Genomic DNA, 144,179 nt, shown 5'->3' with positions numbered 1-144,179 from the left:
GGGTGCAGTCTTGATCCCGGGCAGGTTACCCTTGGCAACAGACCACCCACCCCTCAGCTGCCAGCGTGTTTCAGGGCTATCCAACTAGCTTTGGCACGCACGTTGGCAACCATCTGCCCCCCAGCAGAGAACAGAGGAGGCTTTTTTTCTGCTTCATCATCTCCTGTGATTGGGGAATAAGGCTTGTTCCTCCCCTTCGCCCTCTACATCCCAGGCCTGACATTGCAGGCAAGGGATCAGAACGCCATCCGCTGTGCGTACTGTAGCTGCTGTGGATGCCAGCCATTAGCATTTTAACACAAGTTTGTGGATATGTGGGTGTTAGCACCTGTAATGTTAATGCAGCATGCCGAGTCAACACTGGACAAACAAGGACCACGACAACAACAACAATAATGCTTATGTGTGTGTGTGTGTGTGTGTGTGTGTGTGTGTGTGTGTGTGTGGTGGTGTGTGTGTGTGTGTGTGCGTGCATGTGTGAGTGTGTGTGTGTGTGTGTGTGTGTGTGTGTGTGTGTGTGTGCGTGCGTGCGTGCGTGCGTGCTCACATGCAGATTTGTGCACATTTTTGTGTTTACATTCATCAGCCCGTCTGTCTGTGCCTGGAAGTGCGTGCCCAGAATATTATGTGTACATAAACAGATGGATGGGAAGCTGCTTCTCTCTCTGTCTCCCTCTCTCTTCTATCTTTCTCTCTCTCTCTCTCTCTCTCTCTCTCTCTCTCTCTCTCTCTCTCTCTTTGTTGCTTTCTCCTCTCTTTCTATTTCCTCCTGTCTGTCTCTTTCTCGCTCTCTTTCTGAGAATTGTGGTCCAAGCTTTGCTCGATGTTCAAAGGCAGGAACATCCAAGCAATTGTGGCCATTGGCGATAACGGGAGAGAGCCCCTCTGTCCATCCCATTATATTGGAAAGTCTCTCTTGCAAGGCTTCCACCTTCTGTGCACATTATCTGGTTGGACTGTAGAACGTGTATCTCTTGCTTCAATAATTACCGTCCAATTTTTAGATTGGGATGATGTGCGACTATCTAAAATAAGCACTGTTGACTCACTTATTTTTCTTTTTTCTTTTTTTTTTTTTTTTTCTTTTTTTTTTTTTTTTTTTTTTTTTTTTGCTGCTTCCCTTTTTCTCGATTTTATCATGCTTCAGATATTGCCCCAGACATAATAGTGAGGGCTTGGAAAATGCAGAGAGGGCAGCACTTCAAACAGGCTGAAATCCCATGCGTGTCTGTTCAAAGGATTTCACCCTGTCACTCTTCATGAAGCAGCTGGAGCAATGCATGTGCCAAAGTGACTGAAGGTATTCTCCATGGAAAAACATGCTAAAAGGTCACAGGGAAAGCTTTATAGTTTTTTTTTTTGTTGTTGTTTTTTGTTTTCATAATTTGGCTGTTTTCTTATCCATCTCTCTGTTTTGAATCTATGTCTTCCGTTGGTTAAAGCATGATGACTCTCAGTGTTGCTTCGCTCAAAGAAGTGTAAAATGAGGGATTTTGCTTGCTTTTTGAGTTGTTTTGGTTTTGGTTTTCTACATGAAACAATACATATGAGGTTGTTATTCTTCATTTTGAGGAAAAATACGAGAGGAGAAAATGTGGGATGAATTATGTCCCAACTTGATTTATGGTGCACAGTTTCATTCTGGGGCTACCAAATAGAAAGTGCTCGAATTCAGCAGCACATTAAATTAAATATCTGCCGAACAGATTCTAATTTGATCACCAAGCTGTTTCAATTTCATTAGCCTAGTCCCTAATGGACTTTCACAGCATATTATTCCATCTAGCACAAATCCTATTCATTGGCTCCTTTTTTTTTTCCTCCTTTTTTTTTTTTAATAATGAGCCCCCTGACGTGCCGGGACCATGTGGCTCAACACTGCACAGAGTGAGGTCACACAAGACACGCTTTTTCTTAAATGGATAGTGGAGTAGACCCTGGGTGACTTCACTGAGCAAATGAAATAAAACTTAAGATTTATGGTTGGCGCCTCCCAAACAGCTGTTGTGAAACATCAGTCCAATTGAGTATTAGTATGAGCGGAGCGATGTAGAGTTTGTGTGTGTGTGTGTATGTATGCATGTGAGCATGCACACTGCTTTTGCAAATGCCCTGATTACATATTGTTGGTGGCCGACGCACTCAGTATTGTGATGGTGCAAATGAAATACTGTAGGGGCGGGTCGGGCTCTCAGACAGATGAAAATTCATGGCTGATGTTTTACCACGCTCCTGTGGTTTAGCAGGCTTGTAATTATACATGCATTATAATTACTTCTGCCGTGCGGTGTTCTAACCATGGACAACAGAGAAGGGAGATGGAGCAACACCCAGCACCTTTTTCGAAAGGAGAGCCTCTGGGTGGATGTATGGATCTGCTGTTTCTGAATGGTGCAGCTTTTTTTTTTTTTTTTTTTCTCTGAACTGTAATTAAAATAGTGTTTCTTGTGGGCTCTATAGAGGAACCTTTATTTATCAATAGCACTTATGTATTCTGTGTCTGCTGGCCACATTGAAGTTCCATGACATTTAGATTGAGTGAAATATTCAAACTTAACATGCTATTGATTTATGGTTTCGTCATATAAATATTATCTTGTGCTTCATTTTATACAGGTGTCAACCCATGCTTTCTCTATTTCAGCCATGCAGCCGAGCTTTGATAAACCCACTGATAGGACGGGCCGAGCTGAAGAGGTTTTAATGTGAATTCAAAAAAGAAAACATAAACCAAAAAGTTTGAAACTCTATTTTGTATGTATAACAACATTTACACTACAAAATACTGTAACCACTGTTTTAGTGCACAGAATTAGGCACGGATACAGGAGCAACAGAAGATGCTACAACCAAGTGTACTTTTTGGGGAGAGCATAGGAACACATAAAGTGTGATTAGGATCAGTGCAGCGTCAGTGCTCCCGGTTCCAAAAGGGGGAGAGTGATAGTATAGACTTGGGGAGGACTCTGCGGTAACACTGATAAATGTTTTCACCAGACCATCCGCCATTAGTGTCAGGGCAAGTTACAGCCACAAGAGCGGACAAACAGGAAATAGAGAAAGAGTGGTTGTAAATAATTGATAAGGCTGACCCTGCGCGATTCATATTCTGCGGCAGAGGATCAAAGAGCGAGCCTCAGAGTTTGACATTGAGCCCCAGCGCAGGAGTCAAAGCCATTACCTTCCCCGCAACGCTGCTGCTTGTGTTTGTATTAAAAATGCAGTGACTCCTTTCTTTCTCATTCTGAGTTTGGAGCCTAACACTGGCTGGCACTCCTGGGCATTAACCAACTGGCTAATGGACTCACCGGCATTACCCTAGCAATTACCTGTAGTAGCACTAAGTAAAGTGAGGTGGAGGCCATTTTGTTCCTGTCCACTCGATGAAGCTGTTCCTGGCTCTCTCAGGTGTGAAAAATAGCCTGTGTTAGGCCTCTGGCTTCTTTTAGGTGTGATCAATATTTCAGAAGCGCCAGGCCTTTGTGACTTGTACCCTCCCACATGGCCGCTCACCACAGCCCTGCATTCGATTATGAATGCTTAAATGAACATTTGAGTGAATTAATGATTCATGAAATTTCACAGTTTTTAGAGGAATGTTTATTCGAGTAGTGCATTAAGGTACATCCAGACAGTCGCTATACGGTGCAAGGAGCCCAGAGGCCTGGCACCTTCCCTGCTTCTAATAAAATACCTGCTGTGTTTTATTCAAACTCACTGCAACTCTCCAAAATGAGTGCTTTGCTCTGTCCCTCGTCTATAAGTAGCATAGTCTTTCCCCTCCTTCCTCGATACAGTATTTATGGGCTCTGTACATTTTTCAAAGAACCAGCCAAAACCGGTAATTACCTGTAATGCTATAACTGGCTTAATTATTCACTTGGCCCTCACTCAAGATCGCTGTTTAATTACCAGGTCATTATATTCAGCTTGAAGTGGAGGTAAAAGTATACCAAGGTTTCTGAATTTGCAAAGACACCTAGGATGGCAAGAAACTTGGACACCACATGAGCTACACCAGCTTTTTTTGGAATAAACCAGCAGGCAAATGGGGAATGCATGTATTACTAACCTGCATTTTGATGCGAGTTCATGCATATTTGGTGATTAGGACTTTCAGTTTTATACACCTGGTGTCAAGACCATAACAAAGCTTTACACCCTCCAGATTTTCAGGCCCCTCTCCTGCACAAAGTCTGCAGAATCCTCAGTGCATGGGATGCGTCAAGAGACAAGTCACAGGCCTGTAGGCGAGCTGATCACACACAACGCTCTCTTCATCAGCCTCTAACATCCCACCCTTTAGCAAATTTCTGACTTGAGAGCATGACGCACACAAGAGGCGACAGCTACAAATCACTGTGCCGTCTATGAGTTATCTCTGTCAATTACTGACGATAAATGACTCTGGCGCTGTGAAGGCCAGGTGCATCAATCCGCGGCATCTCACATTGTCCTACCTTCTCCAGCCTATTGATTCTGCCTCCACCGCTTCCATGATCCAGTTTTGATGGCCTCTGACCGCAAAAGCTAACTTGAGCACTGATGTCGGATGAAAGGGTGGATATGTAACCCAAACTTCCACCCAGGGACATGTTCACATTTTTGATATCAGATCTTCCTCCCCTCCCAGCCGAGACTTAATATAGATCTACTGGAGTCATCCCGCTACAACTACTCTGTACCCGTACCAGATTTCAATCAAGGTTTGATCGCAATGCAGTACTTTTTGTGGGGGGGAAAAAAAACTCCCACTTTAATATCATCCTCTGACCTTAAAGTGCTTTCAATGCACAACTGCTTACAGAAGCCACAGCTTCTCAGTACAAATACATAATGCACATAAATTCATCCATTTTCTCTCTGTCTCGCTACCTCTTTTGTCAGCTCTTTTTTTCCCCCTGGCAGAGTTAAATGTGCTAATTCTACCCATCTCACTTCACTAAAATAGCTTTCAGATGTATGTATCTGTCTGGGCCTGTGGCTTAGCAGAATGACCATTCAGCGAGACGGGGATGGGGTCTATTGTGAGCGGCCGATCCCCTGTCTGCTAAGGGCTGTGATGGCTGTCTGCAGGATCGCCCACCACCGGCTTGAGTGATTCTCTCTCGCTCGCTCTGCCTTGGGGCGCTCCATGTGTTGGAGGCATTGATCGGCCCTGAATTGGATTGCAGCGGGCCTGATTACTGGTGTCAGTGTGTGTCGGGTCACGTGGGACCACCGGAGCTCCTTGTGCCAAGATGGGCTTGCTTGCACTTGGGATGGGTGGGTGTGTGGGGAGGTTTAACTGATAAATTACATTTATCGGTCTTACTGACGTGTGTGACCATGCACACACAAACACACACACACACACCTTTGCATACTGTACTCCTCTATACCTGTAGCAGTGAAACGGAAAGTGCCATTATAGGCATCAAACAGAGGAGGCATTTAGAGATAAAAGTACTTCATAACACATCACACCAATTAATTATCACTTTTCCTTAGATTTTTTTATATAGAGGCTTTGGTGTGAGAATGAATGACTGAATGTTTCGAGTATGTTTCTTGCCATTATTCGGCACAAGGTTACACTCTCTGATTGTGTATGTTTGCAAGTGTGTGTGTGTGTGTGTGTATGTGTGTGCGAGGGGAAGTGATTCTCCCCGCATCATTTGTTTACCTCTGGAATAGCGGCCATCATCTTTTCCACTAAGAGAACAATAGCCATTTTTCCCCTTTGCTCAGGAGACAATGAAGTGCCTTCCCGCCTCGCGAGCGACAGGCCAATAAAAAAACGTAATTGGATCTGTCAATCAAACATTGCTGCAGCGCAGGGGTGGGCAGCCAAGTGGGTGGCGGCAAAGGCGGGAGGGTAGCTGGACAACAGAGGAGAGGAACAGAGAGAGAGAGAGAGAGACGGAAAGAGAGTAGGAGAGTTCTGCCATTGGGAAAGCAGTGCCACACACAGCTCTCTCTCTCTCCCTCTCTCTCTCTCTCTCTCGCTCTCTCTTGCTCTCTGTCTCTGCACAGCACCCGGAGGCACACAGTAACGGTTGCAGAGGTGTACGATTGTTGTGTTTTGTTGTTTGTTTGTACCAGGGCCGGGGGGGGTGACGATCTGTCTTTGTTTGTAGGTATTAGTAGGTCGGTGATGTGGCTTTGATGCGACTACACAGGAGAGCCGGGGCTGCCAGAGCCTCTGAAGGTCACGGTGGATGTACTAGTGCTGATGTGTCTGTCTGTGTTTTGAATGTGTCTAGGCCTTCAGACATGTTGTTTTTTTTTTTTTCCTTACCGGGGAATGGTCCTGTCATTAGTCAAGTAGAGCAGGCTGCTCTAGTAGTATTTTTCACGGTACAGCACACACACATTGAACATCACCTTGTCACATTAAATCATCAGCATGTTTGTATGTGTACTTACCTTTGCCCGTCTGGGTGCAGTCTGTGTGTGTGTGTGTGTGTGTGTGTGTGTGTTCGTGTGTATGTGTGTTCAACTGGCACATTCCGAGTGTGCACATACTGTATGAGTGAGTGCATCGTAAGCTTATGCACATGCACAGCTGTTTACTTTTGCATTTGCCTGTTCTTCTAAGTTTTAATGACAACTGTTTAAATTAAGAGACCTTTTACAGCCTCTCCGGCTGAGATGTTAAGTGGGTGTTAAGGTATTCTGCCTGCGTTGACTCCCACTCTAGGCCGCACCTTGGCTTTTAAGAGATGGGTTTCTCATGTCTTCACTGCCATTCTTCTTCCATTATCAGCCAAGACTGAGATTGTTACACAGGAGAGCCACTCTGCTGTTTCTCGCATTATGGTTTCAGGCACACTGTAATGTCACGCCACATCTCTTTATATGAGTAGCCAAAGACTGGTTTAGCTGTACGTATGAGGAGTAGAAATAAATGTCCTCCGGTAGCCTTGATGGCTAAGTGGACTTGCAGTATAGTGACTGCATGGTTTGAATGCACTCCATCCGCTCTCCAGTGTGGAAGATAACCTTCCTTGTGGACCCAATGTACTTGCAAACAAGAAAAGAATATAGTGTTTACCCACTCCAAACAAGGCAGCAGTGCTTCCTGCGCAGCTGAAGAAATGCTAAGAAACAAAAACAGCACTGTAATTGAGCAATATGAGGAGAAAGCTTAGGGCTGGTTTCCTTCAAGGATTCCAAGGCACTCTCATTAGAGCAGGTAGAAACAAACATGATGAAAAAGCTCATTTTTATTTTAAATTGACCTTATATTTGCTTCTGTTTCCTATCCCATGAATACAGCAAATAAACAGAAAAAATCTAACACGCCATAAGGTTTTACCGGGCAGAATCAGTGAAAGTGGATGGGCATCAGTAAGGATGTGGCCTTGAATTCATCAGCATTACAAACTGCCTTTTTGATGGCACACTCTGTGCCACTGTACGGTAATTATTTTCCCCTCAGACTAAGATTGCATCTTAAATCTGATTGCCTTTAGCACCATCTCTAAGAGAGAGGCTTACAAAATGTGATGTAGTGGTGATGAGTGGCCTAATGCTAAACAATAATCTGCCAATTTAAAGCAGTTGAGGCGGGCTGTGTTAAATATATGTTGGGGCTGTTAAGTGCTATACTGTAGCAATTATTAGAGGCCATGACAGTTAAATACAGGTCAGCAACTATTAGTGTTGCGCCATTTTAGCAGGAGCAATCTAGCAATGCTACTCTAAGAAAGCAAGTTTAGCTTGACATGATCAAGCCCTATGTTTGAAGAGTAAGTTATTCAGGGCCAATGTCTCAGCTGATCAATTAACAACACGTGTTAGCCGCTGTGCAAGGCTTCCTAATTTTGGTTATGTTATGAGAAACCGTCCCTCTGCTCCGGGCCTCTAAAGTAGGTAATTACACTGAGAGATTCCCGGTGGGGGATTAAAACAAATGACATAGAAAACACAGCCCTTTCCCATCACCACTTACTCAAGCCCTGCCTCCGCTCTCAAAACCCTTTGCTTGTAACGCCTACATGCCCATGAATACGCAAGCAGCCACAATAAAATACACTGGCAGCTCATGAAAATTAGTGGCGTTGAAGGGAGGGGAGTCAGCGAATGATGGTGAGGGATCACAATCTATGGATGTGGTTTAACTGGCTTAGCGTTAAGAACTAAACAAAACATATGGTATTCATACGGTGTGTAAGGGCTGCAGCAGAAAAGGCATCTGTCCTGCCAGTTTTGCAGTGACAGGCTGCAGGGAGTATTACTCATCATTACAATCTCTGCTGGCAGCCTATTTTCATCACATTACAGTGGTATAATGAAGCGTAGCAGGCTAGCATCCTCAGGTTCTCTGTGGTTTACCATTAGCACCAGCCGAAGGCATTCATCCAAGCCATTTCATTCAACTTTTTAGGGTCACTTTGTTGTATAATTTATTAATTACTGCACATCAATAGGTAGAATCCTTGGTGCAGTAGCAGTGATAAATTTCAAATTTGCTTTGACAGTCATGATGAAGTGATGTACCCTAGTGCTCACTTGAGCTTTCAGAGTTGTTTATAGGTGACTATAATTTCGTAATTTATATATCAATCATTTGTTCACCCTGAGGATTCAATCAAGGCTGGAATCAGCTAATTAACTTGCTTCGTTCTCTGCTTCTCTGTCTCTTTTTCTCAGGAGCAAGGCAAAATAGGCGTGACTTTCAACATTGGGACCGTAGACATCAGCGTTAAGGAGAGCACCACAGCGGTAAATGATGGCAAGTACCACGTGGTTCGATTCACCAGGAACGGAGGCAATGCCACCTTGCAGGTGGACAATTGGCCAATCAATGAGCACTTTCCCACAGGTACTTCACGTCTCTGTATGTCATCAAAATGTATAACCTTTGATATCCTGTCTTTTGTCGAGTTTCTGCAAGATTTACAGTAATTGGGTATTTTAAAACCACTGGACATCACCTATTTGTTCAATCAAAGGGCACCAACAAGGAAAAAAAAATCCAGCTGATTCCCACAGACTCTTTCTTTTTGTCATACTGCCCAGAAGAAAACATATCAGGCTAAGAGGACAGCAGTCACACTATCTGGCACATTTTATGCTTCTGTGCCAGTGTATGCCACAAAAAAACAACATTCCCATTCATGCCGTGACATGTGGCTCTGCAGGAGAAAAGCAGACCATCCTGGAGTCTTTTGTCTTGCAAGAGGCATTAGCCAGGTGACATCTGGCCAGTTCATTTCAGGGAGGGATTGAAAAACACCATGAGGCATTTGGTCGGTGGGTAAGCGAGAGAAAGGATGGAGGCAGAAACCAAGGGTGGCCTGCTGGCCAGATAACGCTGCTGCCTGCCTGTATCTCTCATTCCCAGGTCAGCAGAAGCAGCGCAGCGGCAGAATACAAATAGGGTCATCAAACACAGTCCGCTCCATTTGGAGGTTCAGGCACTCCCTTCATTTGGAACGGAGATGTGCTTTTCAGCTAGCTAGGTGAGAGGGAGGGGGGGGAGAAAGAGAGAAAGAGACAGAGAGGAAAAAATCCTCTACTGCTTCTACTTTACAGTCCATTAAATTGAATTGGCTCTCCTGTTCTTTGATATCTGTTTTCCTCACCAGCCAACATAGGAGAGGCCACGTTTGTTTCCTTTTTGCCCATTACCCTCTTTTCAGTTTCACTTAGTCAAACAGAGCAGAAATAGAAGCAAGCAACATGGACACAAAGTGGCAGTTGAGAGAAGTCTAAGGTGAAATCATAAAAGATAAAATGAAACTTTATTGATCTATAGAAGATTGGATAACTTATAGTTGGGCCGAGACAGAAATAGAACTGACAGAAAATGTTTCTGATTAGTCTTAAGTAATTCAAACTGTGCATCACTGGCTAAAATAACTATATTATAGCTGAAGCCTTTTACGAAAAAAAAAACTGGGGTTGTGCATCTCACCCACTTTGACTGGCTCAGTACACATCTCAATACATGATCAGCGATACAATGCATCTAGATACATTGTAAGCAGTCAGAAATTCGGTTTGATACATCTCAGCCCTGTCACGATATGATATGATGCAGGGCAATGCGATACAATGCCATACAACAGTGTGAATCTTTACATTTTGATTCTATTAATGCTATAGTTGTACTATTAGTTGCAAGAAAAAAAGCAATAGATTTACTAAATCCAATACAGAGAGAGAGAGAGAGAGAGAGAGACATAACAATTGTGTTAACATCGTATTAGGAATCTCATTTGTAAGTGAAATACAATGAATGAGAATCTGTAAACAATACTTTAAAGTTGCTTTTAATGCATTTTTGCAGTATGATGCTGTAGCTTTGATAACAGAATCTGACTGTAAAGGGGAAGTGAGGAGTGGAGGAACATTTTGATGGCGTCTTTTTTCCATTCTTACGACTCTACTTTTACAGCGAAGTCTTATAAAAGGCAAACTTAGTCCACACTTGCACTTTATGAAGATTTGGTGGCGCAACTGAAATATGAAGAGGAATTACAGCAGAGGGCAAAGGGAGCGCTTGTTGTCTTTGAGCAAGAGAAGCAGGGGTCATGTGACCTCACGTGACCCCTCACACTCACAGAGAGAGAGAGAGAGAGAGAGAGAGAGAGAGAGAGAGAGTGCAGGCAGAGGCAAAACAGGAAACAAATGCACACAATGTGAACGTAGCAACAGCAGTTAGTTGATGCCAAAAATAAATCATATGCCCGTCATATTGCGATGTATTGATATGCCAAGTGCCACATCGATTTTTCCACAATTCACTCCCAGCTTTGTAGCGATTTAGGCTGTCTGAATCGATGTAGCTGTATCGAACACATGAAGCCATTTAGATGCATCAGTGAATTGTCACACCGTTAGAAAAAAAGGAACATAAAGTAAAAATACATGTTGATCACATCATTTGTAGAGGAGTACTTTTGAAATGAGTAGTGAGTAACACATTATCAGAAGTTTATTTATAGGCATGCAGAGATACTTGTGTCTGCTTGAAAGGCACGGACGAGGCAGTGGCTCCGGTTTGTAGCAGGTGTAAAGCAGGCTTGACCACTCGGCTTAGATGTGCTGCCATACCTGCTGAGGAAAAAGAAATCACATTTAGCACCACATGGTGTAAATGCTGTTTCAGATGCTTTTCTAAAGAAGCAAAAAAAAAAAAAAAAAAAATATCTTGGGCAGGAAACGCTGACGCTATCTAACGGTGTGGAGCGAACAAATAGGAGTTGATCTCTTTCACTTCTCAGACGTATGTCTCAGCAGCCCTACAGCATGCTCCTGGTCGCATTCCTTAACTGAGGACAGGGCAGCATCCTCTCCTGGCATGACCTGGCACTCTGTTAGGTTGGGTTCAATGAGAGTACAGGTGATGTTAATCTCTTCTGTCTTTGGCTTTATTTTGCCTTTGGCTGTCTTTTGCTTTTCTTTGACCAAACAAAGTCAGACGGGTTTCATAACTATGTTTCAGGCGTACTAATGCTGGAAAATACTCAGAAACTTCATAACATGTGGTACACACATGCACAAAAATGATTTTTTCTCTCCCTCCCTCCCTGACACACACACACACACACACAATACACACAAATACCCCTTGAACAAATAGAACTAATCAAGCGAGCAATGTGATTGCACTGTTGCAAAGAACTAATAATTGGCAGGTTCCCTTTGTATCCATTTTTGTAACACACAAGCATTCACCTGTTTATTTCTAACCAGCAGCTTTAAATTGCAGTTGAGCAATTAACACCTTAATAATTATGTTGTAAGTGTCCCTCAAACCACTGCTCAGTGGTTGCTTTCCTCCATCAATAGCCCGTTTTCTTTGGGCCAATACATATGATCTAAGTGTCCTTTCAAAAATCACGCTGAATATGTTTCTCTGTTTGAGCAACACACAACAGAGAGAAGGTTTTTTAGCCTTGGATTCTTCCCAAGTGATCCCGTAGAGGTTTCTTCCCTATTCTGTCTGCCTGCCATTGTCTTGGGATGGAGTTGAGGTGGGGGGATCGAAGACGTGGTAATTTCTTTTTCTCTTCTGCGCAGGTAATTTGCAGGACACTCAGTGATAGTAATTCAACGATGATTGATTTTTTTCCCCCCCCTCCTTGTAAAGGCGTTGTCATCTCATGAGTAATTACAGGTTAGGGTGCAGACTCATCGACTGCCTCCTCACACTCCTAATGCTTAACTTGAAGGCAGCAGCCACCACAAGGCTCTCAGGTCGTTCAATAAACAGTTACCGGATCTGGGCATGCTTTCTCTCATGGCAGGGAATAGGTGAGGACAAAGGTGTCTGTGGATTGCATGTCAGTCAAAGCTGCTTGCAAAATAGCCCTGATTGGGAAAATTGGACAACTCACCGTGTTTGCAAAATTTGCCCAGTGAAGTGTAGATCTGCTGCCATATAAAGAGGGCTACACTCAGGTCTTTACAAACTGCCCTGGCTTTAATTGATTGACAAGAGCTATTTTTTTCTGAAACAGTGCTCAATCAAAAGGTGACTTCGTTGCAGCCATTTTCCTCTTTTTTTTTTTTTTTTTTTTTTTTTTTTTTTTTTTTTTGCCATACTTTACAAAAACAAAACTTTTTATTTAAAGCAGCAAATGTATGATGAAAAAAATGGAGAGATGACAGAGCAAAGGACTTCTGTACTTCACAAGCTCAGTAATCTGTACCCAATATACCCTCACTGATCCCATCCAGCAGCATCTGTACATCTGGCTTCCTGTAGCTTGTGTGTGTTTGTGTGCCTGCCTTCTGTCTCTTTCTTCCTCAAATTATTCTGCCTCTCCAAACAGTGCCCTGCAAGTCCTCCAGTCTTTTTCAGTCTTTTCTTGTCCCCAAATTCCTCTTTATCCATGTTTCTCATCCTTTTCCAGTCAGTGCTCATCAGAGCTATGTATCTGTTCTAGAAACCTGTGTACTTCTGTGACAACCCAAATTACTGCAGGGGCTTCTCTTTGTTTAGTGAGATGGTTCCAGTTTCCTTATATAACACTCTGAAGCTATCTACTCTTTGATTTTGGATTACATGATCTTTTTGCGTGACTTTGAATCTTTAAATCAAAGAATTACTGGACCGAGCCAGGCGGAAATTGTGCATCACAATTTGCCGGAGCTGGCTGAGGTTCAGGAGTTGTCTCGGATGAATGACCACTGGCTTTAGCATGCCTCTTGGGCCTAAGGGCAGCTCTGTGTGTGTGTGTGTGTGTCTGGGTGTCTGGGTGTGTGTGTGTGTGTGTGTGTGCATGCATGTGCATTTTTGTTGTCAATAAATTGTGCATGTGTATGATGTAGAAGACAGGGGTATTCACAGCAACAATAAACCCTGCGTTCATTTTTACATATACATACATATGCACACACAGACACAGACTGCGACAACCTGGAAGTGGCACAGCAGGCAGCAACCTCTCAAACCATCTGCCAATCTGTGACTTGCAATACAGACAAAAACTCTTCCTCAGGAGGGAGATAAATCCTCATGCGTCCCCCAGGCCAAACATGATTAGCCCTATCTGAGACACAATCTCGCTGTGGCCTCTGTCACTCTCACCATGCGGACTCAGATAAGCTGAGTGCAGAAGCCGCTGCTCTAATTCATCCTTTGAACACCATAAACTTCAGAGCGACCTGATAAATGATGAATCTACTCGCTTGCTTTGTCTGACATCTGAGAGAGAATGGAAGGGGAATAGATAGAGAGAAGAAAGTGATAGAAACAGGGACATGGCTGAATGGAAACAAAATGCAAACACTGAGGGAATAGGGAACCATTTAATGGAGTCGAGGACAGAAATGCATAGACAAGAGATAAAAAAAAGTGACATATATATATATATATATGTATATATATATATATATATATATATATATATATGCAGGAAAAAAGGGAAAGGAGAGAAAGAGCAAAGTAGATAGATGATGGCAGAATTGAGGCTGTAGCTGAAGAGGACAGATTCCACCACAAGGAGCAAGAAAGGCTGATTGCATAAAAGAGAGACAGGGAGGGAGGGTAGTAGGGAGCAGATGAAAGAGAGGTGGATAGTTGGATGGATGCTGTGGTAAAGAGAAAGAAAGAAATGAATGGCCAAGGAGACAGAGAGAGGCACAGAGAGAAAGAGAGAGAGATGAAAGCAGGGAGTAGATTGGAAAGGAGGTGGGTGGTGTAGGATGCTCATAACCAGGGGCCGTGACAGCTAGCTATGGAGTTGAGCTGTAGAATGATGATTTTTGGACAAGACCACGGTATATCTAATGTACTTATCATCCCCAAAAGGAGAAAATGCCAGGAGCCTGTCGCAGTAGCCATTTTCACTGTTTGGATGCGCCCTCAGCGCTGGCCCTATGATGGAACCCCAGTGAGATCAACCTGGCAAACAAACTGAACGGAACGAACCGACCAACCATCAGATGACTGTCGCCGTGCCAGTGTTTGTGTTGACTGAGTAGCTGCCACCAGAGGGGAAACATTTAGACATTGTTTTGGCTGGGAGACGAAATGGAGAAGCACACATTAGGGCCAAAAGAGACATACACAAACTGTACATACACACCCACCCAGACACCAATAAACTATATGCCAGATGTGCTTTTTAGGATGTCTTATGGTCGTGGCTGCAGGGTCATTGCCTGGGTACGGATTTGTATCCTGTGACATGAGAATATTGAAAAAAAAGGCCAAATAAAGACTCTTTAGGATTTGCAGTATTCTAATATTAGCATACCAAGACCCTGCCATACTGATGGCACAGTCAAAGGATCCCTATAGACTGGTGCATGTCGTGTAGTTAAAGTTGGAAAACGAACTGTGCGTTAACAAAATGCCAAAAAAAAAAAAAAAGTAATTAAGGTATGCATGCATCTAAATATGTTTAGATATATTTCAACGTAATCAAGGAGCTGTTGTTTTTACATGTTCTTACATGTAAAAGAAATGTTCTTACATGTTGTTTTTTTTGTTTTGTTTTTTTTTTTACATGTACAGTGTATGACATTTATTGGATATAGATTTTTAGTGACTGAAGGAATTCAGTGTGTTGTCAGCATGCTGTATTTCCAGCATCCAAAGCATATTTAGAATAAATGGGATTTAGATGTACAAGTGGACTTTTGGATGATTTTAGTCTATTTTTGCATATGTACTTGTGAACAAATTCTGCAGTATATTGTATGTGATTTTTTTTTGTTTTTGTTTTTCTCTTCTTTTTCTTATTGTTAGGCTGTTATAGTGAACACGTCTCTTCCATGTCACATGGGTTTTGAAAACATCGCTGTTGGATTGGCAGACCCGGGTTGTGGTCCTCATTTTCAAAAAAGGGAACTGGAGGCTGTGCTTCAACTCAGGGATTGCATTAAATGAGAATTTTCTGTCATTTACTGAATTTTAAATGCTTTGATGGATATTCCAAATGACAGCCGTCATTTTGATGAATAAAATATAGGCTATTGCTGGAAGCAAATTAACACAAATGGACTGCAATGCAACAGCGACTAATCTGTGAAAACAGTGAGTCCACACCATTTGCATGCTGGCGTACGCCTGCAGTGGCTGAGCAAAGTCTGCTATTAGAAGATCAGAAAATACGTCCTGCCTGTGCGCTGACAGCTTACACTGGGGTGCAAAGAAGCATGCACAGTCGACTGTAGTTTTAGCCATGCCTTCTTTTGTGGTGCTGCCATGATGATTTATATTGCTGCTCTCTGTGTCTGTCACCTCTGTTGTGATCAGAGGAGATGTAGCCTACTTAGTGGTGCTGTTAGCTTATACATTATGTTCCACATTCTCAAACTCCTTCACAACCTTTCAGCTTCTCTCACTTATTGTTAGGACTGTGGTCTTAACAGAGGACTAACATTTGTCATGCAGATACATTAGCTGAGCAACAAGTGACGATAGCTTTTTTAAAATTTTTAATTGACATTTTATTTTAGTCAGGTAAATGTTAGAATTAAACATAATACTGACACACATCGCCAAATACAATGAAAAACAAATCTGTCAGTTAACATGAAAACAAGTGTAATGACAGGTAGAGATAGACTTTGATGAATTTTTTGTAACTGTCTGTCACGATGACAGATCATGAATAATTCTAGCCGAGCTGCTGGTTCCAGTGTCATGGGATCATGCTGCTCTGCTTCCCTGTGAAAACCTAAGCCAAGATACTGGCGAGTCAAAATACAAAATGCAAGATTCAGGAGGAGAAATGCAGATTCCATGCTAGTCATGGAACTGTGGACCATCTTTTTACGCTCTAGCAGATAATCGTGGAGTCATGGGAATTTGCTAATCCTATCTATGTGTGTTTGGTGGATTATGAAAAGGTTTATGAATCTCACATCATATAGGAAGAACTGGTTGCACACGTTCAAGGTGGGCATTGGATTCTTACACGGTTTGCCTTGTCCCCTTTTCCTGTTTGTGATGTTCAGTGACAGGATATCAAGCCACAGCCAAGGTCTGAGGAGTGTCCAGTGGTGGTATATCTGCCATTTGCAGATAATGGCCTTCTCACTTCATCAGACTGTAATCTCCTATAGTGGTTTGAAGCTGAATGTGACACAGTTGGGATCTCCAAGTCTGAGATTAGGGTCCTCTCCTGGAAAAAGCTGGCTTTCCCAATCCAGGTGAGGTGGGAGCAACTACCCAAGTGGAGGATTTCAGATATCATGGGGTCTTTTCACAAGTGAGGGTGAGAGGGATTCAGAGATTGACCACTGGTTTGGTGCATCAGACCGTGACGGTGAGGAGAGAGCAGAGACACAAAACACAGCTCTCGATTTACCAGTCAATCTTTGTTCTGACCCTCAGCTGTGGTCACAAGCTTTGTGTGGTGACTGAGAGAATATGGTTGAGGATACAAGCGACCGAGATGAGATTTCATTGCAGGGAGGCAGGCCTCCTTTTGCATGATAGAGTGAAGAGCTCAGTGATTCTGAAGATCCTCAGTATTGAGCCAGTGCCCCTCCACACTGCAAGGAATCGGTTTCGTTTTTTTTTTTTTTTTTTTTGGGCATCATGGCGAAAATGCCCCCTTGGGTATCATCATTTAGAAATGTCCTGGATATGACCAATTATGACGACACCTTGCAGTAGAACCAGGACACAAAAGGTGGATTGCATTTCCCTGGCGGCCAGGACGCACTTGGGGATTACCGGGAAAAGTAAGAGAAAAAGTGTAGGGGAATATCATGTTGTCATTGTGACCCTATCATGGAAAGTGACTTGAAGATGGATGGATGGATGGATGGATGGACAGGCAGACTGGTAGACAAATTGGATGGATTTCACTGACAGCACAAATACCTGAGTGGTTGCTGTTCTCATGGCTGTTTCTTTGTCTTAACTCCAAAAACAAGGGGTTTTAAAACTGATCCATAAGGCTTTAGTGTAGATGGTTTTCCACATCAAAATTGTTTTAAGTGCATCTGATGTAGAATTTATATGCAAAACACTCACAAGTTGTTGTTTTTTTTTTTTTACCTTTTTTTTTTTTTTTTTTTTAAAGCAGGTTGAACCATGCATTTCACCTAAAAATTGTCTATTTTATATTAGATCAATATGGGTTCTTTGACAGTAAAAATACAACATAATACACATAACAACCCATAATTGTGCTAAAGTGCACTTTCCTCTTGGAAGACTGACAAAAAATGTCCTAGAGGAAAAACTACCCACTCTGCTTTGAAAAAAATAAATAAATAAATATTGAGCTTTTATAATAAAACAGTTGTGCTGTTATTGGCAAGGTCATCCATTTCACAGTGACCTTTAGAAATTGAATATCAAATTGACAGACTGAAGAGATTTTTCTCATTAGTTGGACAATTAGCTTCTGGTGTATTCATTACAAGACTGTCACCTCATTAATCACTAAGAATAATGTAAACGCTATACCTGAGACTAGCCCATTAGCAATACCCAACAATCTTACACCCCCGCTCTCAGTTTCAGATTGGATTTCACTCCAGTTACACCAAAATCACTATGAAAGTTTTGGGAGATTGAACAATAAGCACTAAGCACAGGGGGAATAAGCTGAGAGAGCGGTTCACACAGCCAGTCAATGTCAGTTTTCAGATTCAGCTGTTTATGTACTAAAGCTGTCTCCCCAACTCCTGACCTTTCCATCTGCTCCATGGTTTCTCGTACAACCATCCTCTTTCCCTCTGTGGCCCTTGTCCAGGGAAGTGTGTCTTTGGCTGCCATCCCAAACCTGCTTGGGATCAAAAGAATGAGCAGGGAGCCCTGCTAGTCGCTGATTAACCTGCTGGCACACTGCAGACAATGTCTTTTAGCTCCCGAGCACCCTGATCCACATAGTCCCTCAACTGCCTGAAAACATTGAAATGGCTTTTTGTTTTACTCAGTGATTTTGTGGCATGGCGTTTTGGTGGGGCCTAGCACAATAAGTGATTATAGGAGTGTTCAAACTAGACTAGACTTGTTCGGAGTGGCTTAATCAAACTATAGAGCATTTTGTCCTTCAGTTGTATTAATCTAGGCAGGTGGAACAATGTTATTTGTTCTTACGGTATGTGCAAATATTTAACCAAGAAACCTGAAAATGCACATCTTGATCCTCCTCCAAGAGATCCGCCAGCCCATTATTTTGGCTGATGTGTCAGGCCAATATTTTAATTTTGCATATTGGCTGTAAAATATTTGCCCTAAAATATTATTATCAGTATCAGCCAAGAAAAAACCCACCAGTCAGCCTCTACTATGGACATGGATGTAGACATCTCATAGACAGCAGTTGTTTGCACTTGGAAAGCAAAATGCATACTAAAATGAACCGAGGGCAGTTTCTTCATGTGTTCCTACCTGGTATGAATAGTATAGATGGCCAATTGTGATTTAGATGAAAGAACAGAAACTGTAGGTGACAGGTCTGTGTGTGCATGACATCAACGATATGTCAGCCAAGGAAACTGCACTTAACTGCCAGACTTTATGGCCAATTGAAAGAGATTTTGATAATAATTAACACAATTATGTCGTCTTGCCCTTTCAATTGTGCTACAACCCATAAAGTTCCAGTTTGAAACAGTGTTGCCATGTGTCTGCTTCTCCACATACCTACTGACCTGACGTTAAGTGAAGTTAATGGAAGCATTCATGATTTTACACAGGCTTTTACATCTTGTGTCATACCTCATTGTCTTCACACGTCTCCATCCTCGTGTCAAGAGACGTGTGGCATTTGTGAGAGGATGTCTCAGTCTGCAGTCGGTATGAGTGCATCAGGTTCACACCAGTGTTTTAGTTGAGTCACAAGATCTCAAGTCCAAGTCAGTGTTTAGAGCGAGTTGAGTCCCCATTACATGCGTCCAAATCCGAGTCACCAGTTTTGAGTCCAAGTTACATTCTGAGCCATAGTCGCCTGTCCAAGTCTGAGGCGATGTCCAAGCTCTGATCCGCTCTGTTTGTTGTTGATGTTAACATCTTTGGCTACATCCCTAGTTCGCTCGTGGAGGTTAGACAGATTTTTAAGCATTTAGACAGACAATCAGTCAGGTCATGCAGTCAGTTTCGTGATAATGTTACCTAACACTAACACAACTGCTGATGAAAATACGGCTAATGTTTGCTCACTTTTTACATCACATCACTTTTCTGGATGCATCCTTGACAGATGTCTGTTAAAATTTGACATTGTTCCTGTCTTTTCTTATACTGTTCGCTTGCAGATCTAACATATATCTTAGCTGAATCCATTGTAAAATCTGTATAGGCGAAGAGCACTACTTGGGCAGTTTCCTCCTGCAACTTTGCATGCTGCAAACTATGAGCAGGTGGAAGGAAGTTGAACATGCATGTAATTCAGTATACAGCCTAAAACCTTGAGAGGAAGTAAGTCTCTACACCTTTGTATGACAAAGAAAAAGAAAAAAAATGTTGAGTCCCCAACTGCTGCTTCCAAGACCAAAGGCAGTTAAATACATGAATCCAAGTCCGAGTCATCAGTGCACGAGTCCGAGTCAAGTCACGAGTCATGAAAAAAAAGGGTCTGAGTCCTGGGCTTGAGTAATACACAAGTCTGGCTCACACACAGTGTGAAACCATATCATACCAGAAATTATGTTACAGTACATACACAAGATTCTATACATTCCTCACAGAGGCTGCCTATTATCTTTAATGCCCATATACCTGGAAAATGTTTGCCAGGGTTTCAAAAGAGGAGAGCCTAGCAGCTGGGGTGGCACTTTTACCCAAAAGGCTTCCCACCATGGCAGTAATGATCTCATTTGTATGCATTGTCCTCTTCAAATCTGTGTCACCGTGGGAGTTTCCTCCCAATAGGTTTGCAGTACTTCAAATTACAGCTTTCCTCACCACCCTGCAAGCCTGCTCATAGCTCTTACCTTCCAAATAGCTGGACTGAGTGATTCCTTGGCCCTGGAAACATAAAGGCAGGTGGTGTCCAGTGGGAAAATTAATCCAGGCAAATTATCTCCAATTTGCCTCAGAGAAAGGCAGTTAATGCATGGCTACCTTTTTAGCCACTTGATATCCCTCCTGTTGTGTTTATTGTGTGATATGATGAAAGAATTATGGTGCTTAATATGGAGATTGAGATGCGGTTTCTTGATGAATGTGTATTGTTGCCCACTAATAACCTATTCTTGCAGGGGTTTTTTATGCAATTTCTTTCTCTCACATGACTGCTATGGATGTGTACTGTGCTTTGTATCCATGGATATTTGTTATATATCGGTGTGGAGTGTGCCATATAAATCTAAAGTTTAAACCAACCACTAAAGCTACTTGAAAAATCATTCTAACACTTTTATAAATATTTTTAAACAAAGATAAAACGCATCATAAACGACTGTCTAAATGTGAGTGATGTCTGTTGCAGTTGCCAGTTGTTTCAAGCTGTTTATTAAACTTTCAAACTTTAAAGGCAACAGCGACATTGAGCGCTATCAAATGGCAAATAAGAAAATCACGTTCAAATATACCCGGCCAGTAGAAGATTGGCTTCAGGAGAAAGGTAAATCTTCACCAGACTTCTAGAATGTTTATCATTATTATATTATTATTGTTATTATTAGTATTATTATTATCATTATTATTATTATTATTATTATTATTTTCCTGTCATGTCATCGGCTTGTTCCTTCCAACCCCTGAGAATGAATAACCATTCCTTAAACCCTATAAAAAAAAAAGTAAACTAAAGCGCTGTTTTTCTTTTCTTTTTTTCTTTCCTTTTTTTTTTTTTTTTTTTAAGTTCCCATTCCCTTTTGTCATCATCATCATTTAAATTTTGTTGAATCATTGATGGTGTCTAGTTAAAGGGACTGGGACAAGATTTGCACTATTTCATATAAAGGATGTAACAGTTTCATTTTTAAGCATTAAATACTCTTAATTATTTTCACCAAAATTACTTGGGGAAATCACTCTCCGCGCTGTGACAGTAGGCCCATTGTTTTAAAGCGGAGTTTGCTCCCCCTGTTTAAATCCTCTGCAATGTTTTAGAACAAACTAATCAGTGGGCATATTTGTCTGAAAACTTTCCAAACAGCAGGTGCTTTCCGCTGCTGTAATTTATCTGATTGTACTTATACACATCATCCACTATAAAGTCCTCTCTTGTTTGGTGATGGAGAGCTAATTGGAGTCTATTTGTCAGCACAGTGCCGCAGTGAGCCTGCCAAGGTGCATTCTGCCCTGAAATAGTTGTGACTTCCAATCAGTGCACTGTGCTTATCAAGTCACCTCCTCATTTCTGGTTATCACATTTGCGGAGATTGGATGTAACAAAGATTTCTGCTCCCCCTTTTTTTGTTCTGTATTAAATTCCCCCCTTCAACATAATAAGACTATAAACTGCATTTAAAGGCCATTGCATATAAACATCTTAACCTGATTATAAAGTCCCTTTAACAATCGCTAAAACATAAGCAGGTCTGAAAAATCCCATTATTGCTGCATGCATGACTCCACACATGCTATTTCATTTTCTCTTTTGTGATATGAAAGTCCTATCCCTGCCATCCCATGCCCAGTGTATTGTAATTGTGTAAATGTGGCAAATATAACAAGTCTTCATTGGTATGTGTCTGTATATTATAGAAATTAGATTTTTAATTATGATTCCTCTGTTGTGAGTTTTATTTATGTATTTTCATTTCATAACTAATGCATGAGCAATCTGTTTTGACTGTGATATTTAGGTCTCTCCTAATGAAATTTACTATGGCATGTAGTGAGTGCGTATTGCTCATACTTTATCATAATATGCCAAGGCCTGTATACATATTTATTAATCATTTCACCGCATGAGTCTGCTGTTTTGTCCAGAGAATAATAAGAGGGCAAGGTGCTCCTTGCAACGTGTTACAACTATTTTTCAAAGACATTTTCCAGACCTGCATTTGTACGTCGCCTTATGAAGTGGTGGTGCTATTTTTTTCTTGAATCTCACAGAGAAAAGGCTGCTTTGGGCGAAAATGCCTATAGCTGCAGTCACTTAAAATACACAGAAGTAGGATAGAAGTAGAAGTTGGAAAACTGGTTAGTCAGTTGTATTAGTCCTTTCTTAAAAGACAAGTAAAGGCAATTTGCATCACCATTACAGTTGTAGCCAATGAACTTTCTCCACTCCATCTGTACTCAGAAGGCATGGGCCTATGGAGTTGAACAGCAGACCATTATATAAAGTTATCAGACAGACATAAAAGCCCCACATCCCTACATCTATGGAACATAAGTACTATAGTTCCTCTTCAAGGTTGAGAAGTGTAGCAGCAGTGCAGAAAGCATTTAAAAAGTAGAGATTACATGATAGCCATCTGTTTGCCACAGCAGATAACTTCAGCGTCTCCCACCTCTGGACATATTAACACTCTCTTCCCTCTTTGCTCTCCCTCCTGCCCACCCCTTCCCACTTCCTTACTGCACCAGGCCGGCAGCTGACCATCTTCAACACTCAGGCCACCATCTCCATCGGGGGAAATGACCGGAAGCGGCCCTACCAGGGCCAGCTTTCCGGCCTCTACTACAATGGCCTTAAAGTTCTCAACATGGCCGCTGAGGGTCATGCCAATATCAAGGTCAATGGCAGCGTGAGACTGGTGGGTGACGTGCCGGCCAGCAGGGGCGCGGCACGCACCACCACCTCGGTGCCACCAGAGATGTCCACCACCTTCATTGAGACGACGACCACACTCTCCACCACGACCAGCCGCAAGCAACGCTCACCGCCTACCATTCAGGTAAGATGGGAAAGATGGGAAGGGAGAAGTGTACAAGGTTCAAAGAGGTTTGAGAGTTACAATGTGTCAGAGACAGTGTGCATTTGTGTGTGTGTGTGTGTATGGGGGTGGAGGGCGTGTATGTCCATAAGCTCAATGTTATTTGAGGTCTACACCATTTAAACCTGCACTATGCAGCTCATTAAAAATTCAGAAATTAATATGTGCATGATGGAAACTTTGTGAGACATATAAAGCAACACCGACTCACACAGAGCGCCACGCAGCTGTCTGCAACTCTTATCTCCTCCTCCTCAAAGTTTGTTGCCAGAAATTCCTCCCGCTTCTTCCCCTGCTGTTTAAAAGAAGCGCTCTCCCATTCTTGAAAACTCACAATGGCGGCATCCACAAAAGGAACGAGCTCAACAACCGAGGAAGTGGTGGCACTAAGCCGAAAAGGCCACGTTCTGCGTCCAAAAGGGAACGTGATAAGAAATGTAACAAAACACGCCACGGTTGATTTAGCTTGGCTATTAGCCTGCAAGCACAGAGCTTAGCAAAGTTTGTCCTAGGCTGGCCTCTGTACTGCCGTAAGGTATACTTGTGGAGGGGGAGAGGGGGGAGAGGCTGTGTGAAGAGTTTGCGTACACACATTGCTGCTTCTGACACCGTCTTCCAGTCCGATAAAACTGCATTTAGGTGAAATGTCCTGTTTCTGTATTTTGTTTGATTTGCTCCGTCCCCATTATAGTTAGTAGCTGTGACTTTGTGAGTAGTTAGATTGTAGTTGGACTGTTTTCTTTCACTTGCTTGCTCAATCACGGTGAAAGGACTTCAGTCTTCATTCATATATCGTGTTGTAGTCCAACTGCTCACTGTTGAGCAAAGCTGGCCTTGCCACCTCTCTCTTTCTCTGCGTCTGTCTCTCTCACACTCTCTCTCTTTCTCATTCTCTTTCTCTTTCTCTGTCCATCTCTATCTCTCACTCACCACTCCAGTCTAACAGAGACCTCTGTCCAATGTGTCCTGACTCCAAGCCAATGAATGTCACCAGTGTGCCAAGAAAGTAATCACGCCGAGCAGTCCTTTGACACCCGGAGGACAAATTGAACCATTCACTGTTCATATTAAAGCAATAACTCTCCCTCAGGGGTGAGACGGGGTTGGGGAGGGGGGATAGGCGACAGACAGGGACTGCTGTTATCGGCCTCTTCACCTCAAAAGCAGATTGTCTGCCGCTCAGTAATGATGGCCCCTCATGTCAGCCAGCACTTCTACATCTATATCACTGCAGGTGTGGGGAGGACAATATCAGAGCTGTTCGCCGCCTCTGTTGAAAGCCACTAAATACCCTGTGTCGTGAAAAGAACAGGGATACAAAGTGCCAGTGTCAAGCCATCACATGTGGGCTTGGAATGTCCAAACAGTAGGCTTTCTTTGCCCTCCTTATCCCTTCTGTCTGTGTGTGGCATCAGTAGTCTGTGATGATAATGACTGAGCCGAGATCCATTACACTCCTGTCTCCGGCAGCATCAACAAGGTCACATCAGATAACAAAAAAACAACGACGACGCATGGCATCACTGAGAAAATAGCATTTTGTGTCACAGGCTATTAATATCAAAAGAAGTCAATAAAGTTCTGTGTGGTATGAAAGAGCTTTTATATGAGGCACTCTCCTTCTCAAGGTTAAATGATGCAGCGATACTTCTTTTGTCAATACCCAGGATGCGGCTGTTAGCCAGATGATGCACTTTGGTAACTTAACAATAACCGCTTTGTTTCTCCTCATCCCCCTCACCTCGCAAACTTTTCACTTTACTTTTGTGCTCCGTCTGAGGGCACGCCTTGTTTTGAAGTCGCTCTTTCCTCCACAGGTTCCCGTGGCAGTGTGTGCTTTGATTCACGCCACAGTGTCACCGAATTTCATTTGCCAAAGCCTTTAGGTTTACATTTCCCCAGTTGACTGTCAAATACTGTGGTGTGAGAGGTAAGGAGAGGCCCTGTACCAGTTTGGCAGATTTCTCTGCCCCGCAGGGTAGTATAGGGGAGTTACGGGAGTTGAGCTATCATTAGTGATATACTGCAGTGGTGAGGGAGCTAGATATCTGACAGTGTTGGGTTCAAGCATGCCTGTGTGTTGAGAGGTGTGTCTGAGTAATATGTGGTGTGGGTTTGGGTGTGGGTGTGGGTGTACGCGTGTGCACGTGCACGGCGCACTGTGTGTGTGTTTTAATAACCTCTCGCACGTCTATTTTGGTCTCCAACACTAGCTGTTTCTTCAGGTTTTCTGAGGTGAGAAGTGTTGAATCCCATGACATCTCAGGATCAGCGGAATGAGATCGAGACAGAGGTGGGAGGTAGAAAGAGCCAATCTCACGCTTAATTAATGACAGCTCCAGTGGGACGTACAAACATCACAGACACATTTCTCTCTTATTCCCTCCCTCTCACTTCTTATCCCACACATACACACATACACACACACACACACACACACACACAGGGCAAGTAGCAGAGGAGCTATATGTGATGTGAACCCTTAACACAATTGTTGGGGTCTGCTGGTCTAACCCGAGCAGCAGGAACATTGTGAACTTATGAAGATCTCTCTTAATTTGAACTCAAAGGCTACGCCAGGCCTCTCCTGCAAACCAGCTGGGAAATTAATCAGTTTGGCATACAGCACTTTAGAAACAAAACCAGTTTAGTGGCTCAGATACTCATATAATTGAACTTGGGAAGAAAATACAAAATATGTTTTTTTAGAACATTTACTTAAAAAAAAAAAAAAAAAAAAAAGACACGTCAGAAGAGAATGTTTATATGTAAGCCTCTAACCCAAAAATGGCCCTAATTTTAAAATATCAAAAGAACAGTTTACCCAAAATACCAAAGAGGATATTTTCCCTTTTTACTGCTACTTGCAATCTATCCATCTAGGTACTTTCTTAAGATTGTATGCCACTGTTTTCCCTGTTTCCTAACATATCAGTACAATGGGGCTGAATGGGTATGCTTTTATGAATGGTCACAAAATTACATGAGAAAAAAAAATCAACAACAACAGCTATTTTCAAAAACAGAGACATGAATACCCAGCATTATCCACAGCAGCAAACTATTTCCTCCGTAAGAACACTGGCAAACGATATCTATCTTTCCCAGGTGAAGTTCTTTGATACTAAATAGTTCCCAGTGACATCTCGTGTCCAAGAGACAAGGGATAGAAACCTCACCAAATCACACTAAAGCGGGAAAACATCTTTTTGTATCTTTTTGAGCTGTTCCTTTAATTCAGCGAAATTTCATCGAAGAACTAAAAATGGAAACATTTTTCTCTGAGCTATCCTACTAGCTCAGAGATAATCTTTCTTTCACATGTTTTGTGTACCAGGAGATTTTCAGTTGGCAAAGGTCCATGAGATATACAGAATGTTTTGTGATGTGCTTTTTCTGTAAAGCGCATCACAGAACGCTCCATCAAACACTGGATTGGAGTCTGATCCAGACTGCAACTCAGAGAAAAAAAATAGTGGCAAAAAAATAAATAAATAAATACGGTTCACAATTGGTGAGAATGTATGACATGAAGAAGGTGGGAACCGTGTGATGCTGGAGAACAAAAAAATAATTATTTGCTAATTTTAGCGCTCCAAACTGAATAACACTTCAAAGCAAGCGCAGCACAATAAACTGTTGGGGTGATGCAGCTACTATATTGATACGCAATGCGTTTCAAGCTTGGCGCTCTTTCTCAGCCAATTCAAAATTCCCAGTGGCGGGGGATATTAATGCATGTGTGCCAGTTGAAATCAGTATCTTCAAACATCATAAATGGTTTGAGACCTGGCGTTAGATATGTCACTTAACCGGCTGCGTCTGCGGGGTATACACAGAGCACATCACGCCCACAGCCAACCTCCAGTCTTACTCTTGACTCTTCTCCTCTGAAGATTCAGCTCCAGTGATTATACTGTGTTTCATCCATTTAGCACTCTGAACATTTCTTTGATCATATGCCTTGCAGTGGGATGACTAATGAAAAACCATGTTAGCTTCCTGCCCTCTCCTCTTCCCTTCGCAGGCACACACATACTGTACACACTTATATGTGCATGTATGCACACACAAATACACGCATTATGGGAGGATAATGTGACTCGCTGTGTTATCATATAACATCCAGGGCTTGCACCGTAGATGCACTGTGCTCTTAATCATGTAGAAATAATTGCAGGAAGTTCACCGTGAATGGATCTCAGTGTACCCCTGCCTCCCTTCAAAAAGCCCTTTCACCATGCTATCATTATTAATATTAATTGGTTCTTTATTGGCCTGCCAGGTTAAAAACAAAAAGGTCAAATGAACGAAAAATAGAAAGGTTAAATAAGCAAGAATAATAGAATAAATATTGCCCTGTTAAAAATCTATTTCAAGCCGTATTTTAGGCTCACATGGACATCTTGTTCTCTCTGTTCTCTCGTTCTCTATATGGCATCTTGTTCTCTCGCAACAAGAATCAATGGTATGCCACCGATTCCGGATTGATTCTGTCAGTTGTCTGAGCTCCAGCTTTCATAAAAGTCACTGGCTTGTGTTGAAATTTAAATCGCTTTGACAAATAGCGAAGGGCTTTATGCAACATGCTAAAAAAAAAACGTCCACAAGTGGCTTGAAGCAGGGAAAACCTCAGCAGACAGGACTGGCGATGAGGGTAAGAATGTGTCGATTATCTTCCATCAGAAGGGAAAACCGCTGTAACGCAGAATTCGCTGTGAGATCCGTAGGACAGACTGATGCACTGTATCTTGTTATCAACACTTTTCTTTCAAACGCATAGGTCAAAGAGTAAATAATGAGATCGCTTCTGAGCTGCTTCAGTGACTCAGTGTTCGTTTTTAGTAATTTAGATCTAACTGTCCAAGATAATAGAAATAACATAGCAATTCTATTTCAGGGTACATTAGAATTTTGCTTGCAGCCCTTGAGGTTTCTATCAATTCCTACCCCTTAGCCGTGCCGCTAGATACACAGATTGAGAGTCTTTGAATGGGAGTGCTGATTTAGCATCATGTATCAGGGCCCTCTTGGCAATTTCATTCATAATGGCATAAAACCCAAACCGGTTTGACGTACTTTGTTGATTACCAATCCAGAGGATGATGATGGAAATGGCAGTCTACTCTGGTACTGATAGAGTGTGAACTATTTTGATGGGTCCTTTGGTTTAGTTTCGTTTTCACCAACAGTGCAATTTAGTGGTGGTGCTGCATGATAATGTCCCTCTCAAACATTTTGGACACTTTGCTGAGGTAAATGCGGTGGTATACTGTAGTCCCTATTCCTAAATAAACTCTTGATTTAGTGCCACTGAATAGCACAAGTTGGACAGGGACGTTTGATGAACAGGCATCAATCAAACAGGCAGCTACCACGCCATCTGTTAATGTTCGCTCTAAATGCCTGAAATTTGGACTTGAGTTCTGCTTCTGCATCACATTCTTACTGGTATTCCTGGATTTTTTTTGGTGCTTACCTTCTAAAAGTCCTCCACAAAAATTTGCTTGACTGTTCTCACTTAAGTGAACAAGGAGCATGCCCACGCCTGAGACTTTAACTGTTCAGTGGACATTCATATTTATTAGTATCGTATGGGTTTGGCTCTGGCTGTGAGCAGTTTCTCTTTGTTTATTAAGAAGTCAGCCAGCCACCTAAATCTATAGCCCAGGATTGCAAGAAGCCATTGACTAGCCATTGCAGCAAAGTGATTTCTCCATTTTTTGCTCAGGAAGCTATGGTTTGGCTTTCACCACACCACCGCTTCGTGAAGCAGCGAGCTTGTCACTTGTGTACCTAAGCTTGATGACTCACCATGACTTTGGTTGGACCAAAGAGTGGATTTTGTGCTTGGGAGTTTGATGTGTGTAGCTATTCAGGGAATACTCATTTATGCAAGACTCTCTATCATGGGAGATCAACATCTCTCGTTCTCAATTAACTCACGCTGCTGGCCTTAGTTGTTTGGGAGCAATTAGGATGGGAGGCTGCAATCTAGAATACCACAGGGGAAAGCAGCTGAGGGAGCGGCACTGAAAGTGATTTGCATGGTTGCCATGTATAAGAAATTGCTTGCGTCCATCATCTTCAACTGGCCCGGTGCTCAGGAGACAGGAAAATGAGTGGTAAATTGTTTGCAGTTTAATTGGCCTTTTTCTGCTGAGAAGTGGGAAATAATGCAACGTAGATGCACATGAATACACATTCCATGATGACAATAATATCACATTGATTCAACAGGGATTGTTAGTGCGCGTATCTCCTTTTTCTGATAAATTCTTCACTGTACACAGGTTATTTTTGAGGCATTTCAGATTTAACGGGCACAGTGCAGTGGTGGATTGCAGGAGAGTTTGGAGTAAGGGAGAGGACAAGGTGCAGGAGAGGTCACGAACCACGTTCGACTCACAAATGCACAAGAATACGGCGTACGGTGTGTTTTTCCGCCCTTTATTTTTCACAGTTTTCTCCTGCTCGCTTCTATTAAACTGTCTAACATATGCCAGGGATATTGCTTAAGGCGTAGGGATACATGGTAATCACTGATTTATTTTCTCTCTAAGAGGTTGTGAGGATGGCACTGTGCCACATGCTGCGCATCTCCAAACGGCTGCCTGGTTGGTGATGTTTGATGAGTGTTTGTTTGTTTTTTGTGTTCGTGCACACAGGTATGTCTGTGCATGTGCGTGTGTGTGTGTGTGTGTGTGTGTGTGTGTATGGGCATGAGTATGTGTAGGCGGATCTGCTCCACTTCTCCACCTGCTGTTAGCTGTCTTCTCTGTTGAGTTAGTTAGTCTCTGTGATCAGCTTCCCACACCACCATCCCTTCAAACCGCCAGTAATTGTGCAAAGGTCAAACTAGTAGGCAGGTTCTCTTTGGCTGGTGCTACCTATTCTTTCTTTCTTTCTTTCTTTCTTTCTTTCTTTCTTTCTTGCTCTCTTGCCTCCAATTATTACCCCCCGCCACTCTCTTTCTTTCTGGTGACACTGGTAGACAGCATGGCAGTGTGCTCCCATTGAATTCTGGGAGATGAATGCTGGAGGTCCGCTAAGTCCTTGGTGGTTCCAATTAGGAGACAGCAGACTGATGGAGATCCTGCTGGTGTGTGTGTGTGTGTGTGTGTGTGGCTCATTAAGGGACTGGAAACACACACACCCGCACTAGATTTTACAAGGTTATCTTAACCTCTCGTTCACCCACAAATCCATACATGGGCAGCCAAATTTGATGACTGGAACTTGCTCATGCACACACACACACACACACACGCACACAAAGAGCAATCAGTCAGCAGTGTTGCGTGGTACATACACTCAGAATGGAGTGTTTTGAAAGTGTGATGCCAAACAGAGAGAACAGTTCCCCCTATACTATCAACATGACAATCTCATTCCAGCTCTGCCACAGATTGTCTCTCCTCTCCGTTGCTGGAGTCTGTGTGCTGCTTTCAGTCCTGATGTTCTTTATGAATTTTTCATGGCGCTTGGAGTTGTCAGTGCCAGAGAATATGTCCATGGAGCTACTTCCATTAGCTTGTTCTGCCCGTGTGCCTGCGCGCCCGTTTGCGTATTTGTGTGTGCACGTGTGTCTTATGTGTGTGTGTGCGTGCGTGCGTGCGTGTGTGCATGCGCAGGGCAGTTTGTCTCTCAGTGTGTGGGAACCAGCAGCTAGCTCCAGGGGTTTTGAGCCACAGGGGTTGTTGTAATGGATGTCCCCCATGCCTCAGAACACAGCTTATAGATCCTCCGGGAATGTGTGTGTGTGTGCGTGTGTGTGTGTGTGAGAGTGGGTGTGTGTAAACCTGCTGTCTTGTCAGCCGCCATCGTCACGGCAGGGTGTTCACACACCAAGGGGCGAGCAAACAGCACACATCAGTTAGACACACACATACACGCGCGCACACACACACGCGGTGCAGTTTTTTTGTCGGAGCTGACCGGCAGGACATCAGCAGATGCTGTGGGTGGTATGCAGGCTCACCTCATGCTGCGCTGCCTCCAGAGATGGCTGACTGGTTATAGCCTGATACACTTGTCCAACTCAAAACTCAACACAAACGTACACACAGCTCAAAGTGTTCAAAGCAGCCCGATGCCTCTTCTCTGAAAATGCAGGCAGTGCTGATCAATGCAGTCGCCTGTATTGGCCCAAACCCAATGATACAAATGAATAAATGCAATTAACTTTAAGGGACCCCTTTGGTCAATAATTAAATATATAAATGCTGTTTTAATCTATTATAAATAATTGTGGACTACATACATCTCAAAAGAGTTAGTATTTTTCTGTCTTTTTTTTTTGTCTTTTTTTTTTTTTTTTTTTTTTTTTTTTGGCTCTGCAGTTCAAAGCCAAATTATTCTGTTAGCATGCGATACTGATGTCATCTGTCCAAAGCAGGTGCCAGCAGACTTGCATGGACTAGCAAAGTGGAACAGTCAGATGTATTAAATCCTGTGCCAGGCCATTTTAAAAAAGTTGAGTCTCCTCTAAAATCCCCCACTGTGGGTGCTGTTTAATTAACTTTCTTTTCCAGCAGAACAGTTCTGGGAACAAAACTATTACAGAAGTTGAACTTCTCTTTTCCCAGCAGTTTTATATATAAATATATATACTTTGGAAGCCATTGTCGTTTCAGTGAACAACTAGATCAGATATTTGCTTTAGCATTTTAAGGAAAGTCATCGTGAGAAATGTCTTATCAGTGGTTCCTTCTTCTTCTTTGCTTGCTTATTTTCAGTGTTTTTTTTTCTCTCTTGTTCTTGTGTGTGTTTTTTTGTTTTGCCTTATTTTGTTTTGGTTTTTGGTGCAGTCTTAATTCGTCCTCGGCTGGGCGAAGCTCTCCGTTCTCCGCGTAGGTGATAATAAATGGTAAATTTGGGTGTGTTGGAGAGTTACAGCATCGCTCACAGAGCTGGTGACTTACAGCACTAATGGGAGTAATGAATCTCTGTACAGTGCTGCACTGTGAATGTATTTACACCATCAGAAAACTCAGCATCATGCAGTTAGCCTATGGCGAGGGAGAGGCTGCATCTTTGCACAGATATTCACGGTTCCGTATTGTGCAGTATGTGTGTGTGGAAAAAAAAAAAAAAAACAGCACAGCTAAGGTTGTCAGTAGGATGAATTATAATATGCAAAATGCAATGCAGCCTTTGATGTTACACAGTAATAATGAAGTGTGTTCAAAGTGTCTCACTGCCCAGCCCAGCTGTTAGCATGCTGCCTCAGATGAAGCCCAGTAATGATTTGTTGCCTATAGAGAGCCAGTACAAACTACAGCAAAACCTGTTGCACTCAATTGCAGTGAGTGAATCATAATTGTATGTTTCAGTGTGTCTGTGTGTGCGAATGGGTGGGCTTCCAACTGTGTGTGTACATGCATGTGCTCATACTGAGCAAGGGCTCTGGTGTATATTTTAAGTAATTTCTCTATTGGTTAGCGATTGCGTTTCAGCTTTCATCTTCTAAAAAGAGACTAAATCGAATGCTTAATTTGGTTTGTGCTCATTAGGAACTGAACCCAAAGGGGACCCCTGGCTAATTTGGGAGACGTAAAGCTGCCAGCATCAGCCATTACATAACGCCCACATCGATTTGGTATTACTGCCTTGAAGTCATAATAGTCTTTGACTGTGAGAAACATAGCAATATAGAAATGGATTGAAAAGCAAGATCAAAATGCAGTGTACAAGAGCACAGTGCAAGATCTAGCTATATCAGCTATTTTTTTTCCCAGCTTCACACATACCAGATAGAAAGCCCATAACCTTTTGGATTGAACATTCTCCCTCACTTATTGATTGTATCGCTGCAATTATAACTATACTTATCTGCTCTGGATTCAGTTATTAAAGATCCAATGCATAATATTTCTGCTTTCCTGAGTCATAATGTGACTAGTAAATATCAGCAGAGGTTACTAAATAGAAAGTGAAGCAATGTAACAAACTCCCAGCACAGGCGCTCCAGAGATTTCTGCATTCATACACACAGAAGCAGGCCAAGGCTGCTGTGCTGTTGTTGTTTGAAGGCTTCCCTGCCACTCAAGCGAGGTCCCATCATCCATTTGCACCATTCAGATAGTATCAGAATAAATTGGTGGGTGATATCTATTCTGAAATTTAACAGTGGTGATTAAAATACATAAAAATGTCTTGAGTCCTTTTTAATCAGGGGGTGTTCTTTTGCCAATCACTGAAACTGACAGATTTTTTAATAGCTTTTTGCTTGAGCTTCTCTGAATTCACTAAATGTATTGTACTATACAAAGGCAGCTAATTTACTACTAAAGAGATAGCGCATGCACATCCAATATAGATACTCAGGTGCCAGACAGATAGCAGACTAACAAGGAAAAAGACGTAGACGAGTCCATATGCTTAATCAAAATGTCAAAATTCAAAATGTATTGTAAATCTGATGACATGAGGATCTTTTTTGGCTAATTTTCCCCTCCCTCCCTAAGAAATTGATGATCTCTGACAACGAAGTGACACCATCATGGTTTATCTTGCTCACCTCAGCACTTGACAGTCTTGAATCTACTGGTCTTGCTGGGCGAGAGAAGGAAAGAAGGGAGAGAGAGAGGAGCTCAGTGAATCAAGTCACCTCTCATTTTTTTTTTTTTTTTGCTGTTTTGCTCTCACTGAACAACAGAGGTCAGCATTGAGTCAGTAATTACACCGACACCCTTTAAATTTCAAAAGCAGGGTGGTCTCACTCCCAACGTGTCATACGCAGCCACTCTCGTTAGTTTCAGTCAGGAGGGGATTTTAAAAATATGTTGCTCAAAGAAATACACTAAAAGAGTCTTGTTGCAAGCCCTCATCGAATAAAAGAAGCTGTAGCAACGAGTGTTGCACATGTGCCATCAGCTCAACAATTAACAACCTAGTAAAAAACTATCATTCATCCTACCCAGTCAAAAATTGGGATATGTAAAGTATCTGGTTTGGTCTCTGTTGGTGTTTACCATACCTCTGTCCTCCCAGCAGGAATACCATTGCTGTATTGTTGCTAAAAAGCCCTGTCTGTGTGACCTGAAAACATCGCCAGTGTATCACCTTCCTTAGTAAAAACTGAGGCCTTTCTATTCCTGTCTTGCTCCCCTCCCCTCTCCCCGCTCCCTTCCCACTCTCATCTTCTCTCAACCTCTTCTTTGGTCATGGCTGTCAGTGCAGCTCCCCACCGCATCCACATGAATTCCTCACTTCCTCTTTGAAGGGAAGGGAGAACCACAAACGGTAACATAAACCGGGCTCTCCACACTCAGCCCGGTAATTGGCGCTCCAGTTTTACCTGAGGAGGCTTTGGAGAAGGTAGAGAGAAGAGAGTTTTCTCTCCATCTCCTGTTCGCTCACCCACATGTTCCACTCTACCTGCTTCTCACCCACCCCCCCATTCCCACCCCCCCATTTCTCCAATCTTTCTGTCATTCTTTTGTGTGTGCATGTTTGTGTTTGTGTGTGCGGGTGTGTGTTTTTGAGTGTGTTTGTCACTGGGCTTCCCTGATGACCTTGTGCACTGCGGCAGGGGGGTGATTAAAGATCAGGGCCAAAGACCATTTCCTTTTCCATGGGAAGATGAATGACCCTGTTTGAAAAGTGGCTGCCTATGGCCTCAGGGCAATTAGAGTTTGCTGTGAGCCAGCAACCCGTACCGCTCTGTGTACAAAGGCAGGTCCTTGAGAGAGAAGGAAATACTCGGCATATGGCTGGGTCCTCTGAAACCACCACTCTAGGGTGATGGTGAACAAATTAAATGCATTTTCACTTCTTTTTTTTTTCTTTCCAGCTGTTTCCTCACTTCTTTCCTCACTCTATTTCTCTCTCTCTCTCTCTTACACCTCTCTCTCGCTCTCTCCTTTTCCATCTTTCCGTCCCAGTAAAACCTGAGAGAAAAGAAATCTGCTGACTCCAGGACACCGCTGTGCAAAAAAAAAAAAAAAAAAAAAAAAAGCTGAAAGCTAAAAAAAAAACCACCAAGAGAGGGCTCATTTGAAATATCAATATTTGATCTGGGAAATCACTTAGCGCATGGCTTTGGCCCCTGCAAGTTGATTCTGGAGCTCATTTGGTTGTAATTTATCCACTACATTGAGGGAGAATGTAAACAGTGGGACTTCTAGCCCTTGGACTTCCACGGCTAGAGTGTGTGTTCGTGTCCTTCAACCATACCGTCCATGTTACTAATGAAGATAAAGCACCATAACCAGGTTACATTAGCATTATCATAGTGCCTGTAAAGCCAAAGAACTTGTTACCAAGTGGCGATGTGCTTTAATTTGCTAGTCCATTTCCAGGCCCACCTCCCCCTTCCCTATCCCCTTGTCCTCATTTCTTTATTTCTGATAAACCATCTCATCTGTCACTGAGGGGGGAATGTGAGTGAAAAGACTTGTGGCAGCCTATTGATAGGGATATGGCCTAGCGCCATTGATTCCCCTTGTAATACAAGCTTCTCTCTTGTCGGCCTGTCAAAGCCCAGATCGGACATGATAACGTGAACATCAGACAGCTATCAGTGGAAAGGCAAGCTTCCGCCACAGAGATGACTATCTTCCTTTGCCAGTGGAGAGGAGCAACAGGAGCGAGACAGAGAGAGGAGAAAGGGAGCGGGGGCTGAATGGAGTGGGGTTTTTCTGTGACCTCTGGCAGTTTCCAGGTCATTTTGTTGCCGGGGAAACGGCCTTCTGTATGTATTTCCATCTACCATTTGAAAAAATAAATAAATAAATAAGGTGTTCAAGCTGACCAAGGATCACCTTAGGGAACAAGCACTTGCTTTGAATTCCATGTCGTGGATGCACCCTTGCCTCCGGATCACCCATTTGATCTGCACGGGATATCCATGGAAACTGATGGTCAGGATGAGGCGCTTAGGGAAAATTGATTTGTTTGTGATTTTTTTTCTCTTTACTTTAAAACAGAAATCTTTAGCTATTGGGCACTCTGGCATTATAAATAAAACAAATTGGGTTTGATGGCAGCGGGGTGGGAGTATGGATCTATGATGGTGTGCCTCTTCCCGTATTTTTTCCTAGCTCTTCCTTCGCCCTGCGGGTGGAGGGAAATGTGAAGGTCGTTTGTTATGATTAGAGTGTGGCGCATTCTTCCTTCATAATATGACTCAATGTACAGTGTGTAAGCAGTTAAGATTGCCTTCACCGCTCTAGGATGCAGCACTGGACATGCTCATATTTCATGTCATGAATATAACCCGAGGGCCATAGCTATGTTGTAGCCTTTACACTGCTTTTACCGACCCTGGGGAAAACTATAGACAGTGGTCAAATGCTGTGTATCTTTTTTTGGCCATGTTGAGCAGAAGCCACTGCCTTGATGTGACCGATCAAATCACAGTCACACTCAGCAGAATATGCAGTAGGTACAACCTTCGAAGCAGCAGTTTTTTTTCCTCACTATTAAAACCATGTAATTTAATAGCTTATTTCTAACATGTAATGTCCACTTATTCAAAAAAAAAATGACTCTTATGAAATGGTTGATAGCACAGAATTACAAGAAATTACGCTTCATTTTAACAAAAGGACGGTCATTAAAATAAGGTGGTTTTGAAAAGGAAAACACGCTGGATCCTGGAAGGATGACCTCAACATAATGGTGTGGATATATGGCATTGTGGAGTTTTGTAATTTAGTCTTTAATTTAGGTCATAATTTTACTCGGGGTGTGCTTCCCTGCCGCTGGCTGACACGACACACTGTGATTTCTCATTTCAGTTCAACAGTGAAGGCTACAGAGGCCTACAGGTTTTGTGTGGGGAACGGCAAGACCTGTGCCGCAAATGGCAAGTCTTTGTAGTGATGTTTTAGTATGCAGCTCTCCAGAGTTCAGTCACTTTGCAGCGAGGCTTTTATTATTAGGCGCAGGTGTGAGGAGAGAATGTAAATGCATTTGTGTTGCTGTAATCACTTGGTTTCACAAAATGCCTCAGTAGCTCTGCACAGCAATTAAAAACTATCAGAGACAGCAAACAGCAATCACCCAGTTCTGAACATAATGCATCGTGTCTGCTCATTGTTTCACGACGGCTGTTTTGTGCTGTCAAAACTTAAAAACTGTGAGAACTGTTGCTTGCAGACACAGAACAGATGATTTCACTTAATTGTGGAAGAAATATGTCCAGCCGTGCAGCAGTATCTGCCTGTAGCAAAAATCTAGTAAAACAAAAAAAATGTATATATAAATATTTATTTAAAAAAAAAAAATGTTGCAATGTACTGCACTTATTTCATTTTCTAGTACTTTGTGATTTCTAGGGTCTCTTCGGTTTTTGCATGAACACCCAGGGGAAGGCAATCAAAATGAAATAAAATAAAATAAAATAAAATAAATTTAAAGTTATAATAACTGGCTTCTACAGTAAGACTTTATTTGTTAATCACAACCATTTTCAATAATTATAATATTAAATATTATGGTTCACTCTGAGGTCAAGCCTGCTTGGTGGTCTAGTCGCGCTCCTTGCAGTAGCTGTGGTAATTGCAAGCTTCAGCTGATAATGGCCTCTGAATTGCTGCCGGCTGAATCACAGCAGTCACTTCAGCGTTCCTGATAAAATAGTACAGAGACAGAGGGAGGCCGGCATCTCTCACATTCTCCATTTTGCTTGTGTCAGTGGCATCAGTTTGGAAACTAAAAGGTGTCTATTTTGAGGCCCATCTCTTAAAGAGGCTGTCTATCTTTATTGATCTCTTGGGTGATCCTTTTAGTTGATGTGGTCAGAGTTAAATGCTGTTTTAATGAAGTCTGGCTATTGATTTGGCTCTGGTGTTTGTAGAGTTAGGGATTTGAGCATCAGCTGAAAGCAAAGGTAATCAGGATAATCAGGCGTGATGCATAACCCATGAGTTTTTGTGTACCCAAATCATAGTCCATGTCATGCATTCTTTTTTCACACACAGGATGACGATGGCATGCGCACACTCACTCGCACACACACACACACACACAACACACCCCATACATGCAAACACAAAGAGCCCGCCCACACACACACAACAAGCCACCCTGTAAATCCCACCACCCAGACTCTCTTAAAAATGAAGATGAGACCATTTGTTGAGAATAATTGCACCAAAAAAGAAATCACTTTGCTGCCAAAATATATCCCATTCTATGTTATGGAGATTTAGACAGAGAATTGGATTTCCCCAGCTGTGAAATCAGTTTTTGTAGTCCCGCTGGCCAACCACATCATTATGCTATGCCCTGCTGTAGGCTCCCTTCACTGCACACACATGCAGTCTCTGCCTCTGCCTTTTCCGCTCCATGTGTTCCCTTTGCATTTACAGCATCTAGCCTCATGCCATATGTTATTATCGACGTCTCTAGTCAACTGAGAGGAGGCTGTGAGCTTTGTGTGTCACTTCATTGGTTTTGCATTAGCCCAAAGGCGAAAAAAATAGCCGCACTCTAAGCCCTCCATGAGTAGCACTTCAATCTGAACTGTTGTGACGGGTAGAAATACATCATATTTTATGAAAATGAATCGGCCCTGCATTTAGTGGATCTACAAATGTCAGACATCACACATCAAAAGCCCTCTTCAATTTCTCAGAGTGGAATCAAAGTCGGTTAGATGAGAGGGTCTCTTACTCTGATTCTGTTGAAGATTTTCAATCAGAGAGTGAATACACCGAGTGTAGCCTTCTGCAAAATACCAGTTTAATGCAACCTTTACAATGCATGAGCTGAGGCAGCCAGTCTTCCTTTTTAATATGGATTTGGTCAAGAGGGTGTATTTAATGATTTTCTGGTTACAGCAGTCTGCAGTGCTGTGCACTGTTTTGAGCTCTGTGTGGGGTCAAGTCAAACGGAGCGCAGAGATTACAAACCGTATGTGTGCAATGTATGCAGCTTACCTCGGGGGCTGAAAGCCATGCTATGCCACCATTATTACACGGATTAGCCTGGCACCTCTTCACACATAGCACACACTCTTTTTTTTTTTCTTTTTTTTACCCCAGTCACAGCACCGTCGTTTCTCGTGGGGACATTATTGAAAAACATGTGACAACCACTGGCCCTGGATAACCCCTCAGGTGTTCCAATATCTAAACCGAGAACAATTCACTCCATCACAGGCAGATATGGGGAAGCAAGATTGGAAATTATCAAGCACTGACAAATTGCAGGTGCATGGCTGTTGTTTGATTCACCAGATTGCCAAGCGGCCAGCCATTGTTCAAAAGTTTTATTCAATTTGAAAAATCAGTAGAGCTGGCAAAATTGTGATAACAGATATTCAGGAATTTTCGACCAAAAAAAAAAAAAAAAAAAAAATAGAGATAATTCCACCAGCCGCTGTTGGCCGGTGCATCAATATTTTTTTCTGTGCTGAGATGCTCTGGGCATCAGCTGCAGAGAAATGCACCATGAATGGACAAGAGAAAGACAGTGGTTTCACTCTGTGCTGGGCTGTGATGTGATGGTCGAAGGCTGAAATTGCTGGAACAGACTTTGAAGTGGCTGTGGGTTTTTTCATCTCTGTGTCCCTACCTCCCACATCTGCTGCTATCATAATAACAAGCAATAACCCTCTTTCAGCAATACCCAAGACTTTTACGCTCATAATGTGGCTTCAATAAATAATGTCATATTTACCAAGGGGCCATATTTTACAGCAATTTAGTTTAGAGTCTCCCCCTTGCTTGTTTTTTTTTTTTTTTTTTTTTTTCTTTCCCATGCTGGAACAAATAATGCGGTACATTATGTGCACTTGCACACATACACATTAACACATTATCAAATGTTCTGATACATAAAATAAACAGAGCACGCCTAATCACGCCTAACCACACTACACAGTAGGAATATTCAAAGAAATATCAACTCTAACTGGGAGATTTGTGGTTGATATGCACGCATGCATATTGTACATCCCTTTGATTGTGCGAGTGTGTGTGTGTGTGTGTGTGTGTGTATGCATATGGTAAGACGAGACAGCTTTCTCTGGGGTAGCAGCAGCAGCACCACGTTGAAAGCAGCAGCGCAAGCACGGGGGCGCGTTTCATTAGTCTGTCAAGCTCAATGATATTTAGAGCCCCGCACCCTCGGCCAGGACTGGAAAACTCAATCAGCACTCTGATTTCATAACCCTGCTTGGTGACAGGGCTTATTTTATCGCCCCGCTGATCCGTTCTAATAAACGCTGGCTGCCCAGCGCACCACTGCTGAAATACAACCTCCCCTCCCGTCCTCCATAGGTCGACCCAAAAAAAAAAAAAAATGGGGGGATGGAAGGGTGAGGGGGGGTGGAGGGATAAATCACAATTGTGGGATACTGGAGGGTGCAGATAATCCATTGCTAGTCTGCGTGTAGCCAGAACCTCCATCTCCAACTCCCGCCATGCATCCCTCCCTCCCTCCACCGGCACCGCCGCACAAATCAGAGCCCGGGACGTTGTTGATCTGTGAGGGCTTGGTGGGGCCATTGATTGTGGACGATGGAGGCGGAGTAGGGTGGTAAATAACTGGAGGCACCGGGTGCGGAGGGTGAAGGAAAACAATTATCTGTGGAGGTGGAAAGCACATAAACCGAAGAATGATAAACACAGTGAAATATGATTGACTCAAAGTGATATATGAAAGCCGAAGGACAGCCGGAGAGGTCCATGTACGCGCCGAGATATCCTTGAATTGAGTGCATGTCTGCAAGTTTACAGTTGAGGACTTATTATACTGCACTGCTTCTGACCATGACATTCTTTTGCGTGTGTGTGTGTGTGTGTGTGTGTGTGTATGTGTGTGTGTATTTGTGTATATGTATGTATTCTGTCTGCCTCTCTGGTTGTGCGTTTGAATGCACTTGCATGTGCGTGTGCGTTTGTGTGTGTGTGTCCCTTTCCAGACGACAGACGACATTGTCTCATCAGCGGAGTGCTCCAGTGATGATGAGGACCTGGAAGAATGCGACTCCGGTCACGCAGGTGGGATGGGTGTGTCAAGTTGTGCTTGCACAGAACCTGGTCTATTTTTTCCTTATCTTTCTTTGATTTGCTACCGAGGAGCCTCTCCTCTAAGCATCATGTCCCATGGGAGCTTCAAGTGTAACTTCAAAAGCCTTCCTAAAAGTACCCACTATGAAGAAATATACACTAGCATGAGGGGTTCTCAGTTTATATGTAAAGTTTAAAGAGCTCTGAGCACTTTGGAGGTGGATGAAAGCAGTAAGAAGAAAAATTATATATCCTTGGCATGCCCTTTGTAGAAAGTCACTATTTTAACTTAAACTGCAAGTATGTAAATGCACACATCACATAGTCACTACTTTTTTTCTGACCGCTACTGTACATGCATAGCCTTAGACTGTAGTTAAAGCCTATACTTTACTCTCTAATACAAGTTACACTTAGCTATGGGGCCACTGGCTGCAGACATGGTGAAGCGTTGATACTAATTTTGTTCTCTCAGCATTCGGTGGAGAGCAAAACTTTACTTAACAAAGTACGAAATTTGTATCAAGCCCCATGTCGCCCGCACTGATGCTTCAAAATGTATCTGTCCTGTACATGGTTGATTTCCTCTTGCTGTGCGTGTGTGTGTGTCTCTTTTTGACAGAGGATACATTTTGAGATTCTTTCGAGAACAAAGATGCTTTCAGCATAGATACTGTGATATGTAGCAGACTAACTGCAACGGAGCCTCTTCCTCCCTTTCTCCTCCTTCTTCTTCTCTTGTTTGTACCTCTGTTTCCTTCGTCGGAGGCTTGCCTTACCTGAAACATTCTAATAGAGAACAGATATCCTCGAATTTCTGTGCGCATCGTCTCTCCTCCCTCCTCCCTTTACACACACACACACACACACAAACTCTCACAAACAGACAAACACACATCACTTTGTCATCAGGTCAAAGTGATAATAGTCATTTAGCAAAGCAGCTGGAAAAATAACACATAACAGAGCTGAAAATAATAATAAAAAAAGTACATATAAATGGAAAGGTTATTTTTGAGACAACTTGGGTTTGGACGGCTGTAGACGTTTTAATATGCGGCTGTCAGACAGGCTTGTGCCTATGAGCAGTTGGCATGCATCCTGATGGTATGGGGGGTAAACCAGGAGACTGTGAGCTGAAACTGGCTCAGTATGTGAAGGACTTCTCCCCTTAGGCGTTCTGGAAATCATTAACAGCTCAGGCAGTTTGATTGCTGCACTGTCCTTCAAAATGCCATCACAGCAGACTAATTGATGCTGCATTAATCTGGCTAAATATGCCCCGGCTTAGTACCAAACATATGTCCACTTTTCATGGCTAATAATAAGCCCTAACAATGCAGATTTAACTGCGCCCAAGTTGAATGCAATGCACTGCCCTTTCACTGCATTAGCTCAGCTCCCAGATAACAATAGATAACCATTCATTTATTTATTTCCTCTTCAGAATTAGGCATCTTAGTATATGTCCGGGAGATTTTCAGCTATCAGTCAGCTTTTCGTTTTTGCCATTTTTCAATCTGTGAAAGGCACTCGTTTACTTTGAAGTCTTATCACACGGCATTGGCATTTGTTTCCTGGAAAATGCTCCTAGTATTCATGGCTTTTTTGATGTGCAGAAAAAGTCATTTTCTCGGCGTCTCCATGCAGTATTTAGGTTCAACTTCTTTATCTGTAAGCATGAGTTGCCAGTGCCTCTCTTAAGTCAGAGATTATTGAAACTGAATGGACAAATTTTACAGCTCACAGGGTTTTTTTTTTTTTTTTTTTACTTATTTCACACCATCAAAACCTCAAACCCAAGTATTCTCAAAAGTGAAAGTGCAAGTAAGTGTAGTTTAAGTTTTTACTGAAGAAAACATGGTACCCTCCCCTCATATAGTGGCAACATATGTAGTCATACACAGTCATACATACATTTCACCATGTGGACACAGAAATTCATATCCTCATTCCTCGCCCTGCTTCCAGTCGTATGAACAGTTGCATGACATGATGTTTGTTTGGTTATGATTTCTCTTCTGTTGCCTTTTTGGTTTTGTTTTCTCTTGTGATGCACATATGAACATCTCTCCTCTGTATCGATTTGGACCCAGTTTGTTGGGTTGCTTATTATTTTAGTTTCGCTTCTTTTCTTTGCTTTGGGGAGGAGGGGGGTGGAGGGAGGGAAGTGCGGGTGGGAAGCCTGTTTTTTTTTTTTTCCCTTTTTTTTTTTTTTGTTGTTGTTGTTTTTCTTTGGTGTCCTCATCATCCGTCGTCCATCCTCCAAGCAAGGATAGAGCCGCTCCTCCCGTTTTTGCCTCATCTTGTGCCGCATGAACTTTTGGTGGTTGGAAAATTCAAAGTTCTCCTCCTCATCTACTTTGTGTTTATTTTTTTGTGCCATATGGCTTCTAAAGAAACATCCCCCATTTTCGATACAACATAGGGAAATGAACGGCAACAAAATCTTTTCTTGCCATCATCCTTTTTTTGGCCTTGTGCAGGCAACCCCATTCTGTCTCAAGAAAGTTGTGTGTGAAAGAATGACTCCCTGTCTCCCCCTCCAAATGTTGCCCTCCCAACCTCCTTTCCTTCCCACCCCACCCCAACCCACCCACCTTCTTTCTTTTAGCCTTTCTGCATATACATGTCTGTTTTGAATGCAGATGGCATAAAAAGACTTTTATTGCCACAAAGTATATCTGTTTTTCTATTCTATCTGTTGCTCCAAGTAGAAGGCATTTGTGGCATGCGTATTGTACTGGATTGTACTGCAGCTGTTTAGACTAACTAATGTGCCAGACCGCAATAATCCTCTCGCCCACTACCCCGCTTCTGCATGGATATGATTGGCATCCATTTTGTGTGCTTCCTCTCCACCCATACGTCTCAGGCTAACCCCCAGCTGGCTGACAGTATGTGTAGTGCGCGGGCTACAGCGGTGGATGCGTTCCACCGCTGTCCCCTATGGCAGCTCCTCCCTCTGAGGCGTCTCGTGTTTGTGTTTGTGCCTGTTGTCTGTGTCGGTGCTCAGTCTGTGTCTGCCAAACAGCCTGTCCTGTCTGCTGTACGTGGTTGTCCCGTGATCGTGTCGTCCATATGCCGGTTTAAAAGTGTTGAACCTTACCTGTACCCTTGATCCCACGTGAGTTCCACAAGAGAGCAAGTAAGAAGTGTGCAGAGCAATTCTGTTGGCAATTCCAATCAATCTCAAGTGTTGGTTAAACAGGGAATAAAAGCGTGTTTTGCTACATGCCTCAAGTTGGATGACTGAAATCTTACCACAACAACCAGTAAGGAAAAAAAATTAAAAATAACACCTGGAAATACTGTACCCACCACTGCTGAAGCATAACAGATTGCTCACTTTGGAGAACAGCAAAGATCAAACCAATTACTGATATAATTTCACAGTGATTAACTCTTGCGGCTTGTCATTACTGTGTAATGATAGCATTTCGGTGACGCATTTGTTATTATAGTGTACTGATTGACACAAATGATTTTCATAAATCCATGCGTGCAAATCTGGACATTTAATTCACACATGCACCCACATGCATAATTTATTAAAATCCTACATGATATAACTATAAGTACAAAACCTGCTGCAAGTACATTGTTGGCACATACAAGTTATCAGAACTTAACAGGAATAACCCGGTCACTCATTCACCAGGTTATTCCTGTTCATGTAACAGTGTACTTATTGTTTCCACTGTTACATTCAAGTGAGAGGAGCCTGCAGTAATAATATGGGATAAATACATAAACTGGAGACTTCTGCAATGGCCCTTGCTGCACAGCACACTGCAGAGTTTGTGGTACAGAAATTATTTTCATAATGGCTTCAATAACACTTGTAATATTCACAAATCTCTGCAAAGAAAGGGACTGTTACACTGTAATGTTGACAGCCCAATAAAATGTAAAAAGATTTGGCGTATTCTGTAAATAGGCCATAAATGCTGCTGCATGCACCATTACCCTATCAGCTTTTGATGAAAAGGAGCACAGATCTAACATATTTCTAGATGCCTCTTAAATACTTTGGCCTCGGGTAGGAGACGAGGGGAATCTGCGGCACGAGGCGGCGTGAGATTGGAGGCATTGATGTAATGTTCAGTGATTTCTCCATCGCTGTATATGCAGGGCCCCAGACATGTGTGGGATACAGAATGAAGTATGATACGGATGGATCACTGGGTTTCCTTGTGGCGGCGGCTCTGGCTTCCGTCAGGCCCCATCGGGTCGGCTGTCACTTAAACACAGGCCTCAGATCAGTTTAAAGGTTATTCAGCTGACACATGTCCGCTGAGCACAGAGGTGCAGCCTAATGGCCGTTCAGCAAATCGACCGGCTGACAGGGGCAACTCGCCACGCCTTCTGAAGACGCCAATTTAATACGCCAGAGTGCACCCAGCCGCATGATGACGGATTAAGAGCTATCTGCCATGCACCATAGCTTAGGGACACCGGCGCTGGAGGACTCTTCCTCCTGTCAAAGGTGGTTGGCAATTCCACCCACAGCCGACCTCTCTGCAGCTCACCAGAGCTGTTAACTTAACATCATTAAACTTTTAATAAGGAGATGAATGTCCATCGGTGAAAAGTCAAACCTCTCTTGGCTGGGGTGTGCACAAGCAAGATAAGATAATTTCGCAGCAGGGTGGAGTGCTCAGCTTTTTACGGTACATGTTGCTCAGGGGCTCAGCCATTGCACAGCGCACCAGTATAATCCCTGGCATGTCCCTTTAACTGCATCCATACTGAGAATCTGTGTGTTGCTGCCTCTCTGGTAATCAGCTCCCTAACTGTAGTGGGTAGAGGTGAATGAATCTGCTACAGCAGGTTTCTGGGCACAATACATGCAGTCACAATGGGATTTCAGGGCCCCAAACCACTGACTCACCCACAATTTTCAGCGTCGAAATCCCATTGACTCAGTTCATCCATGGTTGGTGCTGGTGTGCTGGCTTTCCCCTTTTATGGCGTGGGACCGTCAAATCCCTGACACACCGATGGGATTCAAATCCATTCGGAAGCCTCAGCAAACGTTGGATGGACACGGGGATCAGTCCAGGAAAGAGAAGAGAGGGAAAAGGAGAAAGGGAGGAGAGGAAAGTCAAGGGAAACTGCTGCTCTGAGATTTCTGCATCTCTAGCCTCCAAGCTGCTGAGGTAGTCAGTCACTCAGTCAATTGGCCAGTTATTTGTAACTTTATTTTCTTAATTCCTCTTCAAAGGCTGGCGCAAGCATTCCGCAGCAGTCAGTGTGTGTCTTTGTAGCATGAAATGATGAAAAGGGGGAGCAGCCACACATTTGAGTTTGGTTTTACCCTCTTGTTTTTTGAGCAGCAAAAAAAGAAAAAAAAAAAAAAAAACGGATGGTGATACTGGAGGTCTTGTTTCCAATCAACTCTGAGGTTACCAGAATATCTCGCTGATGTAAAGACGCGTCAGAAAACGCTGGGGGGTAAAACAGTTTTAATCTGAAGCCCTTCCAACTCACATCTGCTTGGAAGAAGGGGAAAAAAAAGAAGAAAACACTAACTTCCCTGTAGGTCTAGTGGAGTGGAGAATTATTTGCAAAACAGGAAGAGGCTTAGAACAAAATCCCCATCCATCTTGACACAAGTGCAGAAAACAAACGCAATCTCGTTAAGCAAACCCATTAGAAAGCGCAGTGTTTGTCTGGTTCAGAAATGCAGCGAGATGTGCAGCGCTTCAGCAGGAGCTTACACAGGATTAAAGTGTTTACTAAAACATCAAGGTCCTCTGCATTGGCTTTTCTGGAGACCCTTATTGCAACGGTTCCTTCCCATCCAGTGGTTCTGTTGATATAGCGTAAAGCTAACAGTTGCCAAAAGCTGTTTGAATGGAGTGAGGGGATGCAAACAAGGCCAAGACAACAAGGGGCAGAGCGAGATAAATACAGCGTTGGATGAAATGACTTACTCTGAGCTGTTATTGTTTATTTAAGAGGGCAAGGAGTTTAGTGCCCTGATTGAAACATTATCACAGCTACACTACTGGAACAGGTATTGGGAGTGGAAAGGAGGGCCCAGTATCACACTGCAAAAAGTTTTCAATCATAATAAGCCATTTAGTCTCATATTCAGTCTTAACACCTTAACATCTCCATTATTCTGTTGACAAGTGATAAAAATGCCAGTGGGCTGAGATAATCCCACGTGTCCAGTATAGTTTGACTTGTTTCAGATTTTTTTTTGTTCTAAATATGTTAAAAGTCAGGGCAGAATAAGGCAGATCAGCCAACAAATATTACAAAAATAAGGCTTGAATCAAGAAAATTATTGGAAAAAAGTTGATTAGCACTGGAAACAAGAAGGATTATCTCATCACACTGGAAGATTTTTTCATTGTTATAAGAGAAAAAGATTTTTCGTCTCAATATGAGACCACATGACTTGACCACATGAGACACATGCCAAGTTTTATTTATTTATTTGTTTTTTGCAGTGCACAATATGGCAGAGATTTGTTCGATCTCATGTCACACACAGAAGCACATGCCAGTCCGGCGCTTTGTTAAGCATTCATAAAATTCTCATTAAACATGCAGATGTTGATAGTAATCAGTAAGCGCAGTGTAAACAGATGCTGTATCGTCTCCATAATGCTTTCGTCATGCTTAAGATCCATTCTAACCGATGCTCTCTCTCTCTCACACACACACGCACACACACGGTGAGGACAGACAGCGGGTTTCGCTTAATGAATGAGATTTCTGTATCCAGCCTGAAGGCGAGGAACCAAGACTTCATATGTGAAGACAAATGTGCCTCTCACATCCCCCTAAATTCACCAGAGGCATAAATAAACTTGCCACCTTGTGCCCTCTTGTGGAAATCCTTCCCAACACTGTGTTTATCTGTCAAGCGAAGGCTGTTGGTTATGCACATTAACATAAAGCATCTAAACATTTACTAAAAGTAGCCCATTAATTATCAGTCTACTTTCCCCCTTGATTAATTAGCAAAAGCGGTGGGACTAAATGCCACATAATGTTGGTTATATATCACCCATGGTGCACCTCTCCCTGTTAAGTGCTGATGAATGGTTTCTTTGCCTGAGACAATATCCCACAGCCCTTGGTGGCAGTGACCTTGTACTGACCTTTAACCCCTCTAAAACCCCTTACCCCACCTGACCCCAGCTTGCTGTATTGTTATTGTATATTACTCTCCCTAAATGCAACTTACTTAAGCATGCGTTAACCCAACTTCTTAAGGTAAAACTAAAAATTAAAAAGGAAAACATGTCTAATTTACCTCTCTTCTTTCTCTGACGTACATCCAGACTGCACGCCCTGTCCTGTGTTTTAAATTACTAACAAGAGAAACGTAATTCATGAAAGATAACTAATAATAATTGTTTATTATTAGTTAAATGAAGGTGGTGACATTTTGCCTATGAACTGTCCCCCCTCTCTTTGTCTGCCTCAGTGTGTGCTCTCTGGTTGTTCATCTTTGATAGTGTGTGAGAAAATTAATGCCTTTCTTTCTTGCTTGCCACTTTGTTTTATCTTTGTCTTTGTACATATATGTTAATACACATATATGTGTATATCTATGTTTATTTCTGACAAATGTTCAAAGTTTAACTGGTAATTTGCTAAGAATCACTATTGCTAATGTTTGCTGACTTTTCTTTTCCAAATTAGTTCTGAGCTTCCTCTTTTCTCTATGAATTAATTATGAATTCATCAGCTACAGAAGGCTTTTAAGATTGGATATCGAACACTGCAGCCGTATTTGGAATTTAAGATTCAAGGCCTCATAGAGAAAAAAGAGAAGATGCCTCCAAAATAGACCCTCACCACTATCTGTGAATTTTGTTATTTTTTATTTTTCCAAACTGTACTACGCTGATCTATTAGAGTATCCTGGTATTTGATAGCTCTCTCTGATTTAAATTTGGATTTAATGAATGAGTCGATTAAATTATGCATGGCAAAGAAGTTGCAGCTTAGGGTTTGTAAAACTGTCAGTGTTGAGAGTGCTGTTCTCTTTTGTAGATGGGCATGTATATGCTCATTGTTTGTATATCCCCATCCCTTCCTTACAGCCAAAAGCTCTAATGCCGCCCGACCGCTTCGTGCCGCCTTTACATGGACATGGCAACTGATGTACACGTTCACCCCCATCTATGTCATTTCCTTCCTAGTATGTTCATAGGTCCCACCCTGTTTCACACTCCCTCCTCCCAAACCCTTTACGTAGAGATTCTAAGATATGTACAGCCATCCATTCGTTCATAATTAATGAACAAGTTAAAGTCGAGCAAAAATGAAAAAGAATAACCTAATCAGGCTATAGATATTTATGGAGAGACTTTAAAGGAGCTTATCTGTCAAAACAAGACTTATAGATGTACAGTTTTCTTTTTTATACAAAACAAAATGACTATCAAAAGAACAAAAAAAAAAAGTTTAAAAAAAAAAATTATATCCTGAACAGAATGGTGAAGATTATTTTTCATGTCATGATGTGTGGATGTATGTGTTGTTGCCTCCCTGTACCATCCTGTCTAAAAAAGAGAAATAAATAATAATTAATCAGAAATTGTTAAAAAAAAAGAAACTAACCTAACTTCTCCAAAGGCATTCTTACACAACTTTCTTTTGTAAATTTTTTTCTTCCTGCCAAAATCATGCGGGCAATTTGTTGATGTAAGTTGACAAAATTGGTGGTATGCTTTCTTCCTTTTGAAAACTGTTTTTGTAGGCTTTTATCATTTTCCAAGCTGACTTTGTTTTTATCTGTTTCTATACTTACTTACTAATCCCTTTCTGGATAGCTCTGTGGCTTTACTTTGTGAATGTTTTACAATGTTTGCTCTAACTCTGAACTGGTTTTGCATTGCCTTTATTATTATTTTTTTTTTCTTTTCCTTGATTTCTGTTTTTTATTTTATTTTCAGTATTGTTACAAGAGGTTTGCATCTCTTTATAGTGCCCTGTTTGTGAGCCTTTGCAGTGTACAAACAAGCCACTTTGGCAAGAGGATAAGCAGATTCAACAGACATCTGAATGTTTCTCACTTTGTTTAGCCGCTAGCGAAACACAAGGTTTAGCCAATAAACATCTCGTATCAACTGTTCTGAAGAGGATGCATTGTAAACAGATGGATGTATGGATGTATTTAAATATAGCACGAGCGCACAATCTAGTATAACAAGGATGTGGGTTGGTATTGCAGTAAAACATCAGCAGACATTCAGGTGTCATTGAACTGCCAGGTGACTTTGTGCCATTGTGGTAACTGTATAGGGGTCAAAAGGCAAGAGGCTAGGGCAAATAGGGGAGCCGACTAATGCTGAGTAGTGGAGGAAAGGAAATGTCCCTCATCTTTTTATAAGCACAACTTACAAGTGGAAACGTAGACTTTTACCTGTAGAGTTTTCTTGCATCTTTGCAGAACTATGCATGATCCTCTGCTAGGCATAAAGGGCAGTTCAGGTTTTTAAGAGGCCTGTGTTATTCATTATGACTTTGGAGTTCTTTTAATCCATCAAAAATGCACTTGTGACAGTTGTTATTGTTCCTCCCCCATTTTGTTTAATTTAGTTTTTCGGTTATATGGAATGCTGAAGTTGTTAGCATTTTGTTAACTTGTGCAGGTCAGCGGGCTTAAAAAACCCACTTCTCTGAGCAAGCAGACGCAGCTCCTTCCAAACAGTCTCTCATTTCAAACTTAGTTAGCTATAGGAAATAAATCTTATTTTTGAGGGAAGTGACTTTCAGCTCCACTGGTTTGCACTTGAATTGCAAACAAATGCTAATACCTTCAGCTTATTTTTTTTCCTCCCCAATAACCCATATGCCTGTGCTTTTGCTTTTTTGGTGGACTAAAAGTTTTAAGATAAATGAAACAAGCCTTTTAAAAGTCTGAAGAAGTTCTTTATGTGGTAAAAATATGATATTTAGCATCATCAGATAGAGCTATGTATGGGCCCACAAATTATATTCCATAAACACATAATGCATATTTTTCATACACAATCCTAATGAATGATGATTTTATAGTGCTAGTTTATAGTGCAGTGTAAAAGTTAAAGCGCAATGCTATCTGACAACTTCAAGAATCATCAGGAGTTAATTTTATGGAGTCATGTCAGTTTTATGTGGCTCACCCTTGTGCATCCCTCAAAGCCTTTTGATGCATTGTATACTTTATTTATGGCTGTTGTTTTCTTTCAGTTTGGGTCTTGTTTGGTTCTGGGTTTCATTGATTTTGCACTGGTACAGTATTTTCTGTTCTTTATTTCTTTGTTTATCTTCATATGATTTCTTCCCTATGTTAAGCTTTGCTTTTTATGTTTTTTGGTTACCGGTTCTGTTGGTGTTTTGTGGAATTACTTCTGGCCTCTGACTGGTGTTTGTTTCTCTGTTTTGCTTTCCAGGAGGGGAGCTAGTCATCCCCGTGCTAGTCGAGGACCCCATAGACATCCCTTCTGTATCCACCCGTTCTCCCTTCATCCCCCTCCCCCCAACCCTCCGCCCTGTCCTCACCATTATTGAGACCACCAAAGAATCCTTGGCCATGGCCACTGAGGCGGGGGTACCTTGCTTGTCGGACCGAGGCAGCGATGATTGTGATGATGGTGATGGTGATGGTGGTGATGATGGTGATGATGATGATGATGATGGCATGGTGATTTCGGGGTTTGGCTCTGGCGAAGCTTTCGACTCTAGCCTGCCCCCGACTGACGATGAAGATTTTTACACCACCTTCTCCCTGGTAACAGATAAGATCTTGACCACATCGGCCTATGAAGGTGGCTACAAAGCCCTCGCGCCCAAGTGGGAGGCCAAGGACTTGAGGCCTAGCAAAGCCTCTGAGGCGGGTAGGACTACACCCACCCCGCCTCTGCCCGACCTCCGGGGCACGCCGCCGGCGGCAGTCCCCTCGGACACGCCGCCCAAGCTGCCCGCCGGGAAAATGGACAACCGCGAGGTCAAACCCCCGCAGCCGGACATAGTCCTGCTACCCCTACCCACGTCCTTCGATCTGGACGGCACCAAACCGCGGGGCCCCCTCATCACCTCGCCCATGCTGCGCACGGTGCCCGCCGCCTTGCCCACCGTGCCCGGCGTGGTGCGGCGGGTGCCCCCGGGGGCCTCAGAGGTGATCCGGGAGTCCAGTAGTACCACAGGTATGGTAGTGGGCATTGTTTCAGCCGCCGCCCTCTGCATCCTCATCCTCCTCTACGCCATGTACAAGTACAGGAACAGGGACGAAGGTTCCTACCAAGTGGACGAGACGCGCAACTACATCAGCAACTCGGCGCAAACCAATGGCGCTGTGGTGAAGGATAAAACACCCAGCGGCAGTGCCAAAGGCAGCGCCAGTAGCAAGAGACCGAAAGACAAGGACAAGGAATATTATGTATAGAGAACAAAAAAATCATTTCCCAACATATAAAAAAGATAAAACTGTTTGGAACAAAGATATAAACATTTTGACAGTACCATATTGGCAACTGTGATTTAAAAAGGAAGAATTCTCTTGAGAACTCAAGATATACTGAGTCATTGAAACATTTTCAACAAACTACGGCTTATGGAAGCACACTTACTATGGTAAGCATTACGGAGAGACAATGCAGTACAACTTCATCGGGACTCGACAAAGACCTTTTCACGGAGTCCCTGCTGGAGACATTTTGGCAGTGTAAGATAACATCACTCTTACATACACACTATCCCAAGTGACTGTTAGAGGTGTGTAATCCTTGGAGTTCTAATGACCTTGTCCATTGTAACCCTGTAAAATACGATCACTGTCATTTCGGCCATTCTGAGCATGCATGTGAGGTGTATGTGACGTGGTGCTGGCATCTGTGTAAGTGAGGGACCTGAAGAAACAATGATTGTCGGGGAAGTTGGAGGTCAAAACCTAATTTTTGCATTAAAAAACGGTTTCATTAAATGTAACTTTCATGGATGCGATATGAGGTAAGGTATATGTATACTTCAAGGTGTCTTTGATTTTTTGATTTTTTTTTTAATTCTATTTATTTATGCATTAAGTTATTTATTTATTTATTTATTTATTTTTGGCCCAGTGCTTTATTAGAGGGATGATATTCAGTCAGGGTTGACTAGGCAGTGTTCACTAAATGCTCAGCAGCAAGTGATAGAGCAATGTATCTCAATATTTCCTCCCAGCCCCAACCCCTCCCGCCCCCGGTCTCAGCTAAGGATTGGACTGCTATGCATGACATCCAAATTCTAGATGGTGTTCAAGCGTGCAAGAGTGGAACCACCAGGCAAAATGCTGCATTGTTATTTCTTTGAATTTTAAATCTCTGATAGCATTTCCCCTTCTTTTTGTTGCTGTTTTTCCATAGACCAGTAGTTTGGCCATTTATTACATTTTTTGTCCAATTTTCTTTACATTTCAGGACATGCTGTGGCAAATGCATTATCATAATGTGTCTTGCAGAGATGGATTGTTGCAGTCTAAAAAAAAACAAAAAAGCAGAAAAACAAAAAAACAAGACGAGGCTAAAGACTTATTCCAGTGTGAACAAGTGTGATTCTATCTGTTGTCACAGTCAACTGTGTCAAAAACAGCAAATATGTTTACATATTTTATTACATCATAGCCGTTGTACTTTGCAGGTCAATATTGTACATAAAATTCTAGTTTCTTTTGATTTTTTTTAGTACTCTTACTGTATAGACAGACCATTTGATTTGGTTTTATTGGTGTACTAACATGACAAAAATCAAATCTTGTTTTTTTTTCTGCCAGGAAAGCCTGGAGATAAAGTGATGTGCACAGGAATATTTTGTTTCGGCGGGGGAGCAAATGTTGTTAGATTAGAATTCTAGTCTCTCTGGATGGTGTTTCTCTAAGTCGCATGAATATTTGACCACTGGAAGCTGTCAATCAAATAGAAAACACCTTCCCCAGATCTTGTATTAGGGACTTGTCCTTATTATGAAATTACTTTCATGTTATTTATTTTTTTATTGGAGATTTAAAAAAAAAAAAAAAAAAGATTAAGAGAATAAAGAAAGATTGTGTTGGATTTGGAGACCTATTGCTGCCACCTTACTGACTTAAAGGTGTTTTTTTCCCTCTTGCTTTTTTTTATACTGTGATGTCTCTGTTCCTGTCTGTCCAGCTCTTCTTTTTTGCATTTGATTTTTTCTTTTCTGTTATTGTGTAGCTTAATTTCAAGTCTCTCATTTTTATGACATTTTCTTCTGGCAATGTTGTTCTTTTTTTTTAAAAAAATTATTATTTATTGCTAAAGTTCATTCAGTTTTCATTCATTTTCATGCAGACTGGTCAGTGTGTATGTTCACTTTGATTTTTTGTGTTGGTACTTGGCTTTTCAACTTGTTAATTACTGTCTTATGCTCCTTTGACTCCAAACAGTTCCCAGAAATAAAATGTTGTTCCCAAATTTTTCAACGTTAGATTGTGGATGGCTGTCGCACATAATCCATATTTCTAGTGTGAACATGTGAAAGACGCTCGTGTCGAAGAGAGAAGATTTTGCAGGAGATAGAGCACCACCTTTTCTGAACTCCAGTCATACGACTATTCACTGAGCCACAATTTTTCATCCATTTGCTATCACTTCAGTGATTTCCTTTTATACCTAAAAGTGGTATCATTTCCATTCAAATGAAGTCCAAAGCATAGTAGCTCAACACTTTATCATTTACCTATAGATGATTATGCAAATTCATACACTGCTCATCGATGCACCGAGAGAGAGAGAGAGAGAGAGAGAGAGAGAAAGAGAGCGAGAGAGAGAGAGAGAGACAGCAGGAGAAGGATAAAGAAAAACGGTTATTAAAGGGTTCAGAGTCTTCACAACAGTGGAGGAATGGCTTTGAGTTTCTTTAGAGTCAGGCCTTTGTGAGAATGCACAGCCAAATGAGATTCTCCACAACCATATGGCCAGGTTATGAGTCACTGAATGGCTGCAGCACCTGCTTTCCCAGCTCGTTTTTACACTGTCCATATTTCGTGCAAATGGGCCTTCACAGCGCTGGTCATTAACTTGCAATAGCCCATTGATGTAAGATATCAAAGCTCTGTGTGTGAGTATATTCAGCTCGCACAATGACTACATATTAACTCATTCATCCTGCCACGGGCAATAGGAACAAGAAGGCCGAGAGGGATTCGTGCCATTGCGGGACTATTTTTACATCCTCAAGAAGTCCCATTACATGGCTTTGTAAAAATGCATGCTTTTTCTTCCTGCTGCAGCATGGAAATTTGTTCTTTTCGAGTCAGCACAATAAAAAAAGTTCACTGATAATTTATAATTGCTCTTATGTGCTAAAAAAAAAGTCACCAACATTCACACTATGTACTGTACTGTATCGACTGAAGCATTCCCTTCAGTGACATTTAATCCACAGTATTTAAACGTCAAATTGCAATACAGTGGGAATGCATGTTTTCACTGAAGTTAGTTATCTTTTAGAGTAAAGCTGTGGACTTGTTCCAGTTGTTCACCATCCAAGATTAGTTCCCTCCCTTATTTGAATGTCCTCTCTGAAATCACTCAATATTTATTTTGTCTTTTTCATATTGAGCTTTAGAGAATGCACTGCACACCATCAGTGGAGCCTCTCTACCTATTCCTCAAAGTCCGTTACACTGTCGAATTTTTCTGTTCATCCCCAAACTGCTCTGCGGGCTGAATGTTTGACATTAGAGTATTGCTGTTCGTGTGCATGTAAAGAAAAAAAAAATAGTTAGATTGTAACTACTATTCAAGCTAATCCCTAAAATCCATCACTGTGACTTATAGAATCCTTTGCCTCTTTACAAGTGTTGAGGCAAGCTTGTTTACTGTGACAAGCTGGTTAAAAAAATAGAAAAAAAAAAATCAAAAAATAAATGCCCTTTTGCTGGTTGCAGAGGGCAGATATTAAAATACAAGACAAACGCAGTAAAGCACTCAACAAGGCTACAGAGAAACACAAAACAAGCACCAGGGAGGAAAATTACAGCATAAATCATAGCTAAAAGAACTGGAAAATAAATTAAAAAGAATCATTATTTGTGCCAAAACCCCCCCCTCAAAAGAAAACTGCATGTGTTTAGAATTAATATTATGATCACTTGACATAAAACTGGAACCATAAAAGGGACAGATACCGTCTGAAACCAAGACCCCTGTGACAGCCACCGACACAAACCCTAAAACAGAGGTATTACAATATCCACTACCATTAATCGCTCTCACATACAGTACCGCCAAGCCACAAAAGGAAATACATCCATTTGATATTCAGCAACCATTTGTGTGCACAGTTATTGGCTGACAAAGTTTATTGATTGGGTTTTATGCACACCAACTACTTTTCCTTTTAGTCAAATTAGTAGAAGTAGATTACATCAATCTCACCGATGCAGGTTGGATAATTCATATCTTAATTGACAGAAAAACAATTTACATTTGCTAATGGGTTTTCCAAATGGATTTCTCTGTGTGTGCGAGAGACTGCATTAGCTCTGCCTTCTCTGTAACAGCAACGAGGGAGAGGCTCGCTTTCCCTCCATGCATTTAACGGTTGACAGTTGACCTGTCAGGTGAAATGTTATTCCAACTAATGAACTAGTTAATTCCATCTAAATGGTTTATAACATACATATTCCCCCTCGACTTCTGCTTTGTAAAAGTAATGCATCAGCTCTGCCGGTGATTACAGATAACAGAATTTGCACTTTGCTTTCAAGGCACATTGAGGCGAGATGCAGCAAAGCGCCCCGAGCAGTTGGAGTGACTGAAACTGTAGCTTTTTATGATACCACTGTATACATTGCACATCTGCAACCCCCGCCCTCCCCTCCCCCAGTATACTCTGGTAAAGATTCAGCAGAGCTGCAGTATTCTCCATGGACCCTGGGAAAGCAGCTGTGAAGACGACGGTGATCAGTTCTGACAGGTAAAATATGAGCCTGCTGACCTTAACTCCAGGATTATGAAGGACACACACACACACACACACACAGACACCTCAAAGAAGCCATGTGTGTCTGTGTCAGTGTGTGCATAAGGTGTGCTTAAAACAGGTATGCACATGGTTTAAGAATGCCAATTACAGTCACATGCCTCAGTGATGCCGCAGTTACACTCTGGCAAGGTATTCATATATATGTTCATTTAATTCACTTTTGCGTCTCCCTAGAAGGAGCACATCTCTTCTTATTCTTCCGCTCCATCACTTAGCGGCCAAAGCTTTCAGTTAGCTCCTCAGCCCTAATTAACTGCCGAGATATGAGCACGCTAATCTGGGCTCTAAATCTTCAGTTCCACTGACAAAAGCTTTTACAGGCTGTCACAGCTGCATGATAAACAGCGGGGCTGTTTTTTCATCCAGTGGACACAGTGCCATCTAGGGACTGGGACTAGCAGCATCAGGATTTTCAGCTTTCAACCTTGTGAAACCAGATCAATGCAGTCTTGAGGGTATCACATTGTACAATGCGCGGCAGTGTATGTGAAAGTCTGCTGATGAGGCCAAGCCCATGCAAACACCAGTGTCTGAAACCTGGAGCTGTTACTTTGGCACAGTGCATCTAGGCCCACTAACATGATGTGCATGGACAGTGCTCACATTTTCCCTGACATGGCAGCAGTACCTTAATTTGCAACGCCTTTGTCAGAGGTAGGATAAAGTTTTGAATGTTCTGGAGGGGAGTCAAGTGATCTTTTGTGGCCAGATGAGCCAGTGCAGCTCCACTGCACGGTAATGATGTGCGAGAGGAGAGAGCATGAGCTGCACACCAAAACACTGAAACGCTTCTTCACTGGCACTCTGCAGTCAGGAGGACTGACACAACTCTGAGGATGGAGTCAGGTCTTTGTATGTGTATGTGTGTGCACCTTTGTAATGTATATCTGTGTCTGTGCGTTTGCTGAAAACTTTTTCCTTAGTCTCTCTCTTTTTCTCTCTCTCTGCTACCTGGGGAGACAGCCCTCCTCTCCAAGCTTTACTATGTGATTGAATCCACTGAGAATCCCAATGAACCAATGAGCCTCTCAGCGGCCGCTCCAGGCACCCAGGGCCCAGCGCAACCCACAGGCTCACCCAACCCTGCCTGTTCAGGCCAGATGGAAACTGGGATCTAGGAGGAAAATGAGGCTGCACGGTTCAACTGCTTCCTAGTGAAGGTGACTGCAGCAAAACTAGTGGCAGAGTACAGTTCTCTGGTTTTATCAGATAATTGTACGGCCTGTCTCGTTTAGGAGGAAGCTCGATATCACCTTGGTACCTAGTTCGCCACTTTCCTCATTAGGAACTTCTTTTTTCCAAAACTTTATATGAATCTACACAAGGATACAAAGAAACATCACATAACTAGAGAAGAAGTCCACTCAATGTGGTGTCACTGGTTTCAATGGTAATTGAGTGTCTAACGAAAAAAGTGACGCCAAGAGGAAGTACTGTACTAACTGAAGCATGAAATTTGATTTTTTCTTTTTAGTCATATCTACGCCCATCTATGTGCTGGAAATTCATATAACATTAACAAGTGTGCATCTAGCTAGCTAATGTGTTAGGTTCCTTATCCTTAGCAACACGTAACTGGGCTTAATTACTGTAACTCAGTTCCCTATTGATGAATTTAAATTAACACATATTATTTGAATTTTGTATGTGGTATCATGTATTTGCATTTAATAAACCAAATTTTCCTCCACAAAAAAAAAAAGATTTTAAGCTTTAAAACAAGAATTTGAAATCATGCTTATGTTTCTGTGGTTAGAAAACGAAAGAAACAAAGAAAGAAAGAAACTCTAAAACGTGTGGATTGGCTCCAAAACACGTCAATCTTAGTCTTGATCGCTTGGGTTTTTTGATTGGTTAGCTGTTTTCGAAGGGGCGGGGCTTAGCTGAAGCGAGAGAAAATGTTAGCGACACCAAAGTGAGAGTGGAGCGTAAAAGCGAATATTTAACAAACGGGAGGATGTTGAATAGACCCTGAAGCTGAGGGGATATTTTAAACCTGCGGGTACCAGCCAGAGCCAGCAGCTACCGGCTACAACAAGCTACATTAACCCGAATAGCGGCTAGCTTAGCAACTGTTGCCCCGATAGCCCGGCGGCTCCGGGCCGAGTGGCGTCCCGACACAGGAGCCGCAGCCGCGCGTGGAGGAACCAGCGAGGCCCGGTACACCTGGCTCTCATCCAGCCTCCAGTGATGGCCTCGGGGATTCCTGCACCGGGGGAAATGGACGGTAATAAATAAGCCTCAAAGTTTTTGCATCTTACAAAACAGCTAGACCACAGCCGGGCAATTCTCTCTACAGAAAAAGTCCAAAAAGTGGTCACAAGTCAGGTTTTTAAGCAGAAGGTGGCCACAGATATTTGGGAGGACAGATTGGACATGATATGGGAATTTTTCAGGTCATTAGTGAGTTTGATCCTGCTGGTTGACATGTTGCTTGGACTCTCATTGGTTGTTTGCTTGTGCTGTCAAAGTGTGGTGTTGAAATAAGTCTTTACTGAGATTATGAGGTACTTTTGGTCTATTTTGAACTTTAACTAAAGTGTTAATATTTGGTGTTGCCATTATGTCAATATTGTTCTTTTCAGTTACAGTATATTGTGTGTGTGTGTGTGTGTGTGTGTGTGTGTGTGTGTGTGTGTGTGATTATATTGGTTGGTTTTGTGCACATTTTTCATCTCTGTGTCCCTGCCCAAAACTGTGTGGTGAACCAGATCCATTCACTGTGGCATTGTTGTGCAGGTTCACACTTCACAAGAGTTAGCTCAAAATTCAGTTCACGCAGATTAAAATGAACTACTTCACATCCATAGTTCACAATTTTGCACTAAATTGAGAGTCCTAAAACTGAGCTAATACATGTTCATTTCTTCCGTTTTTTTATGAGCTTTTATTTTTTAGTAGAACCTCCTTCCGGCCACCCACAGCCCCCAATCGACCAAGCATACAAAGTTTCAAATGAATAGGACCAACAGTTAACTGTAGGGCTGTGTAAACTTATAATGCTGCTACAGCGCCACCTATTGGCCAAATGGCACCAAATTTGTCATGGTCACTCAGACATAATTTCCACATGTGTACTAAATTTGGTTGCAACAGCACAGAGCGTTTAAATGATATTACGTTTTTTGTTGTTAGAATAGCATTTTTTGACATGGCAGCATAAATCGACATACAGTATTTATATGCTAAGCTTGTTTGCCACTAAAATAATTGTATGTAAGGGTTTAGGGCTTGGGATATTTTCAGAAAAGGAACAACTTGATTTTTCCTCAAAATTTCGTCAAGTTAAGAAACCTAAGCAGGATGTGTCCTGTGCTTCCTACTGTAATGAGGCAGTTCAAAGTGGCCATATTTTCTAAAAATACTACCTGACTAGAAAGCTTCCTTGCAAATGAGGCCGTCCTTTAATGTCTACTCCTCATTCTGTATGTTGCTCAAGTCAGACCTATGATGGTAGACGGAGTCTAAAATCCACGTTTGGATGTGAGATGGTTGGACAGTTGGGAGCATTGTTTACTAACTGTGATGCTCAAAGGCACACAGATGCACCAAGAGTGAGTCACCTTTCTGGTGAGATCATTCTCAACAATTGTGTATTGTTTTAAATTGCTGCCCAAGATCAGTCTTGTTGGAAACATGGCTACAGTTGTGGGAAACACTCTCCAAATCCATCCAATTAAATTACCCATCAAGAGGATTTCCTCCTCCTCCTCAAAAAAAAAAAAAAAAAAAAATGTGCTGTTAAATAAATATTTAAAAAAATCTCATCTGATAACCCTAGTTGCCTCTGAGCTGTAAAGATAATCATGATAAGTGCTGACAGGCGAAGTAGGAGCTTTAACTCCAGATTTGTTATAGGTGAACATAAACACAAACTTTTATATGCCACAAGCACAAACTTTTAAAAAAAATCATTTATACTTTGCATTGTGCATGTGTAATCTACAATACACATGCTCATACACACAATCAGTTTTTTAATCTGTTTTGTTATTGTGAACATGCAAATAACATTAAATGTGATGCACTGTAAGTGATAAAGTCATGATATATTACATTTAATCTGTAGCAATTACAGTTGTGTCACTCAAGTCAATTGACAACTGGGTCATAACGTTCACCATCTGGTTGCCATGCGGCTACACGGGGCTACTCCATGTGATTTAACGTAGATCCTCATATGCAATGACACTCAAGTGTCAGATGCAGGACACGAGACGAGCCTCCCGACACAATGCATGCAGAGGCAGTGTTGGCATGGTTTTTACCAGACCGACTGGCTAGTCCTCCGCTCCACACCTGTCTGCCATCACACATCGAAATCAGGGCTGGCAAATCACACTGCTGCAAATTTGATGAGGAGACAAACTGTGAAATATGCCTTTTCTTATATTAAAATAGGTTAGAAATATAAATTGCTGCACAACAAATGCATAAAAACACCCCCCCCACCACCCTTTTTTTTTTTTTTTTTTTTTTTTTTTTAAAGCCACAGTCAAAATGAGGTTGATACAGAGACTCAGCTGCAATAACCCATTCACTTATTGAACGACAGCGGCTGGATACACACTCAGCCTCCGGGCTTTAACGAAAAGCAGAGCATGTCTGTCTGATTGAATGGGTTTGTAATGCAAGCCAAATAGGTTTGTTCTAATGGGACTCAGCCTCAGTGGCGGCTGCAGAGGCTTACGCCAGCACAATAACCACAGCGAGTAGCAGTGGCAAATACCCTATCAATGTTTGATTGGCTATGAGACGCAGAATCAACACAAAGGGGATGCTGTGTTTACTAATGGCCGTTTTGGAGGGGTATTATTCAATGAGCCTTGACTTCAGGAATCACCATATTAGTGAGGAAGAGTTTGTGAGTTTGTATGTGTGTGTGTTGTGTGGCTTTGTGTGCACAGGCAGCTGTGTTTTATACCATCGCATGAAAAGTCTAAATGCAGCCAGCACAGAAACCAACAGGGAAAGTGTCCTTCAACCAGGAGGCCCAGGGTCAAGCTTGCCATAAAAACAAAGTGTTCCTATTGTCACAGGGTCTCGACCCCAGACACCCTGCTGAAGTGTCCTTGAGCAAGACATCGTCTGAATCCCCCGTCGCTCCGGGGGTTTCCTCTGTTGCTGACCCTGTGCTCTGACCTCTCTGTGGAGGGTCAAACAAAAAGAGGAATTCATCTTCAGGGATCAGAAGAGATCACACGTAAAAGAAAAAAGGAGTTGTAATGGCTAATTTCTGAAAGTCAGAAGCAAAAGGTTTACTTTCAGGGTGAAGGGTTGTGTCTAGGTTTAGAATTAGAATTAGATTTTAAATTGGTGGTGGTCGATTTTTTTTTTTTTTTTGTCAGTTGAGTCTAAACTGTCCTCACTTCAAAGTTACTTTCAAAAGGTAATAAATTACATACATTAGCTACCAGTTACCTAGAGTAATAAGTTAATTTACATTTATTTAATTTTATTTATTATTGTCTGTGTAGAGTAATGCGTTACTGATTACAGTACTTTTGCGCTGCTTTTGTGAAACTGTAGACCTGAAACAGAAAGCAGGAACCTGTCTTTTAGTCGGCTTCTCCTGCGTGCAGCAGAGGCACTCAGGCGTTACAATTCTTCACACCAGAAGTGCAATACAGCAGGCTTACTCCACTGAGAGTTGAATTTCTAAAATTAAATTATTCGTGTACCATAAATCCGGCTCCTCCTTTCATGACTTTCCCTAAATAATTGGGATTTAAATGCCAGTGCTTTCACAGTTCCAAAAATCCTGCCACAGCGTGCCACTAGGCGTATGATTGATGGCTTATGTATGAATGGCTCTCTTCAGGCAACAGGAAGTTCTTTGGGGGATATTTTTTTTTAGGTTGTGCACTGGCATAAATGGCACGGTGTGGATGAATTCTTACAAAAAAAACAAAAACAAAAACAAAAAAATTTGCTTTAATGTAATAACATTACGGAAATCCTTTTAGCAATGTTTTTACATTACGTCATCAGTTATAAAAATAATATGTTACTGTAACATGTTACTTTTGTAATGCGTTATCCCCAACACTGTTTTTGGATTGTGTTCATATATTGATGGTAGCACTTCCTGGTAGCAGGAAAGGTCCAGGGGTCACCGGAATCAGTAGGGTTCTTCCTTTAGGGGTCATGAATGTACACAGGAAAATTTGAATAAAAGGTTTCAAATAAAAGTATCGGAGTTCCTGTGTTCAGAGCCGGGATGTGCAGCAGCAGACATGGTGGCGGTTGGGGCAAATCCATAACATCCCTAACTTCTTGTTTTGGGTAGCTAATAAAATAGCTTAATATGTCAAATCCAGAAATTATACTATGCTGTTTTGTCTTTGGGCTTGCACAGCAACGATAGAGGATAGTGCACCATAACAGTCACAGTATGATACAGGATGTAGGCAAAAATGACTGTCAGTGCTATGAGAGCATAGATAAGCAATAACACACATCTGATAATAAGCATAACAAGCACAAATGTGCCTCTAGGAGACCACAGGGTGCACGTTAATGCAGTGTTTCAGCTTTAAAGAATGGATTTAATTCAATACAGTGTAAAACCATTAGGATGTGTTCGTGTGTGTGTGAATGTGTCTTGTTTTTTGTCCATCTGTTTACTGTCAGACTCTGAGACACATTACCCAGCTAATAGGAAGGGAAAGAGACATTCAGTAAGTCTCTCCCGATAGACCGGAATACAGCTGGCATGTTTTACTGTAAATATCTCTGAATGTCACATGGCAATTTATTGTGACCAGCTTAGACAAGATGTTTATTGAGTTCCTCATGCATGTGCAAATGCAGATCACAAAGCCTTTTTTCCCGATAGGTGTATTTTCCACTCCTGGAAAACACAAATAAGCACAAACCGGCGAAAAGCTCTGAATGTATTCATCGCCATCTCTCAGTATGACAAAGCGGAGTAAAGCTGGACTAATGATGGGGTAGAATGTAAATTGGGAAACCACTCTGCTGGGAATGGCAGGGCTGATCTATGAGTTTGCATGTGCTTTGCAACTTGAAATAGCTTAGATAAGCAGAGGCTTTTCCTATGAATGTATTTACAGTATAAAGAACCCCATTAGTGGGTTGGGGTTGTGTGTGTGTGAGTGTGTGAGTGAGTGAGGGGGAGAGAGGGAGAGAGAGAGAGAAAGTCAAGGCCTCCCAACAGCTATGAAAAGGCCTAAAGAGACTGATTTCTGAATGTTTTATTTACAAGTTTGTGAACACATCAATATGTTGAATGAAAAAAAAAAAGAAGCAAAGCTAAAAGCTCAGGAATTGATCATTGGATCCAGCATGGCTTGTAAATTTGAATGCAGGTTCGAGCCCTGATGGCGATGAATATTATTGCCAAAGCCATGCAGTTTAACCCCTTGCACTGTGATTTCCCCTTTACTTTTTTCTTAAGTAGCTTCAAAGTCGTCAAGATGTCTGGCGCGTCATTTTATTCACATTACCCTGTAATTCCACAGGATATACTTTGTATCTTTAGAAACCTTGGGAGTTCCACTTGAATTTAAAATGAAGTTCAGTGAGCTTGAACAAAGCTCCACCACACAATGTGCACTTGTAATGATGAACCCTCCAATGGGACTGGCACTGAAGAGGTTTTAAACCAGTGAAGAAAAGCAGTGAATACATGGGGTTACATGGCAAAGAAATCCTTGGCGCTACTTGACATGCTTAGGACCTTCGCTCACACCTTTATGGGTGATTGATTGGGTGCGAGGCTATCTGCTCACCTTCTCTCTGTTTAGTCCTCGACATGCCAAGGGCACAGAGGGAGGTGAACCATCCTTGTCAACAAATTTATTTAGGAGGAAATCATCACACCAAAATGTTTTCCAAGAGCTTTTCAATATTTCTTCTGGACCTTGGCTTTCCAAATGTATTTGGAACTTAAGAGGGGAAACCAGGATTGAACCCAGGCTTAGTATAGCTTCTGAGCTCATTCTTCCTCTAAGCCTGGTTGAGCTTTTCTTTCCTCTCGATGCTGCTTCTCAAAATACGTACACATTTTGTAGGACTGGACCCATAATCGCCTAGTGTTTCTGGGACACTTTTTTTCCCCTCCTTTTTCTTCTTCTTTGTGGTACAGAGTCCAACAGTAACATTGCCTATCTAAAGTATGTACTTTTTTGATAATGATGATGTTAATGAGATACAGTGTGTGTGTTCTCTGGAGGATTTGAGACTGTACACCTGATTGAAGTGTGGTCAGAAACTCCCAAACTCAAATACGCTTTGATTTTATGACTTGGAAAGACTACTTAGCTGTCAATTAAGATATGCTTTTTTCTTTTTGAATATGATGTGGATGAAGAGAAACCAGCAGATGAGGATTTATGTTGAACACTCAAGCATGCCCAAAACACGTGGAATTAGAAAGGGTGGAAGCTTTCTTCTTTAACATGTTTTGCTTGATAAATTCAGACTGCAAATGCTGCCATGTCTTGTTTTAGACACAGCTCATAATATTGACATGCAACTCAACAGGAACTGAAGAGCTGCCACATTGGGGAAATAACACTGAAATTATTAACTAGTGGCACAAGATTTTTTTCATTTTGTCAATTTTCTCTTTTTTCAGACCTCAGATTTTTCAGGAAGTAGCACTGACACCTCTAATGGCGCTAAATAGAAGACTGCATGAAGATGGGAAGATGCTAAAAATCACTGCAGTATAGCTCTACAATATGCTCTTTCCTAATCTTGTGTTCCTTCTTCTATTCAGGTATGTTTATTTTTCTTTTTTTGAAAGTTAATTTTCTGTCAACTGAAGAACAACTTTGCCTATTGCAGTTTAACAAATTGTTCTGAAATTCTGCAACAATCTCTGGAATAGAATATGAATGCAGCGTATTAAAAACATTTCCAATTTCATTATCAGTGGTAGATTTAATCACAGAGACGGGAATTCGCTTAGGTGAGGTCTTGATAGGGGGAAAAAACGGATATAAGGCAATTCTTGACTTCAAATATCTGAATGTGAATAGGCCGGCTGATGTTGAAATTTCTTAAAGCGGTAAGTGCCTTGTCATACCTAGCCAGCATCAAAGCCAGAAGACATCAAAGATGAAATTAATGGGCGACGTAACATAAGTTCTAGCAGGGAGACTCACCTTTGTGCACCGGCTCGCAATCAGTGACTTGCAGCAGCCAATTAGACTATATCTTAAAAGTATGCTTGCTCCTGTTCAAAGTGGCTTGTTGTAACAGGCCCTCTGCTAGGACAAAATCCTGTCCTTCCGTATTCCAATAAGTCCATTCCTGGTCAAATTGCAGGGGTCCTGCCAAATATCATTCCCTAAATCCCTGTGTTCAGTTCCCTGAGTCTCTGTGATTTAGGAATATTCCATACCTTTATAGATAAAATAGATCCTCTTTAAAAAAGGAAATAAATGCTAAATTAGGATTATGATTGAACTCACTGTTGGCTGTGTTGGAGACAAATGGAGACAAACTCACACTAGTGGCTTCTTTCAGACCCAGAAGCCAAACTGAAATTTTAAGAGACTGAATCGTACCAAAAGCCTTCAAGGGTAACCTCAGTGTTGATAGCTGGGCGGAGCTCTTGGAGCCACTGATTTACCTCAGCAATGTTATAGATTTAGGCAGTATATTGCTCTGGCTACAGCTTCAGCATAAATCTCACAGTAACAAGTAATGAGCATTCCCGTGTGCACAGGTGGGTTGAAAAATACTGAGTGATAAAATGTTGGTATGTAAATGTGCACACCTTTAAAACAGTGTCATGGCGCAGGGTGACTGGTATTGAATGAGACTCGATAGACAGTGTAGGCTGACTGGACGCAGGTCAGAGGATCAGGCACCTATGAAAATTGAAAGGGTTAATGTGAGCCCTGGGCAAGGCATCAGGCTTGGCTGAGGTCTGTGAACTGCTGAGCGGGCCGTTTCAAGCCAGCAGGTTCAGCCATCCATTTAGCATAATACTGTTTGAGAAAAGCAGCAAGGGTAGAAATTATTGGCTGTAGTTTGTGAACTAGGCAGAAGCCTTATACGGCAGTATAAATGAGTATAGCTCTGATCAGTAGTGTGCTGGAGGTGCGGTGGGGTAAATTCAAAGACGTGTGAGAGGAGGTGCCCACTTGAAGACCTTAATGATAAAACCACTCTCTTTGGCATAATTTCATGTTCTTTGCATCAATCAGGGCAGTTAACCATGCTGATATGAAGGCTTTGATTCCAGCTTCAGCATATTTTACAGCTACATTAAGCACACATGCCGACATTGCTGGGGCCACATTTTCACATTTTGTTTGGCTTGAAATCAGTACTAACCCTAACCCTATAAAGCCATTTGTATCATATATGATACACGTTATGAAATAACACATTCTGTTTTCAGTTTAATCAATACTTGACCAAAATACTGTTGTATACCTTTGGACACTTCCCCTGTTCACCGTGGACTATACCATTGGCACTTCAAGTACTGTCATATATGATACAACAGAAAAATCGTATGTAATAACATATTTTTTGAAAAGTCTTTTTTTTTTTTTTTAACATTTTGTTATAGGACTAAATAAATGGTTCAGTTTAAAAAAAAAGTAGAATTTTCTGCCAATTCTTTCATAGTTCAGGCTTTATAGGGTTAAATTGCATTTAAGGGACTTCTTAGCCTTTCATAAATTTCAAACCAGAATTTATTTTGCAAATTTAACTTTTACACCTGGAAAAAGACCCTTAGCTTTTTCAGACTTGCACACTGGAAGTATGGAAAAATATCTCAGTCTATACAAGATTGTTGTGCTTGCTGTCACTGATGACATTACATATCTTAGTAACTACTACTATAAAGAGCTAGAATTTCAAATCCAGAATGGAGAGAGAAGAAACAATGTAGAAACCCTAAAATATTGACACTATTAAACAGCTACTGGTAATGTACCTAGCAATACGAGTGTTCCCAGGGGCATATGTTCCCTCAATGTTTTTGTTTTTTAAGCAACATTTTCAAACACTATTTCAGATACAGTATTATTTACTGCATGTCAGTTCATGCATTTTTGCTAATAGACCACATGGACATTATTTTTCTTTGTCTTCTAGAAAGAACATTGAATTGGGCATGTTGCTAATGTTTAATGTTACATGTTGCTGACTGTTGGCACCATTTCAGCTATTGAACAGATTAATTTTTTTAAATATTGCTTAATATAGTATCAAAATTATTTTTATGTTGAGAGAACACGGGGTGAAGGGAACATGGGGCTGTTTTAATTTGGGAAAAAAAAAAAAAACACACTGAGTGAATACTGGATCTTGGGATCGTAGGGTGCACCCTACATTTTGATGCTTGGTGTATTTCTCATAGACCACATGATATTATATCAGTCAGTTTAAGAACAGAATATTTTTCAGCCATCGAAATCAAGAGCGGATATTTTTTGGTGTGAGTCCATACCACCAATTTACCAATTTTCTGCGATAATCCATCATGCAAGCCATGTTCTACATAAGGAGTGAGACGCTCAATCTTTTCAGATTGGAAAATCTTTACTTTTACTGTGTGTCATTGTCGACTGCTATCTGTAATTTTAGCTCAATGAATTGGCTAAATTATCACTGTTTGTCTCAATATACTGATTAATTTGTAAACTTTATGCAACCTGTGTTTACTGGCGAGTGCCCACAATTGAAATTCAAATGCTCATAGTAGGCTATTTAGAGCTTAAGATAAGAGATAAGATAATCCTTTATTAGTCCCACGATAGGGGGATTTGCAGTGTTACAGCAGCAAAGGGGATAGCACAATAGCAGCAGCATCAATGAAAGTAAAAGAGACATAAATAAATAAATAAAAGAGAAAAAGCAGGAATGACAAATTAATAGCAAGTAGCCTGAATGATTAAGTTCACAGTATTTCCCATATTACCATACATTGGTATTGTCCAGTCATATGTTGATATTGTACATACATATGTAAAGTAATATGGTATGTGAAGTGGCTGAATTGGAAAATTGATAGTGCACAATAAATGAGTAAACTAGCTAATAGGTTAAATTTACTTTATTGCACATAGGAAGTGCTGATATTGTGCAAGTGAGTTGGCTGTGCATAGGTCATAGGCATGTCATGGAAATTGAATCAGGTCAACTGGACTTAGTTATGTCTAGAAGACGTTTTGCCCCTTATCCAAGTGGCTTCATCAGTTCATGCTGTTCATTAGACTAGACTGGTAGTCCAGACTACCATATAACCAAGTCCAGTTGACCTGGTTCAATTTCCATGAGAAGTGAGTTGGCAGTTTTTGAAGTGTGTGGTCTATTGAGAGCAGTGTTGATTGTAAAGTCTGACAGCAGGAGGATAGGAGGACCTGGTGTATCGCTCCCTCAGACCACGGGTGAAGCAGCCTGTCACTGAAGGAGCTGCCCAGTGCTGTCAGAGTGCCCTGCATGGGGTGGGACATGTTCTCCATTAGGGATGATAGCTTAGCCATCATTCTCTTTTCTCCCACCACCTCTGCTGGGTCGAGGGGGCATCCCAGGACAGAGCTGGCCCTCTTAACCAGCTTGTTAAGTCTCTTCTTGTCAGCAGTTGAAATGCTGCTGCCCCAGCAAACCACACCATAGAGGATGGCAGGTGCCACCACAGTCATAAAAGGTCCTCAGGAGCGCCCCCTGCACTCCAAAACACCTGAGTCTCCTCAGCAGGCTGAGTCTGCTTTGTCAGCTCTGGAGATAACCAGAAAGTCCAGGGTGGACATTTCCTTATCTTCCAGCAGAATGTCAAACTCAAAGCCTGATCCTTCACCCAGTTAGCTGACTAGTTGTGAATGCCCTATCTTTTACAACTATTTTACTACTGTGTGTCAGACCTGTTACTGTAAGCGACATATGCAACAAGATGTAAGCAATATCCAATGGCAGCTGGTAACATGAGAAGACACCAGCGAAAGCGACAAACAGCGACAAATTGACACCAGGGGAGGCAACAAATGAAAGTTAAAAATTGTTAAACTTTATACAAATGTGCTATGACGCATAGGTGCGTCAGCTCAAGCAAGCTAAGAAACACAGTCAGAATAGATCACCATTAGAAAGATAAGTCCTACGATCAGAAGTAATGAAAAACTGCAATACATTGTGGTTAATATGTACTTCTAGAGTAACCACATTTTTTGACTAGCTCCCTCAGCCCTCTGAAGGTCAATCTTACTTCTGTTTTTCAGACAAATGGAACGATATTTATGATGGCAGTGGGGATCCTTGAGTGCAAGTGTCAACCAGGGTGAGTTAACCCACCAATGATACACAATGCCACATCGGTTTGTATACACAATGGAGGGAAAACTAATATATTCACCTACTGTCTGGTGAGAGGGCAAATATTTGTCTTGGACAAAATAGACATTGCTGAATTGTTTCCCGAGATCCAGCTGGGTATCTGCAGATGCCTCTAGCATGAAAAGCTACATGTCAGAACCTTACCCAACCACAGCTGGATATGGAAATGCAGGTTGTGTGCTGACATGCCTGCAAGTGACAGACTCCAGGACACAAGAGACTCTCAAGCAACAAGCAACACTTATTACTTATGTAGTAGGTCTGAACAGACAGTGAGACTGTCCATGGAGGGATTTTCCTTCATGGCCATATATAGAACATTTAGGCGTTCAGCTTCAAATCAGTGATGTTTGCAAGATATAGGAGTTTCTACGGAGCCACTAAGTGGACATGGGGGAGAAAAAAAATAGATTGGTCAAAAACAAAAAACAAACAAAACAAATACTTAAGTGTTCTATCACAAAACTTGTGTGGGGAAAAAAAGTTGAAATGAGAATGCTTGTAACTTACATTACAGCGTGGGTGAAAGCATTTTTACACTTTGCTAGTGCAGCTTGCTAAGTCTTAATACTCAACACAAGCCAAGCCAATATGCATTTAGGTCACCAAGTGGAAAGCAAAAATGTGGCCACCCAAGGTAAAATGTGGTTTGTGTGCATATGAGATTACATGTACAGATAGTTGTGGTGTATAGGCTAACAGGTGTAGCATATGTTACGAACACGCGCCTTCTCAGTTCGTTTTTTTTTTTTCCCCTACACGAGGGAGTTTTGCCATGGAACTCAAAAGTTTCTTGGGAGAATGCAAAAGTATTTATCTTTTTTTCCCACCCGTATTTTTTTTTCTCCCCCATGTCCCCTTAGGGGCTCTGCAGAATTTCAACATGTATTTAGTACACTTTCCAGAGTACTGCACAGCCTTTGAGTTATTCTCTCCCATGAAGGACTTTGGGAGAAGCAAAATATCCAGCAGTGGGACTAGCTAAAGCCTCTAAGATGCCATAAAGAAAACAACTTTGAAATAAGGGAGACATCAACCGTGCTTGTACAGCAGTACAACCAATTTAGCTGCATGGATATTTATTAATAGTGCATATATTTTCTACACATTTCATACAAAATAGACATCTTTGTATAAAATATATACTGCATGAAAAAGAAAACCATTCAATACATCAAAAGTGAAAACAGTGAAAAACAACTGATTTGTCACAAGTGTTCCATGATGAAAATAACAAAATATGTTTGTGTGTGTGTAAGCAAACTGCATGTTGTATAGATGCCTTTTCAAAAAGGCACCATAGATCTTACAAAGCCTTAGTTTTGGTAGAGTCAAATTAAATCAATTTAGCATAAAAACATTGGCATGATACTACCAGAGTGAAAAAAATACAAAGTAAACAAAAGTTAAAATTGCTACTTTTGACTAAGTGTTGAGCAGTTAAAATGGTGGAATTACAAAAATGGTCACATCAGTAATAATGGCTTGTTAACTATTTTGGTTTCCACCTGAATAATTCTTAAGATTTACCAATCAATTGAATACATTACCTTCAAGATATAAATAACATTTCAAATACTAGTAATCCTCTTTTTACAGTGTCAAAACTCACCCTTCAGTATCTATTAAAGTTGGCTCTGGACACTCCACAGGCTTGTCTGTTTGCACTGGAGCACCTTCAGTCAGCGTGGTTGAGGTAGTCAAGGAGGATTATATTGAGTGCAAGGCCTCTTGGTGAATTCAAGTTGTGTTTTGTTTTTGGATGAGCATCAGGCACACAGAGTCATGTTTCGCAGTAAGCACCATGTGTTTTGGAGTGTAGAGAAACAGTTAAAGGTTCATTTGAGGCTCAACTGGTCTGTGAGTGTCTTGGCCCCGTTCACAGAGGAGATGTCTAGCTCTGGAGTGGTCAGGTGTTTGTGAGGGGCTGAAGGAAGCAAGGAGGGAAGAGAGGAAGAAAGATCAGCTGTAAAAATACTAAAATGCTGGTGCTTAAGATCTTTAGCACTGAATACTAAAAGTTTGCATTAGTTAAAAAAGGTAGCTCTGAATACCATTAGTACTACTTGTTAAAGCCAAAACAGTCATAATTATATGTGATGTTTATACAGGATTTTGGCCACCATAAATCTTGGCAGTAAAACAGACGGACACAGCTACAGAAAGTACATTGCTCATACTTTTTGCCAGGCATCAGTATGTGGCTCAGGAGAGTGCTACAAGTGATTTTGGCCATGATCCACTGGCTGTGATACAGATCGACACATTTCCACAGCAGCGATAGAAAGAGTTCACTTAAGTTGAGCTCTGGGTGCCATGTTGCTGCCACTTCTGTGAAACTACAAAATGCTGAATGCAAAAAATGCTCAGTAACCCTGCCATGGTGTAGGGCAGAAAGATTTGTCATGTATAATTAAGTGTATCACAATTTTAGCTTTTACAGTGAACTGCTGAGCTGCAATATTGAAACATAATTGCACTTGATTCATTTCCTTAAAATGTCTGCTGTGGTAGAAAATTTACATTTGACATAAGATGAAAAAAGTGAAATCATTAGGACTAATAATTTAGTGGTTAATCATTTTAGTGGATAATTTAGTAGACTGATAATTTAATATTAAGAATAAGGCAAAGCTTTAGTAAACTGTCACAACAGCTTACCAAATTAAGATATTTCTTCAGAGTAAATTTAGATTAATAATCCCAGAGTAACAACATCTAGTAGAATAATTGGAATTATTTCAACCATGACTGTGCAGCCCTATGATAGTGTAGAAAAAAACATTAACAAGGTCCAAATGGTTCAAAGTCTCATATTATCTGGCAATGAAGATTAGAGGTTTTGCTGGTGGTCATTTTAGCTGAAGGACAAGCTTCCTATGAAGAATTATTTTGCAGACTCAATATATAAATACTCACACAGTGTGTCACTAAGGAAAGTGCTGGGTCCTTTGATGGACGAGGAAAGTGCAGCCAGTCTCAGGCTCCTGGAGGTGGCATCCAACTTCTCATCCTGGGAGACAGAGCATTTTTCAGACCACACAACCACCACAGACTGCTCAACATCTAGTAATAAGAGGGCTTGAAATACAAGTTGTGGGTGAATTTGGCTTACTTCAAAATGCTTTTTGGCCACCCCAGGTGATCAACAGAATGTTAAATATCCTATATGAGAAGTGACTGTGGTGAAATATCTTTTATTACAAGAGGTAAAAAGCTAAAAATATCCTTGCATTCCTGAATAGTCACACCTTAATCACAATGCCCAATGATACTGTGTGGTGGGCGGCTGGCCACCACACGGTATATTTTGGCCAGTGTCCTATGTCAGAAAATTGTGGGCATCCTTCCTCTAATGAGAAGTGAGAAGCTTTGAGATAAAACCCCCTAGGCAAATAAACAGTTTCTTACACCCTGTCCTGAGAGGATTAATTTAACAGAAGGCAGAATGTTCTTGATTTTAGTCTCGTCCAAGTGCATAACGTCAGAAACTTTTACCAACTTTGCACGCCAGTGTTTAGATGACAGCCTCTAGTGCGTAAAGTTATTTGCTGTGTATATATCCAGACAAAGCAATGCTATCCGACTACAGACATTCCTGAATATTTTGTGATTTTGTTGCAACGCCATCTAGCTTCTCCCTTCTTTGTAGTCTTTATGGAGTTCCTTCACCCTGTGCAAATAAACCATTAACATTACAAATGTCCAGTGATACCAACTACAGTTCAAGCATTGTCCTGAAAATTAATCCTGTCTGAATAGGCCTTTAGAAACTGCTATTATGAGTTGAGCTCTGCTGTTACAGTTGGTGTAGAAACAGATTGCTGTAGCTGGCATTGCTGACTGTGATAAAGACGGAAGCCTTTTAAAGATGTTCCATCCATCCTTTTTCCTTAAACAAACCCTGGTGGGCGGCAGCTATTAAGCTAATGCAATTGCCATTTATCACTCAACACGGGAGTCATTTGGCAAACCAACAGGGTAATCTGGCAGATTAAAATAATTTAAAAAGTGACTGTGTGGCTGTTTAGGGGTGTTTTCAAACTGCTGATGGCAATCAGCTGTCAACAATGATGTCTTGATGGCTCCCTTGGCTGGAGGAGCGAGAAGTGAAAAAGACTAATGTAGCGATTAACAGTGACTGCTAAAATCAGGTGCCATGTAAGTGTGGATTTAGGCCAGCACTAGAGTTTTTCCCCTGTCTGCACCAGTCATGTATTACCAACATGTGCAAAACTATTCATTTATTCATACAAGTTGCAAATTACGTGTGGTAACACCAGGTGTTGAGAGTGGACACTGGCACCTGTGTGGGCGAGCTAGACTCATGAGCGGCTTTCAGAGTGAGGCTATCCATATCCAAACTGCTGCTATTTGAACAAAGTAGTGCAATTAGTGACTGAAATAGAAAAAGTGTGGGTTGCTGTTTGGGAGCACTAGCTCTAATAAGGCATTATAAGGCAAATTTTTCTACAGTACAGATCTGTGGCTCCTCGACAGTGTGTGCATTCGTGTGTGTGTATAGCATACCCGGTATTCTTGGACTCTGCGTTTGGACTCATCCAGCTGGTGCTGCAGGTCCCAGACAATTTCTTTGTATTTACTGTAACGCTGCTGTACCATCTCCCTTTGCCGCTGAGACTCCTTCAGAGACAAAATGGAGGCCGCATCATAAACCAACCAGAAACAAAACAGCTTTAGTTATTAATCAAGCCAGAGGAAAAAAAAAAACTTGCATTTAGAAAAAAATGTGTTACAACTGCCCTTACCAAACCCTTCCTGATCTATATTATATTAGTCTATATTAACTGCCTTTTCTACTGTCAAACCAAATGTTGGTGAGCCAAACCATTTGCGTCTCCACTGTCACTCCAGGTCTTTGATCACACCCTGGTGGGGCTATGTCAGGGGCCAGTTTCCAGGTGCTAATGACCCACTGAGTGCTCATGGGCAAGAGAGGGTTAACAGTGGCCCGAGGCAGAGTCAAGGGTCATAGGGAGGACTTAAGGCTGATTTATGCTCCATTTTGCATTCACAGTGGCCACAATACAAATGGCACTGTAATTCCAGTATGGCTATTTTGAGTTACAAGAGTCTTGACAAGTCTGGTTATGTTTTCTGTGGTATACTCAACAGGTCATATAATATGCTTTGCTAAAGTTGACACTGCGGCAGCATGTATAAGCCGGGTTTTAGGGCAATACTGCCATTGACACAATAGTAGAAACGCAAATAGTTTTTGTGCTTGGTGCCGTGGATCATTAACGCTGTCTTTAGCTTAGCTTGCAATGGTGTAAAAGTGGAGAGGCAGTTATAGATAGAACATACTAAAATATATACATTACTAATGTACTGCACTCACATTACTATAAGGCATTTTGGTTGAAAAGTATCCTCAAAAGTCACATATAGATTATGCAGGGCTGTAATGCAGTTCATTGGTATTCCAAAGGTAGTCCTTGATGTTTTTCTGCATTTTAAGTGTTCAGTTTAAGTATATTAATGCATGTATTTAATGTCTCTTATTTTCTCTGCTATGAGTTACTGTGTCTGGTGTGTTTTTCTGCTTTGTTGCACTTAGGTTTCCTTGTCTGGGAAAACAAGTAAAGAACATGAATTTAGACTGTTTCCGACACAGATACAGATGGTAGTGAAATGGAGTTGACAAAATCCATCAACATAGCCTACAGGTGGAACCCACCTCCAAATCTTTGAAGTTCTCCATCAGACACGGTTTTCCTGGCACTGACTCCAGGTGGTCCAGCGCTACTTTGGTGCTCTGGAAATCACATCCACACACACACACACACACACACACACACACACACACAGACACAAGGTATTTAAAAATAAATAAACTACATATCACATACATATATTTATCAGTAACTATTAATTATTAATAATTATTACTATCAATTTGGCCATTTAAACTGCATCATGGGCCAGAGCAACATATTAGCAAAACATTACCTAAGGTAAGAAATCTCAGTTTCATGAGTAACCTGAAAGCAATTCAATTTACAAGCATAAATAAAAGAGAAAAATACATGGGTATATGGGGTATATAAGATAATCAGTTCAACATACGGTAAGCTAAATCTTCATTTGTTACTCTTTAATGGATTCTATTATGTTCACAGTTGTTTGACAACAGCATGTTTTGGTGTGAATCAGCAAATGATGTGCTCATCTGTCAAGCCTGCATGTTCACATAGAGAAGGCTTGATTTCATACTGCCAGCTGTAATTCATGCCAATTCAAAAGACATGCTAATTAAAAACTTTTTTTCCCCCCCGCACAACAGGAACACTACCCCCAAAGATTACATTGCCGCCCATTTCGCGGCCTCTGGCTGAAATCAATCTAGCTTAATATTGGATCATTTCCAAAAAATTTTGTCCCTATTAGTTATTTAGACCCCAAATGATGGAAAAATAGGGCCCAGGTTTAAATATACCAGTATTACCCTTTAAGTGACTACTCACTCCATTCCATTCATCTCTCTAGTGAATATCTGAATTCCCATTTCTATTCAGATGGAGCGGGAATCCATTTAGGCACATTTAGTCACCTAAATAAACTGGCTGTTAGACGGCATTACACTGACTGCTCCAGTGAGCGATGGGTTACACACAAGTAAAACCCGCTGACGGATGATGCCCTGCAATGGTGCTGGGTGGAGGCTGAGTCAATGCGGCCTGCCACTGTGTTGTTGCGGTAAGCAGAAATGATTTGAATTGATGGGATCTAGTTTTTCACACCGCCCTTCTTTCTCACAACAGCTAATTGAAAACGAAGCGGCCGAGCATGCTGCATAATTGTGATGGATCGACAGAGAGCATCTGACAGCTTATTTTTTTTTTTTTCCCAGAGACTGTAAAATGTGCTTGGGTCGATAGGGCTTTTCAATACATAATATCATACATCTCTTTCAAGCTGACATGTAATAGCCAATTAATGATGTTAGCAGTGGATGTTAACAGTTTGGATGGCAAGGTCAATACTGTATCATCAGTACAGCCTGGTCAGTTACAGCTCTGTGGTTTTTAACCCCATCAGCAAGACTTGTGATGATAAACAGAGCTCTGTGCCTTGACTGAAGCAATCATTCCCAACACTGGCGCTCCCTGAGTTAGCCTCTGTGGGTTGCTAAACAAACACAGCCTGAGGTGAACCTGCTTACATGGCTACACCAAGATGAAGAGTTTTATATTAAACACTAAAAAGACTTTGAAACTCTGTACACCCCAATTTTCTGCTATTACACTCATAATATTATTAACTCTAATTAAAAGCAATAAAATCTTACCATCTCCAGATCTAATATGCGATCCTGTTGAGGGAGAGAGATCACAAGATTACTTTAGATGCTTTGGTATAAGATAGAACCAGTGTTTGAGTAACTGATAAAGTAAGGAAAGGAGACATAAAACGTGTGTGAATAAGAGAGATACCTGTATTCAAGGTAAGTGCTCAAAATGGAAGCTAAGAAGAGAGAGAGATGGGGTATATGGTGTATATGTGTGTGAGAAAACTGACAGAAGAGAGAAATTTCCTTCCCTTGTTACCCATTTGTTGGGTAACAAGGGAAGGAAATGGAGACAACAGGCCTCTTATCGCACACACTGACACATGTACACACACACACAAAGGCAAAGCGCTCTCGCTACTCATCCAGCTCCTGACTGATGTTCCCTCTCTAACGACGCATAAGTGATGGTATGCCTCTTATCTGCCACTCAAACACACACCTGCTGTGCTGCCATACCCCCAACTGACTGCCTCCCTCTCCTCTGTCTGTAAAGTGTTGGCGGTTTGTAATAGAGGGAGTCTCTTTTTCTCATCCCAGCTTGTGCTTCTATACTCATTTACCTCCCTCCATATACACGTCTGTCTCTTTGCTCTCTCTGTCTCCCTGTGCCTCTCTCTCCTCATCCTTCATAATTAAAAGCTCGACTGGGTGGGAGAAGGCTGATTAATTGCACACAGGTCCTGGCAGGTGCCATCATGCAGCCACAGATGGGCCCCCTGTATCCAACACTGCATACACACAGAGGTAGGCTCACACACACAAACACACACATCACTACTCTGTATGTGGGGGTGGGAAGAACGATTGCCTAGACAGACACCTTTTTGTGTGTGTGTGTGTGTGTGTGTGTGTGTGTGTGTGTGTGTGTGTGTGTGTGTGTGTGTGTGTGAGTGTGTGTGTGTGTGTGTGTGTGAGTGTGTGTGTGTGTGTGTGTTTTGCCCTTTAATCGTGAGTAAAGCACCCGCAAGGCACTGGGGGCCAGTCCACTGAAGACTAGGTGAGTTGGTGGCCTGCCAACAGTTGATGCCGCGGTATAGAAAGACAGAGATGAGGCCTCTGTTGGCTTTTAAACTCCAAGGCCTCATGTCTGCAGTAATTAGCCACTTGTCCCAGCAAGGCTGTGAGGGATGTGTTCAGGGCCAAGGCCAGGTACTAATGTTTGTACCATAAGATCACACAACTCAGATGACAGATGCATGATTAAAAAGTGTGTGTGTGTGTGTGTGTGTGTGTGTGTGTGTGTAATAAAAAATAACAATAATAATAATTTTAAATAAAAACATGGGATGCACAATGGCCACAACATCGATTTCTGCATCAAACCCGTTTTTCTCTATGGGTAGCTTTGGGAGCTTTCACATAGTTTTCCTATCACAAGCTTGATTTAAAATGCCATTTAAAACTTTAAAACACACAGCTGGGTGACCTTTGACTGCTAAATTGTAGATTACAATCATTATTGCTACTGAGGCATAAAAATATCTGAAGTATTTAAAGGCACATTTGCAAAACAGTTCAAGTATAAAGGTATATAAAATTACACTAACAGGTGGATTTATTTGTGCAAACCACTTGATATCCCGTTTGTGATGCAGTAATTGTGTGACAGGTCATCAGAGGGGGCCAACCTTGAAGCTGTTTAAAATTTCGTCTGTAAAAATCTGCCAGTTACTTACAGATTATAAAAAAAAATAGCAAAAATCTAAACATTAAATATGGCCAGGAAGAGTTAACTAGGATTAGTGCTGTCTCCATCTTGTTTGTTTACAGTAAGTCTGTCAGCTGTCCATTGACATTATTTGCAGTTATTGGCCAGTTGATTTAAAAAAAAAAAAAAAAAAGTGTCTGTGGTCACAATGCTTTTTCTGAAAAAGTTCAGCTGTTAGGAACTTCTTAAAAGTGCCTGATTTGGTGGTTTTTAAGGAGCGGCCCTAAAACTACGTGATCGCATCCTAATAAGGCTGAAACGATTCCTCAAGAACTCAAACAAATAAAAATTGAAAAGATATTTTTCCTATTTGAACATTTACTATTGCTCTTTAATAAAACACAAAAGTATTTCTTATCCAATTACTCAATTAATTGAAGCGATAACAGGTGGAATACTTGATTACTAAAATAATCGATAGCTGCAGCCCTACATCCTCATGCCCTATGTTTCAACTTTGAACTAGTAAGTTAATGACCTTGAAAAAATACCAAGCCTTTCCTTTGAAAACAAAGATGTACCAGCTGTCACTGTACCTGTAGCAGAAACCAGGCCACTGGATATTAAAAATGGGGCATATTAAGGGGGTATAGATGGGTATAGGCATGAGGAGAGACAGATGTGGATTATTAAAGGTGAGGAATACTGACCTGAAGGTTCCTCATTTCCTCTTCCCTCCTGCGACTCCTCTCCAGCAGTTCTGGAGGGAAAGAAAATTGTGAGAGAAGAGACATTGCTGTAGAAGATGTGCAGGGTTAGAATAGTACATTAGGTCAGCTCTGCCCCGTGCTTTGCCCTCCTCCCAACACACATTTCTGAGAAAGCCTGGTAGCTGACTGAATCAGTCTGAGCAGACTGATGTCCAGTGATGACAGACAGTCAGCCAGAGGTACAAAGATGCAGTCAGACAGCTGGACAGACAGATAGGTGCAGAACCACCTACATAGATGGACAGAGACACAGGCTGTCTATAAGACAGATAGATAGCAGACAGACACAGCCCACCAAGGCACAAAACAACAGTCTCCCTTATGTGTAGCAGAAAAAGGAAGCTATTTCCACTTGACTGCTACTGATTTGGGTTTCCACAAATCTGATTTTCCTCACATTCCTATTGGATCTACAAAACCAGTTTTTGGAATTAGGTTCACCTGGTGATTTGAATTCTGTCCACTCTGAATATAATCCAGCCACACAAAGATAATGAGGTAGAGGGTGAAAAAGCAAAGAGCAGTATGGACACAGATTCAGTTGTTAATCAATGAGATATGCAAGGTCTCAGCCATTGAACCCTCCAGCACGCCCGAAGAGATTTGCTAATTAATAATGTTTTTGCAGTGTGGTGGATGCCATTCCTTCCCTTGAATAAAGTTAATTTCAAGTGGATTATTTTCCTGTGGCTGAGTCAAAGAAACACAAATTCTGAATGTGGTTGTCATTTCACTGCAAGCACTCTTTATACGATTGCAAACAACATTTATTTGATTACAGTCATGGGCTGTTTGCTTACTGAGATGGTGTTGTGGAGGAATAATTTTGATATAGTTTTATTAAGCAGTAAGCCACGTGAGTGATTTTAGAACAGCTGAGAGCCATTAGGCATGAGGTCAAGACGATAAAGGCTTGTGGGGTTTCATGCTTTTATAAAATGGGAGGAGCACACCACTGCAATAAAAAAGAAAGCAAATGTTAAAGAAAAAAAAATTTAATTAGTCATTAAATATGATCATAATTAGTATTCTTCCAACAGCAAATATACTTTTTGTGCCATCTTAAACATTGATTTTTGTGTTCCTACATTATTTAAATTAACCAGTACATGGTCATAGGTTTGTTTATTGGGACTCAGTCAATCAGAAGTAGGATGAGAACTACTTGTTTAATGATGTGATAAAATATCTAAGATAAAGCACCATGAGGGGCAAAGAACAACACCCCCCCTGAAACTTTATGGCCCCTGCAGACTCTAAATTCCTCCACAAGTGGGTAAAGTCAAATAGATTACTGTGATTGCTGCTCCATTTGTCTATCTTTCTCTCTTACGCTGTTCCCAAGTTTGATATTCAATCACCTGGGGATGACTGCATCTCCGCCCCCCTCATCAGGCATGCACGAGTAGAATACTCTCAAATCCCGTGCAATCGCCAGCTTGTGGTTGGAGATCAAACCTCCTGCCACAAACCTCTGATTTCAGCTAGACAGGTTAAATCTACTTTGAGCAGGGCAGCGGGGACGTGGCAGTCGATGTCTGTTATCACTGTCAAAAGGCCTCCCTCTCACACGAAGTCACAATTAATATGAAACATGTGGCAAAGTTACTGGGAAAGTTCTAGCAATGCTGCATCGTTACGTGCACTGCTTGAGAGAAGAGGCCAGAAGAGGGTTTAAGGCAAAAAATAAATAATAAAAATAAAATAAAAATTGCAATTCATGGGGTCCAAGCACAAAAGGCAACCTTTGACTTTATATGACCTGCCAGAGCAGTTGAAAAATGTCATTCTGCTGGTTTCAGGCATATTGTTAAATACTCCGGTGGCATTTGATCAACTATTTAACAATACATAAAATGTGTTTACAGTACAAGGTGTGTTCAATATCACTGTAGCCTTGGCATTTGACATAACTGATCCATATCTGAAATGAGATATTTAGCATGGGAGCAAAGAGCTTCTGTTTAAAGTCTGTTAAATAGTTTGCATGGTTTAGATGTTAATTGATTTTGCATACTCTGAAAAACACAGTCACAGACTTCTGAATTGACCAAAGGTTGCAGTGAAGCAAACTTTTAACATACATCATACATATCATACATACAGTGCATGTGCTGAAAAAACTTCAGCTCTCTTGGACCTATGGTGTAATTTTAATGATGTTTTGAGGTTTAGGGCCCTATCTTGTGCCACCCGTTACCCGCTGCCACTACCCGCTACCCATGAATTGCGCATTTAGGAGCTTCCGCTATCCTTAAACGGTATCTTGTGCCCACGCTACCCGCTATACATTATGCCGACTCCATTAGTTGCGCCTGGAGGTGTGTCTGTGGGCGTGTTTTATGCGCTATCCCTAAAATTGCTATCTTGAGCACACACTTTAGGGAGAGCTTTCCCTAAAGTATGGGCTTTTACAAGAGCGCACCCAGATGGCTTCAATGCGCGCCCCAACGGAGCCACGCCACGCATGCGGTCGGACTGATACCGGGACGCCGTCGGAATGGACTGAGTATATTACTCATATAGACTGTTTAGAGGAAAGACTGTTTTAACTTGGACACTTACGCCAGTGTGTTTTATTGTTTTATCATAAGCCAGCAGATGTGCTATATTTTTATTTTTAATATTTTATTTGCCCTATCTACCTTGTCAATAAATTAGTTTACACATAGTTCCACCTCTGCCTCTTGTGTCTGTGTGGTGTGGCCCAGGGATTTTACTCAATCAGTACAACCTTGTGACACGTCCACTTGGACACGTGGACGTGCACATGCGGCTCCACCTCCCGAATTAACTCGCCTATAATATAATATATAATATATATACAGTAAGTTTACACATTGCTAACTCTCAGACATAACTGAGACACAACGGAGATAACTCATCAACTGTTTGTCAGTTAAATACGAAACACAAACCACGTGTTCTCAAGTGTGTCCTGAGTATCTGTGCCAAACCATCTCACATTCCAACTGTAGGTGGCGCTATAATAGTTAAAAGTTTTACATCTCAGTGTCTCTGCGTGGCTTTGAATGAGACTTTTCCCATGTTTCTGGAGTCATATCCAATCTGGAGCATCAAATTTAGACATTATTAGCAACAAGTGACATGGTTTAAACCCGTGATGGAAAGAGGGAGGTAGATTTTCTCAGGGGTTCAACTGAGGCTAAAGCAAGGTGGCTTTTTATATATACAGTACAGGCCAAAAGTTTGGACACACCTTCTCATTCAATGCGTTTTCTTTATTTTCATGACTATTTACATTGTAGATTCCCGCTGAAGGCATCAAAACTATGAATGAACACATGTTATGTACTTAACAAAAAAAGGTGAAATAACTGAAAACATGTTTTATATTCTAGTTTCTTCAAAATAGCCACCCTTTGCTCTGATTACTGCTTTGCACACTCTTGGCATTCTCTCGATGAGATTCAAGAGGTAGTCACCTGAAATGGTTTTCACTTCACAGGTGTGCCTTATCAGGGTTAATTAGTGGAAATTCTTGCTTTATCAATGGGGTTGGGACCATCAGTTGTGTTGTGCAGAAGTCAGGTTACTACACAGCCGACAGCCCTATTGGACAACTGTTAAAATTCATATTATGGCAAGAACCAATCAGCTAACTAAAGAAAAACGAGTGGCCATCATTACTTTAAGAAATGAAGGTCAGTCAGTCCGAAAAATTGCAAAAACTTTAAATGTGTCCCCAAGTGGAGTCGCAAAAACCATCAAGCGCTACAACGAAACTGGCACACATGAGGACCGACCCAGGAAAGGAAGACCAAGAGTCACCTTTGCTTCTGAGGACAAGTTCATCCGAGTCACCAGCCTCAGAAATGGCAAGTTAACAGCAGCTCAGATCAGAGACCAGATAAATGCCACACAGAGTTCTAGCAGCAGACCCATCTCTAGAACAACTGTTAAGAGGAGACTGCGCCAATCAGGCCTTCATGGTCAAATAGCTGCTAGGAAACCACTGCTAAGGAGAGGCAACAAGCAGAAGAGATTTGTTTGGGCCAAGAAACACAAGGAATGGACATTAGACCAGTGGAAATCTGTTCTTTGGTCTGATGAGTCCAAATTTGAGATCTTTGGTTCCAATCGCCGTGTCTTTGTGAGACACAGAAAAGGTGAACGGATGGATTCCACATGCCTGGTTCCCACTGTGAAGCATGGAGGAGGAGGTGTGATGGTGTGGGGGTGTTTTGCTGGTGACACTGTTGGGGATTTATTCAAAATTGAAGGCACACTGAACCAGCATGGCTACCACAGCATCCTGCAGCGACATGCCATCCCATCCGGTTTGCGTTTAGTGGGACGATCATTTTTTTTCAACAGGACAATGACCCCAAACACACCTCCAGGCTGTGTAAGGGCTATTTGACCAAGAAGGAGAGTGATGGAGTGCTGCGGCAGATGACCTGGCCTGGTCACCGGACCTGAACCCAATCCAGATGGTTTGGGGTGAGCTGGACCGCAGAGTGAAGGCAAAGGGGCCAACAAGTGCTAAACTCCTCTGGGAACTCCTTCAAGACTGTTGGAAAACCATTTCAGGTGACTACCTCTTGAAGAGAGAATGCCAAGAGTGTGCAAAGCAGTAATCAGAGCAAAGGGTGGCTATTTTGAAGAAACTAGAATATAAAACATGTTTTCAGTTATTTCACCTTTTTTTGTTAAGTACATAACTCCACGTGTTCATTCATAGTTTTGATTCCTTCAGTTAGAATCTACAATGTAAATAGTCATGAAAATAAAGAAAACGCATTGAATGAGAAGGTGTGTCCAAACTTTTGGCCTGTACTGTATATATAAAAAGCCACCTTGCTTTAGCCTCAGTTGAACCCCTGAGAAAATCTACCTCCCTCTTTCCATCACGGGTTTAAACCATGTCACTTGTTGCTAATAATGTCCAAATTTGATGCTCCAGATTGGATATGACTCCAGAAACATGGGAAAAGTCTCATTCAAAGCCACGCAGAGACACTGAGATGTAAAACTTTTAACTATTATAGCGCCACCTACAGTTGGAATGTGAGATGGTTTGGCACAGATACTCAGGACACACTTGAGAACACGTGGTTTGTGTTTCGTATTTAACTGACAAACAGTTGATGAGTTATCTCCGTTGTGTCTCAGTTATGTCTGAGAGTTAGCAATGTGTAAACTTAAAAAAACACAATGTGGCAAAATGATTGGTCAGTGTGTGCTGCATGGTTACAGTGATTTTGGCTAAAATGTGAAACTTTTACCAACTGATGTTAACTGATATTCTTTTTGTTGCCCGAGTGGCAGATTTGGGACCTATGTTGTGAGTTTGGTGGCTGTAGCTGTTACAGTTTTGAGATCCAGACACATTTAGCGGAGACATAAGAAAGAAGATAATAATCCAAGCAATCATATGATGTTCCAGTACATTTGGTGCTTTGATCCTTAATAATACAAGCAATTGTAAGAGGACTCCTGCACCTTTGGCGATTGGAGCTGTAAAAACCAGACTAAAGCAGGAAAATGACAGTGTACACCAGTGATGCCACAATGTTGTAAAATGATGGTCCTCCAAGAGTTCTGCAAACTGTATGCATATATGACTACACTACAGCCCTGCAATGTAAAAGTAAGCATCTTAAACAAAATTCAAAACTCCATAATTCCAAATGTGTTTTGGAACAAAATTCAAAATGGAAAGAGACAGATTTTGCTGTCATACTGTACACTTGAGTGCATTTTATCAGAGAAGATTGATGCAACATGATCCTTTTTGTTTGGTAAGCCACTGCTCACCAGCTTTCAAGAAGCTCTTGTTCTGTAACAAAATAGCCAACAAGAGTCGAGGAACTGCACTGTAAAGGAGAACGCTGATTCAAACCAGAGATGACACAATCCTAATTCTAATGACTTGAATAAACAAACTGTTTTGAAATACAGATGATTCTTGCACGTAATTTCTAAAGACATAATATTGGTGCCACTGCCTCCAGTGCAGACAGACAGCGCTACTTCTGTCAAATGGCTGATTGGGTCTGAAGACAGAAGGAGCTGTGTGTTTCCCAAGGGAGTCTGGAGATGAGGCAGCATCATTAGTCTGCTGATCTGAGTGACGCAATAACCTACTATTATAGCCACAGAGCATACAGTAGAATGATGGGCAGCTGATTGTCTCTGTACAGCTTCCTCCATCTCCCTGTCTCTCTAACAATATCTCTCTCTGGCTATGGTGCTCTCTCTGTCTTCTCACCTCTCTTTCTCTCTGTTAATGGAGCCCAAATTAGGCCCATTTCTGTGTGCTAAAAACAAGTTGTTCGTCCTCCGGCAGTCACAACTCATTAGGAGAAACAAAGACAAAAATGGACTGGGAAGCGGGGAGGGAAGGACAAGCCAATTTCCAAAAAAAAGAAACAAAAACTGCATACCTGTTAAAGTTCACACTTGCACACGCATGCATGCTTGAACATTTTTTCAAGCATTTGAAATCGCAAGCAGACAGAGGCGCACAATTACTGAGAAAATACATCATCACACATGTACGCATAGTGAGAAGGATGAAAATAGAGGGAGAGGAGAGTCAAAGAGAGTGAAAGAGAGAAAGAAACAGAGTGAGTAATTCCGTGGTTGATATTGAATCACAGAACTCCTGTTCAAAAGAGCTGGTAATATGAGTGTAATCATGTGGTGAAACATTAACAGTTTCCCAGTGGTTAATTCAAAAGTGGACAGCATGATACTATACTAGGCAAAAAAAGTTCTGCACCGCTTTTTCAGTCTATAATTTCTCCCCTTTATTTATACCCAATAGTGTTGTATCTTATACCGTTGTAAAGCCTGACTCGTCCTCTTTCCAATGAGGACGAATCAACTTGTAAGGATCCTGCATTTCTGGAATGAGTGACACCGGTAATTGTGTGGGAAGTGACCAATTTTTTTTTTTGACAAAATCCCCAGCAATATTTTTTCAGTTGATCATTTCTCCCATTTAACAGTACCGTTTGGTGTTGTCTTTTATACAGTTAGAAAGCCTGATTAGTCCCCTTTTCAATGAGAAATAAGTTGTAAGGATTGTCAATCGATTTGTATAACCAGCATGGCTAAACATGTCGCTATAAAATATTGTGCTTCCCACCTGTTTAGCTGTGTTGCATCATCCTTACAGTTATACCCTCTTGTAAAGGGGACTGACATTCCAACAGTATATCGCACAAATCCAATTGGTCTTATCACAGGGGAGAAATGATCAACTGCAAACACTGCCTAATTAACAGAGAACAGCTCTGAATTGTAGGAAATGATTTTTACTGTACTCTTAAATAATGCTCAAGTGTATGAGTGGCTGATTGACAGCTGAGTTTGTCTTTCAATGACCAAGACACTATGGAAGAAATATAAAAATATTGGGGAGCTGCACTCTGTCTGTTGTATGTGTTCTTGTAGAGCTGTGTCAACATGACTTGTGAACTTTAAATCCATTTCTACCTTTCTTCTCTGTGCTCAGGGAGTTCAGCATGTCCTCCTGTTTGTCCAGGCGCTGCAGCAGGGCGGCTTGGTCAGAGTCCCGGCTCTGTCTCAGGGCCTTCAGCTGATCTCTCATCTGCTGGTGCTGCTTCCTCAGCCGTTGTTCACGAGTGTCGCGATCCCGCACCTCCTCACACAGCCAGCGCAGCTTTGTCTGGGTGTTAAAAAAAATAAATAAATACAAGTTAGTTACTGGATATGGATGCAGTGGGTGTGTGAGGTTATATTGTACTTGAGAGGGGAAGGAGGTATGTTTTAAAGAGTAAGGGCTTCCCACCACCTTAAAGGAACGATCATAATATTTTTGCATGTGTTTGTCCATTTACACCAATTCACATGCATTTTACATTACTACTGAACATTTTCCCAAATATATCACAGATTTGGAAATGATGGATGTGTTCCTCTGACCTTTTCAGCATCCAATTGTCTCAGTTCCCTATGCAGCTGATACAAAGTGATGTAGAGGTATGAATCTATTTCCCAAGGGGAATCTGTATGGGGGCTGAAGCCTTTAGAAAATAAATGGTAAATCCATCCAGCCCCTATATTAGAAGTTAATATTGATCAAACTGCCTGATAACCTAACAGTACCAAAGGTTAACTCTGTTTTCCCCCCTAAAGCAAAATCCCATCTTATTCCCCCTAAAAAGGCTTTCTGTTCCAGCAACAACTGGATGCTTGCAGCTTGCATATAAAAGTGAGGGTAAATTCTTTAAAACTCAGATTCTTTTTTTATTTTCAAACTACGCTTTTTGGACCTCTGTTGAAGCTCATCTTTACTGTGTTTATGAGAGATAGTACAAGTCAATATTCTTTAACTGTGTATGTGCCATTTCCATCTGCAGTGGCCTGTTGTTAAAAATGGCTACCTGGAAAAGTAGCATTGACACTACATGCATGCAGTTACAGTTTCATGCAATTACATGCATATGTGTAACCTGCCATCAGCCTAGTAAGACAGCAGACGTAAAGCTTGGCATTAAGCTTGGTTCAGCAAAGAGCAGCAGCAGAACGAGTATCATAATCCTAAATCCTTCAGAGAAAATATCGTGGGCCCGCTGGGCAAAACAGTGTGGAGTAGGCAGTTGATGGAACAGCTCCTAGGGGATGGAAATTATGTTACAATGTTTAATAAAATGGGTTGTTCCAGCCAAGCAAATTGATTGGTTGAATAGGCATTCCTACTGTGCCTTATGAGCCTGTGAAGCATACCTAGTTTTTTTCTAAGATTAAAAAAAAGGTAATAAGGAGCTAATTATTTTTGTTGCTAATTTCTCCTGTTTATTCTTGTTCATGCACATTACTTCAAAAGTATTTCACATTGTAGATTCACATAATGCTGGTAACTATATGTTCTGCAAGCATAACATATCACTGTTTCATTCATTATGGTCACATCCATGAACACAGCAGAGCGCTCCCATACACCGCTACAATATGGAAGACAGACTCATATTTCTTGGAACGAGGATGAAAGGCAACTACTGCTGCAAAGGAGAGGGGAAATGAGGCAGCGTATTAAACCAAAACTCCAACTCACAGTTCCATTAATTCAAAATAAACTGGCGTCGACTTTTAAGAAGACCAATAATATAATTCACCAGGACTGAACTTACAAAGGCAGTTCAAGAGACAAGTGTCAGTGACTTTGTGATTACTATGGACAGACATTCCCTTGAAAAGCCTTGAACTTCACTGTTTCTTTATAGTCAGAACTCACTTTCACCACACAGCAGTGCTCAGCTGAGGAAAATGGTTTCTTCAAGTTTTTCTTCTGAAAACATGGAGGGACCCAGCAATCGAAGAGTACATTTGCTGTAGTGAGACAACAAGCCAGCGAGTAGTCCAGCTACTTTTACGTCAGAGTTTTACGTCAAGGTGCTTTTAACAGAGCCACAAACAAAAATGTGTGGTGTGGCTGAATTTGTAAACAATAATAGATTCTCCAAGTTCTAAAATTATATTGTGGCTGCAAAGCCAAAATCATAAAGCCTTCTGTACTATTGTTGCCTTTCATTCATCTGTAACAGAGTATATGCTTTAGGAACAAGCATGCTGTTCATGGTAATTCATTAGATTGAATCTGACATGCTTAGCGCTGCAGCATGTCTTAACTGAAAATGAGGACCATTTAGACTTAGCTCGGGAAAAACAAAAGCATGGAATAATCACTTTTTGGTCTCATGATGAAAACAACCATGAAGACACAACCATGGAACTATGTATTCTGTGTTTTTTGTCATCTCGGTCTAAACAATTCTCATTTAAAATGACCCTTGGCACTTTTGATTACTGAAGTTTTAATTTTGTGCACTGCCAATTTAATAATGATCATTTATGTACATTTCTGATAAGGACGCCCACACTTTTGCATATTTGATTGTACCTTCGTCTCTGCTAGCCAGCGGTGAGGATCTTTCACTAATCCAGGTTTCTGGGAGATAGCCTGTTAAAACAGAAAAGACAGCAAACATGAGCTCCCTTGGTGAGCATGCAATGCACACTTCTATTCTAAAAGAACTCTGAACATCAAGAGAGGGCAAGTGTAAGAAATCTTGTTTGTGATTGTATTTGTTATTATGTCTGTGCATGTCAGTTGTCTATATGGCCAAGGTTTATGAAAAGACAATTGTAGGACAGGAGTAATGTAAACATGGGGAAAAGAGAAGACGACACTGGAAATGTGATGGAAAAAAAAAAAAAAAGAGGAAAAAAAAAATCACAACAGTGATGAATCACACCCATAAATTTTGTGAGGAACTAAACTGTTCTAAACTGTTTCCGCAAGCCAGAATTGGTGCATAAATGTCAAACAGGCACTGACAAAGATGACAACACACGCGCACACCTATGAACAGAGGAAGTGTGTGTCATAAAAAATGAGCTCAGGGAGTGTGTTCCATCCTTCCTAGACATGCCTGTCAGCATCAACACTACAAACTAACTGTCTGCCAACTCATAATGACTGCTGACACACACACACACACATTCAGAAAACTCAATACACAGACATGTACAGACCGAGACTGATAAGAATGCATTCACACCTATAACACCAGTCATATAAACAGGGCTAAAAACCCATATAAAACATTATCATGGCATATAAACATGCCACACACATTCACATGAACAAAAACACCATAAAAATAGATCATGCACTTGAGCGTGCGCGCACGCGCGCACACACTCTCACACACACACACACACACACACACACACACACACACACACACACACTGTGCCTTTTAAGCTCTCCCTTGTGGTACACTGTGTGCATGATCAAGAAAAGCAGAAAGTACACAGCACACACTGCTGGGGTGTGTGTGTCAGGAGGGGGTAGCTGTAGCATTCCTAGGCAAACAATCCAGCACTGGTACATAGTTACCACACAGGTGTCAAGCAACTTTTTAACCTGTCACTCAAAATCAGATCCAAGACAAGTGAATTTTCCAAGCTGTTGCCACGACAGCTCAAACTACAATAATGGAGCACTGCCGAGCAAAGGTCCCCTGTCTTTGAGTGTATACTGCATGGCAGAGTGTGTGTATGGGGGGGATGCAACATGCATTTTATGCCTTCCTCTCTCTCTCTCTCTCTCTCTCTCTCTCTCTATTTACACCCTTTCTTGAACCATCAAAGACCGCTCTGCGCTGGTGGCAGACAAAAAAGAGCTGAACCCATTGGAAAACTGAACAAGTAGGTTGGGAGTTGAAAGTGGCTGTCTGCTGGGTTAGAGTGAAAGCAATGGCACCATTTTCTCAGCAGTACTGCAGTGGAATGCAAGAATGTGTGTGTGTGTGTGTGTGTGCGTGTGTGTTTGTAGCCACAATGGTTGTTTATTTGTTGCTCCTCCCGCAGAGAAAATGGGAAAGAAGGGAAAGTTTAGCGAGTGGCACAAAGTGGAGATGATGCTAGAGTGAGAGGTAGTGAATAGGAGGGCCGATTTGTTTTTTTCTCTGGGTGGTATTTCAGCTTCATTAAACGGTTCATATTTAAAACAGACAGCAGCACGAAGGAGAAAGAAGTGAACAACATGCGACAAAAGTCCCAAGCTGAATTTAAAGCAGGATATTGGTGTCACTGTATATGGTTTGTACCTTGTCCCGTGGAGTCAACAGGATGCCATAGGAGAAAGGGTCAACTGGTGCTATATATCCTACAACCCCTTTGTGCTCATAAAAAATGTGAGTAAAGAAAACCAATCAAAGATGATTTGGCATCAAAAGGTAAAATCCAAACTTGTAAGGAATGCCAGCTGGTTAGCTTACTATTTTGTTGCTGGTAATGTATTTCACTTGTTCACAATCTTCTGTTGCCACAATGGCACTTAATTTGTCAACTGCCAAAATTAATTCCCATATGAAATGTTTAGTGTTTCAAAATGTTGCTACACTGTTTTACAACTTCTTCCATTTCTGCCTCTTAAAGGAAGGGTGGAGGGTATCATGAGGTAACTGAAACCTAATACGCCCTTTAACTGTTAATGATTCCCCTCATTAAGCCAATCACTAGGCAAGTTTGACTTCTTTTCAACATGACAGATTACAGATGAGGGGAGATGTTGGCTTGGTTGTCTGACTGCAGCGCTTCTGGACCAGATTGGGAAATCTATATGAGCAGATAAGAGCTGGCTGGGTTCATTACCCTGGAGCACTAGAGGAAAACTGGCTTTAAGCATGTAAGGGGGGAGAGTGTGTGTGTGAGGGTGTGTGTGTGTGTGTGTGTGTGTGTGTGTCTGAGGGCACATGTGTGGAGGTTTGCAATAGGCCATACATGGACAAGATTAAGGTATGTAGGAAAGCAAAGTATGGATGAAAAAGGCTTCTGTGCGTAGAAGAAGTGCTTAGTATGTGGTGTATACTCTATCTTGTCAGACTTGGATGTGTGCACCGTTGCATGCACACATTACATATGTGCATATGCAACGGTGTTATCACAATAACATTTTGATGATAACACCCCCGTTAGGGTTCTGGTTCCACTAAATCAGTTCCATAGGAAAAAATAATACAACAAAATAGCCTGACATAACGTGTCCTCATGGATAGTGAAAATGCAATACCTCCTCTAATAGTAAACTTTGTGTTAGATGTTTTGTTTCCATAAAAAATCACTGATAACAGTTCTGAGGACAGGAGCACTGAAATGACAAATAAGTGTTTCTTTGTAGGACATATTTTGTTATCAGGCAACTTCCAAACAAGCAGCAAATCAGCAGTCATCAAAATAGAACATAATTATCTTCAGTCATGTGGAGCGTAAAGTGAAATGTATTGAAAACTGAATCTGTGAGTAAATAAATGTCTGTTAAAGGATTTGTATTCAAATGTGTGAAATAATCAAACTTATCACAATGAACTGACATGAAACACCACAAGATAGCATAACATTTCTCATATCTGGTACCAGGGAATATTTTCAGCAGTAGTTCACTGTAAATGTGATGAGCAATGTACTTATGCCCATTCGTTCACATCCCCACAGAAACAAAAACACACACATAAACTCACCTTCAATACATACAAATGTATCACATCAACATGTCACACACTCCTACCCGATCCATACTATTCTACATGCCTTCAGCAATTTCATACCTACTCAATTAGAAGAGACATCTTTTACATGCTTAGATCAATACCATTTTTATATTCCATACAAGCCTCCAGTCAATGCGACCTTCATTGCAGCGCACAGTGTGCAAGATATGCAAGAATGTGCTCTGTGCAAAGCTGCATAGACTGATAGTGTGCATCTTCTTATGGATTATGTTTTACATTCAGCACTTGAGGGTATGCGTTAGATATCTTTAGAGGATAAACTGTTTGCTTCAGAGCTTGACACACCTGACCAGAGAAAACAGACAAGTTACAAACCCTGCTTCAATCAATCAGAGAGTATATATTGACAATCCATAGAGTGTGTGTTTTTAAGTAGAAATATGCACTCAGTGTATGTTCCCTACTTTGCTTGCTGTATCATTACCTGCAGTTTGTCTTCACCGTCTCTGGCCAGGCTGCAACAGGCTGTGTCGAGCTCCTCCCCCACAGAGGAGAGGACTGCCTCTTGCTCTGCCTCCATTCGAAGCACCTTCTGCCGCAGCATAACGAGCTCCGCCTCTGACCCGTGTTTCTGCTCGTCATCTGACCTGACCTGAGGAGGATGGGAAACAGCTGAGTGCGTGTGGACACAAAGTAGTGATTGTTTGTGATTTCTTATGTTTTCTTTTTTGTCATTTGGACTGGAAAAGACAACTGAAACATTAATTACAGCAGTGTGTCTTAACTCAGTTCCTTGTGTAAGCATTATGTGAGCATAATTTTGGTTTGCCCTTGGGACCCTTTTCAACATCAAATCCTGTACACAGTATGCTGCAGTTTTAAGGTGCACCTGGCAGGATTTTTATGTAAAAATACAACCGTCTTATCAGCCTCTTATCAGTCTTAATCCACCAAGTTGTCACTGGCTAATCAGTCACAGGAATAACAAACAAACAAACAAACCAACTCAAGCTCCAATTCCATTGTTGTTAACAAGATTGGGTGAAAACCCAGCCTAGCATATGGCTGGACCATGTATGAAACGCTGGAGGGCTTTTAATTTGAAATGATGGACACAGGAGGTCACTCAGTCGCTCAGTCAGACAAGGATGGACATTAAGCAATGTCCGTCCCTTTGTAAACACACAGCTGATCCCTGCGGCTATTACACTGGTGTCAGGCAGGAAATCCAAAGTGTGAGATCATTGCAAAAGCTGCAGGCAAAAAATTTGCCCATCAATCGTCGACTTCTCCGAAACATGTAAGCAGCCACATGTTAGCTACAATGGTTTCTGGGCATTGCTGGTTGTTCCAGCAAAATCAGAATCATTACCACTTGTTCTGGTCTCACTAACAGGCAGCTCACCTTGTGCATGCGCTTGTAGAATTTGTATTTTAAAAGCTCGTTATTACAGTTTTCTATTTCTCTTTCATTCTCAGCTCTGTAAGTCAACCCATTTTCCAATGCCCTTACAAAAAATATATTTAAATGATTAAATTAATATCATAAATGTGCAATCACTAGTCGACTTATGACTTGAAGTAATTACTACCAACTGACTAGGACAATCTTCGGTCGGGGGAAGCCCTACCAAACGCACACAGATAGAAAGACAGACAGACAAGCAACCTTGGCCAAAAGAGTGATTTAGTCCCCATTCCCCAAAACAGGCATTGTTAAGTTTCCTCTCTTCCTCCGGGCTGCACTGTCAATAGTTTCAGGGTCTCCATGAGGACACAGCAGATCAATATGTCCAAGGCACAGGAGCCAACTGATCAGTGTTGTCCAGAGACTGTGGATCATTACCCGGTCCCTGGGATAATAAACCACCCATGTTACATTAATAAGGACCCCTTTTGCTCTATTTACCCGCCTTCAAATCAATACATAGATGGAATAGAGCGCCCAAAGAGCCCCTACTACTTATCAGGGGCCTGTCAGTGAGGTGAGTGCGGGTTCAATACTTCATCTGTTGTTGTTAAACACCTTAGGTCATATTGATAAAGACCCTTTAAAAACTGTGCTGATTTAGCACCACTTAACCTTTCAAGCCATGGTGAAGTTTGCAAGATCACGGGACCTTACTGAAGATCCCAGATCAGTGCTGCTCTTTGGAAGGGATGAAATATAATGGGCAGGCAAGGAAGGAAGGAAGGAAAGAAAGAAAGAAAAAGAAAGAAAGAGAAAGAAAGAAAGAAAGAATATCGTACTGAGGTTACTGATCCACATTCAGATCCAGATTCCAGTCTGATGTTTTTTATGAATTATTAATGTGTAATAAGCCAATAGCTAAAATGTTGTAGCACATAATTAGTAATTAAACAATTCTACAAAGATATGTAGTAATCCACCTTTTTTTTGTGTCTCTGAATTGATGCCCAGGTGGAGTCTGTGCTTGACCATTAAGGGCTTTTTAAACGGGTGACGAAAACTGCATACTCACTTGATCTGCAGGGCCCCACACATACTCACATATCCAGCTATAGAAGATACTGTATTGGCGATTAATGAAAAGATTTCGACAAATGCCTTCCTAACTGCCAGGAGCTGTAGACAGGCCCCCAGCCGTTGATATCAAGCCAAGCCTCTGGACTAAAGAAATGTGTTGGCTGGTTATCTGTGCACAGCCAAACGCCAAATGTCAGTTTTTGCATTCCGTCTCAAGAGCGACATAAATGTATCAAAAGTTGGTATGTGAAGTCTGTGCTCTAAGTGTTTCTAGTTCTGGTGAACAGTAATTGCTGCTGATTGTAATAAAGCTTATTTCTCCTTGTCATTCTTTTGAAAACATTGTCTTTTGTATCTTTTCCCCCCTTTTGGAACAGCACCCTCGGTGCGATTTTCTTTGTCACACTTAACTGGAATTGGTTTGTAAGTTATACACTTACACACAGTACACATTGTAAAGCTATTTCAACAATATTGTAGTTGAAGTAGCTTTTATGTGTTTTTTGTCAATGGAAACGTAAATTGGTGAGAGGCTACTATATTTAGGAGACTCTGCATTTATAGCAAGTTTCATATACACTATATTACCAAAAGTATTCGCTCACCTGCCTTTACTCATACTATGAACTGAAGTGCCATCCCATTCCTAACCCATAGAGTTCAATATGATGTCGGTCCACCTTTTGCAGCTATTACAGCTTCAACTCTTCTGGGAAGACTGTCCACAAGGTTGAGGAGAGTGTTTATAGGAATTTTTGACCATTCTTCCAAAAGCGCATTGGTGAGGTCACACACTGATGTTGGTCGAGAAGGCCTGGCTCTCAGTCTCCGCTCTAATTCATCCCAAAGGTGTTCTATCGGGTTCAGGTCAGGACTCTGTGCAGGCCAGTCAAGTTCATCCACACCAGACTCTGTCATCCATGTCTTTATGGACCTTGCTTTGTGCACTGGTGCACAGTCATGTTGGAAGAGGAAGGGGCCCGCTCCAAACTGTTCCCACAAGGTTGGGAGCATGGAATTGTCCAAAATGTTTTGGTATCCTGAAGCATTCAAAGTTCCTTTCACTGGAACTAAGGGGCCAAGCCCAGCTCCTGAAAAACAACCCCACACCATAATTCCTCCTCCACCAAATTTCACAGTCGGCACAATGCAGTCTGAAATGTACCGTTCTCCTGGCAACCTCCAAACCCAGACTCGTCCATCAGATTGCCAGATGGAAAAGCGTGATTCATCACTCCAGAGAACGCGTCTCCACTGCTCTAGAGGCCAGTGGCGGCGTGCTTTACACCATTGCATCCGACGCTTTGCATTGCACTTGGTGATGTGTGGCTTGGCTGCAGCTGCTCGGCCATGGAAACCCATTCCATGAAGCTCTCTGCGTACTGTACTTGGGCTAATCTGAAGGTCACATGAAGTTTGTAGCTCTGTAGCAATTGACTGTGCAGAAAGTCGGCGACCTCTTTGCACTATGCGCTTCAGCATCCGCTGACCCCTCTCCGTCACTTTACGTGGCCTACCACTTCGTGGCTGAGTTGCTGTTGTTCCCAAACGCTTCCATTTTGTTATAATAGAGCTGACAGTTGACTGTGGAATATTTAGGAGCGAGGAAATTTCACGACTGGATTTGTTGCACAGGTGGCATCCTATGACAGTTCCACGCTGGAATTCACTGAGCTCCTGAGAGCGGCCCATTCTTTCACAAATGTCTTGTTTCACAGTCTGCATGCCTGAGTGCTTGATTTTATACACCTGTGGCCAGGCCAAGTGATTAGGACACCTGATTCTGATCATTTGAATGGGTGAGCGAATACTTTTGGTAATATAGTGTAATTTTACATTTCACTGTATTATGCTACATTTGCCATGCATAAGAAGGGCTTACTTTGTCATCCAGTTCCTTTTTGAGTAGCTGGTACTTCCTTTGAAGAAGGGCATGTGTCTTCTCTTTGGTGCTCAGCTGCTCTGCCAGTTTATCACACTCATCTTTCATCCTATCCAACTTGATCTGCAGGGCCCCACACAACTCCTTGTTTGACACTGCATCTGCCTAGAGGGAAGTGTATAGTTTTAACACCATAATAATTTGAGAAAACAAAGATCTCATACAACAACTGTGTTTTTTCAGCTTTTAATAATTTCTATTTTTGAAACCGATTAGTCTGTTATTTGTGTGAATTCCTTGCACAAAAAGGCATCATGGGGTGACAGCAAGCAGTGCAAATTCATTTTAAAAGTTGCCATAATGCGAGAGAGCATTGTATATTGAGCCAAAAACAGATTAATGCCATTGTCAGGCCTCAAAACTAATGGTCTGAGTACTCATGGAATACAGGAATGCACTGCTCAGCTCAACTAGAATTTGCAATGTCAGATTCTGGCCTTAAACATTAGGATTTCAACTACAATCAGCACTTATTACAATGCAAAACTGTGAATATGGTAAAAATGAACTAATAACAATAAGAGGAGGTGGAGGAGAGACAGACAAAGTATTGAAAAACAGAACTGCTGGATGTTTAAGGGAAGAAAAAGATGGAAAATGCAAAATTGGAACTGGAGGGAAGGAGAGTGAGGATTAAGAAAGAGAGACATACAGCGAGAGGGAAGATAGAGAGGAGGGAGGAATCAGGAGTGAGAGGACAAGGACAAGAAAAATAATATTTTAAGCAAATTTTTCTTTGACAGTTGAATATATCAAAACCACAATATACGCTTTTGGCTACGCTGTGTGGATATTGGGTGGGCTTCTTCGGGACATCTGCAGCACCCGCAGGCTGGCTCTTAAAAATATTCCACCAAACGCCCTTGTCCTCACTGCACTTTGAAACGACATCATTACAATGAGCTATGTCAGATATTAATGCCATTCGGCACAGCTAATGGGGTAAACTCAACCATATCAGGGAGGACCATGCCCTTTAAGAAACAATGTACCCATGAGGGCTCATCACTGGAGATATAGGAGGAAGGGTGGGGAGGGAATAAGTCAAGTGGAGTCCCCTATCTCCACCGCTGCCTTGATGATACTACAGGAAAGGGTGAGTTCTGATATCAGACTTTTTAAATATTCACGCTTGGAGCTTTGGAATAGCCATGAGGATACATGGGGCACCACACACCGTTAAGAGCTCAGCTATCCTCGCTTCACCTCTACTTGGAGGACAGAGTCCCGGCCAATGAGGAAAATTGCACTAAATGAGAATTTTGTCTGTGTCTCGCTGAGTCGGAAACATGCCAGATGTTTGGTGGCTGAGGCGTGTTATCATGCACTGAATTTGAAATATGTGCCAATGATACTCAAAATGTCAATTATAGTACACCACGCTCTGTGATCCATGCCATGGTTGACTTCTGACCTTGACGTCTCCAAAGACTTTGAAAATTTGAGCAGGTGTCGCACATAATACATAAATCATGAGTTAAACCGTGCTTTTGTATTTAAGGCCTCGAGGCACGTTTTTGCTTTACATTTTTCTTATTGAGAAAGCATTCTCAGGAGGAGCACTTTTTTATGAAGGTAGCCTACCTTGACCTCCTTGATGTGCGCCTGAATTTCTTCCCGTTCCTCTTGGCAGAGCCTTAGTGTGTCCTGAAGTTCTCGGTCCTTCTTGGTCCTGCTGTTCTCCATCATGGCTTTCATGTTGGCCAGCTCTTTCTGGTGCACCTCCCTCTCCAACTGCAGCTGCTGGCCCAGTGATGCCCTCTCCTCCTGCACCACAGTCAGCTTAGCCTGCAGCTCCGAGTTGCCCTTCTGGAGCTCTTTCTTGGAGCTCTCCTCCTCAGCCAGCTGCTGGGCTAGCTGGGCATGGGCTGAGGTCAGCTCCTTCAGGCTGGCCTGGAGCTCAGCCCGGGCCACCTGGTCCATCTGAGAGCGACGGCTCTGGGTGTCAGTCCGCTCCTCCAACCTTTGGTTCTCCTCTCTGAGCTGTGCCTGGAGGACGGCCTGCCGCTTGGCCTGCTCTTTCAGGATGGACGAGGCCTCCCTGACCTAGAGTGAGAAGTGCTATTCAACTGATCTGATCTACTTCAGTTCCTACATGATGCCCTTTATTATGATGTTCTTTGATGACTCTCATGCTGACATACATATTAGTATATTTTTTTGTTGCAGAAAGTAGATAAATGTCCAAATGTTTTCATTTGAACAATGCTTTAAAGTGAACAAGTCAAATGGGTTAACCAACAGAACTGAATCAGTATCTGGGGTTTGGACTGAACTCCATACAATTAAAAGCCAATACGTTTGTAAGCACAAAAGGAATTTTCAAGACAACTGACATACGCCTAGCTTGGCAACCACTTCACTATTGACTAACTATACTCAAAACATGAGCTTTAATAATGCATATATACACTGTTTACATCCAGCTTCCACCAAGTAAAGAATTTAGAAAAACAGTCTTTGATGACAAACCCACTGCTAGTCAAGGGTGATAATTTTCTGATCACAAAGCCTTCAATTCTGGCAAAAGAGAAATACAGTATCTGCCTTGAGGTCGGTGACTGAGGTGTGGCCACAAGTGCAACACAGCTGAAAGTTTCAGCCCACAGAGAGCAGTGCAACAGTGTTTTTTTTTCTTCATCTTATAAGTATCATTTAAAGCTCCAATCCAAAATTTACACAATACCCCTGTGGTCAAAAATGGCTGAGCTGACATAGTTTGAATTGCTAATAGATTCAAATTAGCTGAGTCTACATGGTCCACATTTTATTAAGCAAACCACGTCTTCGTTTATGACTTCGTTAAGTGCATAAGGAGTGCAGGCCATATCGACTTTACAGCTGCTTGGGACTTGCACAAATTGTGTTTTATGGGATCAGTGACAAATGATATGAATCACTGGTCCTATCAGTTGTGATAAACTATTGATATCATACTTTGGTGATCCATATTCATTTGAATCGGGAATTTCTGGATGTACAATCCCAATCCTCACCTCCTGCATTTCCTGCTCCAAGGAAAGTTGGCGCTGGCAGGTCTCGGACAACTCCACATCTTTGCGGTGGAGCTCCTCCTCCCGCTGGGCCAAACGGCCGAGGATCTCAGTGAGCTCCCTGCGGACCGCCTCGGTCTGCTGGCTCAGCGCCTTCAGCTGAGCCTGGGAGCTCTCCTTCTCCCTGGTTGCCTGGAGGGAGACAGAGGGAGCAGGAACAGGAGAGAGAGAGAGAGAGACAGAGAGAGAGAGAGACAGAGAGACGGAGGGAGAGGGAGAGAGACAGAGAGGAATAGGGGAGTGAAGAGTGACAAAGGGGGAGGAAATAGAAGATGGTGAACAAAGAAGAGCTCTCAGAATAATGATGAGAGTGAGAGAAAGAGACAGAGAGAGACAGAGAAGGAGAAACATGTGCACTACCAGCTCCTGATAGGAAAATGCTAGCACTCAGCTGCCTGATAAGGGACAATGGTCAGGTCTGTTCAAGGCAGATTGGTTCTAATACTCTGGCTTTGACTCAAATTTGCAGAGACTTTGCTGGAGCTCAGCGCCTAATCATTTAATTGAGCACTTAATTCTCCCTCCTAATTCATTAAGGGGGCAGAAATGATTTTGTAATTAATTCGGCTCACGTCGAGTGTGCCAGGTGGGAGTCTGTCTGTCTGTCTGTGAGGCGGAAGGCTGCTGACTGAGAGTTTGGAGGTGACTCATTCACTTCAAATGGGATGGGGCTCACTGCGAGGTGACTTTCAAGCTAGTAATAATAGTCAGTCATTAATTATTAACTAAGGACAACCACTATAATATACAGTGCTTTGCAAAGTACTCAAGCCCCTTGACTTTTTGTACATTTTATTGTACTACTAAGTTATTTCAAATTGCATTTATGCAGGAGTTCTAGTCTACGATCGATGCAAAGTCTTCTATCAAAGAGAAAACTAGAAAAAAGCTGTTCCTAATTCCCTATCATTTGTTACTTAGATGTCTGTTTAGAATAATTTCCTTTCAAACATTTGTTATCTTTTTTTCTTGGAGGGCAGACACCAAGTTCCCTCACTGTATGCCAGTGGGACTGTATGGGATTTAAAGTTCCTTTATCGATGAAATTATACTTTCCTTTTCAGTCACTACAGCTGAAAATACACTAGATGCAGTTTCAAAGGCTTTTAAGTCCATTTATTTTTTTATTTTATTATTATTTTTTTTTTTTTTACAATAGAAGTCGCCATCTGCATTTTCATGTTGGTGGGAGTGTGATGATTTATTTTATCTGTAACTTCAACTCAAATGTCAAATCATACTGTATAAATATTGTAAATTGATTAAATAAAAGTATAACTTTGTTCAGAACCTCAGAATTGTTAAATGTGACAAATCAGATATGAAGAGTAAAGTTTTACTGGTGTGGCAGGTCAGCCTAAAAGGGGTGAATACTTATGCAACCTCTCATTCTCTGTAATTGCAACATTAAACTCTAATATTATTTTCTGCAATTTTGTTTTACCGCTGACAAAATGCCTTGTGGAGAACTCAAACTAAAAATCCTGAATAAATATTACTGAAATGAATATCACAATATATACAAAATGTCTACTTAATACTTACACTAGGCACTGTATAAAAAAAATACTATTCAATAAGCTTAGCGGCACCAATGGCTCCTCACAACTCATACAACAATGAAAAGGTCACAATAGATGATGGGTGGGCGTAAACATATAGGGACAGACATTTCGGGAAAAAAAAAAAAAGAAAATGAATTATGGTGAATAATCCATCCAGTGACAAAGCATTTTTGACAGGTTGCAGGCTACTCTACAGCCAACAATCTTGAACCCTGTATATATAACCACTCATAAGTATTTTTGGCTACAAACATGTAGAGTACCAGTGCCTTCTATAACATTGCAATGCACTGCAAAATGATGGAACAAGCCTTTACTGTCCAACCAAGGCAGGGAAATTGTCTTTGGCCTCACAAGATAAAATGTCACAGCATAACATGCGTTTTAGCAGGTCTTTAAGCTAAGTACTGAGTTTTACAATATAAAGGAAATTGAAATGAGGTGAGTTTTACCTGTTACCAGGATTTTCTTTATTTAAAAAAAAAATAAATAAATAATAAAAAGCAGTGATGAGGATGATCACACAGCTTGTAAACAGTCACTTAACTCAAGGTGATTCTCTGAACCAGCTAAATTCTAGTGTGAAATGTTCTCAAGCCAAAGGCAGAATTCCTTCACTAAAAATTCATGATATATATTTTAGGTCCTAATAGAAGGTGTTACATTTTTAAAATGTGGACAGACACCCACTATTTTAAAGGTTGTCAGTTACTGAGCAGTGGCCATGGAACAGGCGTTTTGTAGCCAGTGGAAGCTTTAGGGTGAAAAGCAACGTAATAAATGCATCTCCCTTAGCAGACCTGTGTAGCCTTGTTGGTATGGAGTTGAGATTGCGCCCTTGCCTCATCCAGCTCCTTCTGCAGCCTCCTGCACTTCGCCCTCCACTGGCGTACTGCCTCCTGGGCCCTGGTCTTCAACTCATCTCTGCTCCTTGTGCTCTCCTGGAGCAGTGCCTCCGTCTCTGTCTTCTCCGCCTGTCCTTGGTGCTGGCACGATGAATGAATTAATGAATAAAGGGTTTTTTTTCACTATTTATCATATCTACCTGTATTTCTCAAACCATACTCTGGGATCTAAAACATCTCTAGGGCTTCACTCTGACAGATCTCCATCTGACAAAATTTGTTTTTGCTGTTGTTTGCATCAAGATTGTGTAAGCCCACAAGACTGAGGTGCTAAATGTGTCTTATTGGAGGCCCAAGCTGGAAAAAATTCCTTTAACTGCAATCAGCATACCTTGATTAGAAAATAAAATTACCCATCCCTTGTTAGATCATTCTCCGACACAGTACCCAATCAAAATACCTGGATGTCCTTTAACTGCTCAAGCATACGTAGCTGCTGTTGCTCCCGCCGTGCTAGGTCTGATGACAATTCCTAGGGGAAAGAAAGGAGGAAGGTTATGAGGAGGAAGCATGCGTGTGCATTTGTGTGAGTGCTGATGGGTGGAGAAAAGGAGGAAGGTGGGAGAGAGGATACCATGTGAGGATGGAAAAGGAGCTGAGCACCGCAAGTGTGGAAGACGGAGAGGGAGATGGCAGCGGTTCAAAAAAGAAGAGTGGAAAAAGGAGGGATGAGGAAATTTAAGCAGAGGAAAGATAAATAAAGAGAAGGGGAGAATGTCAGGAAAAAAAATAGGGCAGCAGGCAAAGAGAGAGAAAGAGAGAGAGAGGTCAAAAAAGGGTAAAGCTATGTTTACATGCAGGCTACAATTGGATTATCTGCAAGGCTGGTCTGAAAAATAGTCTGAGAGTTGCACCAGATTAACTTCACATCCATGAGAAAATCACAATCACTTTGAAGTTTAAAGCAGGGACAAGTTAGTTTACCCTGGTACAGTTGAGGTATTTATACTGGATTAGATTATGTCAGTTACGAGTAATTAGTCATAGGCCGATTAGTCATAGACCTATTAGCCTGTATGTAAATAAACTTAGAAAAGCTGAATCTGCCTCCCTATTCTCCTCATTACATTTTCTTTTTGCTCATTTGCCGTAAAAATGAAACGTTTCCAGCAACTATTTTGATCTCGACACAAAAACCATAAAAGCCGCCCCAGGTGATACATGCAAACACCCACTTCATCTTTTAACACCTACTCGGCAATAGAAGAAGCAGGGGAGTTTAAACACATTTTTCGGTGAAAGAAACATCGGAGATTGCAGAACTGTGCCAATGCTTAAAGTGCAGCTATTTCTACTAACATTTTATTGATACCAGCTGTAGCCTTGAATAGTGCTGCTGAGCGAGGAAGGGGGTGTTTTTCGGCGGAGGCGAGGGGGTTATGTCTCGTTACAGTGATGGAAGTGACAGATTGCACCAGTGTGAGAAGATTAAATGACTGCTGGTTGACTTCTGATCTCCTATTCCAACTGTCACTTCTTCTGACGATTTTAAGAGGATCAAGTGGCATGGAGCTGGCTGAGGATGCAACCATGGATGAGAGGCAGCCGACAAACTGAAATAACCCGGTTCTGGATGCAAGCGTTAACACGCACCGACTCGCACACAACCTTGCGTGTTCATTTGCACTCAAGCTGAGATTTTTTTCTTTCCTCCCCAGTTTCCCCAGTTATTCTTATTCTAGGGAAGACATGGAGGCTCATCTTCCTTCTTTCTTACAGAAATATCCGCTTTCACGCAGTGGCACAAGCTTTTTAAACACACACCTCAACCTGGATGCTGAGCTGGAGCTTCTCCTTCTCCTTGCGGTCCAGAGCCCTCTTCAGTTCTTCCACCTCACTGAGGACTGAGGCCTTCCGTAACTGGGCTCGCAGCTCCACAACTTCTTTTTCTAGGTCTGAATGATCTACACACACACACACACACACACACACACACAAAGACCACATATGAAGTCAGAGTGGGTCAGACTGATGGGTGAGGGAATTAAATAAATAAATAGCATCTTATGAGACGCCAATCAAACGTATGTAGACTGTAGACTATATGAGTAGATTGCCCTTGCACACTTATTTCAACATTACTTAAAAAATCATTACCTAACCACCCTAATATTTTGTCCACGCACATGTTATGCTAATCACTTCACTTGGGGGCAGACTAAATGTCGGTGGGCGCGTTGAGAATGTGAATGAAGTGGTGTGAGATGTGAATGAAGCAGAAATCTCCAAACTAACTATACTGATGGATATATTGTGGCAAAACTAGTAGGTGATGTGATGCCACCATCACATCCTACTACCATCGTATATTCAGAGAATTAAAAACAACAGCTTCTAAATCTGCTTAAACCTGCTGTTGGATATCTAACCACTATTATAGAACTAGAAAGTCCACCATAAGGATCTGTCATTTTTAAGCTTTTGAGAGCCTATTGATGCCCTGAAATCAATATCATTACAGCAGGGTACTGAAAAGTATAATTTTTTATACTTTTCCTTAAACTCATCCCAATCTTTTCTGCTCTTATCACCATATCTTTGACTCGCTTCTCTTTCTGTGCTATAGCCCGATCAATTCTCTGTCCTTCCCCCAAGACTCATACAACCTTCACTCCACTGTCTCTACACTTGCTGCCTTTCCATCACAGGCCTCCTGACACGCTACCTTTCTCAAGAGCTGTATTGACAAATAATCTTTAATAATTAATGTATTAGTAACCTGTAATTTCTAAAGACACAGTTTCACATCACCTCAACTCCTGATTCATGGTCAGCGTCATCATGTAGATGACTGTGTCAACACAGAGACACACACATTCTTCAACATTTTATTAGCAGGGCTGGGTATCAAAATTAAGTACTTTTATGGTCCATTAAATGCCTTGCTAATACAAAATATTGGACAAAGGAGGTGTATTTCAGTACCATGTTGGTTTCAATTGTTTTGATAGGTCATTAACAACAAGCCGCCCCCACACGCGCATCATATGCTGTTGTGAAAACAGAATCACAGGTGACAAAATCAAATAACACACTGCTGACGAAGAAAGTCAACACAGCAAAAACATACAGGGAGAAAGAGACAGAATGAGACAGGGCGGGGCAAGCAGGTGTAGGTGTTTGTGTGTGTGTGTGTGTGTGTGTGTGCACATGAGTATGTGGGAGGGCAAGCAACATGAGCAAATTACAATAGTTTGAATAAAATCTCTAACTTAAGGTGGACAATTAACTAGAATTAAAAGGGTGAACCAACCCCCACATCCCTGCCACAGTTACAGTGTATTCTGTGGGACACACTGAATCTTACTGTGATTATTTTGCTGAATACTGCAATTCCAATATAAGCTGAACAGTGACTGATTTTTCAGTAACTGAAGTTTTTTGGCAAACAAGAAACATTTTTAATTAAAGACTGAGCTGTTGTTTTGGTTTTTTATAGAAGGGCTCAGCATTAAAGATCCACATTTAGGAGTCTATTTTGAGCAATCAATCTGAAAAAATAACTACAGCCTCACGTGATTTGAAAATTTAAGTTGTTTGTTTTGCAAATTCCAGTGATGGAAACACCTTTTCTATCACTGTATTCCCATCCTCTCTCCTCCTGTCTCCCCCCACCAGCTCTCACCCCCATAATATCAAGCTATATTCAGTACCTGGCCCTCTCCCTCCGCGTCCTCCCCCTCTCTCCTCCCTGTCAGCATGCTGGGCATGCGACTGAGCGGTGAGCTGAGAGATTTCCATTCGGGCCCTCTGAAGCTCCATCCTCTCCTTCCCCGTCCTTAACAGTTCAGTGCGCATGTCCTCCACCTACGGGTCAGGAACCGCATAAGACGGCACAGATAAGGACATCTGACTCTCTGACTTTGGGTCAAACAACTCTGCATAACTTTCCGGTTCGGGTCATTGGGTTTATTGTGCACACAAGCACATGCACACAAACCTGTTGGAGGAGGGAGTCTCTGCTACCCTCTGACTGCTCCAGCTGTCTCCTCACTCTCTCCAGCTCCTGCTCCATCTGAGGATTGTGTAACAGAAAAAAAAAACAATGTTAGGACAAGCCGTAGTGCAGTGATGTTATGGACGCTGATCCATTCCCTAGTGAGATTTATGCAAAATTTCCAAATGTGCATCATCTATAGGCCTACATTTAGCTAAACGGCATCTACCATATATGGAATTTGCATTAAGTATGTAATACAATTTGTTTGCATTTACTTCCGAAGAAAAGCCCCCCACTAGGTCCTTCAAAACAGCTATTAGAGTAGAGGAACAGTTATGAAACTGTTTGAGAGGAGCTGCAGGTAATTTTCAGCTGAATAGTTTTGTGCTATATTAACTGCATTGGTAACAATTTAAATGCTAACTATTTCTGCTGCCAGTTTCAGAGTAGCAAAAAAATTATGCAAGAACTTTGTTGGGGGCAGACTTCCACAACTTTTATTCATGATAAATCACACAACTTTTTTTTTTTTTTTTTTTTTAATATCAAAAGCATACCTTTAACACCGCATGCACTCACTGCAGCTAAACAAACCTTGATCTTCTCCCTTTCTGACTTCAGCAGCCTGGCCTTGACATCCTCCTCTCTCTCCTGTGTGTGGTGTCTGCCCAACGCCTATACAATACACATACAGAGTATATAAGCCACAGAATGTATTATCATGGCACACACAAATAAAAAGTACTGGAAGAGCACAATGTAAGAGCTGTTCTTGAGAGAGTAGAAAGCATCCATCTAGTGTTCTTGGAGCAAAATTCTGGCATCACAGTGGATTTGTAGAGATCAATCCCACTCATTCTGTGCAGGCTGGGGTGATGAATTACCGGCTGCTAGCAATAACATCCACCCTAGTGACTCATCATCTACTTGATTCACATCACAGCAAGCCCACCGGTGGGGAATAAACGTGCCCTCTGCTCTCCCTCCTCTCCTGCTCTTTAGTAGTAGAAGAGATTATTTTCCTCTTCATTTCCTCTCGCTTGTTTATTTACCCTTAATTTTGGACGAATGCATTATTTCCCATTGCCCCGGGCCCCGCTGGTGTCCCATTAGGGCACTGCTGTGGAGAGGGATGCAAATGAATCAGTAGCTACTATCATCACACACTGTGTGGAAAATGGGAAGTCTGTAGCTTACAAAAGTTATCTATCTACAAATATACAGCGCCCCTCTGTGGTACACTAATAAAGTGCAGGAGATTGAATAGTACAGTCTGCTCTCTAAGATATGGCTTAAACAATAAATTTGCTCACAGGGTGCTGACTGCACAGGAGCTGCAACCATTAGAAAAATAATTGATTAGTTGCCAACTATTAAATTAAGGACCAATTATGCTGATAATTGCTAAATTGACTTATATTTAAGAAGAATATTTCCAAATTCCCTGCTTCCAGCTTCTCTAATATGAATATTTTCTGGTTTCTCTAGTCGTCTATGACAGTAAACTAAATATTTTTGGGCTGTAGACCGTTGGTTGGGACAAAATAAGACATTTAAGAACTTCACGTGTAGGAAAATGTGATCAAAATTTTTCACTGTTTTCTGACATTTTATGGACCAAAAAATGATCAGTTAATTGAGAAAATAATCAACAGATTAATCAATAATAAATGTAATTGTTAGTTGCAGCTCTTAACTACACTCCTAACAGCTAAATCCTCTCTAAGAATTATTGTCAATACATTTTAGTGTAATGGTTATTATGAAATTGTGACTATGTGCAGACAGGAGGCAAACTGAAGTTCAAAGTGTTACTTTTTACTTGATGATGCCACTTGCCACAACAGTAAAACAGATCCTCCACATATTTACATTACACAATTCACATTTATTAGGTCAAGCATTCACTCTACATAACCTTCGCTCATGCAAAATTGGTTTGATAAATGTAAATGAACGACTTAAGTGTGAAGCGAAGTAGAGAATCAGAATCAGACACTTTATTGATCCCTGAGGGGTAATTAGGTAATTGATAGAGGTATTCACTGTCACAGGCAATTATCATTGGTGATTAGTGACACCTTTCTTGAATTCTTTTTTAAAGAGGAGTGATAACTTGCAGCCAGAAGAACTTATATTTTGTGAATCTGGTATTAATATGCTCCCCATGGACACTTTTTTCCCCATTTGAAATACTAAGTTGGAGTTAATTTACAGACTAGAGGAAAGCAGGGAAGTCCTGCTTATTGGCTTTTGCTTTTCTGCATTAGGCAAATGTCTATCTGAAGTTGTACTAACTGGAGTAAAGTTGGAACCAATCGTGTGGTTCACCCCCGTCAATTCACTTTTAATTTGCACTGGCTCTTTTTTGCATTCTATCTGAATATCAGAGCAGGGATGAGACGGAAAAAACATGTCACCTCCTGCAGCTCGTCAGACGTGGCCACTCGCTGATCGGGCCTTCTTTGTCTATCTGTGCTCTGTCGTTCGGTGTGCATTTCCCTCTCCAGCTCTTGTAGACGCCGCTCCACATGAGATGACACCTGCAGACAGCAAGACAGAGGACGTCGTGGGTCACGCAAACAGCACAGCGGCAGGGATGGCAGTGAGACAACATGACAAATGAGACGTCAGAAAATTATGGAAGGGGGGAAGGTTGTTTAGAACTGAATAAAAAAGTCATGTCCATGCAATGTAATTAGGAAAAATCACATCTACTGGAGTATGACTACCAACTCCTAACACCGCAGTTATGGATACAGAAAACATTACAACATAAAGTGTGTTGGAAAACAAAGAAAAGATCTCTTTTTGCACAGTCTCACTTAATGCTGAGTCAGTGAGCATTTCATTCCTTGACTGGACATAGTTCAACAAACTCCTGTGCAGCTGCCAACTGGACCAATCAGATCCACTTCAGCATCTGTCAATCAATCAGCAGGTTCTGAAAAATGTTGCAATGGATATTCTGTGAGACAGTAATCATCTCTGGCAACCCTAGTAGGTATGCAAGCGAAAGTGAGCTTGTGTTTCATGATTGTGTACGTCAGTGACAATGTGTGTGGGTGTGTGTGTTGAGGGGTTGAGATGATAGAGACATATAAAGACATAAAGCAGAAGACGTCTGAAATCAATTGTCTATCCAAAGTCTAAAAAATATAGTTTTTCTCTATGTTTTATGAACCTAACATTTTTGTCATATGTATCATAACGGTTTGCTATTTTAGTGCTTAAAATGCAATGAAACGAGTAGATATTAAATATTTTACATGACAAAAAGTGGTTAGAATACAAAATGCCAAAAAGGAAGATGTACTTCTCCATGTGTTTCATTTATTTTTCATCACCATCTCCATGTTCTGGAAATATTCAAAGAGGAAAAACCTGCATGCTGCTTTAAAATATGCCCGATATTGATGTTGAAGTCTTTTCTTCACTCACTTACCCACCTCCCATTTTTTAAACAGGAATCCTTTAAAGCCCTAGTTAAATGCTTAAGCCCTCGTATGATCAGTGTGAGAGTTAGTCACAATTAGTATTTTGAAGTGTCATCATGTGGAAGAAAGCATCTGTCCCTGGCTGTTGTGTATTCCGTGAGTAAACATATTTACATATTTTGTGCTTAGTGGCCTTCACTCAGTGAGGAACCTTGACGTGACGTCCTTAAATTCAGGATGCTTCCTCTTTTCTTATGGTGTCCATAGAACTAGACGGCGACAAGAGTGAACAAGATAGCTAGAACTTACCGAGTCCTGGGTCTGGGAAGTTGTCAAGTGCTCTGTCAGGTTCTCCATCGCTCGCCTGATGTCAATATCAGATCTACAAAAACAGACAAACCAAGAAAATATATACAAATAGTTTCAAATAGTTTAGTTTAAAATTAGAATAATATGTAGGTGGGTCAATTTGGTTTGGTCAACAGAAATATGACTTTTAAGCTGTTTGAGTTGAGCCTTTTGCCTCTCCAGCACCGTCTCTTTAAGGTTCCTGTGTCATTTTATCAGTTTCTCATCCGGGCATTGGAAAGCTGGGCACAGATTTTCCAGGTTTTCCAGAAACCTGTCTCTACACAGTGGATATCAAAAATGGAGCCTGGGCCATTATCCCATGGCCTAAACAGGAGTGTGCAGGGAAGTAGGAAGTTCCCTTGCAATTTGAATGAGATTGAACTCTTCTGAGAAGAAGAATGGTATAAAATTCTAACATTCATGTGTGCTGATTTAATAGACTTATCCATACAGACTTACAGCTGTTAACAAAGTAAAATGTGCTTCTAGCGCCAATTTAAGGGCATGCATACTTAAACAACCAAGGTCATTTAGTTTTCCATTTTAATACATTATCACAAATGAGCAGCCTTTTTACCTTGACTTTGATGGTTATGAATTTAAGTGAAGAAAGTATAATTTAACGAGTTTTCATTTCAGGCCCCCAGGCAATTAAACTTTAATATTTGAGAGGGTGTGTAGAATTTTAATATCCACAGTACAAATATGTAAATATACCATAACCTTTTGCTCACAGTGTATGGCACCTGACACCATTTCAGACTGAAGTATTCAAATTCTCCAGGCTAGTTGGACAGAGACTCCAACCTATTTGTTTCCAAACATAAACTTGTCTTGAAAGATTAGAGAATGTGTGGTGAATTTAGAGATGTCTCAAGGTTGAGCCCTTCATGGATACCTGTTCCTCCTGAGGATTTCTTTGTCCAGGTCAACTGACAGCCTTTGCTGGTTACACTGGAGGTCCCTCAAATTCTGGTGTAAAACATGAATCTAGGAAAGACAGCAACAGACAGATGTTGGAGTGAGAACAAGCAACGTGAGCAGCCTTCACTGCCTTGTCAGAGATGCATATTTATTGCCACCCGTGTGTACAGTAAATCAAAAACCAAAGAGGCTCTCCTACACAAACTCTCTTTTTCTGTATGATGAACATATCAATGTAAACAAATTGTCATTTAAAATAAACTGTTAGAGCACCTTTAAGATTAAAGTGACACAATGTCCTATTTCTGCTGTTGATTCAGTGCACCCTCTTGTGGCAGCTTTTGGCAACCACATGACAAAAAAGAGTGGCACTGATTGGCAGCTGGTCTCACTGCATCCCTTACATCATCTCCTGTCCGGCTGGCATCCTTGAAGCGAACAGTGGCTGAGTGAGACCTCCTCCTCCTTCCTGGAGCACCAGTATAGTCCTTCAGCGGAGAGGTGGGGTAGAAACGCTGGCTATCTGGAAACCCACATGTGCAGTTGTTGTAAAATGTTTGGGGACAAAAGTTTATATTCACTGATACGTGATAAAGAAAAGAAAAAAAGAGACCAGAGTCATACCATTCTTCAAACCCTCTCTAAGGTCCTACACAGATTTAGATTTGTATAATCTGGGATTTTCGTATGTCACATTAACATGGTGTGACATAAGTGCGATCTTGTCCTGGTTTGAGAGTCTGTATGACAGTTAAGGGATGCAATTTTCAAAGTTTTGTATGTAACTATCTTATGAAAGCAGAAGAATTAGAATCAGAATCAGCTTTATTGGCCAAGTATGCGTTCACATACAAGGAATTTGACTGCGGTAAACTCCGGTAAAAAAGCAGCAATAATCATTCCTACTATATTGTCACAATATCAGCATCAAGGTATTCAGTCCAATATATCATCATATTTAATTTAAAATCAAATATGGTTGGGAAAGATCTCTCCCAACCATAGTTACTGGCTAATGTGCAGATGATAACACTGGCTCAAATTGAATCAGGGTTTTAAATTTTGGCTAGTGATTATTTGTAATAGCCTGAAGTGAGCCCATTTCATCTTTTGGACAAGGAAGATACTAACCGCAGGCTCACATGCTTGCAAAATTTCCGTAACTGAATTGAGGTGTCACCAAAATTAGTCACTCGAATTAGCAATTTATAACCTAGTACTGGCAGGGGGGGTGAGGTATCATTTTACTTTTATTATTTATCTCTGTGTAAATTATTCCAAACTAAAATTGTACCAGAATATAACTGCGAGAGCTTTTGTTTCATTCCTCCTACCTGAGCCCGAACAAGCCTCCAGGTCACTAGTATGCAGAGTGGAGGCTGAGGCACTCCGAGCCCCGAGGGATCGACTCAGCCTCTGTGCCTGCAGCTGACTGATAGACTCCTCCAGGTTCTCCTTAAGCTGGTGCAGGAAAGTATGTGCGTCATCGATAAACCGAGAAAACAGGAAATAACTTAATAAAGGAAAGCAACAAAAACAGAAATCCAGGAACTGGTCAAATATGAAGTTAACCAAGATCCTGGAAAAAAACATAAAATGAAAATCACATTCCTTGAAGGGCAACCGAAGATGAAGAGATCCATAGGAGGGGAGTCAAAGTCTGAAAAAATATCTCAGTGATTATATTCAGTTGAGTTAAAATGTATTCTCTAGTGGTGACCCACCACATTTTACAATACATTTTAAATACTGATATTAAATATTTGAAGTGTGGACTGAACAATCAGCATCAATCTGAACCACCACTGGGAGAAATAATTTATCTTTAAAAGGGCAATGAGTGGGTTAGTAAATTGAACTGATGTCTCACCAGTGCCATGGCTTCAGCCTGATCATCTGCATGCTCTGTGTACTGACCCAGCATCCGGTCTACTTTGTTCAAGTTCCTGCTGGTATCCTTCCAGATACAGACGCAAAAAATTAAACATGAAGCATCTTTATAAGCCAATACAGACTATAAAATAAGTACATATACACTTTTAGAGACTCTTTGGTGCTGATATTGATGGTTTGGTGGTAGAAGACTGAGCACATCGCATTAACAAAATATGCAAATAATACTACACCGCCAGTACTACTACTACCAACTGTAATAATGAACTTAATTTGTAAAGTAGCTTTTTAAAAACAAAGTTTAGGCGACAAAGTGCTTTATAAAGATAAAGCTAAGATAAAGACTAACACTTGACACAAAAGCAAAAGACAAAAACTGGCCAAAGACTACAAATAAGGGAAAAAAGAGCAATTTCAAGACTTGCTACAAAAAGCAACTATATAAAAACTGTTTAAGAGTACAATGGTGTATGATATCTGTTTGGCTCCAGATGAAACTGGACAGGCAGTGGGCATGACAGGAGACTTCCACGTGAGGCTACAATAACCTAAGTGAGAATGAATAAATGCATGAATGACCTTGCAGACAGCAGTGGTTTGGTTTTCCAAATAACTCTCAGCTGCACAAAACATGATTGCACAGTGCTTTCAATCTACTAGCAAAGGTTTTAACTGACATCAATTTGCTAAGCTTCTTCTTAACTGCAGGCTTCACAAAGTCTCTCCTATTGACTTTAGAGTGTACTCAAAGAGTCAGGTGCCCTGAAAAGAACAATTTTCAGATTTGCTGTCAGTGAGCTGTAGAAACTTCGTGGACATCCAGCGCTTGATGTCTGAGAGTCTCTCAAGGCTGTCAAGACAGTGGAGTAATGGGATGGTATAGCAGTGTGTTTTTCAAATAACAGTGAAATGAAGTGTTATGTTTGTGGATAGTAAAGCCAAGGCTCAACATGTACAGAACTAAAAATGAACCCTGTGGGAGGAGGAGGACATATTGCCTACTGTGATCAACAATGGAGGAACAAACTGAAATGCCAACCAAACGACTGACACAGTCAAGAAGAATTGCATGATCACTGCATCAAGTGCAGCAATCAGATTTACAAGAGCTCATACTGCACAATCGAAAAAGGTCAGGTGTGACTCTCAGATGATAATGAAAATACTCCCACACTCACAAAAACAAACTCTGCATCTTTACTTTATTTATCTTTATTTATCTAAGTCTGAATCATCCAACCTGTCTCAAGACATTTCTAGTCTTGAGTAAATTTCGATGACTGAAACACCGGAGATAGGAATATAGTCATATGAAATCGTGGGGTTCAATTTATCTTTCTTATGTGTGGATGAAACCACTGCATGCTTCAAACTGGCTGGGAGAATTCCAGAGGTCAGACAGCTGCTGACAAAAGACCAAATACTATAGCCCTGTGTTAAAACCCTCATTTGAGGAGTTCTGTAAGAACAATAAGAAAAGGGCAGGTGGAGGACTGTGATGTGAGTGTGTCTCCTCCAGCAAATGATGGCATCAAAAAGTGTCATTGCTACACAATTAGTGATATCAAAGACTATTAAGGGAAATTAGGCATTAAAACAGCACTGCAGAAATCAATGTGGCCTAGGTGCTGCGTGTATGAACAAGCTACCATTTATTTAGGCTGGTGCATTAAACAGTTCAAGTAGGTCAGATAGGTCAGGACAGATTACATACTTGGGTGGCCAGTGTGAACTGACCTGTACAACCTAGATAAAAATGACATTACCTATGCTCAGCACTTCATAAACTTTGAAGCAGACATACACCACATCTCAATCTAATAAACAGGCAAGACAACAGTCGGGTAGAGTACCTGTAAAGTGCTTGCCAGGGTGCTGATCTTCTCGGAGATGCCTGCTGTCTGACCAACACTTCCATTACAGCTGGCTGTGCGACTGTCCCGGCCAGGTCTGCGGTGAGCATCTCGCCCCCGCTGCCTGTGCCCCCTCGGCCTGTCGTATGTATCCGACCCGCTGGATGACTCCATTGTTTGGGACAGGGCAGGTCTAATGTTATGAAGAAAACGGCTGATGGGGCAAATCTGACGAGTAGTGCCAGCTAGCTTCGCCTGTTTAAAATATGAACGCTAACTGAAACGTTAATCAGATTAACGAGCTGGTTATGTGTTTTCCTTTCAGTAGATAATTTAGTTATACCATGTGGGCTTCCCAGCTTTGTCATCGTTACCCTGACAACCGGTGGAAAACCGAAAGTTATGTGAGGGACAAGGCACAACACACGAAACTGTCGCCTCCTAATCGATGACCTCCCAGGTCATTGTTGTTGAGGATGCTCCCCCTGGCTAGCAACAAGTGGCAAATCACGCTACTGTTAGCTAGCTAATACAACGTTAGCTGTGAGACTATCCCGTACAAACTGCAAATACGCCGCTTCTGGCCGACGACACATGGATAAATACATTCCCAATTAAACCTAACACTAAAATTACGCTACATGGCAGCTGCTGGCTTGTCGCTTTGTAGGTGATAGGGAGAAGTTCAACTCTCAACTCCCCTGTGCTATGGCAACTTAAACTAGCCGCCTCTGAACAGGAAGACAACAGACCACACCAGCCGCAAAGGACGCCGGGAAGTGTAGGCTGTGCGCTGTGTCAGACTATGGGAATTTGGCGTTTGTGAACTACATTGTCCAACGGTTTGTGTTTGCGCCAATACTGCCGCTCTTCGGTAAAAAAAACATAAATTTAAAAAAATAAAAAATAAAAAAGGAAGAGAGAAAGGAAAACGAAAACTAAATGAAAGCAATTCACTTTACCTGTGTAAAAAAAAAAAAAAAAAACTATATATGTCGATTTGTTTTCAGATACCTCATTATCAACTTTTTCATTAGGCATGGCAGAATAGAAAAGAAAAGAAAAGAAAAGAAAAGAAAATAGGAAGTCGGTGTAACTGGTATCAAGGTTTGTTCGGGCCACATGATCAAGGGGGAAAACACACACACACACACACACACACACACACACACACACATCAGTGCTCGAGTGGCTCAGAAGTCCACCCACCCCTCAAGCAGGGACAGCAAGCCCACCTCCAAAACCCACCACAGAGCTGCAGCTGCTCGTCCTCCAGCATCCTCACCTTCACTGTACGTGAGTTTTCTGCTGGGCCCAGTAAAGAAAACTAACCATTACCACAGTTATCGATTGCAGCTCCTCTGTTTCTACCTGTCTGAGGACCTACCTCACAAAAGCAGAGGCAGAAAAAAAAATATATATACAGGCTATAAATATTGGCTGATGTCGAAAGCAGGCTGAGGGGGAAGAGAAGCGAAGTCGGATGTATTTTGAACGGAGACTGACAGCGAGCACCAACTCCAGCATGCAAGTGATAACATGCGCCTTGTTTATCCTCGTCACTTTGCCTCTGAGCGCTGTGTCGGAGCCTGAGTCCTGTCCCTCCGTCTGCGACTGCAAGGAGTGGAGAGATTACACCATCTCCTGCTTTGACATTGATATTCTCCCCAGATTTCCCTCAAGCACGGATACGCTGTGAGTACAACACTTCAAAAAAGTCCCAAAAACAAAACGTATCTGTCTGAGAACTGCTGCTCTCTTGAATGGATTTTTACCAACTTTTTTTTTTTCTTTTCCTGTAAGTAGACATATTTTAGGCTAAGGATCTAAATTCATAGTATACAGCTCAGTCATAAGTTATTGGAGGACGTGATCTCCCAAGGTAAAATATATACATACAAATTATTTATTTTGTGGAAATATAATTGATTTTCTTATATTTGAGATTTGATTTTGTCTGTTATAGTCACTCATAGCTCACCCACCTTTTTATTTATCACTGTAGTATAGTAAACTGTTGATTAGAATACCATAGTGTCCTCCTCTTTTTTGTAGTGTCTTTTTTTCCCTTTGTGTGTGTGTGTGTGTGTGTGTGTGTGTGTGTGTGTGTGTGTCATGGTGGAGATCATTTGCTATCTGTATTTTTTAAGATTGAAAGAATAACATAGGGGGAAACAGAGAGAGAGGGAGAGAGGGAATCAAGAACACAGATCTCTAGTTCAGTGGGCTTTACTGAGGGCTGCAGGATATTGACATCGCTCAGCAGCCACATTGCAACTGTATGGACAGCAGGGAATTTGGAGTAACAAGAGGAATTTATTTTAAAGAAAATGTGTGGAATGGAGTTAAACATAAAGTACAGTACAGTACAGTGAATTCAAAAGATAAACAATCAAAAGCCGTGTAGACTACATGTCTCCAGTGCAGGGCTAAATAAGTAAATTTTGCAGCCTCTCGAAAAATTGCACCAGAAAGAAAAGTTAATCTCTGTTAGACCTTACAGGAGACCCCAAGGATTCAGGCAAGGATCTGGGGAGCAGACATGATGTAATATGTCAGGATCACTCCAGGAGGACCTCCGAAAATACAGTGGGGCTTTTTACACATCCTAAATTGCTTAGGTATTGGGTAAAAGTTATGCAATACAGAACGACTGGTTTGCCATGGCCTTGAGTGATGGAAACACATGCCTCTCAGAAGGACTTGATGGCAGATGTGGAAACACAGAGTTGGAATCGAGAGAGAGGGTATTCCCACTGGAATCAGCATCCTTGAACCATAAATTAGCTGGTACAGTTAAAATGGCACCCACAGGACATTTGGAGATGTTTTAATTGAAGTAACCAAGTTAGTATACTGCATGCAATTAAAAACTGCATTAATGCAGTTGTTGCATTAGATATCACAAAGTGCTCTTACATCAGATTTGTATTACAAAAGCTTATTTATTACATTTCTGTCCATTGAATAAAGCCAGAGGATACAATACAATGGCAGAAGTATGGCCAATTAGACACAAGACAAAGGGAGGCTTCATTAAGTTAATTGAAAAGGAATTCAGATTTAGCACCTACAGCCTGAGTCATATCTATCCCTCTGTTGACTATATATTTTACGGGGCAAGTGAAACAATGCTCCACTCAGCCACCATATTCTTTCAAGGCTTAGTCAGAAACACATGTGCGAGGCAATAACTTTGTGTTCACAAGATATTGTACGAATAGCCCTGCCAAACTCTCATTGCTGTGACAATATTTTCTTGTTTTTGTTCTTTTTTGTTGACAGTACCATTATGTTTCCAAGACCACATGATTAAAATGTTACAAGTAGTTCAAAGATTATTCTTGCGCAATTATCTGCGTCTTACAGTCTTTATTCAAACACCCTAAGATTCCCAAATCATCGCTATGATTTTAACATGGCTAACACCTCCCTTAGTTGCTCACACAAAATTCCTTGAAAGCAGTGATGTAAGGCACGGCGACCACTCAGGCTATGGAAAAAAGGTTCAGATAATCCCTGTGCTCTTCTTCCAGTTTGTTTGGAACATCCCTCTAGTCCGCGATGCTCCAACAATCCCAACACACACCTCCCCACACCACCACCGATGCCCCCCCGACAGCACCCATCACATGAAATTATTCCCCAATCAGTGCTCCAATTCACATGTCCCCCTGCCCAGACGTCCCCACGGTGCCCTCACATTCCTGCACAAAGTTTATCCAGGCCCCTGCAGGAGGAAAGAATGGCATGAAAGCCTGCCACCATGCAAGCACTGGACCGTCACTGCCCTGATAAAAATATCCCCCAAATAAGCCCAAAATAGACTGTGGCTTGCCAACCTGTGCATTGGATTGGAATGTTCTGGTAGATGAGACGTAAGCGAGTTTGATTGTGCTGTTCATACACTGAGGAATGACTGACCCCGCTGCCAGGGTCAGGCCGATGGGCTTGAACCCCGCTGACTGAGGCCAGCAAAGAATTTCTGCTATTGGATCTGAGTCCCATGGATCGTTGCCTTTGTGAGGAATGTCATGTTTTCTCCCGTGTTTGTTTGTCTGTCTGTGTGTCAGCAGGCTGTTGCAAACACTTATTAACAGATTTCCATGAAATCTGGAGGACAAACAGGCCTTGAACCAAGGGAGAATTGATTCATTTTGGTGGTTATCCAGATAACATTCTTTTTATCCATTTATCCCTGTGATTAGCCTTTGTCAGCCATAACTATGAAGCTACCAGAGGCAGAGACTTGATTTCAGATGTTGATGGCATGTCTGCAGGTCAAGAAGTCAATTTAACTTCAAACGTAACTGATGGCAGTGATGTCTTTGGGTGTGACAGGATGTTGGAGAATTGTTCTTGCTTCTTTGTTGACAGGATGAATTTCAAACTATCTCCAACAGGGACCCGTAATGTGAGGGTGTCTGCAGTGATTCGACAGTCATCGTCCCTAAGAGTTTGCTTGAAATTTCTTGTGTCGAGGAAAATGTCCAACAAATTCTGTTCCAAAAAAACAAAAAGTGAATGCAAAGCAGACGTGCGCCTGTGTGTGTATGGGGTAAGTGCATGTGTGCATAGTCCGTGCTTGAAGTCCTTTGTGTGTGTGTGTGTGTGTGTATACTTGCACAGGTTGCTCCATGTGTCGTTGAGAGGCAGAGAGGTGGAAAGGAAAGCACAGACACTCTTAAAAGCTTGTGTAGCGTGACTCCTGGCTGCGTCTGGGTGATGCATTCAAATACAATATTTACCTTTTACAGCACATTTCTCAAACGCCCAGAGAGAGAGAGTTCCATTTGAGAATAATTATGAGGGAAAAAAGACTTCAAGAGCAGGAGGAAAAACACAATAGTTCCAGTCTTTCAAAAACTGCAGAATTTTTGGATTGGAAGCAAAGCATGAGATGACTCATTGGACTCAGGTATTCACTGTCACCAAACCTCTCATCAGCTCAAACCAGAGACGAAACTGACCAGTTCAGAGTGAAATCCTGATGAGACTTTCTGAATGATCACAGATGAGAACTGGGATTAATTGTAGAATTAGTGGCAGGACACTGAGCTTGATGAGCTGTAGCTGAGATGAGTGGAAATACTGACGGTTTCCCAGCTAATAATTTGTACCAATGGAATCATGCGATGGAAAATGGTCACAATTACTTCACGTTCTACAATAATTAGGTCATGTGTTCATGAGAAAACACATTGGAATTGCAGTCAGTGTAATCTTTCATAAAACTAAAAGGTTCAATTCAAAAGTGCTGTCCACCACCTGCTGTCTTAACCACTGCCTTGTTTTCTTACCCTCACAAGACAGAGATAAAAAAATAACTTTAGTCTATCGGAGCTTTATATTGGAATCATATTAACAATATTATTTTATATATTTTATATTATTTTTTATTTAAATGCACGCTTGGATACACAGCTTTTCAGTGCATCACTTTTGCTGGATTACAATATGTAACTGAGCCTTTCCACCAGCCACCACAAGCCGTTGCACATCAAAATGCGAGAGGCGCCATAGTAAACATGGCCATGTTGTCAGTGTGTTGCTGACACCATTATGAATTACGTGGCTTCTCCCCACTTCAAACTCAATTTCAGACCTGTTTGTTTTTTCAGCCTTCTATCCAAAATGACAAATTGAGGGAGTAATTTTCCCCCTAAGCCTGTAAGATGGGCCCGTCGGGCTTCTCTCTGCACTCCCAGGGAAAACGCACGCTGCTTGTTTGGTTTTGAGCTCTACAGTGAAATGGCAATGGCCGACAGCGGTGTTTGGTGTCGGGGTCTGCTCTGTGTCCCTTTGTTTGTTTGAGTGTGTCAGAGTGTGTGCAGGGTGCTGTGCTCCTGCTTCTGCTGACTAACCCCCCATGCAAGCGTGTGAGCCAGATCTCAGCCTCTGAATTAGACTATTGTTCCCCTAATGAACCAAAGGTGCATGAAAATGGCAGCCTGGTGCTTTTCGGTCATTTATCATACCTGTCCCAGAGTACCAAGAGTCTGTACGGCCACATACATTTTTACCACTTCATACCTAATACTTCCATGGTTTAGAAAAAAGTAGGCGGAACAAACTTAAAGTGTTATTTGGTGTCAGTGCATGTGGTTATCATCTTAATACTCCTGCCCCATTTTTTTTCTTAATGATGCCCTCATCCACTTCAGTGAAAGATGACAGCGAGTGAAGTAACTTTGTTTCGCTGTTGTTTATATTCAGCCACCCACTGTGAAGTTCTCTTGAGGCTGGATTTGGAGAAGAGAAAGCCTCTAATGAGGCGGCGGGTTCTTCATTTTTTTGAACAAAATATACTGTTGACTTTTCAACGTTTTTCTGCTGAAAATATGTTGGCAAAACAGCTGCTCCAACTTTCATGGAGCGACTTTCATCACAAGCTTAATGATAGCAGTTTGATGTTAAAAATGCTCTGTCTGCTTCTACAAAGACTGCAATTATCCCTGTTAATAAAATAGAGGGGTTTAGATTATTGCTGCTGATTGATATTCCTCAATCATCATTCAAATTATTTTTTAATTTCTGCTATCACACCCCCAATGGTCTTGCTGTCATGGTAGCCCATAGCTTTTGCTACTAATTTCTCCAGCATAATTCGGAGGTCCATTTTAACTTATATTTGGCACACCTTTGGGTCCCAATCCTCTTTTTTGAGAAACACTGTCCTGACCTAAACAGGCCCAGACATTGTTTGATTTGGCTGCCAGCTTGTGTCCAGTTGGATCCAAGGTTTTGTTTGTTCCCATGTTCCTAAAAGGGAGGAGGCTACTTCAACCTCATTTGACTCAAAGAATCCTTTCATCCAATTTTAGAGAAAAATTGAAACATACACTTTATTAGTGCCGAACTCTGGTGTTGTCTGTTTCATAAACTTTCGTCATAAGCCTAATATCAACAATTTGACATTTCTCTCTCTTTCTCTGTCTCTCTCTCTTGAATTATAGGAAGCTTCACAGTAATAGGATGTAAGCAACATGTACCTTTTGGAGCTTGAATCAGACTCATTATACACAGAGTATTTCTACTATGGCTTATTAAATATCACCGCGATCAGATGCTCGCTGTTCAGCCTGTTTTTAGAGATAAAGGAAAAGAGCCACTCTCCACTTTACTTTTGGCAAAAACATTTGGACAGATGATGCCATCGGGTCTCTTTTCTCTGAATGCTAAAATGTGGTTTTGACAGCTAATTTTTTTTTCTCTCTTTTTTGATCAGATGGCTTTTGGAAACCCGTCTCTCCTCCGTGCCAGCAGATGCTTTTGCCAACATGGTCAACATCTCAAGGATGTAAGTGGTGAATCATCCAATTGGATTATTACATCCGTCGCTCATCCAGTTCTTATTAACTTCTACTGAAACATGAGCCCTTCAATCGTGCTCTCATCCACCTGTTGTCTTTCAAACGCCCCGGTTCCCTTAAAACTGGGAAAGCATCCCAGACTATCCAAATGGCCCACTCCTCCCCTTTTGTCTCCCACCCAAGCAGATGATATGCTCTCTGTGTAGTATCACTGCTGCTTCCTAATCACAGTTGGAAACGTTAATGCGTTCCTAGAATAGGAATGTTGGTCCTCCGACTGCAGAAGGGCTTGGGCACCAGCTCGGTATTTCAGCTGAGCTTTTTGGGCGTGTGGTGATTTGTAGAGTCCCGGTTGAGGTAGGGGCTCTGAGGCGAGGTAAAATATACACTCGAGCCTTGATCCTCGGTGTGTGAGTCCGATGTCTGCGTCCAAGTCATGCGTGAAAGGAGACGGAGGTGGATGAGAAGTTTTCACTCGACCTCAGCCACAAGTGCTCACATCCAACATTTCCACTGCCTCCCTGTTCAGCTGAAATCCAGCTGAAATGATAGACTACTGTGATAGGAACCCAATAAAATGTCACTTATGCATATTAAAGTCATCCAAGCATATTAAAGTTTCCTATAAACTTGCAGTAGTTATCTTTTAGCCATTTGTTAGCTGTTAGCTGTTACTCTGACTAAATAGCATATTTTTTTCTTAATAAACTACACGAGATTCATTGTTGTTTTATGTAGATTTCATTACTAATCCCATAGTTTATTTTACGAGCAATCAGGAATACAGTCATTACCAAGCAATAACAAATGATAGCAGAGTGACTGATGACTATGTAATGTATATGTAAGGTGCATAGCTGTAAAATTACCTGTGGCTTTAGAGGCTTTAAGCTAAGCTTGGCTGATATTTTTCAGGGGAGAGAGTTTCAGGCTTTAGGATCATTTCTGAAACCACACACTTAAAACTCATTTCTGAAAACAGGTTTTATGTTTTGCCTTCAGGTACACTTCACTGCCTTTACTTCCTTAAATGTCACACGCTTGACAAAAGTCATTATTTTGTTATTACAACGACGACTTGTATATTCCTAAGTTTTGTTTATTTCCCTCAGACATATATCAGTAGACACGATGCTGCAGCGGCTGGAGAGGCACTCATTCTACGGCCTGAGGAAAATAACCCACATGTGAGTAGCTAAAGAAAAGGGCAAGGACTTTATTGATCTTTATTGATTGAGCTGCTCCATTTGCTTTCCGGAGAGAAAAATATCTCATTTTGAACCTTTCCGGCAGCAAAGGGCGACTGGAAGAAATACATTAGAGACCCATTTCGGTTATGGCTGAAACGCACGCTGAATATTGCTTCTCATCAAAGTGTTTTCCCTCACTAGCAAGCCATAAGATTAAAAAATAATCCTTTTGTGGCCCACTTCAGCTGAACATGCCAGTTAGATAAGATAAAATCCTATGAAAACAACTCAGGGAAATATTAAGTGGCTGTATTCGGTCCAGTACTACTGAGCCTGATCTACACAGAAATGTATGAGGCACAATAACCATGTTAGTGTGAAGAGGCTGAACAACACCCAGCATGTGACTTCTCTCTTTGTCTTCTTCATTCTCCAGCTCTTGTTGAAGCAGCACTGAGAAAAAAAAAAAGTTAAGCAAGCTGCACTATATATTCAATTATGGGATAAAGATTTATGACTGAGTCGTAAGGCAGCCCACACATTTTTCAGCAGAGCAGCGCCAAGTAGTTCATATATCACTGCAAGCTTTTCTTCTCTCTATTTGCCCCAAGTTACGACATCTTGTAACACAGCATCGTGTGTATGTATGTGTGTGTGTGTGTGTGTGTGTGTGTGTGTGTGTGCTCATATTTGTCTTCTGTTTTTCATTTACAGTATTAAAATGTGGTTGTTTAAAGCCCTTTGCGACTGTAATTGTGATTAAGGGCGATATAAATAAATTTCAGTTCACTTGACAATGGATGTAAATCACATCAGTAATAGAGGGTTGTGCTCCTACCTGTTTTGATTATTTTTTATTTTTTAATTTTTGTTTGTTTTGTTTTGTTTTGTTTTGGGTGGGGAGGTGGATTTTTTGGATCCTTGTGATTTTTGCAGGAGTCTTGTTTCCACTGATTGGTGTGGTAAAGTGCCATACCTTAGATAATTGCATCTCTCTCAGGTTTCCTTCAAGGGTCAGACACAAATTAATGCCCTGCTTCCTGTCGGCCAACAGCAGCTGTGGATCGTGAGCGATGCCGGCCTGAGGTTTGGACTGACGGTTTGGACTGAGGATTTTGGGAAGTAGTTGGGTTAAAATGAAGGTTGAAAGAAACCTTTGCTGAAATAAAGGTTTGCATAAATATCACCTATCGGGTGATATTTATGCGCCACCTAAAGAGTGTCAGATCTCACCAACACAAAATTCAAGGAAAAAGGCTGGATATCATGAACAGCTTTTCCAAAACAGGCGCGTGTGCACAGCCCGTGACAACGGATAACACACTAAATTGCACAAATAAAAGGATTTGCCTTAATGGATGATTAATGCAATAAATTACCAGATAATATAATAATATCACACTGTCACATTAACCACTGAGTCTTAGTTTACCAGTGATTTTCATGAGCAGCAATAACTTTTTGACCATAAAAATGCTATAGAGTAGATATATAGTCGCAATATTGCTTTTGCTGCAAATGACTGCATTATTAGTAAAAGTTGGCAAAATATGGTTTACCCCTTGTGAAGCTGATTTCACAAGTTAAAGGTGCACCATGCAAAGCTGCAGAGGGCTGATTTAAGTGAGGACTGTTTGGACTCAACTGAAAAAATGTTTGAAAATGCACAACCATATCACAAGCTCATCCAACTTTTTGTTCTTTTTCAGTTCAGTTTTCATACAGCACCTTTAATATATCCTTTTAGACAATTTTGACACATTCCATCCATTTAAGATGGACAGCTTTATCACTTTATGACAAGTTATTGCATTATCTGGCAGTTACCACATCATCCCATGCAGTGTTAATGGGAAACTATTCCTGTTTTTCTGAAATCATGAAAACCTGACTCTTTAGATGGAGTTTTTTTTTTTTTTTTTTTTTTTTTTTTTTGTACAACTGGACCTACAGGATGATTAAGAACAGACACCCAGGGGCTTCCACTGGCCCCAACACATCCGTCTGCAGAGCAGTGATGTGTGGTTTGCCAGGTGTGTGAAGACGGGCCAGGACACACGTTCCAGAGCAGCACATGGGTTATGAAAGCAGAGCGAGGTGGACAGGACGGCCCAGGGCGGACCAGAGTAAACACACTAATGAAACACTAATTGGACTCTACTTCCGGCCCTGGCTGTGTGCACTGAGAGTTTCCCCTCTCCTGCTCACCGGTGTGCACCTTGCCGTGTTCTTTCAGCATGTTCCAAGGCGTGTGTGTGTGTGTGTGTGTGTGTGTGTGCTTGTCAAAGTGTGTGTGTGCAAATATCTGTGGATGTGTTTCATATTGGTTGCAATGCCCCCCTGTGACCTTAGCAAACATGAAAGGGGATGAAATAGAAGGGGTGTGTGTGTGTGTGTGTCTGTGTGAGTTAATGAAAAAACTTATATCTGAACTGTGTTTACAGCACATCTCTTTGTTTGTTTGTTTGTTTGTTTGTTTTTCCAGAGAGATACGGAACACAAAGAGTCTGACCTACATCGACCCAGAAGCCTTTAAGAATCTCCCAAACCTCAAATACCTGTGAGCATATATTCCTTAAAGGGCATCATCCAAAATTTAGGGTCAACAAGTGTTGAGACTCAGCTGACAAAAAATAATAAATAAATAAATAAACAGAAAGAAAACATGGAATAAGTACATAATGTATCAATGAGTCTGGACAACAACGTGACCCATGTTGACTCACCCATCAAAAGTCATTCTTATTTTCTTCATTAGTTCAACCTTCATTCATCCTCAAAAATCACTGAGGTTGCCCTCATTTACAATCAAGACAACAAGCAAAGCAAGAAAGCAAACAATCACAAATAAATCACAGCTGTTTACCAACTGAAACAAAGTAATTTTTTTTTTTTTTTTTTTTTTTTTTTGTCAGGTGAGTCTAAATGGTCCTGACTTCCACTGACAGGCAACATTTTAGAGTTAGTGACACCTCTATTCTATATTTTTTTTGTGTGTTTTTCAGTTTTTTAACTCAAGCCCTTGCACGGCAAAACTGTGCAGCGGCAGTTTTTGCTTCAACCCAAACAGATGGGACCTGTAGCTTTAAAATATTTAGCCCCAGTGATAATTTAGACATCATAATCTATTCATCACTGCACATGTGCCAGCGGGGACGACACTGAATCCCCTCTCATTTTAGTTTAATGCTGTGGTACGGGCTGACCTCGCTTCAAAATGTCAGTCCTGATGTACAGTATTGAGTCTCCATATATTGACTCACTATTAGAAAATCACAGGTTATTTCCTTCCAGCAGTTCAGAATTGCGTACTTTGTATGGCCGTCGCTTAAATCGCGCCATCCAAGAGTCTAGCCAAAATTAGACAGTACAACGACTCTTCAAAAGTAGATGACTTTACTTTACTGTAAGTATATCATTAAGTGAATCTGGATAGTTATTATGCATGAGCTACTGACATCATGAACATTACCGTTTGCACTCTCACACTGGATAAAGCAGAGTGCACATATGCATTTGAATATGTCACCCCATCTAATTTTCCCCCATTCATAAAGAAAATCATATGCATAGCATGTTGAATTAAAGGAGTGCATGCAGTCTCTTCTGTATCTGTTCTGTGACTGTGACTGTGTCTTGATGCCGTTTAGTGGGATTGTCAACACTGGCCTAGCCATCTTCCCGGACCTGAGCAACATCCACTCGAGCGACATGAGCTTCATCCTGTAAGTTGCTGTAACTTTGTACATCAGTCAACATGCGGTGCTACTTGCAGCATTTCAGAATAAATACAACATCAACACCAAAGTGCTGGAAATAAACGAGACCGTCAGCATCAAGATTGGCAGCATCTGCCAGACTCACTGCATTTTACCCTGTGTGAGAGTGGTTGGAAAGTTGATGTGCTGCTTTATGGCACAAAACAAGAAGAGGTATTGTCCTTCCTCTGCAAATGGAGCTAAAACTTTCAGAGTTTCTTGCAAATGGCATATTGAGGAACAAGAGAAAGGCCAATGAAAGAATCATTTAGTGAGCAAAAGAACACACAGATTTATGGGAAATGTGGCCTTAATTTTGAGAGACACGCCCGCTCACAATAGCGCTGGTGTGAAATTGGGGCTACCAATCGCCTCGACCACAGTTCTGTTTGTTTATAGCAACACAATTCACTGATGCATCAAAATGTTGCACGTAGCACCTTTATTATTTGTCTGTGTATGTTTGTGTCTATTTCTGTCTGCCTGTCTGTGTGTATCCGCGTGCATGTCCACATGAAATGAGCTGTGGTCGCAGAGGCATGTTCACATCTCTTTATCCCCACTTTCTTCGACAGCAGCTTTTTTCCAGTTCGAAATTTCCAACCCAGCCATACATTAACACTCGAGAATACATTCATCAACACCGCATTCCTCCCTTCACCACTTTCCAGCGAGGCGTCTGTGCTCGCAACAACCGCTTCATTTCCGCTTTATCGAGTCTCTTCCTTTGCAGGGAAATTGCTGATCACCCCTACATCTCCGTGATCCCGGCCAACTCATTCCGTGGTATCACCAGCGAAGTGCTGACAGTGTAAGACATGCACACAAGGAAAAGCAGCCACACACATGCACACAAGTCAGCATGTACATGTGTGCACAATATTTAGCGTTGCTGTATGTACGGATCCTTACTCACTAAGCCCCAAGCGTAACCTCAGACTAACCTTACTCTTTTTTTTTTTTTTTTTTTTTACTGTGTCAATCATCTCGGTTGCCTGTCTCCTTTACTTTATTCCCAGTGTTGTCTGTCTTCCTGGTTGAAGGCTCTTTTTCTTCCTTTCTTTTTTGTAATCATTATTATTTATAACTTCGACAGCCTTTAAAATTGCCCAAGCTGGATAATCCATCACAGTTTACAAAGGTTTTTCAGAAGCATTTTATTGGATGTTTAAGTCACTTTGACCGAAGAAACGAGGCTCGAGGGCGTGCATGTCGCACAAACAACGATGCAGACAAGACTTTTCACCAGTTTGCTGACGGCCTTTGTTGACAGTGCTACACTCTTCTTACTGCCAAACCACCTCACACCCACAGGAAGAAGTAAGGCTCTTCCAGGAAATAATCTCTCAAAAACATGTCATACCCACTTTATCATCACATACATGTCTTCCTTTTTAGAATATGTTAGTCGAGACAGCATGAATTTTAATACTGCCAAAAACAAGAGAATGTTCAAAAATTGCAATTACCTGTGGTGTTCATTGCAAAAAAGGATTGGGGAGAAATGTAGACTTTGGGGAAAATTAGACATGGACAATTACACATACACAATTTTTAGTGCCTGTTTGAACCCTAAAATCAAGTCCTAACCCAAATATAGTCCCTTGAACAAGTGGGGGCCAGCCAAAATTACCTCATTTTGCAAAAATGTGCTCATTCCAGAGGTCTAAAACTGAAAACATTTGGATCTAAAAATCATAGCAAAACAAGGACACACACATACACACACACACACACACACACACACACACACACACACACACACACACACATACACATACACGGCACAACAAGCAAACACATTCAAGTGGTTAGGTCTGAGAATGAGGGGAGAAGGGGTGCAATTTTAATCCACACAACAGCAGAGTTACAGAAATTGTGGTTCCAGCCGCAAAATTGCACAGACAGACAAAATCTCACCATAGAATGTGCAATAAGTGGGTTCCACTTATCACTGATATTAGTTTTAGTGACAGAGAAAACTGCTCCGACACTGTTGAAGGATTGACATATGGAAATGATTTTTACGCAGAATCCTCCCTTTTAAGTCAGTGAAGTACAGATTTATAGTTATATGTGAAAATTAATATTCTGCTCATTGTTATACGCCTGTGATATAATTTTATGAGCTTGGAAGCACAAGACTCTCTCTGGGTCGAGTTCAGAGATACAGAGCGTCAGCTGTGTGACACCCCAGCTGTCAAAACTGTTATACAGATAAACATCTTTCAGTACTTTTAATGCAAAACATCACAATCCTGGGATAAATAAAAAATTTTATATTTTTTTAAGAGGTCTCAAACAGAGATAGTGAATCTGGGTTTGATTAAACGTGGTTCTGCCTCACTGTTTACAGTGATGTAACCCAAGTTTTTAATGAGAAACAGGATGAATTAATGGTTAAAGTTCATCATCAGATCAGTTTTTCAGGCGCGTTACGATTACGCTGCATCAGATTAAAATATTTGCATTGTATTTTACCTAGAAGCTCTGTTTATTTTCTGAGAAATTTAACTTCATAGATGGATTTCACTTTCACCACATTAATTTGGTTTGTATGCTCTTCTTCTGTTCTTTTACTGTTTTTTTTCCCTCCCCATATCATCAACGTTCACTGACTGTATTTCTCCTTCTCTGGCCTCCTCTTTGACTAAAAAAGCTGCTGCTCTCCTCTGTTTATCAGTCTCATACCTTTTCCTTGTTTTTTTCTGTGTCTCTGCTGCTCTCAATTAATTCACTAATTCAATAAAGAAACCACCCAGGTAGAGTTTGACTGAATCAGAAAATTGTGTTCCCTGTGTGTGAGGCAAAAATGCAGTTTAAGATAATTAAATTTTATCATTTTATACATTGAATAAAACACTGAAAAACAAATTAAAGTACCATTTGTATAACTCAATTTTAGGAAGAAAAAAGTCATTATTACAATTGTGCAAATTGAATTGTTTACTATATTATATACTTGTATTTTGTGTACTTTTTTGACTTTATTGTTTTTTTTTTTGTTTTGTTTTTTTTTTCAGGATGTTGTATGGGAACGGCTTCACAGAAATCCAACATCATGCCTTCAACGGGACCAAGCTAGATCAAGTGTACGTTCCACTGTATTTCTATTATGTGAACTCACTGCTTTTTTAAAATTGTGGTACCTCCTTAACCGCCGCGCTCGGCTAATTTGATGACTGTTGAACAAATTTGCACCGACCAATAACAGTTTCAGACAGAGAAAAACCACACGTTGATTAATCCCAGCAACTTGATAGTGTTGTTACTTTTGTACCGTGTCCAAGTTTTTATTATTCTCTTGATGAGCTTTCACATTTTCAACAAGTCTTACAAAAGCCGGTTTGTGGAGACACGGGAGTTTTATTATAGCTGGAGCGATATCTTTCACTGGGATACTGAAATGAGTCAATTTAGAGGCCTTACATTTCTCAAAAAATTACGCCTCTCGGTATTTTGCCTGGATTAAACCATTTCTGACATCTGGCATGTGTATTCCCTTTCTCAAAATTGCACTACAAAAGCAGCGGGATCACAGTTGGGTCTCCACTGGCCTTCTCAAATGTACTTATAGAGGGTCTAAGTCGGGCTCTTGATTAGCGAGCTAGTTCTCATGGGAAAATATGTTTCCAAAAGTGGGTATCAGGAAGTCTGCATTAAGAGCCACCCTCTCTCACACACTCAGAGACATCGGAACTAGGTCAGACTCAAAGAAAATGACTTCTGTACACTGGAGATACAGCACCATACAGTATACAATACAACAGATAAAGATTAAATGAAAGGGGAACAAGTAACCATTGCTTTTTTTTTTTATGGAAGCAGAGAGCAGCCAAGTTTTCTATTTTATTTATTTTTTATTTTTTTTATTTTTTTTATTTTATTTTACCCCTGATGATTTTGCCTTTATCTCAAGATACCAGACTTTGTTTTCTCGTAACCACAATTTAATTTTCCTATTATCATGAGATAACAGTTTTTTTTTTCTTACTTGAGATCATGACTTAATTAAGTTGGGTAGCCAAAATGTTTGTGGTTGCAGTTTCTGCGTGTGTTTATACCTTTATTACACTAAACTCTAGTGCGCTGACGAATTGTGATCTTAGGAGCTTATGAAAAACAATAGGAGCGAAATGGTGTTAAAACAGCGTGAGCAAGAGGAAAGTGAAAGCACACCCGCACACACAGAATAAGACTCCACAGTGCACTTTGAAGGAAGCAAACATCATGCTGATGAATGGTTTGCGACACCATGACAGCAGTGATCTGACTAAACACAACTAAAAGCATTACCTAATTTATTAATGCATGATGTGTTATTTTTATTTTTATTTTCTTATTACTCAATAAGGATATTTACATCAAGATAACAGGGTCAAAAAAAAAAAAAAAATACATGAGCAACCCTCTCAGCTTCTACTTCTTTTGTCATGTATTTAACACATTTTTCCTTTCTTCTTGACACCCTTTGCTCCAAAAACCTGGATGGCCAGGATATGAGATATTAATGATATTAATCTAAGCCCCCTCTCCTCTTTTACAACTCCTCCACACGACCCAGGTCCTTATAAGAGCCTAATTAAGCCATTGGTCAGTAACTGTATTGAGTCTTACCACATGGGTGTTTGTGTTGGCGCGGGACGTGCTCTGAGGGGAGAACCGATCCCAGTGCTGCATGACCAAGACAAACACACCCCTCACAGGTCTATTATCCTTATTAGATTTAAGGGATTCTGGGGGGTGTATAGCAGAGGGGCGCAGCAGCGTGTTTTAAGAGTACCTCATCCGATCCTATGGTGTCTAACTCGAATCGGCAGCTTGAATAAGACCTTTCTCTGTCATGTTTCACCCCTGAAATGAGAGAAAATAAACACAGGAATGCGCAGTGATGAGGCTTGGGAAAATATTATGCCATGCCTCAGGTCTGTCAGTCTGATTGAAACGCAAAGTATAACTTTTCACTTAATAAATCTAAATTTGTACTTTCCTGTCCAGCGACCTTCACAGAAATACGTATTTGACCAAAATGGATGAGAAGAGTTTTGCGGGCACCATCAGCGGCCCTGTGCATCTGTAAGTATCCGACGGGGGACAGATGTGAACCGCTCTCTCTCATCTCTGTTGGTAACTACACACTTTTCCTCACGTAAATCTTTCAGTCTTGAACTTTGAAATCTCTTGAGTAGAAAGCAAACTATCATGACCTGAATGGTGAGCCACAATATTGAATATTGAGTATTGAGAGCTCTCGCAGGTGATTACATAGAAATATAAATTTGACACAGCCAGCTTGTTGTTATTTGACCTTGGTGGAGTATTTACCTGTGACATTGTTGGATTTAGTTGCACTGTAGAGAAAGAAAACCATGGCCGATGCCTGCTGTGTGACAGCAAAAAAGAATGCAGTCCAGTCTTTTGAACATTGGGGTCAGTGCTGAGAACTTGCTAAAAAATATTCACAAGTAACCGGACCATTACTGTCATTATTTCACGGACCAATATCTATAAAGATGACACGTAAGCTGATGTGAAATCAATCAATGGATGTAAAATTATGCCAATTTCAGAAGATTTCCACTAGCGCTGAGGCTGTGTGATTGATGCGATTGGTTACATAACCGCAGGACAAAAAAGGATTTTTTCTCTAATTAGTTCCAGATCTAAGCACATAGAAATGTGTATCTTCTCAACTACCATCTGGTAATTTTCAGCAGCGCACAGTAAAAAAGAAAATATTGTAATTTAGAGAACTGAAAAGTCCCATTGACCGCTGTTCATTTTACTTTGTTTAGCCAAGTTTTAGTGCTCTAGGCTGCTCCCTGGATGTGGCCTCAAATATTGTTGTGAGTGGAATATCTTCTTGCATTGACTATCTCCTGATAAAACAGTCTTATTAGAAGGGAAATCAGGTCTGCACCTTTTTTGCAGGATTATTATTAGAAAAAATGTGACTCTTTTCGTGAAGGTCATAGAACTTCCAGCAGTGCAATTACCCTGATGGCACGGTCCTCTATACACAGTGCACATATCAACAGATAATAGGCCTAGTGTGGTAATTACATTATTCACACCATATCCAGTTAGATTTCAACCATTTCCTCATTGGTAATGTGCAGACTGGGTGAGAAACATGTCTGGGAAATGCAATAGCATATCATCAAAGGCTGAAAATCATTCCTCCACAGCTGTGTCTTTGACCAGGAAATCAGAGACGGATTGTGTGCGAGAGAAAGAGGGGGGAACTTCCGACCTTTTTCTGATATTCTCGTCGTTTTTTTTTTGCCCTCATCGAATTTTATAAAGCTAAATATTCCTCTCCCGTTTCTGAGGTGTTTGATGCCAAAGCCTTTACCACGGCTATCTAGTTGCTGTTGTGGCTCTGGTCAAGCTGTAGCTGTCTGGCTAGGTAAATGTGGTCCTTGTGCAGGTCTTCTTCCTCTGTTCCATCGGGGAACATGTCCGGAGTGAGGTCACCTCCATGAGGTCATGAGCTAAACATCTGGGAATGACAAAATCAGACCGACAGTCAGAGGGTCTGCGCTGTTATTTCTACAGCCTTACACAATGTTCCCCATGAGAGGGAGAGAGGAGAGCGGAGGACGAGTGAAGTGGGGAAAGCAAATGGGGCTAAAAAAACTATTAAGCACTTAGCAAATGTGTGGTTAATGTGTTGTTTGGCTTGCATTTCTTTTATTTTAAGGAGAGCAAATGGGGCTTAAAAAAAGAAACAAATGAGCATTCAGCAAATGTGTGATTAATGTGTTGTTTGGCTTGTGTTTTTTTTTTTAATCAAATTATTCCACTAATAATGATGTATGGGTGATATGAAGGGTTAGGAAGCTGGAGGAGGCAAAAAAAGCACTCAGCCTCCACTTGACCCCTGCTGGGGAGAGTGTCCGGTGTACGGTGCTGTACGGTATGTACAGATGATGTGATCACATGCGATATTGGTGAGATTGTGAGTGCTCTGCATGTCTCTGTCCTGATGAGGTTGAGCTGGCTTTGGGATGATGCCCGAGCACGAGAAATACCACATGTAATTGCTTAAAGATGATGAAGGAGTGGAGCTCACTGTAGGAAACAGATGGAGGGGTTGTGTCGTCCACGGGGCTCTCTGCTCTGATCGTGTCATATACTGTAAATTTGAGTGTGCGCCAAAGTCTGTGCTTCAGATTACACTGGCAGGTGAATGCTCGCATTTCTTTCAAAAAGTCAGATAGATGTTAATCTAAAATCACTTATTTGCAAACAGTCAGCAAAAACATAATTTTATGGAATGAGGGCAAGTATATAATGACATATCATTATCCATACCAGGGGTGTAGCTAGGAATTATGGGCACCGTGCATTAGACTGTGGGCCCCCCTCCACATTTTTCTGTCCCCACTCCACCTTTACTCTATCTATCAGAGAATTAATGTCAACTCATGCACACCTCCTGTCAGACATTTACTGATCAATTATCACACAAATCCCTAATTGAACTCGCCAAATGGCACTAACTGGCTGACATTCTTTCCATTCTTTCACCAGTTGTCCCGAGGGGGAACAATTTTATCTGCACAGGAGAACACGACCCAGATTTATTGCCTCTTTTTACAGTTTCTCTCATAAAACAGAATATAAAATTTGCTGCATCATATTTTTGAGTTTTATTTGCAGTTTTGCAGATTTCAACCAATCTCTGTGTCAAAACAAAATATATATCTTCTCCACTCTTTGGCCACACTTAACCATGATTTGAATTTAGATCTTTAGTAACCCTCTCAAATCCAGCATTTTCCTCCACGAGATACAGGGCAATTTTGGGTTAGAGTATGATGTCTTGTGTGGATAAACTTAATGTGTGCAGCACTTCTTCATTTCTAGTTTGCAAGGCAATTGCTAATGCATTCTTTCTGTCAATAACCCGTTCACTACATCTTCCTCTTTCAGGGATGTGTCCCAGACAGCGATCACCTCCCTGCCAACCACAGGCTTGGAGTCTGTACGGGAGCTGATCGCGCAGGATGCCTGGGCCCTCAAGAAGCTGCCGCCCATCAAAACCTTCAAACACCTCACCACTGCCCACCTCACCTACCCCAGCCACTGCTGTGGCTTCAAAAACCTCAGAAAGAAACGAGGGTGAGCTTTAACCCTGTTGTGTTCGTGGTCAAATCTGACCGGTGTACAAGTTTTCTCTCCAAAAAATGCAGTTAATTTCATCTGTTTGTCATGAGGTTCCATGACTTTGTTCACACATGGCATCTGAACACATAAAATAAATTTGGAGAATTTATATTAAATTTTGCATGTTTTATTGAACTTGTAAACACCCATCATGTTCCCAGTCAGAAATGACCGGTCATTAGAAATGAATGGGTAAGACTACAATTAGTGTATAAAATAGCGTTAAACACATTCCCACACTCCAACATGCAGGTGTCTTTGAGCAGACACAGGTGTGCGTACACACACACACACACACACACACACACACCTTATACCCCTTTCTGGCTTCCATGACAAACCCTCTCCCACACTTCTTTCCCACACCTCAACATGTAGGTGTCTTTGAGCAGGCATACACACACACACACATGAACATGGACACAGACCACACACACACACATGAACATGGACACAGACACACACACACATGGACGCAAACACACAGAGATACACACAACTTTGCCCCTTTTTGGCTTCCATGGCAACCCCCACGGGAACTGCCAACACCACATCAGGTGGCAGGTGGCAGGTGTCAGGCAGTTCAACAAAAAAAAAAAGACAACATTGTTTTAGTCATACATACAACTTTCTCACAGCGCTGGTATCTAAAGCTTTTTTGAGGCCTTGCTCACAGTTCATTCTGTGGCAGCACGATGGCTAAGTGATATAACACAGGTGAGGCTCTGGATTACATCTTTGACCATAAAAGTGATCAGGAGGAGAGAAGCCAGGTGGACAGTGAAGAGGCTTTAGAGGAGGAAGTGTCAGAGGCTGAAGATGACACAGAAGGAGGAAGATGAATCCACTGATGAGGAAGAAGACCCAGCTGAAGTTGTGGTCACCTTTCGATCCAAAAATGGGAATTTTTCCTGGACCTCGTCCCCACCTGAGAGGAGAGGTCGCCTTCCATGTGAAAATGTCATGAGGATGACACCAGGGCCAAGGCGATATGCCATATCCCGGGTGGATGACATAAAGTCCTGTTTCCAACTTTTCCTCACAGTCTCGATTGAAACCACTGTCATGAACATGACAAACATGGAGGGGAGAAGGGTTTATGGAGACGCTTGGAAGGAGGTCAACTGTACAGATATTGAAGCCTACGTGGGTGTGTTGATTTTGTGTGGTGTCTACAGATCCCAGGATGAATCTGCATCCTTATGGGATGGAGAATGTGGTCGGGCGATTTTTCGGGCATCACGTGTGATTCGCTTTGATGACCGCCAGACAAGAGCAGGTTGTTTGTTTTAAGGAATGCATGGGAAAACAGTTGTTAATGTGTATATTCAGTCTAAGGTTCAGATATTACTTTTATAATGTGGTTTTCCTGTGTAGATTTGGGCTTTTGTCTTTACTAAATAAATCATACCGATCAATGTTGACCGGAAACCAGTGGTGTAGTCTAGTTTATTCTAGTGGCTATATGTGCACGCGCACACACACACACACACACACACACACACACACACACACATACAGGCTCCCTTTTTGAAACGTTAACGTTAGCTCCAGCTGTAGTGTCCCCCGAAACTTCATGCCCGACGGAAGCCCCTATGGTCAAAAAGAGCCCGCTTCGTAACACAGAGAAGGCAACTTTATGAACGGGAAAGTGAACGTTATGTCAAAAAAACATACTGATACGTATCTTTGCTCATTTTTAAGTGGTTAAATTTGGGACCTTTTCTAGTGGGTATACAGCGTATACCTGCGTATCACGTAGACTACACCACTGCCGGAAACACAAAAGATGTTCTTTTTTGCCACTATTTAGAAAATTGAAATGTTTTCAAAACAGTGTCCTTGGAAAACATTGAAATGAAGTACTCTGTGATAAACACTACAATATGTTTCATCTGAGTATTTGTTATAGTCAAAATAATATCTATACAATGTTTTTTTTCCCTAAAAAACGAGTGCTATGATCTCAGGTAAATTAGGCTTACAGCACATACATAGCAAATAGAAGTTCAAAACTTGTCATTTTCACAAGAGCTGAAGTTGATAAAAAGATCTAACACAACATTAGGTGATAATATATGTATCATTGTGAATTTATAATCAAATACAATGTTACCAGTCACATGTGACCGGGAACGTCATACAATACGATACAACTTTATTGTCAGTAGTACTGAAATTGGTTGTACGACACACATCATGAGTGTTAGCCTGAAATGCACAGAATAGGAGAGTTAAATCTTGAATGTGAATGCTTCACATGCGTTTGACAAGTTTCTCTATTTTGTTTTGCGGTGTCAGAAGAAAAGTGGCCATCACCAGACTTGAAAGTAATTTGTTTACAGCTTGTAAGCATCATGTATAAAAGCCAAACAGCTTTCAGTGGGATCCTCTTGTAGTCTGTGTTTTGCACTGTATGATTAATGGATAATTTGCCAGTGAGTGGGGCAGCTGCAGTTATATACTGTGGATCTTGGCAGGGATTGAATCGACACTCTGACGTGTTTACCTATAACCTCTTACAGTGCTGCCTTAATTACTGTCACTCATTGATGTTATTGTAGGAAGAGCGTTGACCCAGAATAATAATGACCCTCTCAAAACAGGAATCACTTTTCTTCATCTGGATATATAAATAATTTGACTGTACACTGAGTGCTGGGAGGATATACTTTGCAGTCATTCCTATCCATTTATTCTTTCAGTAACTTTGTCTAATTTGGTACAGTTTTATTTTTATATACTCAATCAGACCTATGTTTGTGCGTGTCTGTGTGTGCTTGTCTGTGCATTGACTCTGTATGCGTGCATGTCTGCTGATGCATTTGTTTTTATTTTTCAGCTTCTTGGAGTACATTATCTGTAATCTGACTGCTTTCTATGATCAGCATCACAAGCGGTCGGTGGGGCCGCTCCGTGTGCCGTCCCTCCAAGGGGACAGCATGGTTGAAACGCCACCAGATCAGGAACCGAGCGATGGGGACCTCAGAGAATCCCAGCAAGACTGGAGGAGAAGTGACTTCCATGGCAGCCTCCACTATCATGCCTACTTTGGGGGCCAGCCAGATGATGATGTGGGTTTCGGGGAGACCCTCAAGAACCCTCAGGAGGACACCAGCCAAGAATTTGACAGTCGGTATGATTATGTGATGTGCGACGAAGGAGAGGTGGTGACGTGTAAGCCAGCACCTGATGAGTTCAACCCTTGTGAGGACATCATGGGTTTTGGTTTTCTGCGAGTGTCGGTGTGGTTCGTGAGCCTGCTGGCTGTCCTGGGGAACATGGTGGTGCTCCTTGTCCTCCTCACTAGCCACTACAAGCTCTCTGTTTCCCGCTTCCTCATGTGCCATCTGGCCTTTGCAGATCTATGCATGGGGATCTATCTCCTGCTCATCGCCTCTGTAGACCTTCACACACGAGCTGAGTACTTCAACCATGCCATAGACTGGCAGACGGGCCCTGGCTGTGGACTTGCAGGGTTCTTCACCGTCTTTGCCAGCGAGCTCTCGGTGTACACGCTGACAGTGATCACGCTCGAGAGGTGGTACGCCATCACGTTTGCTATGCGGCTGGATCGCAAGCTGCGCCTGCCTCACGCAGCGGCCGTGATGCTAGGTGGGTGGATATTCTGCCTCCTCTTGGCTCTGCTGCCGCTAGTTGGGGTGAGTAGCTACCAGAAGGTCAGCATCTGCCTCCCTATGGACACCCAGTCCATTGTGGCTCAGGTCTACATCATTTCAGTGCTGGTCCTCAACATCCTGGCCTTTCTGGTCATCTGCGCCTGCTACTTCAAGATCTACTGCGCAGTGCACAACCCACACTACCACTCCGGTTCCAAGGACACCAACATTGCCAAGCGCATGGCTGTCCTTATCTTCACCGACTTCCTGTGCATGGCTCCCATCTCTTTCTACGCCATGTCGGCCATGCTGGACCGACCGCTGATCACCGTCTCCAACTCCAAGATTCTGCTGGTGCTCTTCTACCCGCTCAATTCCTGCGCTAACCCGTTCCTCTACGCCATCTTCACCAAGGCCTTCAGGGGGGATGTGTTCATTCTCCTCAGTAAGGTGGGTCTGTGCCAGCGGCAAGCACAGGTCTTCAGAGGACAGACAGTGTCGTCAAAGGGCAGCAGTGGGACGTGTCAGGTCCGCAAGGAAAAGAGTAAGATTAAGAAAGGAGGAGGAGGAGGCCCAGGGGAGGTGCCCATCCACCTGAAGGATTGCTCTGGACATACCTACCACCAGCCAATCAGCCAGCAGACAAGTCCTGAAGAGAGCCAGAGCCTGGACACGTGAGCCTGAACACCAGCCTGGGGTAGTCAGGCAAGACTGGTTCAGGTGGGAGAGAAGTGGCCTTGAAGTGTTTGTGGACTGTTCTGTTTGGATATTTAACAGAAAGCGCCAGTATTCTGTAGCCGCTTCCATCTTCTGGCCAAGTTCAGCTGTTTTCACAATTTCAGCTGTGATGATTTTACAGTTCCAGTTGTTGGAGAATATCATGTGTCACTGAAATATGAGATTGTCATCATCTCACTTTTAGTCCTTTCTATTATGAGAAATTACTGCTTTAGCATAGAGAGATCATTTTGAGTGGGAATAGTAAAGATAAAAACTCCAGCACAGATATATAACTTACTACTAACTAAATGAATTAAACCTAATTTTTCCAACATCCTCAATTATAAATTATCTTTATTCAAATGAGTTCTGCTCAGTCTGGCATTGAGACCTGATACAAGGAAATTATGATAATGGGTTTCTAAAGCACTTCATTTTACAATGGGTGTGATAAGAAGACATTTTTCTGAGGCATACTTTTGTTATACATGATTTTTGTATTCAAGAACAGCCTGCAGGCCCAGGGAAGTTCACAGTGGATATTTTATCCCATTTATAAATGTATAATACAGTACATTCCTAAATGTCTTACCAATATCTCTGTATATAATGTAAATATGTGTGTTTAAGGATTTATATATTTACTTTTAACCTGAAAATCATTGAATCTGTATTTTTAATACTGACTGTAACTGGTTATGATGTGGAAACAAGACACAGAAATGGACATTTGAATATGTATTTTTATGTCTTTTATGTCCTGCACCAAATTTATATATTACTTTTTTGATTCAGTATACATTTAAATATTTTTGTTTTCTTTACGTTGCCCTTGTCAGTTTTTGCAATGTTACTAAATATTATGACTATCAGTTATTATCACTGCTGTTTGATCCAACAAATCAAAATTTCCAGAAATACATCCTCATCTCCTGAGAGCATGTGATCCAATTACAAAAGTAAACACAGATACATTCTGATTATTAGCAATTTTCTAGATAATTACAGACAGGTATGATAATAACAAATATATACTTTTAAAGCCCTTTCTCTCTTTTGGAATGTCGTGGTTGTTTTTTTAGCATGATGGTGATATTTTTCCACCCTCTTATGGAAACAAGTGACTTATACAATCAGAGGAGATAGCTTCGCTTTTGGCGAGCGTAAAGCAAATAGAGCCCTGACACGTGTGAGCTGTAGCGCTGTAACTTGTGCGATACTGAGCTATTATGAGTTAAAGGACACCCTCTGCCAATGGCAGCTTAACATCTGGTTAGCATTTCATCTGATGGGTGACATTTTTTTCAAGGAAATATAAAGATTAACTGGGGAGCTTTCCAGGAAAGAGGGATCATTTCTGTTTTTTTTTGTTGGGGGTTTTTCTCATTGCAGAGACACCATGAGGATATGTCCAGCAAGACTGCTGGACAGTTTGTTTTAGTTTTGGAAAATACAGTAGCACTTTCCCAACTTTGCATCAGTCTAATCCATTTTCTAAAGGAATCAGTGTGACTGAGGTGGTTGAAGCCTCAGACCTAGAGGGGTTTCTAATTTTAGGGTTGAAAAAATGAACAGTGGCATCTGCTTGCTATGTTCCAGACCCGACTCACACCGTAAATTCCTAACAGACTAGCAGGACATCATTTTTTCAGCTGAATGTTTTCCACAGCTTCAAGTCCATCTCCTCCAATCATCCATTAAACAACAATCCAGCAGAGACCCTTCAAATCCTGTGTAGGCACAGCTGGACAACAGTGTACCTGGGTGCATTTTTGACCTCACTGGTGTTAATTCCACAGTTCTGTCAGTATAAAATCAATACTGATTTTATTTGCATGCCGTTATGTGTGTTTGATTGTGGCGAGGGGTAACAAATGCACTTCCAGAGCCCTCTGTATCTCCACTTGCACACTGCATGCAGTAAAGCAGCATTGGATTCATATTCAAGCAATGTGTTCTGTATCACTTTACACAAAGCTGTTTAATCAGCGGCACTTTTCACTCAGAAACCAGTGAGTCTATCATCTAAGTGCACCTCAGGGGGCAAAAATTCACATTATATCCTTTGTATGGCATAAAGAGTAGAGACGTGGTCCAACCACACAGGGCCAAACAAACTGATTGAGACTTGGACTGAATTTATTTCAACAGTCTTCTTCTCTCTAGTTCCCAAGCCTGCCTGATCATTCCTCTCTTGGTATTTCAAATAAACCCAACTCAGAGCCGCTCCTCAAATAAGCAGGGCAGGGCCCGGCGATGCACCGCTCAGCCACCAGATTAGGTTGCTGAACTCAAATACAGTGGGAAAGAGGAACTGAATAGATAAACTGAGGAAGAAGGGCTCAAGGACATAATAAAATCTGTCGGGAGACTGAGAATAGCTTCGGTCTCCCGAGAAGGTCAAAATCCTCACACATCCATCTGGCTCTTGGCCCTGCATGGGAACTTCAAATCCTTGCATTTATGCCGTCATTCCCTACGCTGTTCCATGGATCAGTAGGCAAGGACAGTCCTCTTGAAGAGCCGGATTCCTCCCTCTCTCTCTCTCAGTAAACCCTTCTGTGGCTACTAGAGTGAACCATGGAGTGGTAGTCAGTGAAAACATTCAGTCCCTCAAGCAGGTCTAGTCATCTAGCATGAGAAGCAGGTAGCAAACCCAGCATGACAGACTTATATTTCCCCATTTCAACAAACATCTCAACATGATATACAGTAGACCTATCTTCCCATGTGTGTTATCTACTACAGTCTGAGGTGTGAGCCATTGTAAAGTCAGGCCCAGTCATATTCACTTAAGGTTTGTGAAAAGAAGAAGGCATGCTGTACCACCAAATTGCCAAATTTTTCTAGTGCATTTAAGATTTTCTTGAAGATGGCATAAAGACCTACCAAAGAGTTTGTTGCTTTCAGACAGGAGCATCACTGCCCACAAGTCAAGCAAACAAGAGAAAGGGTCAGGGCCAAGAATGTGACCATTATAAAATGTGCCAGCTGTGGTGGGTAAGATTTATAGCTGAAATGTGCAATTTTTGCTTCCAGTTGGTGTTGAGGATTATACAGTCCTTTTATGGATTTGCATAGATCTCTTAGTAAATAACATAACTGCACTCTTGGCTCAAGCAACCAAGATGCAAAAAAAAAAAAAAAAATGCAAATATTGCCCTTGCAATGCAAACTCTGGGCGTCATTGCCTCTTTTTAAATATGACCCCTCCCAGTCATTTTTCCACTACATGATCAATTACCTTAAGAACCTGTGACATGATGGACATTGTCCAGACTAGACTGAATACAGGACACTGTAAAAGTCATGAAATAATGGAGGAAACCCAGCAAAGGAGGAATCTCCATTAGAAAAGAATAGAGGCTCTTTGTCCGAAAGACCTGCAAAAACATCTTTTGACCTAAGGGGAAAGCCCTGACATGCCACAGCCACTGTGTCTGGCTACTGCACTTCTGTGGAGCTTACAAACTTCCATTTTGCCATGCAACTGATTGGCAGTAGCCGTCATTTAGCTGGCAAGAGGAGGAAGTTTAGGGGCTAAGCAAGACGTCTCCAGGGTCTCATTATGCGTCTCATTCGCCAGCAACTCAAAACCTTATGTCTGAGTGCCCAGGAGCAGCAAGAAGGCCCACTTCATCTGAAGCAGCCGTGGATACATTCTTCCTTCAATGGGTCCGTTCAGGACTGAATAAGTCTTTGTGAGGAATGATATATCTTAGAAGTGACAACCTGCCTCAAATCCATTTACAATCAAGGGTAAAA

At 41.5% G+C, this 144,179-nt stretch overlaps 3 protein-coding genes and 1 long non-coding RNA gene across 5 annotated transcripts in view; 3 read left to right on the top strand and 1 right to left on the bottom strand.

Annotated features, from left to right (window-relative positions):
- The window catches only part of nrxn3b (neurexin 3b), a 302,450-nt gene extending 247,810 nt beyond the window's left edge, over positions 1-54,640 (top strand). The window contains exons 19-23 of the mRNA XM_030047060.1: positions 8,638-8,809; positions 20,889-20,978; positions 22,898-23,208; positions 41,126-41,204; positions 51,623-54,640. Of these exons, the coding sequence (XP_029902920.1) occupies positions 8,638-8,809; positions 20,889-20,978; positions 22,898-23,208; positions 41,126-41,204; positions 51,623-52,614 (1,644 nt within the window). The 3' untranslated portion in view covers positions 52,615-54,640. The remainder of the gene's footprint in view (positions 1-8,637; positions 8,810-20,888; positions 20,979-22,897; positions 23,209-41,125; positions 41,205-51,622) is intronic.
- Positions 54,641-59,112: 4,472 nt separating this feature from the next.
- On the top strand, positions 59,113-87,980 carry LOC115356050 (uncharacterized). Of its 2 annotated transcripts, XR_003927939.1 has the most exons (4): positions 59,113-59,445; positions 65,821-65,964; positions 70,430-70,488; positions 87,764-87,980. It is a non-coding gene; the product is annotated as an uncharacterized LOC115356050 (long non-coding RNA). The 2 variants fall into 2 exon arrangements; XR_003927940.1 differs by lacking the exon at positions 65,821-65,964.
- Positions 71,590-116,375, bottom strand: cep128 (centrosomal protein 128). Its single transcript, XM_030047044.1, has 25 exons — positions 115,642-116,375; positions 113,766-113,852; positions 113,230-113,356; positions 112,300-112,418; positions 111,870-111,961; positions 110,930-111,002; positions 109,604-109,726; positions 107,778-107,858; positions 107,184-107,258; positions 106,897-107,050; positions 105,008-105,147; positions 103,644-103,715; positions 103,139-103,324; positions 100,717-100,905; positions 99,305-99,766; positions 97,661-97,825; positions 93,775-93,942; positions 90,173-90,232; positions 87,745-87,937; positions 80,218-80,267; positions 77,857-77,880; positions 76,246-76,323; positions 75,075-75,188; positions 73,464-73,557; positions 71,590-72,471 (listed from the first exon to the last, which is right to left on the bottom strand). The coding sequence occupies exons 1-25, from the start codon at positions 115,813-115,815 to the stop codon at positions 72,383-72,385; spliced, it is 3,189 nt and encodes a 1,062-aa protein (XP_029902904.1). The 5' UTR covers positions 115,816-116,375; the 3' UTR covers positions 71,590-72,382.
- Positions 116,376-116,825: 450 nt separating this feature from the next.
- On the top strand, positions 116,826-140,468 carry tshr (thyroid stimulating hormone receptor). Its single transcript, XM_030046754.1, has 11 exons — positions 116,826-116,933; positions 117,095-117,336; positions 122,870-122,941; positions 124,067-124,141; positions 126,630-126,704; positions 127,795-127,869; positions 128,636-128,713; positions 130,926-130,994; positions 132,901-132,978; positions 135,841-136,029; positions 138,917-140,468. The coding sequence occupies exons 2-11, from the start codon at positions 117,125-117,127 to the stop codon at positions 140,370-140,372; spliced, it is 2,379 nt and encodes a 792-aa protein (XP_029902614.1). The 5' UTR covers positions 116,826-116,933; positions 117,095-117,124; the 3' UTR covers positions 140,373-140,468.
- The last annotated feature ends 3,711 nt before the right edge of the window (positions 140,469-144,179 follow it).

This window comes from Myripristis murdjan, chromosome 24 (genome assembly GCF_902150065.1).
Source record: "Myripristis murdjan chromosome 24, fMyrMur1.1, whole genome shotgun sequence".
NCBI classification, from domain to species: Eukaryota; Metazoa; Chordata; class Actinopteri; order Holocentriformes; family Holocentridae; genus Myripristis; species Myripristis murdjan.
This window is presented reverse-complemented; position numbering and strand designations above follow the sequence as displayed.

Bases quoted from the DNA above. Each gene is read 5' to 3' on its own strand.
- tshr (XM_030046754.1), top strand. From the start codon at position 117,125: ATGTATTTTGAACGGAGACTGACAGCGAGCACCAACTCCAGCATGCAA. The intron at 122,942-124,066 runs GTAAGTGGTGAA...TATTTCCCTCAG, and splicing joins ATGGTCAACATCTCAAGGAT to ACATATATCAGTAGACACGA. The intron at 124,142-126,629 runs GTGAGTAGCTAA...TTGTTTTTCCAG, and splicing joins CTGAGGAAAATAACCCACAT to AGAGATACGGAACACAAAGA.
- cep128 (XM_030047044.1), bottom strand. From the start codon at position 115,815: ATGGAGTCATCCAGCGGGTCGGATACATACGACAGGCCGAGGGGGCAC. The intron at 107,051-107,183 runs GTTTGTGTGCAT...CCTGACCCGTAG, and splicing joins GAGACTCCCTCCTCCAACAG to GTGGAGGACATGCGCACTGA. The intron at 90,233-93,774 runs GTAATGATACAG...CTGTTTTAACAG, and splicing joins ACGGTGAAGACAAACTGCAG to GCTATCTCCCAGAAACCTGG.